Here is a 144,179-nt window from a genome sequence, read left to right as displayed (position 1 = left end):
TAGGTTGTCTACAGTAGTGACACTGGAGGCAGTGTTTTTCTTCGGGATAAGCACAGTCAATGCTTGTCGCATCGACGGTGGCAGCAAATTGCGTTTTAAAATGTCTTGATAGACGGCCCGAAGCAGCGGGACTAGCAGATTCGTGAACTTTTTATAAAACAGTGATCCTAGGCCGTCAATTCCGGGTGACTTCCTGACTTTAAGAGTTTTAATCGCCTCTTCAATTTCTTTTTCCGTAATTTCACTGTTTATTCTTTCCGAGATCTCTGAAGGAATTTCAGGCATAACTTCCAAGAATTCCTCGAGACAGGTTCCACTTCCATATTTTTGCCCTCCCAGTAGTTTTGTGAACGTGGCGACCAATTCTTTTTCTATTCGCTCTTGCTCCGACACAATCTCATCTCCAGTTCGTAGCGATGTTATTTGGTTGCGGCGTACGTGCAAACGTTCTTTAGTTTTGAAGATTTTAACCGGTCTTTCTTCGAGCTGTAGCGCTTGCAGCCTACATCGCACCATCGCTCCCTGGTACTCCTCCTCTAGAAGCGAGAGCAGCTTCGATTTGCATTCGCGAATGTCTTCCGCGAATACTCCTGGAGTATGGTTTTCTTCACGAACTAAGATTCGCAGAGTATTTTCTAGGGAGCGTTTCTCTGCTCGCGCTCGTGCAGCCTTTTCTTGGCTGAACCGGAAAGTAATTAACTTTACTTCTTCTTTGAGCAATTCCCAGCTGACGGCATCTACCGCGCCTACTTCGCTTGTATTCCGGATGACGTCCTTAATTTGCTTAATTAAAGTTTCATCCTCTAAAAGGCTTTCATTCATTTTCCAGGAGCTCCAGCTCGAGGCTCTTTTTTCCTTACGCTTTGCTCTTCCTAAACAGACCGAAACGACTGCGTGGTCGGAGAAGGCCACAGGGGTAACCGAGTATGCGTCAGCAGTCGCCACGCATTCACTTGAAGCGTACACTCGATCGAGACGGGCGTGACAAGTGCCCTGCCAATGGGTATATACTAGACCCGGTGCTGCCACCACCTCTGTCACATCTTGAAGATCGAAATCCCGCAGTAGTTTATTCAACTCTACGACACTGGAGTCCGATTTTAGCCCGTTGGAGCAATCTCGTGCCTTTAAAACACAATTGAAATCTCCCGCCAGTATCGTCTTTGCAGGCGTATCTAAGTATTCCCGTAGATTGATAAAAAACGATTTGCGGTCGGCTGGCGCATTTGGTGCGTGCACACAAACAAGCTTAAAGATATCACCGTGAAACAGCATATCTACTGCACAGATCCTTCCACTCTTATCACTTTCCCACTCGGGAAGTAGCGTGAAAGCTTTATCTTTTCGAATGAGAAGAGCCGCTCCCCCGCTGTGCGCGACAGCGTTAGAATAGAAAAGACTGAAGTGTCTCTCAAAAAACAAAGCCATTTCTTGTACCTGTAAGTCGGAGGCGAGCTTCGTCTCCTGTAAGAACACAATATCGGCATCCCTTTTCAGTAGTTCGTTGAGTACCCATTGTTTTCTCTTCCGCACAATTAGGCTGATGCAGTTTAGGGTTAATACATTAAACCGTTTTTTCATTTGTTAGCTAAGAAAGAGGTAGGAAACCTAAAACCCTATACTGACGCGCTCGAACTAGCAAGGAGAAGCACTCACTACTAGCCGCGGTAGAAGGTTCGTGCCAGGTTCCGTGCTAAGAGTCCGTCTCGAGGCGGTTGTCCAGAGCCGCACGGAGCGTGGGCGGCTTGCGCCGTCCGCGACACGGCGTGACCAGTTTCGAACGCTGTTGGGTCGGCATACCGTCCTCTGCCCCAGGGCTTCGGTCTTGCTCGTGCGGTCGCTTGGTTGGTGTAGCGGCTCCCGCTACCATGGCTTCGTCCCGCATTTCGCTGTCAGAGAACCCACCATCTGGCTCTGGTATCTTGGCTGTAAGTTGCGACTCTTTCTCCGGCGTTGTAACAGGCGCTTCCATGCCACCTTGTTGTGGTTCCCCAGAGGGAGCGTCCGAGGGGAGCTCGACCTGTGGTGAAGGTTCCCTGGTTCCAGACGTCGGCATTTCGGCAATCCTCGGGGCCGCAGGAAGCGTCCTTACGGTGGCGTTCGCACTGGCAGCTAGCTCGGCTTCCGCTTCGTCCATAATAAGGTCGGTGTTCTCGTCCGGAAGTGGTCCAGCCGTTGCCACTGCGTAAGATTTGACGCAGTTTTCCCTTGTGTGGCCGTAGCGGTGGCAATCGTCACAACGGGGGACGCGGCAGTCCTTTCGGATGTGGCCGGTCTTCTTACACCGGAGGCAGAGCGGGGCTCGTCCGGGCACTAGGACGAGTGCAGAGCCGCCGAAGAAACGCAGTTGATGCGGGACGCTTTCTTTACTGACGCCTTCCTTGAGAGTGATCCGAACAAGCCTTGTTGTTGACTGGACTCCTTGAAAACCTTGGGCTCTCCACGTCTCACGGGTTACTTCGTGTACTTTGCCATATGGCTCCAGTGCTCGTCGAACTGTGTCGTCGGGGACGTGATAAGGTACCCAGTGAAGTTTCAGACAGGTTTCCGAGTTCTTCGGGTCTATGAGGATACATCGCTTGCCTTTGACAGTCAGTTCCTTGGCGGCGAGCAGCCGGTTCCTCGTTGACGCAGAGTGGAAGGTGACGAGCCACACGTGGTTCATTTGATAGGCGCCAAAAGACGCCACGTCGCCGAGGATTTGCAGTCGTTGCAGTTCTTCTCGAAAGTCCTCAATTCGGTACGGACGGCCGGTTACGTCGCAGTGTAGAAAAACAGAATTCACAGTGGCTGCTTCAGAAGGCAGAGAAGGCAGAAGTATCTTATAATCATCAGCAGACGAGATACCGCGGCCGGCAACGGCCGTTATCATCGCTCCGTCGGAGCTCGCCATCCTATCGACCGATCGCTGCGAGCGCCGGCAACAGAAAAGATGGGTCAACCTTGCTCATTGACGTCAATATAACTCGGCCAAAGGTAATGCTCACGCATTCTCACATCATGAAAGAAAGCTGAGGTGCTCTCGTAGTTTTATTTTTTTTTAAATGGGGGTGATTTTTTGGTGCTTATTTGTTCTCTCGAATTTTGAGCTTATCAGTGTCTTTTTTTTTTTTTTTTATCGACTAAAACTCGGAGTGTCACGGTACTTATGTGGTAAAAGCAAATGCATATCTGTGGCGTTTCTAGGAGACACAACATGATATGCACTACTCATTGCTAAATGGAGCACATAAAAACAATTTCCGAAGAAAAAGAGCAGCCTCGCAGACAGTTCAGTGCGGTCGGTGTTGTGGTTCAACAAAAGTACAGACGTTTATCAAGGTTCCCTGCCGTGGAAAGTGCAATTTCTCTTCAAAGCAAGCTCAATTCGGGTTCTTTCGGTTTTTGCAGATTTCAAGAAAAATCGTTTGGAGGTCATATTTTTATGTATATCAGTATATAATGAAAACACGTAAACCACTTATGATTGAATGATTGTAAAAAGCATACAGCATGCCATGGAATTATTATAACGGTGGTGGTTGAAAGTGTTGCAAAGAACCTGAATGTTTTACTCGAATTCCTATCAACTTGATCCCAAAGATGCCACTTTTCTAGTGATTCGTTGACCACCACTTTCAGATACAAGAGACACACCTTTGCAAGTTGTGCAACTAGTCGCCCGAAGTACCTGAAAACTGGAGCTTGTTACTTCCCCCTCTCAGGCTACGACGTCAGAGACTCCCCCTGAAGCTGTGTTCAAGCGACGCAACACTTCCTTCGGTGACCACTCGTACGCAGCTGTGTCACCACGACTGCACAGGGTCCTGGCCACGAGTAGGCGAAAGCTGCAGAAGGCGAGGAAACTGTTGAAGCAGGCAAAGAAGAAGATCAATCGGAAGACGGCCAGGATTAGGAAGCTGAACACGCTGCTCCGTGACCTGAGGACACGACTTCCTAAGCCAGCAGTTGACATACTTGACAATGCATTCACCAACACAATGCGCAACCTCGTCTTAAAAAGAGTCAGGCGCAACAAAAACGCATGTACAGAGGATGTGCGCAAGTTTGCCCTCACGCTCCATTTTTACTCGGCAAAGGCATACAGCTTTCTGCGAAAGCACGTCAAGCTACCACACCCAAGCACTCAGCGGAAATGGGCAGCGGTGGTTGATGCACGACCAGGACCAGGATGCACGACCAGCGACGCCGGGGCTACAGCGGCTCGGCAACTCGCTGGACCTGCGGGAGTTACGTGAGCAAAGGCGACACGACCTGCAAATGGGTGCACAACAGCATCCCGAAGCTTGCTTCCAGAGAGGGTGCGACGTCGTCAAGGAAGTGACTAGCTGGGGAACTACCTGCGCAAGAAGGATGGAATTTTGCTTTCTGGCACTCCTCGACGGCCCCCAGGGACCGACAAGACTGCCAGTGCGACCACATCTCTAGGAATCGGGGTGCGACACCGGTCTCATTGGAGTGCACATGTGCGTCAGAAGAGCTTGGAGCTCTGCTCAGCCTCGTCTTGCGTGCACCAAGGAGGCTGCTAGCTTTGCGTCCCTCCAGTACGCTGCTGGACGACCGACGTGAGCCGCCTCTTGTATGTACCGAGCGACGCCAGGGCTGCAGTGGCTCGGCAACTCACTGAACCTGCGGGAGTTACGTGAGGAAAGGCGACACGACCTGCGAATGGGTGCACAAGGGCGGAGGGGTCCCGCAAAGCTTGCTTTATGAAAGAGTGAAACATAGTCTTCAAGTGCACGCCTAGCTCGGGAACTACCTGCGCAACGGGAATGGAATTCCGCTCTCCGAGTGTAATAAAGTGACTTGCGCACTGAACGTGACCCTATTCACTACTATTATCAGGCGCTGTGTCTAAAGATAGGTCTGACGTACCTAGGATGCAAAATCTAAAGATACGTCAGACGTACCCAGGACGCGGAGTCTGTGTCGGGTGTCCTAGCGTGGGCAGTCGGACTGCGGCCGGACGCTCCCGCTGGTGTATTTACAGCAGTCCGAAAGCGTTCCACGCTTGCGTCTTATCGACCTTGCACAAGTGGCTGGCAGCCGCTTGGCCTGGCTGCCGTGTGATACACGGGCGTGTGCCTGTCGTGTGTAAAAACGCGTGGAGTGCCAAGAAAATCAAACATTGTGTCTAACAAACTAGTGATTTCAAATTCCCCGACTTTTTCAAGTTTTTCCCTGACTATTTTGATCAAATTCCTTGAGTTTTTGAGTCGAAGGATGACATTTTGGCAATGTCATTCAGCATGGCCGTGCCGACGAGCAACCGCCATACCGCTTTCACTAGTCGTCTTCCCTTATTTAGCCCACTTTTTGAATGATTCCCTGACTTTCCCAGATGATCCGAAATTCCCTGGGAGTTCAAGGCTTTCCAGGTTGGCAGACACCTTTTGAAATTTCGGCACGCGTTTGCGGGGTTTAGTGATCGGGAAGCTGCTCGAGAACAACATAACTATAAGAGAAGCTGGTACAGTACTGCTTACACGACTGTCGCCCCTTCACAGAAGGCACCCGGCAGGCGGCCGGGAGCCGCCGTCCGCCCGGAGTGACCGCCGTCGGTCTTTTTCACGTCACTACGGATCACATAGTGAAGTGGTCCGTAGTTAGCTCAGCACCGAGCAGTTCGGAGATTTCAACACTTCACTCGCTGCTTCAAATGCGAATCTTGACGGTCGAGCTAAGAAAATTGCCCGGGCACGTCCGCCGTACCGTTAGAACTCCGCGTTCTGGTTACGTCCTACATACCTTTAGACTCCGCGTTCCGGATGGGTTCGACGTATCCTTCGACTCAGCGATTATGGAGGAGCTCCCGTGGTTAACGATTGCGGATATTTTAATTAAACTCGAACGACCGAGCGATGTCCGAGGTAGTGATCCGAGCCCGTACGAGAAGCACGGGACCGAATCTGGCTTACTCTGAATTAAATAAAAAAGAAAAGCCTCATTCCCTCCTACTTCACCTTATTCCTACGCGGGGAGCATACAAAACCCTGAAAAACCGAATTCCGCACACGAAATCCACACACTCCGATCAACGCCCACAACGCTTCCGACACGCACTGGGCGCTGGCATCTTATCGTTGACGCCAGAGATTTGGTCTGGTTACGTCATAGATTTGGCCTGGTCACGTGTCTAGTGGTCAAAATTGTACAACATGGCGGCGGTCAATTGGGGGTCCCTTTCAGCTGCCAGTTTATCACTCTAATGCCCTATACCTCGTTGATCGGCGGACGCTCGGGTAGTGGCTCGTGTACAACCACTGCGGTGATGAGGATAGCCGAACTCTAACAATGCCTGGAGCTCAATACGCGTTTTCTACATTGCCAACCCAAGCACGGGGCTATGATTAACGTTGTCGGCATAGGATAGGCACCGGGCCACGTGGCCACTTGTTCTAACCTTCTAACTCCGAGTTGAGGTAACCAACGATGCTCCTATTTCTCATTTTGTTTTGGCAACCGCCGCTGCCTAGAAAGAAAACACTGAGGCATCTGGTACTCAGTTTTTAACGTAAGGGAGTGACTCAAAGTAGTGTTTAGTGATAGTAGAAAATTCGTTTCATAGCTCCTTTAAATTTAAAATATATGTATTCATCCATCACATTTATTTGTGAATTTTTTGCTTTAGTTTCAATTTCTGTATTTAATTGCTTATTTGGACTTATTTATTTAGTTTTCATTTATATTGTCTTAAATATTTTCCGGCCCTCGAAACTGTCAAGGGTTCCCAATCCGGCCTTAGCCAAAACATTTGAAGACCCCAGCATTACAGGATCCGTGCTATCGCAGCGGTGAACTACTATAAAAACTCTTTTTTTTTTTTATTTAGCGGGAAACGTTTTTTGTTTATTTGCTCCGGATTTTGTGAAGCCGCATTTTGTGAAGCCGTGGCTTAAGTCGCCACATGACTTCAGTTTCCCCGCTAGATTCAGCGGGTAAATTGACGTCACGTGACCTCAACAGCAAATGAGATTCCCTGCTAAATTTAGCAGAAAAATGATGTCATGTGACTATATCACGTGACGTATCACAAATTCAGTTTTTTCGCTAAATATGGCGGGAAAATTGACGTCACGTGACCTACATATAAATTAAATTTACCCGCTAAAGTTAGCGAGAAAATTGACGCGTGACCGTTAGAAGGGTAATCACTTGGGCTAGTTGGTGGTACATTTCGAGATTAAAAGCGGTAAAAAACGGTCTACTCTGTGTATGTCTTCTTTTACTGGTCCTCGTTTTTTTTTTTAGCGCTTTTAATCCTGAAATGACGCGTGACCGGCCGCAGCCCGTCATCCCCCGTAATCTGTAGACACAGGCCTACCCGACGGGGTAGCTCAATGGGGTGGAGAGGAATGGGTGGAGTCAGTGAGGTGGGGAGGGGTGGAGACACAGCTCGATAACAAATGCCTAGAAGTTACTAGCACTAAACTAAGAATGTTTCACGTAGCAACACAATTGCCGGGCAATAGACCGATCTCACAGCCAGTTTCCCTACGCCACCGCTGCCGCCATGCATCGCAGAACCCCTAGTCTTTCTGCACGCGCGACACCCCGCTGAAGGTCTCTGCGAGCAGAGCACGAGGGAGCTCGAACCGTCTTATAATAAACGCCGTGGAGCGTACGTCGCCCCAGTCAGTCATCGTACACCCTCACAACCATGCAGGCTGCGTGTCGTCTCTTCTCGGCGGGTGCTTCGGCCCCCTTCGTCCACGTTCCAGAAAGATCGTGACATTACGGATCGCCGTGAAGTTGCCGCCACAGCGAATGGTAGTCATCACAGACTCCAAAGGGGCGCTGCAGAGGATAATGAACATAGCACAAGGAGATCCAGCCAGCACAGCAGTAAGGACAGCACTTAGGGACCTGGAAAAACACGGAACTGAGACATGGTTGCAATGGATTCCAGGTCACATGGGAATAACAGGAAATGAAAAAGCTGACGAACTGGCAACGGCGGCTCATGGGGAGGCTCCAACCATTTCAACGCCACCGGATCCGGGACAGGCAGCACAGTATACATACGATTGCACTTTCTGGGAGAGGAAGAGGAACTGCCGCTACCAAAAGGGACACTTACAGGACTGACTCGGACCGAAACTACCCTGCTGCGTTGCCTGCGTACGAGAACGGCCTTCACAAACAACTTCCTGCAGAAGATGCGAAGACGGCGCAGCTCGGAGTGCCACAACTGCCCAGTCGTGGAAACAGTGCAGCACGTCTTAACAGAGTGCCCCGCATATAACAGAAGCCGCAGAATAATGTATGGCAGACTGGCCATCGGAAGCAAACGAACGATGGAAGAGCTGCTGTTTCCACAAGGAGCAAAAGGAGAATGCCGGAAGGTTTTTAAGGAGCTTCTACAGTTTCTCCACAGTACGGGACTCGCGGCGCGACTCTAGACAAGAACAATTAACATGAACAGACCTGGAGATAAACAGCTCCAGGGAGATGATCTACAACTAGCCCTTATTAGGGCTCGTCTCCTGCCAACGCCAGCACAACTTGCTAGGCTAACCTAGGGGACGTAAAACAAAACAAGATACCACCACCACCATCACCAACTTCTTCAGTGGGCACACACTTAAAATTTTAACACCCTTATTGGTGTAAATGGCTTGTCCATTTACACCAATTACACCATTATTGCTTTTTTTGTACAATTTACACCAGTTACACCCTTATTCGTGTAACAGAACACCCTAGGAAATGGGTGTAAGTCTTAGCACCTTAAGAAAGGGGTGTGATTTTCGGACACCCTAAAAAAGGGGTGTGATTTTCGGACACCCTAAAAAGGGGTGTGGTATTCTCACACCCTCGAATAAAGGTGTGATTTTTCTAACACCCTTAGGCATGGGTGAGATTTCTAACACCCTAAAAAGGGGTGTGATTAATGTCTAACACCCTAAAAAGGGCTGTTACTTTGTAACCCCCCCCCCCCCCCCCCCGGTAATGTCCACCTCTCAGAAATTCCTGGGGAGAACCCTGCTTGCGACATTTATTCTTTCTAGCACTGGTGACGTAAGCAAAACTCGACAGGCTTGGAAAGGTGGAACGGCCGGAAGTTACTTGGGACGCAAGCGGCAGTTCATGTTTTTAAGCATGCTTGCAAAGTACTTACAAATAAGAGAGCGATCTCATGTAATCCGTGATAGATGCATAATCCGAATCGGGCAGCACAGAACAATTCGCAAACACAATGCCGGGGATGAAGGCGGTTGTTCACATTCAACGGAAGTTTCGCGTTCACCTATGAGCAGCTCTCTGTCGTGATAGATGCACAATCCGATTCGGGCAGCACAAAACACCGCAAACACAATATCGAGGATGAAGGCGGTCGATCACATTCAACGGAAGTCTCGCGTCTGCCGATGAGCAGCGCTTTGTCGAAACTTGTCCAACAAACACAGCACAATAATTCCATAGACTCCGACGAAATAAATGGCCAATAGATGAAAAAGTTGGCATAGATGTATTCCGGCCGTTCACGACGAAAAACCACGGTCGCGAAATGGAACTCGTCAGGACCTGCTTGCACGAAAAAGAGAACACCGACGGACGTTTTTTGGAAACCGGATTCACGTGGTCCGTACAACTCACCATAAACTGGCAAACGGCGAAGGCTATGACCCCAGTAAGCCATCAGCGCGTCAGAGCGAGTCGCGTGACAAATGTTCGTCCAAGCGTTTTTGTCTTACGGAGAGCGGTCACGTGTTTCGCTCCACACCTCTGATTCGCTAGAAGCGGCCTTCGCACTCACTCACAGCCACACGGACACAAAAGAAAGTGGGGAAGCTTATCCGAAGAAGAGGTCAAAGGGGGGTGGACAAAGCTGCTAATCTCCCTCCGCTGCCTCCTGGGCTGCACAGGGAGGGTCGCCTTGTGTGTGGGACCTTAAAGTTGTTGTTGTTCGAGTGGCGGTTCCCTTTCGAAAAAGTGTGGAGCCGGGGAGTGGCTTATGGCTTTCTGGGTAGAACTCGTTGATCGTCGTCTTGTCTATGCGTTTGAATTCCTTCTTTCTCTTTCCTTTTTTCTTCATGTGTTTGGAAGTGTATTTATTGGTCAGGTGAGTTTGTGCTACCCAAAAAAAAGGCGCCACTGTTTGTTCCAAGCTTCAGCGCAGTTAAAAAGAAAATGAATAAAAAGATTAAGCAAAGCGGAATTTGCTGGCTTTTTTCCCGAGAAAGACTTCTCGGGCTAAAAGCAAGCAGATTCCGTTTTGGCTAATCTTTTTTTTTTATTTTTAACCTCGTATTTTAGGCGGTAAATAAATAGAAATACCTCTCCGGCATAGCTGATTCACGCAGGATACTCTCAACACTCAACTAAAAACGGCGTCGCGTACGTTATGTCAGGATATCGTTGGCGCGACTCATCCCATTCGTTAAATATTGGCTGAACCAAAATGGTGTGGCACAATCTTTTCGAATGGATCCAATATTGGCGACATACGGTGTGTTGCCTGGCCTGTATATTTACACGTCTTCGGTCACCTTTTGCGAGCGGAGGTGATTTTTTAAATCGAAGTTGAACTGATAAAACTGATGCACGCGCGACACGTAATTTTCGGCTCCTCTCGGACGAAGAGTTCGATCGGAGTTGCAAAAAACATTCTCTAGCACTTCCCAATCATACGCGCCTTTGTGTGGCGATTAATTATATTCGATGTTGGTACCGCCGTACATCAGCAACCGTTTCATCAAAGCAATAAACATGAACGGTTATGAAATCGTGGGTGTAATCGACAGAATCAACATTACGCCCGTCTCACACCCTGTGAGTGAAAAGTGTGTGGACGTCCGTTAACCACTTGACCGGGGACGGAAGCATAGAGCACTGCTCATCGTCATTTTCGCCGGGTTTTCGGGCAAAAACCGGTAGGAATAAATGGCCTCTCCTTTGGCGTGAAGAAAAAGTGAAAGCCGCTTACAACTCCCTGTAACGCCGAATTAGAGCGCAGCTCTTGAGGAGGAGGAGGGAAGGGCACTGCGGGGGGGGGGGGGTTAAACTAACCAGGGGGGGTCACGTGACCTTGGGGGTTCACGTGACCTTGGGGGTCACGTGACCCCCAATGCCGATGATGTCATCACTGACGTCACTGATGACGTCATCAGTGACGATGACGATGCGAGTACCGATGACGTCATTAGTGACGTCACTGATGACTTCACCAGTGATTATGACGATGACGATGCGAATGTCGGTGACGTCATCAGTGACGTCGCTGATGACGTCATCAGTCACGATGACGATGACGATGCGGATGCCGGTGACGTCATCAGTGATGATGACGATGTGGATGCCGGTGACGTCATCAGTGATGATGACGATGACGATGTGGATGCCGGTGACGTCATCAGTGATGACGATGACGATGTGAATGCCGGTGGCGTCATCAGTGACGATGACGTCATCGGGGGGTCACGCGACATCGGCGGGGGTCACGTGACCTCAGGGGAGTCACGTGACCTCGGGGGGGTCACGTGCCCCCCCCCCCCCCCCCCCGAGGTCACGTGACCCCGGTGGGGGGCTCGCGCGGTGCATTATGGGACATTTCCCATGATGCATCGCGCGGTTACGCCGACGGCGACACCGACGCCGCTCAAGCCGGAAACGGGCCCCTAAGAGCTGCGCTCTAAAACGGCGTCGATGACAATGATATTGACCGAACAGAGGGGAAAGCGGATTTGTGTAAGATTAATGTGACGCGCATTCTTGCACGTTCTCGTTGATGTCCTGAAGTTTTGACGGGACGCGGACCGATGCATCGCTACATAATGCCAAGCAATTTGAGCTACGTCTTGGATTGCACAAAGTATAAAATCCACCGCTTAAAGCACATATTAGACAAAAATTTGAACTTGCTAATGCACGCGACATTTTTTTTCCGGCTCATTTCATAGCTAGCTCCTCGATTTGGGGCACATGCTGCTATACCGCGATGACGATCAATCGATGTCACGATATCCTTACCGGTTCCTCTCGTAGACAAGGGTTTCTTCGAAGTGATTAACTCCGACTCCTTGAAATCATATAAGTCCATCACACCCTTTCTACACGTTATGAACGGGGGGTGTTGCGACGAGTGCCGACACCTTTCTAACACGATTTCCTGAGCATATTTCAAATTGTGGGTGTGACAGGGGTGTAAGAGGGGTGTATGTAGGGTGTAAGCCTTCTCGTACACTCCTGTTATACCCACCAATACTCAAATCGTGTAAAAAGGGTGTAGGAAGGGTGTTGGTTAAAACAAACACCCTTTTAACACGATTTTGGGTGTTAAAATATTTACTGTGCAGGTTGGCAGCAGCGCGGCCAAAACGCCTGACAAGTTGTTCCATTTTTTCGTTCAGGTACGTCTTAATGTTGACAATTGCTACTGTTACCGTTCAGATGATCGCTTTTTATTGCTGCTGCCCTGCCCACACCACTTGCAGTCTTGGGTTGCTTCACCTGTTTTGTTTTTTTTTTTGTTTTTTTTTCGATCGCTTCTATGCTGTGGCGATATTGAATATAACCCTGGTGTTATGAGCCGGAGCAGTTGATCCAGTTTACGCAGATGTTTCACCTGTTGAACGAACTTAATTCTAGGTCACAAAGATTTGAGACCGGTCAAGCAGAGTTAAAGAGTTATATCGATGAAATAAAACAGAGCCAAAAAACTATTGATGGTGAAATTAAAAATATTGGGGAAAGGCTTACGTCTGTTGAGAATAAAGCCGGGACCTTAGAAAGTGAAATGGATGCACTGCGACGAGAGAACGGTGTTCAAAAGAAAGTGAATATCGCGTTGCAATCACGGCTCACTGAAATCGAGGACCAGTCCAGGCGTGACAGTCTGGTTTTTTACGGGATTCCTGACGCTGCATCCGAGACGCGGTCACAGGCGGAAGAAAAAAATCAAAAAACGCGCTATCGACCTGTTTCGATAGTGGTTCAACCGAACCTATCGTCGACGCGTTATCTTTTGACATCGAACGTACTCATAGATTGGGAAAGTTTTTTTGCCAACAAATGCCGACCTGTAATTGTCAAGTTTTCGTCATTTAAAACAAGGGACCATGTGATGCAACTCCGCGCTAAGCTAAAATTAAACCGCATTAGTGTTAGCGAGGATTATTCCCCTGCAACACGCTTGGCTCGGAGGAACCTAATTGAATTTGGAAAAACGCAGCATTCCACGTTCCAACTTAATTATAACAAATTGTTCGTAAATGACAAGTGCTATATTTATGACCAAGAAGTACAACGTGTCTCGGAGGTATTTCGCCCCGGAGGCACTCGGGATGGTATACAACCATCAAGCTCGGAGGGTGGGTGCACCCACATCGCTTTAGCAGTCAGCGAGGGGTGGTGTTTGTAGTCTGCCTTCATCTACCGCATCTGTTGATTCTTCATCACGTGATTTTTTTCTTTTTTGCTTTGTAACGTCAGGAGCGTTATAAACAAGCGTGACGCTTTGTCATCTTTAATCGACACGTGTCTTGCTGATATAGTGGTATTGACCGAAACCTGGCTGTCCGCAAATGTATATCAGTGAGATTTTAAATTGCCAAAAGAAGTATAGATTCTACAGGTGTGACAGGGGAACTCAGACTGGGGGCGGCGTTTCGATAGGGGTTAGTGACGAGTTAGTTTCTTTTTATGTGTCGCTTGTTTCCCCTCTAGAAATAATTTCAGTGTGCATTCGTCCGAATTTTATGGATGTAATAGGCATCCTGCGTTGCCCAGGAGGCGCTGCGAAGAATGACCTGTTAGGACTTGTTTTGGGTAGCACAAACTTGAGCGACTCAAACTGTCACACATATAGAAGCGTGCCTGCTCCGGCGCGAAGCACGATAACGAGGAAAATAGAAGAAAAAAAAAGACACGAAAAATCCTAACTAACACCGTCGAACCACAGGCCAAAGCTAGAACGATAAGAGCGTGAACCAAGAAACACCATATCACGCGTCCCAAAGAAACATAGAGGGGAGGAAAAAAAAGTGAAAGCTGCTTACAACTCCCTGTAACGCCGAATTAGAGCGCAGCTCTTGAGGAGGAGGAGGGAAGGGCACTGGGGGGGGGTTAAACTAACCAGGGGGGGGTCACGCGACCTTGAGGGTCACGTGACCCCCAATGCCGATGATGTCATCACTGACGTCACTGAGGACGTCATCAGTGACGATGACGATGCGGGTACCGATGACGTCATTAGTGACGTCACTGATGACTTCACCAGTGATGATGACGATGACGATGCGAATGTCGGTGACGTCATCAGTGACGTCACTGATGACGTCATCAGTGACGATGACGATGCGGATGTCGGTAACGTCATCAGTGATGATGACGATGCGGGTGCCGGTGACGTCATCACTGATGATGACGATGACGATGCGGATGCCGGTGACGTCATCAGTGACGATGACGATGTGGATGCCGGTGACGACATCAGTGACGTCACTGATGACGTCATCAGTTATGATGACGATGACGATGCGGATGTCGGTAACGTCATCAGTGATGATGACGATGACGATGCGGATGCCGGTGACATCAGTGATGATGACGATGACGATGTGGATGCCGGTGACGTCATCAGTGATGATGACGATGACGATGTGGATGCCGGTGACGTCATCAGTGACGATGACGTCATTGGGGGGTCACGCGACATCGGCGGGGGTCACGTGATCTCAGGCGAGTCACGTGACTTCGGGGGTCACGTGACCTCGGGGGTCACGTGCCTCCCACGAGGTCACGTGACCCCGGTGGGGGGCTCGCGCGGTGCATTATGGGACATTTCCCATGATGCACCGCGCGGTTACGCCGACGCCAACGGCGACGCCGACGCCGCTCAAGCCGGAAACGGGCTCCTAAGAGCTGCGCTCTAAAAAATGAAAGCCGTTTACAACTCCCTGTAACACCGAATTGGAGCGCAGCTCTTGAGGAGGAGGGAAGCGTACTGAGGGTTACCCGTTCTTGGGGGGGAAGGGGGGGTCACGTAACCCCCCAGAAAAATTTTTCCGCTAGATTTAGCGGGGAATTTTTTCCGCTAGATTTAGCGGGAAAATTTTTCCCTAGGTTTAACGGGGAAATTTTTCCGCTGGACTTAGCGGGGAATTTTTTCCGCTAAATCTAGCTGGGAAATTTTTCCGCTAGATTTAGCGCGGAATTTTTTCCGCTTGATTTAGGGGGGAAATTTTTCCGCTAGATTTAGCGGGTTAATTTTTCCGCTATATCTAGCGGGGAAACTTTTTCCGCTAGATTTAGCGGGGAAAATTTTCTGCTAAATCTAGCGGGAAAACTTTCCGCTAGATTTAGCGGGGAAATTTTTCCGCTAGATTAGCGGGGAAATTTTTCCGCTAGATTTAGCGGAAAATAATTTCCGCTATATTTAGCGGAGAAATTTTTCCGCTATACTTTTCCGCTAGATTTAGCGGAGAAATTTTTCCGCTAGATGTAGCGGGAAAAATTTTCCGCTACATTTAGCGGGGACTTTTTCCCGCTAGATTTAGCGGGAAAAAGGTTTTACCTTTTTCCCACCCCTACTGAAAAAAACCATTTGGCGCCCATATGAAAATAAACGGGTCCATACCGGTAACCGTTTAACCATACTGGTCACCAGTTTGTCAAAGGGGTCGCCCGTATGGCTCAAAGGGGTCGCCCGTATGAGCCATAACGGTCACCTATTTGGCAAACGGGTCGCTCGTCTGGGCAAATGGGCGACTCGTTTGGGCAAAGTTGTCGCACGTTTGCTCAAACCGGCGACCATGTTGCAAACTGCACCAGTTTAATCAAACGGCTCTCCGGAGCCCGTTTGATATTGAACGTACAGATCGGCGGCGTGGGCACGCCTAGCGTTTCAGCCGTGGCAGCCAATGTTTTCCAGAAGGCTGGGAGCGCCGGTTCATCGATTTCAGATCGTCCGCGTAATGCAAGTAATTATATTTATATTTCAATTGCGCTGATTTTCGATTATACTGCAACTAAAACTAACACCTTTTTTTTTGTTTTACGTAAACGCGCGACGTTGGTGAGCCGATATTTTTGACAGACCTTTAATACTTTGTCCATCTTTGTTGCCTCAATTTACTTATTCAGCTCGAATCTCTTTCGCAGAAGACGCGACCGCGTGAAAGAATGTACGTCTAGACTCCGTTTCACTTTAATTCAAGACGCAGCGAAGGTAGCACGCGTACACGCGGCTGCAAGAACATCGAGCATTGCGAGAGCACGCCCGCCGTTGCAGCACTCAAACTACGAGCTTGCGCTGAGTTCTTTCTTCGCTCGGGCGCAAGCCGAGCTTCTGGCAGCCCCGCCGCCATTTCCAAAGTTCAAGCGCGCGCGTTTGTTCTTCGGGACTACAAAAACGCATCTCCCTGGAATGCCTGGGGAGAGGGAGAGGGGCTGTCCCGGTGGTCCCAGCGCCTTGACCTCGCCCCCTCCCTCCTCTCTTGTCACCCTTGTCACGTGACCCACAGCAGCGCGCGAGCTACACGCTGATAAGCATCGAGATCCGGAAGGGCGCGCCTTGCAGCCGCTTTTTTCTTTGTCTGCTTGTTGTCAGTTGCTGCTCGAAGTTCGCTCGTCCTACCTGCTTCAATCTGTCGCCTAACCCTGCGGTCTTATTGGGATGTCTCTCGACAACGTATTGGATGTGCACCAAAGCTATCAGTGTTCGAAAAGACCCACGTGTATGTCGGCAACGAGCGATTCTTCAAAGAAGTCGCAAATTCTCGCGGTTTGGTTGGGTTCGGCAAATGACAGCTTGTGCGCCGCATCGTGTTGAAACTTCCAAGGAGCCGTTCCCTCTCGTTTGTGTTTGTGTGGTTGTCCTGCTTTGACCGTGTCGACAAATATCACGGATTACCTCTTTCAAGTCCGCTATTGTTATGGTGTGCACTGCAACCTACGTGTTGGCAACGATTGACCGTTCTTCTACGCGTACTCTTCTAAATTATCTAAAGAATTATGCAGCGCCTATTCGCGCGGCAGCCAGGAGAATAATTTCCTCGAAAGTCTACCTGTATAGTGTTCACAGATCGCTTGCACGTTTGTACTTGTCTACAGAAGAGGTAATACACTTCGAGGAGAATTGAAAACAATTTTTTGTGTCGGTTTTCCTGTCCACTTGCAAGCACCTACGCGAGTGCATTTGTTCTATGTGTTTTCTCCATGTTATAAATACGTTTATAAGTTTCGGGACGTCTTAAATATGTTTAAGATAACCAACCTCCCAGACGATACCCATTTAGGGCTAGCGCATAATTTGCAATTTCGAAGGGCACGTTCAAACGTGTGGTCACGTGCCATGTCGAACGGGTACTCGTACCATACGGCACCCGTATCAAACGGGCACCTGTATCAAACGGGTACCGTTTCGAACGGGTACCGTTTCCAAACGGGTACCCGTATCCCATAATCACGTTTGATCCAAACGGATCGACAGGTTTGATTCAAACGGGCGACCAGTTTGCCACCCGTTTGAATTTCAAATGGTTTTTTTCAGTAGGGACTAAAAGGAAATTTACCCATAATGCACCGCGCGGTTACGCCAACGGCGACGCCGACGCCGCTCAAGCCAGAAACGGGCCCCTAAGAGCTGCGCTCTAAAAACAACGTCGGGGCGCCAGATGTTCTAACGTCATCACTTAGAGATACGAGACGCGTACCCTAGCGGTGATGACATGAATCCGGAACTTTCGACTGTCTTGAGGCGCTGAATGTAGCCGATTTCGGACGCCCAAAGGTGTTTTTTCCGTTCCTCTGCACTACACAAAAAGAAAAAAATCACTACGAAGGCGCCACAATAGTGGGAGTCCCAGCCAGGTGAGCTTGTACTACCCAAAACAAGGGCGCCGCAGCTTGTTCAAAGATTCAGCGCAGGAGGCCTATTGTTTGCGGTTGTTATAGCCCCCTAGTTCCCCTTGAGGTTTTAGAGCGCAGCTGTTAGGGGCCCGTTTCCGGCTTGAGCGGCGTCGGCGTAACCGCGCGGTGCATTATGGGTAAATTTCCCCGCTAAATCTAGCAGAAAAATTTCCCCGTTAAATCTAGCGTAAAAATTTCCCCGCTAAATCTAGCGGAAACATTTCCCCGCTAGATCCAGCGGAAAAATTTATCCACTAAATCTAGCGGAAAAACTTCCCCGCTAAATCTAGCGGAAAATATTCCCCGCTAAATCTAGCGAAAAAATTTCCCCGCTAAATCTAGCGGAAAAATTTCCCCGCTAGATTTAGCGGAAAAAATTCCCCGCTACATCTATAGCGGAAAAATTCCCCGCTAAATCTAGCGAAAAAATTTCCCCGCTAAATCTAGCGGGAAAAGTCCTCCGCTAAATCTAGCGGAAACATTTCTCCGCTAAATCTAGCGGAAAACTTTTCCCGCTAAATTTAGCGGGAAAAATTCCCCGCTAAATCTAGCGGAAAAATTTCCCTGCTAAATCTAGCGAAAAAATTTCACCGCTAAATCTAGCGGAAAAATTTTTCCAATAGGGAGTTTTCGTAGAACGCGTTGCCCCCTCCGCTAAGCGTCCCGCAACGAAGTTGCTACTGCGCCTGCGCGCTGATAGCCTTGACTGTGGAGTTCCCGCTATCGTAGCGGGTTGCGGAGGGCCTAGCGGGACGGCGAAAACGATCTACGAAAACTCCTTATTAAATCTAGCGGAAAAAATTCCCCGCTAAATCTAGAGGAAAAAATTCCGCGCTAAATCTTGTGATCATGCGACTTTGGGGTCATGTGACCCCAAGGTCACATGACCCCCCCCCCCCCTCCCCGAGGTCACGCGACACAACCCCCCCCCTTCCCGCCCCGAGAACAGGTGACCCTCAGTACCCTTCCCCCCTCCTCCTCAAGAGCTGCGCTCCAATTCGGTGTTACAGGGAGTTGTAAACGGCTTTCATTTTTTCTTCTGATTTCTGCGATGCTTTAAATAAATTACATGTAAGGTTCCCGTCATTACCTATTTTTGTCCTTGGAGATTTTAATTTCCCCGGCGTCACTTGGAACGCGCCTATACCCATAGCAAGCTTCGGCTCTTCAGAATGCAATTATTTTCTTTCTACACGCTCAGATGTTAACTTAACGAAACTCGTTAATGTCCAACCCCTACAACTGGGACAAGTGCCACTGTCCTTGGCCTAGTATTTAGTACACACCCAGACCTTGTTTAGTCACTTTCAGTTTCACCAGGTGTGAGCGATCACTCTGTTATTCACTTCAATATTCCTACCACCTCACCTCGCAAACGCGCTACTACAAAAGTAATTAGGTACTATACCAGAGCTGACTACACCGTAATAAATGTTGAACTAGAGGTATTTTTGTCTGATTTTCTTTTGAAATTTTCCGAGCGAACGCTGGACGACAATTGGCTTGTGTTTAAATCGAAAGTAACTGAGTTGACTAACTGTTACCATACCCCTTTGTAAAATCAGAAACTCGCAGTCGCCAAAGTTTACGCCATCATTGAAACTGTTACCAAACAAGAAAAAGCGCCTTTTCCGACGGGCCAAGCCATCTATGATCCCAGATACATGGACAGCTCATCATCATGCACTAGATGAGTACGCGCATGCTCTGTCCCCCGCCAAAATTACGTTTTTTAATCACACCCTCCCATCGCTATTGGAAACCAATCTACGCAAGTTTTGGCACGTGGGGAACGGAAATTAAAGGAAAGAGATTGAGCTTACCACTGACAGCGAACTGGTCGTTCCTAGGGAGAGTTGCTGTGTTGTTCAAAACTCTGTATTCTCATTGTCCTTTGTTAAAATTACACCGTCTGTGCTTCCCAACATTCCGGCTCATGATTCCTTTCCGATGGATCCAATAGTTATTGACTGGGCAGGTGTATGCAAATTAATCCAAACTATGAAGCTTGCCTCTTCTCCAGGTGATGATGGCGTTAATCCCAAATTTTTGAAGAACATCCGAAGTGTATTCTTCTATAATATTATCAAAGATTTTTGCACAGTCATTAGAATCCTGTACACTCCCGAAAGACTGGAAGGTGGGGAAGGTGGTTCCCTTGCACAAGTCAGACACCCATTGTCCCAATAACTATAGACCCATTTCACTAACAAGCATACCGTGCAAACTCATGGAGCATGTCATTTACCGTCACATTATGTCCTTCCTTGAAACTAATTCTTATTTCCGTATTCATCAACACGACTTTAGGTAAAAATTACTCATGTGAGACCCAACTTCTTGCCTTTACTATCGACTTGTTCTCTGTTATGGATGGTTTAATCACAGTTGACTGCATTTTCATCGACTTTTCTAAAGCATTTGACACTGTCTCTCATAGTCTGCTCCTCTGTAAACTAAGTAAGCTTAACTTGGATTTTAATATTTTAAAATGGATAGACTGCTTTTTGTCTGATCGCACGCAATTTGTAACTGCCAACGATCATAACTCCCTTCACTGTCCCGTAACGTCCGGTGTCCCGGAGGGGTCAGTGCTTGGGCCCTTGCTTTTTCTTGTTTATATTAACGACCTGCCTAACTGCATTTCTTCATCTATAAAACATTTTGCTGACGATTGTGTTATTTATCGCCAAATTCTGGATCCTGGTGATTGTTCCGCCCTTCAGTCTGACCTAGATAATATTTCATCTTGGTGTGGCAACTGGCTAATGAAACTTAACGCTACCAAATGTAAGTCGATGAGACTTTCACGTCATTCTAATCATGTGTTACCGTACGACTAATTACTTAACAATGTTTCTTTAATGCAGGTTTCCTCCAACAAGTATCTAGGCATTACTATTTCTGAAAACCTTTCATGGCCAAATCACGTGGACCAGATCACAAGTAACGCTAATCGTTCACTCGGTTATCTACGGCGTAACTATTCTTTAGCCCCAACTAACCTAAAACTTTTGCTCTATAAATCGTTAGTCCGATCAAAGCTAGAATACGCATCATCAATCTGGGACCCTAATATTACCTCTCTTATTTTTCAAATAGAAGCTAGCCAGAACCGTTCGCCGCGTTTCATTTTTTTCGAATTACTTCCGTACTGCCAGTGCATGTCTCTTCCATGAAATCTAATCTTAACTTGCCCGATTTTTCATTGCGTCGTAAAATGTCTCGTCTTTGTCTCTTTCATAAGATTTATCATTTTTAACTCTCGCCTCAGTGATTCTCTCTCTCTGCCACCATCGTATATTTCCTTCTGCCGCGACCATCAGTACAAGGTTGGCGTGCCAAGCAGCCGCACTAATTTACATTTCCACTCCTTCAATCCCAAAACTTGCGTCGACTGGAACCACCTCCCCGCCTCCATCGCCCTGGTTACCGACACCGTCCGCTTCAAATCTGCCATCTGCAACCATTTTTTGTAACCCTGCTGTTGTGTTTATGTTGACGTTTATTTCTTTTTTTTTTTTTTTTGTGTTTATTTCGCCCACTCCTCTATGTAATGCTTCGGCCTTGAGTAAATAAATTAAATGAAATATCATGTGCAATACCACAGCCACAAATCATTTCCTTATTTGTGATGTTCACAGTCAATAACGCATTTTAACTTAGCTTTTGCTTAATAAATGATTTGTTTTATTGTGTCCATAGTTCTTTTTTGCTCATTTGTTTGCTTTCTTCTTTTTTTTTTTCTTATATGTGTATCACTGCTTCTGCCGTCTGTACCGGGCAGGGACCTTATCAAACTACTGAATATAGGTTTTTGTCCCTGCCCTCCACTCCCCGAAGACGAAATGGAAAATCATTATTACTATTACTATTATTATCAGTTTTATTATTCCGGTTGTCGTGGCACTAAGGGTCCGTGGAAGCATTCCTGTGTTTCGTTGGAGAAAAGGTGGACGTCTCAGCCGTCTTCCGCTCTCCAGTTGGATCTGAATGCAATGGACCTCTTGGCGAATATGTGCTGCCACCTAAACACCCGACTGGGTTCGAGGCTAGGTGGCGAGAAAACAACGCGCGCGCAAGGCCTCTCCCACCCGTTCCACACCCAAAACGTCACCCATTGAGGCGCTGTGACCTTGATACGGCTCCCCCAAACTCGCGTTTGTCCCCATCGTGCGTAATCTTCCGCCCTGAAGTCGACACAACGAAACCATCTTCCCTCTCTGCTCGACCAGAAGAAAGAGAGTAAGGGTACTGGAATCATTTACTCTCGTACCGATGTTTCTACGAAAGGTCCATTGGTGCATTGGTCTCGTAACGACTTTTCCGCTTAATTTAGCGGGGCAACTTTTCGTTTACACTCACGCCGTCGAAAAACTGAGGAACGCTCTTATACCGTAAAATCCCGAGAGATAACCCACCTAACATCAAAAGCAAATTAGGTGAAAATATGGAGTGGCCTAACTTTCGGTGTACAATGAAGAAAATTTTAAAACATTACTATTTTTAGGTCATGTTCCTTTCAAGCTTGTTATGGTGGCAAGAGGCAACGAAGCAAAGATGACTGTACTTCCCAGCTAGCAACATTCGCTTATATTCCGCCATAGCTAACTAACCTCATTTACGCCAAGGTCATCATTGACCCCAATACTACTATTACTAGGAGTCGGGTACCTTTCGGCGTTTAAAAGAAAATAGCAAATCAAGCCAAAAATAGGGGTGGCTATCTTTCGGGGGTGTGGCATCTCTCGGAATTTTACGGTATATATATATATAAAATAAATTAAACTGAGCTTCAAACGTGACACTTGTAAAGGAGTTAGCGGCGCTGGAGCTGGAGTTTGGGCCCCTTTCGATCAACTGCTGCGTGGGAACAACCTTGACTAGTTATTCATATATAGGTCTGCGTTTATTTCTTTGTCCAGTTTCCTGCAATCCCTACAATCAAGAACAAGAAAGGTGGAGCTGCAATAGTTTTGAGCATAATTTCCGAGTCCATCGCGCTAACACATGGGTATTCCCCCGCGTTTTCTTCTAACACACCGATGCGACATGGTAAAGGTTGACGCGAGAGTGCCACAGCGTGAAGGCATCTGGCTGAGATGAAAATCAAGTGCTTTTTGGAGGCGCAATGGGCGACAGCGGGTGTATCACTGGTCGCGTGTTAACCACCCCAGCGCCGCCCCCCCCCCCCCTCTCCTCCCTCCCACTCCCCCATCCTTTCCCTCCTGCTTTTCCTCCTCCTCCTTCTTCTTCTTCTTCCTCCTCCTCCTCCCCCTCCCTACCCCCCCCCCCCCCCCTTTCCGTTTACGCAACACCTAGAAGAGAAAGCCATAGCGCTCTGAGTGGTTACGTCACAATGTCAGAGAAGGAAGTCCATGGCGCAACTACGTGAAAAGATATCTGCCATTGACGTGAAAAAAACAAAAAAAAAAGTTTCTTGTCAAGTGGCGCGGTGGTGTTCGTGAGCGTTTATCCCAGAGTGTCGAACCAAACCCGAACCGAAAACCGGAACAAAAACGAAACCATAATCTGATGTGGCGGTTACCGGTTCAACGTAAACGGTTCAGGGCCAATTGTGTCAAAGTTGCGGGCGTATATTTTTCTTATGTTGCAAAGACTAATCCTACATACTGTGAAATATTTTTACATTTCGTTCTTATTGCATAAGTAATAAAAAATACATCATCGTCTGGAGAGCTTCAACTTTCCCTTGCTTCTTGAATTGATCCTGGCGGCGATTTCAAAGCACCGCTCGGCCGCTTGGCTACGAAATGTCCATGTGTCGGAACGGATTGCGCCACTGTAGGCACGGAGGCCTACACGTCCGCGAATGTTTGTCCTCAAGATGGACCGTAGTTGCAGTCGATGAGCCATTTAGCCAATCGAGCGCCGAAAACGCACCAAGTGATCTTCCGCTTGAGTGCAGCGACATCCTGAAGGAAGGAGGGACAAGTACCGCGATGCATCGGCAATATAGTTTGTAGGGTCGCTTGCGGTCCATTTCAATGAAAAACAGCAGTTTCTTCAACGTGCGCAAAATGTTACCTCCCCCCCCCCCCCCCCAAAAGAAAAAAAAAAAAGAAAAAGAAAAAACATGGGTTGTCGGAGGCAACGTTACTCGGCGATGATTCGCCGACGCGCCGCGCCCAGGGGGAGGAGGAGGGGGGTGGGGGGTAGGTTTAGGGTAGGTTTGTAGGTTTATCAGACTACTAAGGGCCAGCATGTCGCCTGGTCAATCATTTTCTCATTTTTGTTTGAAGTTCTTTTTCATCCTTTTCAACTGAGCATTCGAGAAACGTTGTTCGCTGTGGTGGCATTACCGGAACTTTGTTCGGTGGCTGACAGGTACAAATGAATGACCCGGTCTGTGGAGCTCGGACCGGCTCATTCATTTGTACCCGGTGTAAGTCTCTCAGACCGGGTCATTGGCATAGAGCGCTGTTTGCGATAAAAAGTCAAAGTGACTAGACAAAGCATTGCCACGAGATCTTTAAGCGGTGTTTTTCCGCCGGAACCCGAAACACAGTCAAGATGTAGTCACATTTTATTATACATGCGTGTTCACGTGCCTGGACATCGACATATCGGTCGGTCTTGCCGATGTATGCACGACCACAGCTTAACGGGATTCTATAAACTACCTCTACTGCGCACTCGATATCCCTGTTTCTGCGTTTTACGGCACATTTGTTTCCTCTTGTTCCCCCGTCAGCCACTCTGAGACATAGTTCTGACATCTTACTGGGTGCCGAAAACAGGTAGCATGTATGAAAAAACACGTGTGTGCAGAGCAAAACCAATCAAAACATATGGAGGGCAAGGAATCTACATGGAGACCCTTTTACTGTTTACAAAATCACAGCCCAGCACGCGCGTGTTCGTCGCTTCAGAAAGCGCGCAAAGCACGCGCTATACGCCTGAACACTAAAGATGGCACCGGCCACAAGCTTTTTTTGGAAAGGCCTATAGACTCATCCCGATAATACGTCCTCTTCTGGCAGGTTTTGAAATACTGCACAGCTGCATGTGCAAGACACCATAAAATGGAAAGCCGATCGCTTATATATAGTTCACTTAAGAACAGTAATATACAATTAATAGTCTTGGCCATTAATGGTGTCTTTTCCGCACATCACTGTGCAGTTTTTTTTTATATCTGCCTGAAGAGGGAGTAGTATTGGGATGGGTCTATTGCAAGTATCTCATGCTCAGAAAAGGCTGCAGGAAGTGCTCAGTCAGTATTCAAAGGTCAAGTTAGCAACAGGTTCGAACCGGTTCACTCTTATTAAAACCGGTAACCGGAGTGATATTATGTGTGCTACCCTAAACCGGAACCGAACCGGAACAAAATACAATGCTACTGAACCCGAACCCGAACCCAACTGAAATAATGACCGGTTCGACCATAGCGTTATTACAATAAACGCCAGAGGCTCAGCTGGCGCTAGTGTGCTGTTGCATTTTGAAACAGACAGCAAGCAGTCAGAAATTGACTTCCGGTAATGCATTTCTATGGAAAAAAGCGAGTGCATTTTCTCTCTGCGCTCGATTATAAGAGCAAATATCACGAATAATTTGTACGTACTAGGCACATTGGAACATTTCTCAGTCACGCAGACGAAATAATTGGTCAGTTACAGCATTTTTATTTGAAATTCGCTGCATGAAAAACGCTGTTAAGACCGCTTCGTACGTGTATTTATGTGCACTGTCGGACACTGTTAGCGTGAACAGGGCGTCGACGCTTTCCAGCATTAGGATATACGGGCCAAACGAACGAAGGACATGTGGAAAACCAAGAGAGACGGCAAGAACTATGCAGTAACACTGGATAAGTAACTCCTTGTGCTTGCAGATGACCAAAATAAATATAAAGTCACGTAATATACGTAATATAGTCCGATTTGCGATAAAAAAAAGTACTGTTTTATTCTTTCTGCACATGAATATGTGCGAAGATGCTTGTTTTGTGTTGAAATCATCACCCGCACGCTCCAAATCTTTGCAAATAGGGGGAAGCCAGAGAACAGGTGCGCGATAAAAACGGCCAAACATAGTAAAAATAATAAGAAAACACACCTTTCGCAGCCCACGTACCTTAGTCTTTACGTTTCGAACGTTTTTTTTTTTTTTTTTTAACCTCTCGTAAAGACGCACGACGGGGTCATTTTCATATAGTGAGAGGACAGGCATATTAGCAAGATATATAAGCACCAACGGAATGCTGGCGAACTTCGAACACACTCTACATTCCTTTCAATCGTTTCTTTTTTTCTTTTTTTGCTTAGAATCGTCGCTTGTTTCTACATACCTGCCGTGGAACAGAGGTTTGGAACTGAAATATAGCGAAGTTTAGCATCGTTCGTTCGTAAAGGAAAAACGCTGTAACTAAAGCAACTACACTTTCACAATATTAATGAAGGCACATAGTACCCCGTACAACCGAAATAACAAAAGTTATTCATGTTATTTACCGGCGACGAGACAAAATTCACGCGCGTTTTCCCATAGGAATACAGAGGAAGTCTGGAAAAGTAGACTGCATGCTGTCTGCTTCAATTTGCAACCGGAAGTCCCGTAGACACTAGCGTCAGCTGAGCCTCTAGCGTTTACTGTACTAACTCTATGGGTTCGACACCCTGGTTTATCCAACATTAATATATGTTTTAAAAGCGCAGTCTTGTACAATTTATTATATATATAATATAAACGTAATACACAACGTGTTACCAAGGTTGAAAATACCAAATCTATATTTATGAGTATCCCCGTAACCACGGGACTACGTGCAGTCCCGCAGCTCCCCACACTTTTCGAATGAACCGGCCCGCTATGACGTTTTCTTCCCTCATACGGGCTCCGATTCTGGTAAATTTTTGTTGTGTGAGAGCTGCTGACTGTCTAAAAGGGAACGCTGAGACTTTCAAAAGGGAAGGGAACCGAAAAAAAATCCAGTCATCGCCGCAGGAAGCGCGCACGAGCAAGAGATGGGTCGACAACGTTAAGCCTCCCACACTGCTGCCGCTGCTCTCGTGTGTGGTTCTTTTGATCCTTCTTCCCGTTGTTTTTCTGTCGTCACCGCAGTCTCGGGTAGTTTTTTTTGTGTTCGCTTGATACTACGGCATTTACATGGATTCGCGGAACAAGTCCTGCTACGGCACTGGTCAATTATCGATAGACCTCTCTCGACAGAGAGAGACAAAGTTCGTGTTCAAATGTTTTCGTCCCAGATATTGTGGAACGTATAGATACGATTGACAGGTGAGAAACAACTTCATTCTGTCTAATGAAAATGAGGAGGGTGTCCTATATTTCCCCTAAAATTGCTAGACCTGTCAATATAAAGAAAAAGTGTTTATTCACCATTTTACTGAAATACTGCATAAAGCATTGAGATTAATAATCAGATGTGAAGGAGAATGTATGGAACAGAGGATCTCCTCTTGTGAAGTTCTCAAAATTCTGCATGAAGCTCTTGACAATCTGCAAAAAATATGGTTTGAGATGGATGTAATGCATATCATAATGGCTGCACTTCCTCCGACTCCAGTCGGACGAACGACACCTATATGAAATCAACTCCTCCGACGACGGAAGTGTCGTAAGGGAAGTGACGCCATCTTGATAATTATAAATAGGTAATAGAAATCAATATTATATACATATTATATTGTATCAAATACCATGTAAGCCAATACTGGCAACTCCCGCGGATCACGGGCGAAAAGTTATCGCAGCGCCCCTGGCGAGCTCGGAGTCTCCGCTAGCAGACAAATTCTCCACAATGCATTGGTTTTGCCTATCTCCGTGCGAGGTGAGCAATGAAAAACAATTGTCACGGTTATTCGCTGCTTTGAATGTTAAAAAGTAGGTTCCACCTCATGAGTCAAGGACATTTTCTTCGTGATGGAACGATGTTACAGCTTGTAGGGTGCAATTATCGGGCTCTCCCGAAGAAAACATTCCGCCAGAAGACTCCAAACTAACGTCTGCTAGGCAAGACACGAATGTACCTTCGCTTTGTTTCTTTGAAAAGGGTAATGTAAAAAATGTTTTAGAACATTGCTACGTTTCAACTTTATTGTGCATATCAATCAGTTCTTTTTGTTGTTGCAATTTCAATTTCTCATGATTGTATTGCTTAAAACCGTTTCGTCGAATAGCGAGCTGGCTATATCACGACCGTCTCCGCATAAAGAAGCAAAAGGCAATTTTGAACCACGTACCTTACTGCGATGTCAGTATGATCTGGAAAAAGACGATTGTGCACATGCAAATCTGACGCTATTACTGAAACTAATAAAAGCCTAGTTACAAAAAAGAACAGCCGATGGACGGTAGTGCACCTCCTTCCATTTTTCTAAGTCTACTTTCTTTTTTATGTTTGAGGCGACGCTACGCCGCCGCGGTCGTTCTTCCTCCTGCATTTATGTTTTTTGCTTGCTTTTTTCTTTCTTGCGCTTACTTGACGTCCAAACCATCGCGTATTTTGCTTTGCATTGTTTGGCTTAGTTTTTACTTTCTTTCCTTTGCTTTGTCGCTTACTACCACCAATTCGTCTGCTACGCTATGCCTGCACATTTGGAGGGCCGTCTGCAACTTTGTTGTTGTTGTTGTTGTTGTTGTTGTTTTTCCACTGTCGTCTATGATAACCTCCTATGTTCGCCTTCGATTGAGTTTCTGATCCGAAATCTTCATATGTACTTTTTGATACTTCATAAATATATTAAGAAGTATAAGCTCGTTATACATTTCTATTTGCATTTTATTTGAGTACGCGGTCACGACTGCTACGAGTCATCGTTGGTTAATCAACCGGCCGCCTTCGGGCATGCATTACCGCATACTTGGAGATAGCAGTCGTGCCATGTGCCTGCCATCTCCACTGCGAAAACCGGTTTTTCTGATGTGGTGGAAAATCCTTCTTCCGCTAATTGAAGACCGAACAAACGTGAGTAATTAAGTTACTTCAAATTAAACTGGAGCAGTTATCCAAGTCTGGCTTCTAAATCGCCACTGACGCCTCAACAGACGAATATTTCACCAAACAAAAGTTCAGCTGAAAACACACTTGAGGCCGCGCTGATTGACACTCAAAACAAAGGCACGGTGTGCAAGGACTGCCTGGACATGTACGCCAACAAGTATCCTGGAATGTACTTTTGAACTGCTGCGCCAATCGAGCAAACAAACAACCTCCCAAAGTCACTGGGAAAAGAAAAGCGAAAGCAAAAAAGGTCACACACTGCTAGCACGTAGCAGATTGCAGCTCTTTTGTTCTCAGTTCCTTACAACGCCGCGAAAGCAAATAAACAAACGTGTAACGTGCAGCTGAAAAAAAAAAGAAGAAAAAGTTAAGCTTTTTTTTTTTTATAGTTTCGTCGTGTATCTTCCGCCTTGCTTGTTGCTTTGCGAGCACCACCTGCTAATTTTCAACCGACGCCCCGTGCGATCGTCGTCGTTGAAGGAGGTCTTTGCTGGGTGATTTGTATTTTTGTATCGTCACCTAACTTCTTCGTTGCAATCGCCGGCCGCTGTTCGCGACTGTTCTCCATTTATTATTTTTATTTTTGTCTGGGATGGGGACCCCATCTTTTCTGCAAAGTTCGGAAAGTGTTTGCACGGTCATTTTTCTCATTACTTTTTGTTTTTATAATGCTGCAGAGACTGGAGCGCTTGCTCTAGTAATTTTAACATATTGTTCGCGCACGATTTAATAATCACCTATTCAGGTAAGAAATTGTGACAACGCAGTTTGTAACGGATAAACTGTAACTTCTTACGACGTAGTACGAGTGGCTAAACGCCTTTTTTCCGCTTCCCAGGTGCGCTTTAAACGCGTGTGAACCCCTTGAGCGGCGATTGAGACCTCTAAATAAACTGCTCTATCTTCGTTTATGCGCGCGTTGTTATTTGTTTGTCGTTGCAGTTGCAATCAGTGGATTCCACTTTCCAAATGTGTTGAGCGTAATGAATTGTTTCAGCTGTTGGGGTGAAGAAACGGGTTTTAGGTGCCCGTTTCTGGAAACTCGTCCGAATACTGAAAATTCCTCCGAAAAACCTATGGAAGCGGTGGCGAACGTGACAGTGGCGCCTCTAGCGGACTCGGAGTCTACGGAAGCGGACAACGTTTCTTCACCCCAACAGCTGAAACAATTCATTACGCTCAACACGTTTGCAAAGCGGCATCCACTGATTGCAAATGCAACGACAAACAAAGAACAACGCGCGCATAAACGAAGATAGAGCAGTTTATTTAGAGGTCTCAAACGCCGCTCAGGGGGTTCACACGCGTTTAAAGCGCACCTGGGAAGCGGAAAAAATGCGTTTAGCAACTCGTACTACGTCGTAAGAAGTTACAGTTTATCCGTTACAAACTGCGTTGTCACAATTTCTTACCTGAATAGGTGATTATTAAATCGTGCGCGAACAATATGTTAAAATTACTAGAGCAAGCGCTCCAGTCTCTGCAGCATTATAAAAACAAAAAGTAATGAGAAAAATGACCGTGCAAACACTTTCCGAACTTTGCAGAAAAGATGGGGTCCCCATCCCAGACAAAAATAAAAATAAATGGAGAACAGTCGCGAACAGCGGCCGGCGATTGCAACGAAGAAGTTAGGTGACGATACAAAAATACAAATCACCCAGCAAAGACCTCCTTCAACGACGACGATCGCACGGGGCGTCGGTTGAAAATTAGCAGGTGGTGCTCGCAAAGCAACAACCAAGGCGGAAGATACAGGACGAAACTATAAAAAAAAAAAGCTTAACTTTTTCTTCTTTTTTTTTTTTTTTTCAGCTGCACGTTACACGTTTGTTTATTTGCTTTCGCGGCGTTGGTAGGAACTAAGAACAAAAGAGCTGCAATCTGCTACATGCTAGCAGTGTGTGACATTTTTTGCTTTCGCTTTTCTTTTCCCAGTGACTTTGGGAGGTTGTTTGTTTGCTCGACTGGCCCAGCAGTTGAAAAGTACATTCCAGTATACTTGTTGGCGTACATGTCCAGGCAATCCTTGCACACCGTGCCTTTGTTTTGAGTGTCAATCAGCGGCCTCAAGTGCGTTTTCAGCTGAACTTTTGTTTGGTGAAATATTCGTCTGTTGAGGCGTCAGTGGCGATTTTGAAGCCAGACTTGGATAGCTACTCCACTTTAATTTGAAGTAACTTAATTACTCCAGTTTGTTCGGTCTTCAAGAAGCGGAAGAAGGATTTTCCACCACATCAGAAAAACCGGTTTTCGCAGTGGAGATGGCAGGCACATGGCACGACTGCCATTTCCAAGTATGCGCTAATGCATGCCCGAAGCCGACCGGTTGATCAACCAACGATGACTCGTAGCAGTCGTGACCGCATACTCAAATAAAATGCAAATAGAAATGTATAACGAGCTTGCACTCCTTAATATATTTATTAAGTATCAAAAAGTACATATGAAGATTTCGGATCAGAAACTCAATCGAAGGCGAACATAGGAGGTTATCACAGACGACAGTGGAAAAACAACAACAACAACAAAAACAACTACAACAACAAAGTTGCAGACGAACCGGTGGTAGTAAGCGACGAAGCAAAGGAAAGAAAGTAAAAACTAAGCCAAACAAGGCAAAGCAAAATACGGGATGGTTCGAACGTCAAGTAAGCGCAAGAAAGAAAAAAGCAAGCAAAAAACATAAATGCAGGAGGAAGAACGACCGCAGCGGCGTAGCGTCGCCTCAAACATAAAAAGAAAGTCGACTTTGAAAAATGGAAGGAGGTGCACGACTGTCCATCGGCTGTTCTTTTTTGTAACTAGGCTTTTATTAGTTTCAGTAATAGCGTCAGATTTGCAAGTGCACAATCGTCTTTTTCCAGAGCATACTGACATCGCAGTAAGGTACGTGGTTCGAAATTGCCTTTTGCTTCTTTATCCGGAGACGATCGGGATGTAGCCAGCTCGCCTATTCGACGAAACGGTTTCAAGCAATACAATCATGGGAAATTGAAATTGCAACAACAAAAAGAACTAATCGATATGCACAATAAAGTTGAAACGTAGCAATGTTCTAAAACATTTTTTTAGATTACCTTTTTCAAAGAAACAAAGCGAAGGTACATTCATGTCTTGCCTAGCAGACATAAGTTCTGAGTCTTCTGGCGGAATGTTTTCTTCGGGAGAGCCCGATAATTGCACCCTACAAGCTGTAACATCGTTCCATCGCGAAGAAAATGTCCTTGACTCAAGAGGTGGGAACCTACTTTTTAACATTCAAAGCAGCGAATAACCGTGACAATTGTTTTTCATTGCTCACCTCGCACGGAGATAGGCAAAACCAATGCATTGTGGAGAATTTGTCTGCTAGCGGAGACTCCGAGCTCGCCAAGGGCGCTGCATTCACTTTTTGCCCGTGATCCGCGGGAGTTGCCAGTATTGGCTTACATGGTATTTGGTTATATAACATGGCAGTAAGAACATGAGATCAATTCGGGCACAAACATTTACAGCACTGTTTCGTCTGCACTGGCATTTTGGACCACTTCATCTGGGAGTAAATTATCAGGGACAAAATATCCTCGGCCATTAATTATTAATAGACTCAAGCCAGTGATTTCCCTACACCCTCCCCCCCCCTCCCCCCCTTGTTTTTCTGAAGGCACCCCCTTAATTCACAATGACTTTTTTACCCTCAATGCCCCTTCCCCCAAACTTCCCAACCCCGCCCCGGCTCCGCTCCCGCTCCGCTCCCGCTCCCCTCCCGTCCCGTCCCGTCCCGTCCGTCCGTCCCCCCCCCCCCCCCCCCCCCCCCCCCCCGCCTTAAATTTAGACATACCCCCTAATTTCAATTCCTGGGGATACCCCTGCCCAAAGCCATGTTCACAAAAAATGCACAAAACAATCGACATGCACATAAATTAAGAAACTATGAAATGGCAGTGAAGAAATCTAGTTAGTACTATAGTAATTTTATATTTGTATTATGATTCTTGACCTTTAAGCTTGCCTATTTACTCATTGGTTCTGCAGTCAATTAAACCCGTATTTACTTGTGAATGCCTAAGACCTAGATGAAAGAGTGAATTGAACATACCAAAATCATGTTAGTACATATCATATTGCATTTGAGAATGACAATTTGACTATTTTGTTTTTACACTAAAGCTTATCGCAGGCTATTTTGATGAATAATTTCTCAACAGTGAAAACATGTTCAAGGCTCATTAATAAATTTTTTTTTTTATAATTTGAACAAACTGTTGTGGTCCGACCAAGAAGCACAAAGGTCTGCTATACACTATAAAAAATAATAAATAATTCATTAAAAAAATAGTTTGACCACCAATAATTAAAACTGCTCACTACCTAACGGCGCCACCATGTGTGAACATAGCAAACTTCCGGTGGAAGCTTTTAATAATCGAGTCATAGGTGACACAACCATTGTGACTATCACACTTTTTCTTGTCATTTTTTCTTGTTTCCTTTGTTTTACGAGTCACCGAATTGTGTGTGAATGGGTCCGAGCAATATTTGTCCGAGCCACATCAAGAATCGACCCTTGGGTTTTGCGTTGCCATCACTTCAAGGAAAATACCGTGCCAAAACGTCGAAGGAAAAATTGAAAGAAGTTTACGATTCTCTGTAATGCCAAATTAGAGCGCAGCTCTTGAGGAGGAGGGGAGGGTATGCCACTTTTCAACCTCTCCCCCTCCTCTCCTGCTCCCCTCCCATTTAGCAGGAAATTTTCTCTTAATTTCCCACTAAATTTAGAGGGGGAATATTTCCGCTAAATTCAGTGGGAAATTGAAGTCACACAACACAAAGTTCTGAAGTAATTTTTCCCCCTAAAATTAGTGGGGAAACTGAGTTGGTGTTGAAGTCACGTGATGTCAATTTCCCCGTTAAATTTAGCGCGGAAACAACCCATAATGCAATGCACGGTTATGCCGACGCCACTCAACCCGGAAACGGGCACCTAAAACCTGCGCTTTAAAAGCAGAAATTCTGTGCATACTCGATACTGGGAAGGCGAGCGAGCTTGAGATTGCAAAGAAGTATGAGATCCCCAAGAACAGGTTAACCTACATTAGAAACAAAAAGACGAATGAGGGTGCCTACAAAGCTGAAGCTTCCGACAGGAAAAGACAAAGTGCCTGGACTTGAAGAGAGCGCAAATCATTCGGATTGGAGGCACCAGAAGCTGGGACCTCCCAGTAAGCGGCCTCATTGTCATGGCAAAGGCTGCCGGTTTCGCTTTAAGTCTGAACAACCACGACTATGCCACTTCCGAAGGGCGATTTCATTGCTTCTGCAAAAGGCACAACGTGGCCTTTCATAGGGTGTCTAGAGGAAGTAAAGTCGTGAACATGGAAACGTGCTTATGTGAAAAAGTGGATCCCTGCAGGACTACCTGAATAGCTATTCGCAGTGTGACACCTTCAATGCCATGAAGGCTGTTTCGTTTTTCAAGCTTTTGCTTGACAAAACAATCACATACGAGGGGGTCATCCATGCAGGTGGCAAGCGGAGCAAAGTGTGTTACCATCATGGTTTTGCAGAAGAGACGGGGGACGGAAAAGCTTTCCCTCCTCGTTATAGAAAAACTGCAGAAGTCTTGATGCTTTAAGAACGTCCGCTCCCAGCCGACTGACAACGCAGCCAACAGAAAGGCGTGGATGACTGGCGAGTTGTTCAAAAGGTGGCTCAGGAAGCTGGACAGAAAGTTTGAATTGAGCGATCAAAGAGTCCCGCTCATTGTGGACAACTGCTCAGCTTGCAAGGTAGACGTAGAGCTGAAGGTAATTAAATTAAGCCTTCCCTCCACTAAACAAGAATGCAGTTCTGCAACCGATAGACCAGGGTGCCGTCAAGGATAAGAAGTCGTTCCACACTTGCTGCATGCTCCAACGGCTTTTTATGTGCACAAGGAACCAGAACAACTGTACTCCGCGATGCTTCTCAACGCGATGCACGTGCTGGTGCGTGCCTGGGATGAAGTTACGGCGGCAACAATCTAACTGTTTTCACCAATGTGGCTCCAATGTGGCAAGCACGGAGGCGAAGAGCGACCCCGGACGGCATATGGTCGTTTCTGCGAATGTGCTCAAGGTGCTGCAAGACATTGGTTTTGCTGATTATGTCTATGCGGGCAGCAGTACGCTAATGTGCGATGCCACGACAGATGAGGACATCGTCACGCAGGATGTTGATGAAGAACCCACCGTGAAAGAGGAAATGACGGGGAAGACGAGGAAACGCCGGCCCGGCCAAGCACAATGTAGGTTATGAAGGCGCTCAATGTTGAGCGCCTCTTCTTCAGTTCTAAAGAGCTCGAAGATGCCTTCCGCCACGTACATGCACTCGAATGCGAGCTGATGCAAGTCACCTTCCAAGATAAGAAGCACGAGCTGATTTTTTTTACAAATAGGGTTGTCAGTTTCCAGGGTTCCCCGCTCATTTAGACGCAGAATTCTGTCAGTTTTCTCTGCCTTTCATTAGTTTGAAGTTCATATAATTCTAACTTTAACGGCATCCTTTGAAATTAAAATTATTGAGCTGTTACTGTCCCACACCCTTTCTTGTCCTAAACTTTTGTGCAAGCTGTTTTAGACGGAGGACCAGAAAGTTTTATGATGGTCGAGAGAAGCTTGTTGCATACCTTGCATCAATAGAGCTTAAAGGTCTGTTCACACTCTTGCGACCGAGTACGACTGAGAGAGACAAGATCTCTTAAAACTTCTTAAATGTTTTGAGAATGAGGGAACACACTGGCATTGTGGCGCCATCTATGCGGTGACCCTGGAACTGCATTTCACAAGAGCGAAGGTTTTGCGGGATTTCCGAGGTCAAATGTGCGTAATACCCATAGAAAGGCTCGTTTTTAACATTGACAAAAGTTTTTCGAGCCAAGAAAGAAAAGATAATGCGCGAGAAATAAAAAAAATATGCCGGACCGCCGAGTTTACACTGCTTCCCAATAAATGGCGCCAGTGTGTTTTCTGGTTTAAGAAGTTTTAAAGAACCCAGGTTAAAGAGGTCGCAAGAGTGTGAACGGGCCTTTAGTCTCACACAAGTCTGTAGACTAACTCACGAGCACAATGAACTTGAAACCTACACAGAAGGACAGGCATAAAGAATTTAGAAATCTTCTGTAAGGTAGTATGCTAACATTGTGCTTTGGTATTTTTTTGACGGAATAAATACTTATTTTGAATTAATCACCTTACAATGTACTGCAGCGGATGCCATTAGCCATCGGAGCCACGCAAAACGTGAAGCCAGGTGTGAAAGTCAGAGAGCCATTTCTTTTTTTTTGTTGTTGTTGTTGTTGTGGGGGTTGCTTTTCATTAGAACCCCTCGGAAGTGGACCAGCTGCCCCCCTCGCCAATGAAAGGGGGGAGGCAGTTGTGGGCTAGGGGAGCACGAAAAGCGCTGCCCTGCAGAAGGAATGTCATTTTCTTGGGGACGGAGGCAAAACCCCATGGCAGGGGATCGGAGAGTTGGGTGGGGGAGGTCTCAAAGTGTGTTCGCAGGCAGTGTCGTCCGCCACCTCACGTTAAATAAATGTAGATACGCTCAACAAAGTTGTCGTTGCAACTGCCTCTCCGTCGAAGTCACCAGACATGATCAAAGGGAAAGGATTTTCGACACCCGACGCCTTTCTGCACCACGTCAAGAACCCTACTGGTGCAGTCGACAAGTTTGGCAGCCGGGTTCGGTGGTGACAAGCAGGTAGACGGCGGCGGCCACCTTGGGAGCAGCGGAGCCGGGATGCTGGGACTCATAAGCTGTGAGCGTCGGAGGACCCAGGCCGTGTGTGTTTCCGATCGCTTGGGAAGCATCCATGCGACGAACAATGCGTACTGAAAATTGTCTAAAGGCTCTCGGGCGGCAGCGGGTGGCCTTCGCAGCTACCGACGGCGACTCCGGCCGGGCGTTGTGGCACCTTTGTTTTGGCGAGAGACTGGAACGACAGTTTCGAGTTGGTGAGGGCCTGATCTGAAATTTGGAACTGATCAACGTGACTGCTGCACCATCAAGTTTAGTTCCCCGTGAAGGAGCTGTGCGTTGAAACCGTGATGGCGGTGCAGCAGAATTCTGAAATGGACGCAAAGTTGGACGACGTGCTATGACTCTTAAAGTTATTGCGTGATGTAATACCCGAGATGCCGCACGCGAAGGTGGAATTACCTCTGTGGTTTGGCAATGCTGAATCTATTTTCAAAGTTTACCGTGCTTGAGAAGCACTAGTCTTGCAGTTTTTGTTGCACAAATGCACAGCAGAGGCCACGAGGCTCCTGACGCGGGGCCTAAGTTCGTTCGGGGAGCTGAAGTGGCACATATTGGAATATGGGGTTTGTCTACAAACCGTCTCCGCAAGCTGTTCGGAGAAGTCGACAAAATACTGGACAAGGCATGGTGGTCTGCGTCCGTTTGAGCCAGGATGCTTTTCGACGTCTATCTGGACACTAGGAAAGTGAGATTGCTTGAGGAGCTTGAGGAGCTTCCAATATCTTATCTGATTGCATTAAAATCATGGCAAAAGTGGCATGGCTTGTAGTTCTGACAGAGTGGGATGATTGGATGAAACTAAAGGAGCTTTGCAGATGTCTCGAACACTTCGAAGAGACAGCGGATTTGCCTAAAACCTGAAGACATCCCTCAAAGGCCAAAGGTGACCAAGAAAGCTTGAGCAGAGAGATCCAGAGCCAAGAAGCGGCGGAGTCTGTGAAGAGCTGTATTGGCTAACACAGCTCGTGAGTCTTAACGACCGTTGAGGTACATCGTAAGGTGAAAAGGAGCATAAAAGCTAGCCTTAACAACCGAGGTTAAGATTCCCAATCAGAAACTTGATACTCCTCACCTCATGTGGTCGTGATGGGCCAGACATGTGTGGTGTGATGAACACCTGAAAAATAGAATTGAAAAAGGACACATGTCTTGAGCATGTCAACAATGGCTGTGTGAATGTGCATGGCATTTTTAGAACACATGTACCCCTGTACTCTGCAATTTCATCGATAAACAGCCAGTGATGTGAACGATTCACAGCTTCTATATGTATGTCATAAATAAGCTGAAATATATTATGAGTAGCAACAACACTGCATTTAAAATTCATGACACAAAGCACAGTCAGTGATGGAAGCATCATTTGACCTTTCGCAGCGGGTTCTGTAGCGGGCAAAATATTGGTTTGAAATACCCACTAACGTTAACGGGATGCTGAACCAAACATTTCAGTGTCTATAATAAATAGCGCACTATCTTTCAATGATATATGCAACAAAATTTACTGTCATAATTGACGACACCCAACTCGAGTCTCGGTGCAGAATCCCTGCAGCAACTGCTGCTGCACGTTTATTTATTAGGGGCACAGCGGCGCCCCCTACCGGGTCAACGGTTACAACACTTCTTCCCCTCTTATTAAGAGTCGTCCATTATACAAAACTAGCAGTAAAAAAAATTAACAACATGCTGGAACAACGCAAGGTAACTGTTCATCACACTCTTCAAGGCGAGAACCGAACCACCGGCTTCCTTATTCGTGTGCCCCGACGAACTGGAGTCTGCGGTTGTATCGCTGGCTCTGGACGAACAGTGAGCCCAGTCCTTGTACTGGAATGGGCACCTTGGTGCCTGTTGTCTCCAGAAACAGCAGTCAACTCGGCGCCCACCTCCGGAGAACACGCAGCTGGAGCAGCAGTGGCGTCAGCAGCAAGTTCACTGGTGTCCGCAGCAGATGATTCGACACTGGCCGTGCTTAGGCAGGTGGTGAGTGAGGGTCCCGGGCCACCAGACAAGCTGTGGGGTTGTGGTGCTCCACGGATGTGATTATGGTGCCTTGTCCACACTCGGCCATTCGGTAGCCGCAGCGACGACGCAAACCTCTTGTCGGACCCCACAGTAGCCGGCACCCAACTCGGGCCTGGTCGGAAATTACAGGTGTACACTGGCACCCCGAGCTGGATATCCACGAGTCTCGGTTTTTCGTTGTTCCGTACGTTCTGCTGGAGCTGCTTCAGATTCACTGCAGTTCGAAGATCTGGTCGCAGTAAGTTCAGTGCGGTCTTGAGCTTCCGGCCCATCAAAAGTTCAGCAGGACTACAACCAGTCACTTCATGCGGCGTTGTCCTGTATGAGAGCAACAGTCTTGCTATCTGTGTATGAAGGTCTCCAGATGCGGCCTTCTTCAACTTCTGCTTGATAGTCTGCACCGCATGCTCGGCGGCCCCATTGGACGCAGGATGGTACAGGGGCACCAGCACCTGTCTGACACCATTCCTCCGCAAAGACGCCTTGAATTCCTCGCTGACGAATGCCGGACCATTGTCCGATACAACCACATCTGGCAGACCTTGAATTGCGAACATCCTCCGCAGACACTCGACAGTCGCGGACGCCGAAGGTGTCTTCACTGGGAACACCTCAATCCATTTGGAAAATGCGTCGACCGCGATAGATAGGTGTTCCTCAGGGGTCCCGCAAAGTCTACATGTAGCTGAGGCCACGGCCTCTCCGGAAATGGCCATCGCCTGACTGGTACCGGCCTTGGCGCTCGCTGATTTTCTTGACAGGTACTGCATGCCTCCACTGCTGCCACAATGTCCTCATCCAGAGCTGGCCACCAAACGTGGTTCCAGGCCACTGCCTTCATCTTCAAGACTCCTGGGTGACTTTCATGTAGCAGCTGGAGCACCTCTTTCTGCAACCATTGGGGGATAACCACTCTGCTTCCCAGCAAAATACAGTCACTCTGAATGCTCATCTCCATGGACCGAGCCTCGTATGGCTTCCACGGCTGGTCCAGGGGTGCCCCCTGCCCCGTGCACAATGCAGCTCGCAGTTGTGACAAGTACGGGTCTCTACTCGTAGCTGCAGCGACAACCTGCGCTGACAACACCCTTGGGTAGCGTCCTTGGAGCATGAACACCTCTGGAGGGCACTCGACCTGGACCTCGCTTGTAGGTAAGGGCAGCCGGCTCAGCCCGTCTGTGTGAGGGACCTGTCCGCCAGGCCTGTACTTCAAGGTGTAGTTGTACCCAGACAAGAACAATGCCCAACATAAGACCTGTGGCGAACATGACTCGGGAATCGGTTTGTCAGCTGCCAGGAGCCCGAGGAGTGGTTTATGATCGGTGGCAGCCTCAAATGAACGACCCCAGAGATACTGCTTGAAACATGTCACTCCAAACACCAGAGCCAGTGCCTCTTTGTCCAGCTGGCTGTAATTCCGCTCGGCAACAACCAAGCTCCGTGATGCAAATGCGATAGGCCGCTCTTCTCCAGACTCCTCTCTCTGAGCCAGAACCGCACCGAGACCATACAGCGATGTATCTGTGACCAGGACTGTCCTCTTCTTGGGATCGAAATCAGCCACAGTTTCTGCTGATGCCAGTAGTGCCTTGCTTTGGCAGAAAACCTCCTCTTCAGGTGACGTCCAAAACCACCGCACGTCTGGAACCAGCAGACGATTCAGCGGGTGCAGTACTGCCGACAGTCTGGGAATAAACTTCCGATAAAAATTAATAAGGCCCAGGTAGCTCTGAAGGGTCTTAACGTCCTGCGGCCTTGGAGCCAAGAGGACTGCTTTGACATTCTAGGAGATAGGAAGCAATCCTTTGCTCGTGATAACATGTCCCAAGTATTCTACGCGCTCCTTCATGAACTCACATTTGGCTAGCTTCAGACGAAGACCGGCCTCCTGAAGGCGCCCGAGAACCCGGCAAACATTTTCCCAATAATCTTCGTCACTTGCACCGGTCACGAGTATAACATTGAAATAGACTGCCACGTGTGGCAGGTCGCCCAGAAGGTTATCCATTTCTTGCTGAAACAATGCAGGGGCAGACACAACGCCAAATGGGAGCCTTGTAAACTGGAAAAGGCCCTTTAATGTATTGATCCAATTGGACCTGTTGATAGGTGTCCTTTAAGTCAAGCTTGGTGAACTTCACCCCGGTGCTCAGTTTTGCAAACAGTTCCTCAATCCTCGGGATCGGATAGCTTTCGCTGACCGTCGCTGGATTAATGGTGATCTTAAAATCGCCACAAAGGCGCACGCGGCCATCCTGTTTCAACACTGGAACCACTGGCGCGGCCCACTGCGATGTCTTCACGGGCCGTAAGATCCCTTCACGCTGCATGTGCTGCAATTCCTCCACGACTCTGTTTCAGAGCGCAAACGGCACTGGTCTTGCTTTAAAAAATTTGGGTTTGACCCTTCCTTCAGAACAATCTTTGCAGACACACCTTCCAATGTCCGAGCGTTTCGGCGAAAACTTCACTGAACTGTTCAACTAAGCTTGTGACAGAGCTGACCGCATTCACCCCCTCAGGCTTCGATATGGTAATCTTGAATGCTTCCATCCAGTCTCTGCCCAGGAGCGTCGGGCATGAGCCTTTCACAACGAACAACGGCAGCGTCGACTCGCACGTCCCCACCTTGACTGCTGCGGTAATCTTCCCGAGGACCGCTGAGAGCTCGCCTGAATAGCTCTTCAGTCTCACTTCAGAGGGTTCCAACGACGTTCCCGGAAAGATTGCATTAAACTTCGGCTCACCGATTATATAGACGCTGGCACTGGTGTCTAGCTCCATCACCAGCGGCACGTCGTTCACGATGGCTTCGATCTGCATGGGCCCGGGTCCCGCTGTTCGCAGCGACCACATAGTGCACTCGTCGATGTCGGGCTGTGTTTCCGGGAGGTCGTCCATTTGGTGCACGGAACGACAGTCCGCTCAATTCTTTGGGCTAGTCGCTGTCGCTCTGCATACCCTTGCGATATGTCCCTGCAGTCCACACTTGAAGCAGGTGCTCGCACGATGTCGGCATCAGGACGTCTGGTGTTTATCTCTGCACCGGACACAGCCCCGCTCAGCTGCGTGGGCAGCATCCCCCTCTGGGTGGTTCGACGAAGTTTGCGGCCTCCACCGTGCTCGCTGACGTAACCGGCGGACACAGGGCATGAGCGTCTTTCCTTGCGGCTTCCATTGCGATGACCAGCTGCTTGGCGGACTCCAGGTTCAGGCTTGACAATTCCAATAACTGTGTCTGCATTCCCGTGCCGTTAATGCCGGACAATATCTGGTCCCTCATCATGCAGTCACGTGTAGTGCCGAAGTTGCAGTCGTCGACCAACTTGTTCAGCACCGCGACGTCTTGCCAGCCCCACCCGCTCCGCGCTATCTTGCCGCGGCACCAGGCACTGCGTGACAGCGTGCTTTATCTCTCGTCGCCAGTTGTCATAATTGACGACACCCAACTCGAGTCTCAGTGCAGAATCCTTGCAGCAACTGCTGCCGCACGCTTATTTATCAGGGGCGCGGCGGCGCCCCCTACTGGGTCAATGGTTACAACGTTTATGTCATCATATCCCCCATTCGAGCTTATTAAGCGTGAATGGGGGCTATGATGATCATGACGTCAATTTCGTTGCGTGTGCTCGTGCACACCAAGGGCTGCCGACTCATCAAAGAAGATAGTGCGACGCTTATTGTAGACACTGAAATGTTTGGGTTCAGCATCCCTTTTAAGACTGCAACCATTGCCACAAGCACGAGAGGCAAAAAGGAAGTAAAGACGTTCTCTTCCCAAATATAGTGTGCCGGACAATCCTCATTTGAGGTCAAAACAAGCGTTGGCGGTAACACATTACAAGTAACGCAGCTGCTGGTAATGCTTTCCTTTTTTCGGTAACGTAGTAACAAATTCGTTACTTTTTCAAAACAGTAACAGGTTAGAAAACATGATTGCGCTTGAAGACAGGGACATAGGAAGAACAGACACTACAGAGCGCTAACTTTCAACTGATTAATTCAACAGCCTCAGCGTAGAAACACACTGCGTCACCGCACCACATCTACACCAATCCGTGGCTCCGCCACGGACCGCAAGTATGCCAACTCCTTATCTGCCAAGTCAATTAACGCCACACTGACACAACACGTGCCGGAACTATTTATAGCGTCAGCCTCCATAATCTCTCAACAGTCTTATCTTTGTGCCTAGCGAGAACAGTAGAAGCGAATAATGGTTTGTACCCACAGTCATGACAGTGACACGACAGATGGCCATCCCGAACTTCGTTCACTTTCTGGTAGTGTTCCCTTAGCCGTACATTTAAACATCTACCTGTCTGGCCGACATAAATCTTGCCACATGAAAGCGGAATTCGATACACCACCCCTTCCGTGCACGCGACAAACAAACTCCTGTGCTTGATTGGGCAGCACGTCGACACCTTACGGAATGGGTCTGTCGTTTTGCACATTTCTGCGAGCTTTTCGGGTGCAGAGTAAACAACTTTTACGTTTACACGTTTTGCCATTTTTCCCAGACTGTGTGTTGTTCTGTGCATGTAAGGCACAACCGCAACTTTTTGTCTCGCTTGACCTGCCTCTGGGCGCGGGCTAACGTCCATTCTAATTTTCTTAAGGACGCCTTCTGCTACAGATACAATCACAGCCTTTGAAAACCCGGCACGCTGCAAGTTTGTTCAGACTCAAGGACATTGCATGATGGCAAGACCTTTTGAGGGCGTTCGTAAAACACAAATTAGCTATTCCTCTTTTAACTAATTTCGAGTGGGATGAGTTAAATGGTAACAACGGCTTGTCGGCTCTTGGGTGGTATGCCCAACAGATGGGCTGTTCAGAGAGGGTGAGTTTGATGTCTAAAAATTTAATAACATTTTCTTTGGGTACTTCATGCGTGGCCTGAACAGTATCGCATTTCTTTTATTTTGAGGTGTTGAAGTCGGTATCGCATTCCGTTTATTTCCAAGTAAAAAGTAACATATTTCGTTACTTTTTTTCGGTAACACCTACTACGCTGGTCAAAACTGCCGTGTGGTCCTTGAGTCTGCGTGGGGAAGCGGCAGAGGGGGGTGGGTGCTTTTTGATATCGTGCCGGGGGCCGCATAAGACTGCCTCGCAAGTTGCATGCGGCCCGTGGGCTGTGGGTTGCCGACCGCTGCTTTAGAGAAAGCAAAGATTACCTCTGTGGACAGCGAAGAACCATCGTCGAACTTCGACAACGGCGACTAGTGCACGATATTTTTGTGTTGGTATGCGTTTAATGAAGCCTGTTCTATGAAGTCTGTATTCAGCCTTGATTATTTTACCTGTGATGTAGAAAATCAGCAGCAATTTACTTTTTGAATACCTGGGAACTAAATCTGTTTGCGCGTTAGGTTTGGGGGCGCGTTAGATCGTGCAAACACGGTAGTTCTACGTAAAACGTGAATGGCAAAGGTTTATAGAAAAATGGTTCAATATACCTGGAATTCTGACAACTACCTAAACACGGCTTTTAAGGAAGCTCTGAATATTCACGGCATGTCCCGCACGCGGATTATTCGCTATTTGCCCAAATATTCGTCCATAACCGAATATTCGGAAATTTTCGATTATGCAATTCTCGAATGGAATCGAACAAGAAAAATATTGGATTCATATTCGAAACCGCAAATATTCGCACACCCCTAATAAAAATGTGTCCCCCAAGTTTGATGAACCTACCATACTCAAGACTGCATTATTATTAGCTTCAAAAACGATCACCCAGAAATATAATATAAAAACCTACTCTTGTGCTTTGAAAGTGACTGTGCTTAGTGGCGTTGGAACCAAAGTGAAGGCAAAGTTTGCTGCGCTTGCAATTGACAGGTGTGTGCGAAAAACCTTGACCACAGTATTTATTCAAATACATATTGTGGTGTCGAACAAGTAAACCAGATGGGGCGGTGGCATTAAAGTGCTGTGCGTGAAGAGGTGCATTGCACAAGTTAGTGCATTTCGGCAACGCGCTCGCGTTGAGATTGTAAAGCGCTTAGCGCTTAAAAATATTCCTTCGGAATATGCATTTGTTATGACTATGTTCCCACGTTATTCATAGAAGCTATGAAGGTGAATGCTGTTTGGCTATGTTCATATTTAAGAAATGAGAATGCGTCCTTTCTGTACATGAACTATTTTTTTTCTGATAAGCGCATCAATTTTTGTTGGTGGCAGATTATTTGTGTTGCGTCACAGTGATTTAGGTGTAGCAGGCCCTGAACAACCTCCTCGATGCTTCAGGGGCCAAATCGATGATTGTTATGGCAACGTGCTGTGACAGACAGTGACGCTGCTATTATCTTATCCTAATCTACTTACCCTCCTTTTTATTGCTCTGTTCTTTCTTTTGCTCATTAAACACACTAGCCGATAAAAAGAAGCAGAGCCCTTGAATAAATGTTCAGTCTGCCCGAGACGACGTACGAATCGCTTCAATGGTGACGAAGATGGTTACACTTGCGAAGCGGTGTGGCCGCTGATGCCGACAACTTATATTGCCAGACCTGGCGGCATTACTAAGTTCCCCGCAGTTCGAGGAGACAGTGGACAAGTAGGACGCGTACAAGTTGCGACTGGAAGCCTTTTTTGAGGGGACTGGTGTGAGCAACTCCAAGAAGAAACGGGCAAACACACAAACGTTCACGGTGCTGAGCAGTCGGTGCGCCCGAAGCAGGGTAAATGTCCTTCCGTACGAAGAAGTCACGCAACTGCTTCAGGAGCACTACTCGCAGGGGACCAACGAGATTATGCAGTCATACTTGTGTTTTACAAGAAACCAAGAGCCAGACGAAACGGTGAAGGATTTCATTGTGGCTACTCGGCAGTTGGCAGACACTTGCAACTTCGGAAGCTTGCTACAGCGAATGTCGCGCGACCACATCGTCTGTGGAATACGGGACCCTGATGTGAGAAGATACATGCTGACGAAGACGTCGTTGACACTTGTCGCCGTGGAGGAAATCGCCCTGGCTGCGGAAATGGCCAAGATAAACGTACATCAGATAACCCGACAACTGAAGCCGGAGGAGGAGGACAACGCGGTGCATGCACTCCACGGCCGACCAACAGAAAGCCAAGACAGAACGCCTTGACCAAACGCTTGGAAGAGCAACAAAGAACCTTGCCCAAGGTGCGGGGGAAGCAAGTATGAAGCAAAAGAGTGCAAGTTTCGCAACGCACGGTGCTTCCGCTGTGGCAAGACTGCAGCCACTTGGCGAAACGCTGCTTTGCTACCAGCAACAAACCAAAAAGCAAAATGGCCTTAGATATCCAGGCTGCCGCAGACGAAGGCCAGGACAGTCTTTTTGTGATGGAAGCACAGGATTTCATCGGGAACCTCAGCACAGTCCAACCGTTCATACAGTACTTCCGCTGGGGTGATGTAGCAGTGGATATGCAGCTAGACACTGGGGCACCGGTGTTCGTCATCACATGGGCTACGTACCAGCGACACAAGGACGTCTGGCCAAAACTTCACAAGGCAGCGACAGAGCTGACGTGCTTCCTGGGAAAATTGCCCGTGCGCGGACAGCTCGATATGCAAGTTTCGCTGGGGAACAAGACTGTGACCAGAACATTGACAGTTCTGGAGTGCCCTGGACCAAACCTATGCGGCCGTAACCTGCTGCGTGATTTCCACCTGCTGCCAGCGCCAGCCTTCGTCAATCAGTGTCAGGGTGAGCGAACAAGCGCTACCGGTGTCGGGCCAATACTTGCGAAGTTCTCCGAATTGTTCGAGCCAGGCCTAGGATTGTTGAAGGGTCCCCCAGCCCGCTTCCAACTTCGTGAGGGTGCTGTCCCCAAGTTCTACAAAGCTCGACCTATGCCGTACGTACTGCGAGAGAAGGTTTCTGATGAGCTGGACCGGCTAGTAAAGTTAGGCGTATTGTCCCCCGTGGCAACGTCAGACTGGGCGACACCTTTGGTTCCTGTTGTTAAAAGGAATGGCAACATTCATCTTTGTGGTGATTTTAGAATAACGGTTAACAGTGCCTGCCATGTCGAACAATATCTGCTGTCACGAATTGAAGACATTTTTGCGGCGCTAAACGGCGGGGAAGTCATTAGCTCAATTGACTTGAAAGATGCATATAACCAGCTGCTCTTGGATGAAGCAGCCAGTATGCTCACAGTGGTGAACACACACAATGGTTTGTTTGCCTTTAATCGGCTACCCTTCGGTGTCGTGTCAGCTCCGGCTATTTTTCAAAGACGCATTAAAGCGGTGTTGCAAGGATTGCCTGGTGTGCAGGTATATCTGGATGACATTATTGTGGCCGAGAAACAACACGACAGCAGCCTTCTGGATTGTGGCCGAGAAACAACACGACAGCAGCCTTCTCCAGACGGTGTTGCGGCGGCTGCGAGAGTCCGGCTTAAGGCTGCATCCAGAGAAATGCAAGTTTTGGCAGCAAGAAGTCGATTTTGATTTCTTAGGTCACCGAATTGACGCGAAAGGTCTACATCTTAAGGCGGCAAACATGGCTGCGGTGATTTCATTACCCTCGCCACCCTGCGTGACAGAATTAAGGGCGTTTTTGGGGTTAGTGACCTATTACCACAAATTCCTGCCAGACGTATACCCTCGAGCTTGGGGCCTTTGTACAATCTTCTGAAGAAGGGCCAGTATGGAAGTGGAGCGATGTTCAGGAGAAAGCTTTCAAACGAACAAAGACTTTACTTCAGGAGGCAAACTTCCTCGCGCACTACGACCCGAAGAGGCCTTTATGGTTAGCATGTGATGCGTCACCTGCAGGGATCGGGGCAGTAGTGTTGCACCGAGAAGATGGCAAGAAGCGCCCGATCGATTTTCGTTCTTGAAAGCTTTCGGCGGCAGAGCGAAACTACACGCAGCTCGAGCGTGAGGCGCTTCCTCTTGTGTTTGGTGTTACCAAATTTCGTCAATACTTCCTTGGACATACGTTCATGCTAGTTACCGACCATAAACCCCTCGTGGGGCTCTTTCACCTGGAAAGACCGATTCCCGCGATGGCGGCTGCAAGAATACAGCGCTGGGCGCTACTGCTGAGTGCCTACTCATACAACATTGAGTATAAGCCAGGAAAAAGCAACATCACGGCAGATGCCTTTAGTCGCTTACCAGTCCCCGGTATGGAGGACCAAAGCGCACGTTTTGCTGACAAAGATTCGCAGGAGTACGTACTGCTGACCGAACAGTTCAATGACGACGTGATATCAGCCCAGCGAGTAGCGGCGCTCACAGATAACGATTTGCAATTACGGCAAATTCATAGTTGGATACAGAACGGCTGGCCACAGCAGTTGCCGAAGCCACAGCTGGCGTTGGGCCCGTATTTTGATTGCAGGGACGAACTGACGCTGAGTCATGGACTTATCTACTGGGGGCACCGTGCGGTAATCCCAACAAAGGCGAGAGAAACAATGCTAGAGATGTTACATGCCACGCACCAAGGTATTGCGTCGATGAAGACGCTCGCGCGCTTGCGTTTTTGGTACCCCCGAGTTGACAGCGAGATCGAACGTTTCGCCAAACTCTGCCAGGTTTGCATACAAGCATCCTGTATGCAACCAGCAAAGCCCCCCGCCCCCCGTTAGCTGGCCAGATACGGGAGAAAGGTGTTCAAGATTGCATGTCGATTTTTCGGGGCCGGTCGATAATCACATGCTGTTGATTGTCATTGACTCGCACAGCAAGTGGCTCGAGGTCATCCCAATGAAGACAGCTAGTCCCCTTACGACTATCGAAGCCTTGCGTACCAGTGTAGCAACACTCAAAGCCAGCCTACGCCATGAACGACGACGACGAGGTTCAGTTGCCTCAGCAGCGCGAGCAATTAAAGCAGTTTGAATTCAAACGCTGTCCGAGTCGGTTCGTTTCGTCCCAGCTCCCAACAGATTTGGTGACCCAGAATCGGACTCGCTCTTTCAAACCCTGCTGCTCTGATGGATGCCGGCACATCCAACGCTCCTTATGGTGACGCCCTTCATTCACCCTTGGCAGTGATCCAGAAGTTTCGGCTGCCACCATTTTGGCCGAAAAATCCGATCGTATGGCTCATGCAAGAAGCCCAGTTCCGTCTCCGGCACATCACCAGCCAGGAGACGCGGTACCTTCACACCGTGTCCTCCTTGCCAGCCGACGTCGCCGAGGAGCTAGCCAACATTCTGGCCACTCCGAATCCGGTCAGCCCCTTCGGCCAACTGAAGGCCACCATTCTTGACCGCAAGACCGAGTCGGAGCGCAGCAGGCTTCAGCAACTCCTTAACGCCGAGGAGCTCAGTGACAGATGACCGTCCCAGCTTCTCCACCAAATGCGTCACCTGCTGGGAACCCAGAACCAAGACCCCAACAACCACCTCCTGCGTGAGTTGTTTTTACAACGGCTCCCATCCACCATGGTCCTGGTTCTGGCGGCCGCGGAAGACATGTTGCTCGACAAGCTCGCTGAGCTTGCTGAACGTGTCGTCGACTACTCGTGGGCCCCTGGCATCAGCGCTGTCGCCAATAGAACGCCCGCAACAACATCAGAAGACTCTAGACTCGCGCCTTGAGGACCATATCGAGGCCCTGAGTCGTCAGCTTGCCACCCTTGCACCCTTATCACGACGTCGCCAACAACGGTCCCACTCCCGCCGGCCCCCACGCTCTCACTCACGTTCGGTAGAGCGCACCACCTACCCAACAGCGGTCAGGTCGACTCTGACTCGGGCAGGTGTTGGTACCACCGTACCTTCGGCAACCGTGCCTGCAAGTGCACCCAATCCTGCGCTTCGGCGGAAAACTAGAAGACCGGACACTGGCGGCGGCAGGTGATGCCGGTAGACAGGAAAGCCGCCTCTTTTATGTCGTTGACAAGGTAGCTGGCCATCGCTTCCTTGTCGACACAGGAGCCAAGGTCAGCGTTCTACCGGCCTCTCTTTTGGACCGACAACGCAAGCAAAAGACCTCCCCGCTCCAAGCGATCAACAACTCACTTATCGCCACCTACGGTCAGCGGTCCCTCACAATCAACCTTGGACTGCGCCGCACATTCCGGTGGCTGTTCATCGTCGCCGACATCAAGCAGGCTAGCCTGGGTGCGGACTTTCTCAGCTTCTACAAACTGGCCGTCGACATTCATTCACGACGCCTCATCGACCTGACGACACGCCTCTCCGTGAATGGCGTGCTCTCTACGACCACAGCAACAGGACTTAGAGCGTTTTCACCATCAATGGCCTATGAGAAAATTCTTGCGAATTTTACGAACCTTACGAGGCCACACACAAGGGAGTCACCGGTGAAGCACACCATTACTCACCACATTGTCACCTCTGGCCCCCGTTTTCACTCGTCCTCGACGGCTGTCTGGAGAACGCCTAGTCATTGCTCGTCGCGAGTTTGAGCATATGCTCGAACTTGGCATCGTTCGACCATCATCGAGCAACTGGGCCTCCCCACTACACATGGTCCCCAAGAAAACTACCGACGACTGGAGACCATGCGGTGATTACCGTGCACTCAACACCAACACCCAGCCTGACCGGTACCCACTTCCTCACATACAGGACTTCACCACGAACCTGGCTGGTTGCCAGATATTCTCCAATATCGACTTGGTGAAGGCATACCATCAGATTCTGGTGGAGCTGGCCGACATCCCAAAGACCGCCATCACCACACCATTTGGCCTCTTTGAGTATGTGAGGATGCCGTTCGGTTTGTGGAATGCCGCCCAGGCATTTCAACGTACCATCAACGAGGTCACCCGAAGTCTAGACTTCGTCTTCGCTTACCTCAACAATCTCTTGGTCGCCAGCACGTCAGAGGCCGAGCATAAGGAGCACCTGCGTGCTCTTTTCACCCACCTCGATGACTACGGGTTGGTCACCAACCAGAACAAATGCACCTTCGGCGTGACGACCATAGAATTTCTGGGACATCAGGTAACACCGCAAGGCATCAAACCCTAAGATGCAAAAGTTACGGCCATTCGAGACTTTCCGCAGCCAGCATCTCTGAAGAAACTGTGCGAATTTCTAGGTCTCCTAAATTTTCATCACCGTTTCCTACCGAGTTGTGCGCAACTCATCAAGCCATTGACGGATCTTCTCGCCACCAAGAAGGAACCCTCTGCGCCTACCTGGCGAATTCTTCTCTTCGTTTCCCTCAGAGTCAAGAGAAGACCCCACCGGCTACGTCAACGACTTACGAAAAACCTTTCGTCTCCTCCGGCCTGTGCTTCCAGCTCAACAGAGCCATCGAGACGTATTCGTGAGCCAAGACCTTGAGACATGCTCGCATGTTTTCTTATGTCGCGACCAGGTCAGTCGACCATTGGAACCGGCCTACGACGGCCCGTTCAGAGTGCTGGATCGGCAAGCCAAGACCTTTACACTAGACATAAACGGCCGTCGTGACGTAGTCACGACCGACCGTGTCAAGCCGGCCTACCTAGAAGCCATATCTCCTGCATCCCCTGCAACCGCACCTGCCCAGTCAGTACCTCCGGCGCTTGCAACAAGAACCAAATACATCACATGGACCTTTCCAGGGCCCACGGCTCCACAGGGGGAGCCTTATAGCGACACTCAAAGCCAGCCTACGCCATGAACGACGACGACGAGGTTCAGCTGCCTCTGCAGCGCGAGCAATTAAAGCAGTTCGAATCCAAACGCTGTCCGAGCTGGTTCGTTTCATCCCAGCTTCGAACCTCTCTTGACTCAGAGAGAAACGAAGACCTGGCGAATTCTTCTCTTCGTTTCCCTCCAAGTCAAGAGAAGACCCAGTCCCCTTACGACTATCGAAGCCTTGCGTACCAGTTTTGGATGGTATGAGTTGCCAACTACCGTTGTGTCAGACAACGGACCACAATTTACAAGTGATGAATTTCGCAGGTTCGTGAAGCGAAACAACATTATCCACCTGACAACGGCGCCCTACCACCCTCGGTCAAACGGGCTGGCTGAGCGGGCTGTTCGTACCATTAAGCAAGGGCTGGTAAAAAACTGCGTGGGATCCCTTCAGACTTGTCTTGCCCGGTTTCTCCATCAGTATCGTCAAACTCCCCTAGGATGTGGAAAAACACCAGCCATGTTGTTAGTCGGATACGAAATCCGCTCGTGCCTCGACAACGTTGTACCTCGGCCCAGGAAGGCGAAAAAGGTACCACGACAAACTTTTCAGAAAGGGCAGTCGGTGTGGAGCCGTAATTACGGAAAGGGGAACAAATGGGAACAAGCTACAATAGAAGCGACTGTGCGCGCTAGAATGGCGTCTGCGCGGCTCGCAGGAGGGCCAACAACGAAGACACCATGACCAATTGAAAAACTGAATTATCCCCACGGAGCATGTGACTGCAGTGGAAGTCCTACCCCCAGTCGTGGAGGGATCAACGGCCCCTACTGGCGACCCCTGCGAAGAGGAGCTCGTCACAGAGCCTTCAAGGATCCCCGTGAATGACGCCCCCGTTACCATCACCACTCAGCCAACGAGCCCGCTGAGGCGTTCCACTAGAAGACGGAAGCCACCGGACCGTTACTCACCTTAAAGGTGGAGGAGTGCTGTGACAGACAGTGATGCTGCTATTATCTTATCCTAATCTACTTGCCCTCCTTTTTGTTGTTCAGTTCTTACTTTTGCTCACTAACACACTAGCTGATAAAAAGAAGCAGAGCCCTTGAATAAACGTTCAGTCTGCCCAAAACGTTGTACGAGTCACTTCACAACGAGTGGCCTTCGACAAATGGCGTAATGAGAATTTGACTGTCTGTATGCTTGTATTTGTGTTCTGCTAGCAGGCAGGCATCAGAGCTACACTGCCAGGATTAACCGTTTTTGGCGCTCACTGGAAAGGACTGAGGATTAGTTCCTATCTGATCGAAATGTCCGACCGAAATGTTATTTGCATGATGCTTATTCTGAGCACAAAGTCATACATTGTACTGTCGAGACCAGTTACAACGAAGTCGACGGGAATCGGAAATCATTTCACCAGATCCGCTATTTCGTTATAACAGACTTCGGTTATAACGAAGTGAAAAAAAAATGAAAGCCGTTTACAACTCCCTGTAACGCCGAATTAGAGCGCAGCTCTTGAGGAGGAGGGAAGGTTACTGGGGGGTGGGTCAAGTGACCTCGGGGGGCGGGGGGTCACGTGACCTTGGGGGTCACGTGACGTCGGGGGGTCACGTGACCTGGGGCCACGTGACGATGCCGATGACGTCGTCAGTGACGTCACTGATGATGCCATCAGTGATGATGATGATGACGATTCGGATGCCGGTGACGTCACCAGTGACGTCACTGATGACGTCATCAGTGATGATGACGATGACGATGCGGATGCCGGTGACGTCATCAGTGACGTCACTGATGACGTCATCAGTGGCTATGACGTCAAGGGGGGTCACGTGACCTCGGGGGGGTAACCCTAGTAACCCTTGTGAGGGCAACTCTCGTGACCCTCGTGAGGGTAACTCTCGTGACCCTCGTGAGGGTAACTCTCATAACCCTCGTGACCCTCGTGAAGGTAACCATTTTGAGGGTAACTAACCCTCGTTACCCTCGTAAGGGTTACGAGGGTAAGTAACCCTCACGAGGGTTACTTACCCTTGTGAGGGTTACCCTTTTGAGGGTAACTAACCCTCGTAACCCTCGTGAGGGTTACGAGGGTAAGTAACCCTCGTGAGGGTAACCCTCGTGAAGGTAACCCTTTTGAGGGTAACTAACCCTCGTAACCCTCGTGAGGGTTACGAGAGCAAGTAACCCTCGTGGCCCTCGTGATCCTCGTGAGGGTAACCCTCATGAGATTAACCCTCGTAACCCTCGTAACCCTCACGAGGGTTACGAGGGTTGCGGTTACGCCGACGCCGACGCCGACGCCGACGGCGACGGCGACGGCGACGCCAACGGCGACGCCGACGGCGACGCCGCTCAAGCCGGGAACGGGCCCCTAAGAGCTGCGCTCTAAAAGGAAATGGGAAATCGTGATCGCTTCGCTGCAGCCGCCATTTCGTTATAACCGACTTCGTTATTACCGGTCTCGACAGTAGTTGGGAGTGCTGTTCGGTGTGTGGGAGAAAAAGGGAAAACTGAGCCCATGCACTTCATGTGCTGGCAAGTACTCCCTCCTTAATTCTTTTTCCTTTCTCTTACTTTTTGGCCTTGGTGTCAAGAGGCCTTCTCCCATTATGGCTCTCTCTCTCTCTCTTTATCCCCTTCCCTTTCTTGGGCGAACACAAAGCTCTTTTTCTTTTAGAATTTCTTCAGAATATTTTGTTATTTCTTCTCCCACCATTCTGCCGCTGCCCCACAACCCCGGAGGGGCAATGGACTAAAAGCCAAAGCTGCGGGCCGCGAGGTCCAATTACGACAGAGTTTCAAACTATGTGGTTTTTGGCACCGACGTGCATAACATCGTAGCAGTACGCCACGTGGTCTGTAACTGGTTTATGATTGGACCCCGCGGCCCACAGCTTTCGCTTTTTGTCCATTGTAGGGCTAGACGAAGAGAAACGAGGAAAATTGGAGGAAGGCGAAGCCGGCGCTTGCGGGCAGCGGCAAAGAGACAGGCTGATCCCCCTGTGGGAGCTCCTTGTCTTGGTTAGGGTCGACGCTCATTTGAGTCCCCTAGAAGGTTTTACGACTTTTAACAATTGTTGACATCTGGAGTCAAAATCGACTGTAGTAGTTTTCGTTTTCATCTTGACAAAAGTTTATATGGCGCCATCGTCCAGCCAATCCGAAGAGAGGGCACGCGGTCCTTTCCACCCCTTCCCTTTTTTCTAGTATTAATTTTCAACGAGACTGATCCCTCTCACTCTGTCGGGGTTCTTCTTCTCTGCGTGCTTTTTCTGCAGCTTCAAGGACACACACCAAGACAAGAAAGCCACGCTGAACGTTCTCTGGTAGGGATGCACAGTTCCCCCTGCTGAAGCAGTTTTGTAGCCTGCGCTTTCCTAAAATGGCAAATAGAGTGTGCCAGCTCGCCATGTAAGGTGGAACCATGCAAGAAGACAGCTATGAACTGCCTCCTTCAAGATTGTTTGTTTTTTGGCGGGCAGAACCAAGCAGGATGATTCTTGCGACGGAAAGTGCAGAAAAGAAAGCACAACAAACTTTTAAAGGTGTTGGCGGCGGCATGTTGATACGTGAGTTGTTGAGGACGAGGTTCTGACCGAGGCCTCATTTCAGGCCTCTTAAGTTTGTGTACGTGTGAATGACAGTATAACAGAAAAAGGTACACCACTAAGGAATCCAAGACACTAGAACCCCCCCAACTCATCCGGAGGTGCAGCGTTGAGCCATCCCTTCCATCTCACCGTTCAGATCGATCCAGGTTTGCATCCATATGTACTAGGGACGTCACGGACCACCGTAGGTTCGAATTCAAAAGGTTTCATTATTTTCTAACCATACCGAGGTTCGAATTCGAAAAGTTCGCAACTTTTGAACACTACAGAATTTTTAATTTTAGAAATTTGAAGCTTTCACCGTTTCTAGAAGTTCAGGTTCAAATATTTCGAATATTTTTTTACTTGAGGTTCGAGAAATTCAAAGACTTCGAACTTTCTTAACTTGAAATTCGAGAGATTCAGAAATTTTAAATTTCTTGGGATCTGAAGTTTGAAAAATTCAAAGATTTTGAATTTATTTGAATCTGAAGTTCGAAAGTTTAGAATTTCTTTTTTTTTATAGGAGTTCATTTCTGTCTGATTCCAAAATCTTCGAAATTCGGAGCTTAATTTCGCAGTGTTTCTTATGAAAAACAAAAAAATAATATCCGGGTGTATTTGTATGCTAGATAAGGAAAAATAACACGCGCTTATATCAAATAATATTTCTTCAGCTGGGTTTGGTGTTGGTGCCATTGCCATTGGCAATGCTAATTTGTCCCACGGCAGAAGTTGCGCACATCTGTGGCTTCGATAAACGTCAACACCTTAAAAATAAACTCCTGGAGGTAGTCGCTGGGAAGCACGTATTCATCCCATCCTATTCCATGCTACCCTGCGCCCGTGCGAGGTGGAGAGGAACAGATGTAATAGGGAAGTTTCAACTGCCCCTCTTCCAATTTTATGCAATATCTAGGATTCATATATAGCTTTAGCTGTTACAAAAACACCTCCTCTCTTCCTCTTAAAACACAAATAGTATGGCCCAAGCTGGAAGCCAATGCAGGGGCTTTTTTCGTGACCCGAATGCACAATGACATGTCGTTCTGAACCTTGACGAGATGACTGATAAGACCCCTTTTTGTCAATGAACATAGATTTTAAAGATAACTATGGTGGCAATGTTCCCGGACCATTGACCCTTTGCGCTGATCAAGCTTAATTATAAAATACCGTCTTAATTTAGTCTATCGGAAGGGGGGGGGGGGGGGGCGCATCGGCACATCAAAATTCGGAGTTTATCGGATAAATCCGAATTGAATAAAATTTTAACAGCGGGTGTTTTTCGGAGTTTTTCAGATTTATCCGTAAACACGGAGCCCTAAACATATTTGATTCAAAACGTGGTTAGCAAAAGCCCCAAAACATCACCGGTGACATCACACGACCTGACAAACATTGCGGTTTCCAGGATCCGCAACCAGCAATCCGGTTTGGTTTAGCCTGCGCTCAACTCTCACACACTCTGGTCCTGCAAGTTAGTCCACTATCTTGTACAGCTCGCGCTACAAACAATCCCCCCCCCCCTCGTCCGGCCTAAGAGCCGGGAAGGCAGTCACTCGTCTGTGGGCTGCGAAGTCAAAATTATGACCACTCCTAGCCGAGCGCATTGAGGACGTGCTGGACAGGGAGACCCTCAAATCCCACCCTCTATCGATAGTGCCAGAGTTGGTGCAATAAAGATGCTTTATCCGTCCCTTTCTCTCTCTGCTTCGTGCCCTTTCCAGCCAATAAAAAACTGACAAAACGACCCCCATTTTGATGTCACCGCAACACTGACCTCGAAATGGAAGCCACTTTTGATCCACAGTGGGCAAGCAAGCAAAACCGCTCTCAACTCCAAATGCAGCTCGCGGTGTAAATATTACAATAATGTAATTTCTTGAGGGAGAGTGTACAACTTGTGATGCGTGGCCCGTCTGGGTAGGTCTGAAGTCTTTTTGAAAACGCAGTGTCTCTTTAAAGGGGTACTGCGAGTAAATTCTAGCAGCTAGCTTATTGTCTATATGTCAACCACGTTCTGGCCACACCACAGAGACACCAATTTTTAATGCGAAAGCATTAACTGTCCTATGCAGCGAACCAGCGTTATCAGCTTTTAAAGCCGCAATAAACGGCACCTAAACTCCTTTGTTCCAACGAAGCAAAGCCTGTTGTCTGTAGCACCAATCTGATGGATAGGCTCCCATTGGCTGGCGCGCATCATAGTTTCAAGAAACGAGGGTCCAATATGCTCTCGTGCGGCGTAGTTCTAAGGAACGCCGGAAGAGGGAGCGGCTGGCCGCCGAGCCAGCAGAGCCCGCTAGAGCAGACTCCGGAGTGGCTGCATGGCCGAGCTCAGCGCGGCGCGGCCACTTCACGAGAGCGCGTGCTTGGCCGTCGGGAGGCGCAAGTGGATCACGATTCAAAGCATCTTAGGCGGCAAGAGGACGAGGCTCTCCGACAATGCGAGATGGAAGCAATACGTCGCAGGCGGCATGGTTTCGCATTAACAACTTATAAAAAGTATTAAAGGGGCACTGACACCCCAAAGGTAATTTTTTTTTTTATTGTCTAAAACGATGCAAACTGTAGTCATAAACACGCAAAAAAAAAACGCATCGCAAAAAAAAAAAATTTGTTTTGAGCGCGCGCTTTTTTTTATTTTTGCCGTTTTCCTCTCCCCCTTTCCACTTCCCCGCTTCTTTCAATTCGTGACTTCAAGAATCATGAAATTTAGAAACTTTGTAGGCAACATTCCTATAACATTTAATAACGGCAATCATAAAACACGTTTTTTAAGGCAACTGCGAACGCACTACGGCCCTTCTTTTTGAAATGCCAAAAATCTGAGTCCTTTGCACTGTCGTCTTCTGGATTTTTATCCTCCCTCGGAAAACATGGCGGCGCTCGACGCATTTAGCAGAGGGCGATCGGTGAGTCGGGGAATCGGACAAAGTGGTCTTTTTTAGGTGCCCGACGACCTCTCAGACTTCGAAAAAGAAATCGTCAAACGGCCAAAATAACTGGGTTTGGTGTCTGTGTATCGTAGTTTCGGTTGTAACACTGCCGGGGAACCATCATCTGCTCGAAGCGATAGGCAGCACGGCACTCAACCAGGAAACCGGTTTCCCGGTACGGTGGTTCCCGTGACGCCGGCCCTTCTCCCCCTCTCACTTCCTCGCTTTGGGTCGCGGAGACACGTTTCGGAGCGGAGGCGCGAAAGAAACTCGACTCTCAGGAGCCCTCAAAATTTGACGTCACTCCACTCGCGCGGACTGCGCAGGAACTTCAAATTCGGCATTTGGAAATTGTTTTTTTACTTCAAAAATACTAAATTCCCAAGTTTCGAATTTTGAGGGTAATGTCCAGGCATCGTTTTCAATCCTTTCACACAATAAAAAAAATATGATTTTGATGTGTCAGTGCCCCTTTTAGGTGTCCTTGGACTTTTAGACCGCAGCTCTTAGGCGCCTGTTTCCGGCTTGAGCGGCGTCACCGTTGGCGTAACCGCACAGAATGCATTATGGTAACAATGCAAGCGGGCGTTACCGCGTGTTGCATTATGGGAAAATTTCCCCACTATATGTAGCAGAGCAATTTTTGCTAAAGTTTCCCACTAAGTTTAGAGGGAAAATTTTCACCAAATATCCCACTAAATTTAGCGGGAAAATTTCACCGCTAAATTTAGCGGAAAATTTTCCCTGCTAAATTTAGCGGAATTAGAGCGCAGCACTTAGGCACCAGTTTCCGGCTTGAGCGGCGTTGCCGTCGGCATCGGCGTAACCGCACGTTGCTTTATGGAAAAATTTCCCCGCTAAATTTAGCTGGAAATGTTTTGCTAAACTTTCCGGTAAAGTTTAGCGGGAAATCTTCCCTGCAACATTTGGCGGAAAAATTTTTCTGTTAAATCTAGCGGAAAGTTTCCCGCTAAATTTAGCGGTGACATTTTCCCACTAAATTTAGTGGTAACGGTTCCTCGCTAAATTTAGCGGAGAAATGTTACTGCTAAATTTAGCGGGAGATTTTCTCGCTTAATTTAGCAGAAAGATTTCCCCGCAAGATTTAGCAGGATATTTTCGCCAAATTTACCGGCAAATTTAGAGGAAATTTCCCGCTAAATGGGAGGGGAGCAGGAAAGGAGGAGAGGAGGGTACGGAGGGGCTGTACATTCTTCTCCTCCTCCTCAAGGGTTGCACTCAAATTCGGCATTACAGAGAATTGTAAACGTCTCCAATTTTTTGCTTGAACAGACACCAAGACGTTATTTTAAAGGAATAAACTGACTGTCGTTATGTCGAACTATCCATCAAAGCAGAGCCGCTCCGCGGAAGTATGGCGGCAAGCTGCGTGCGTGCGAGCCCTATCCTAACTTGGCCGAACCGAAGTTCCCTCCTCTCCCGCGCCTATTCAACTCCTGTGGGGAGCAGGGAGTGTTGTTTTCCAGAACGGCCAAGTTCTTACGCGTTGATGTCACCAAGTGGCGAAGCTCAGAACCATGCTAGCTTCCCCGTAGCTTCGCCCGTGAAGGTAAACCTGATGTCACGATCGTGCTGGAAGCGCCCTGTCTCTTGAGACACATCGCGCTCTCCAATGGCTGCTCTTCTAGTACTGGCTGGAATCGGCCGTTTGGCACGAAAAATGTAGCCATCCATTCAAAATACAACCGTGCGATTGTCATTAGCAGATTTTGTTTATCAAGTTTAACTCACTTCTGAACTTGAGCAGTATATTTTAATTTTCATTTCTATATTCCTTTAAGGGGAGGCAATAAAGCCAGTGGATATAGTTCTCCGCCTTTGCCAGCCACAGCAGTTGTCGCCAATATCTCAAAATATGTGGACCAATGACACTGCGAACTGTGAAGGCACCAGCTGTAGTAGTTCTAGATGTGACACTCACATTTGGCTGCGACCAAAGGGGGCTGTCAACTGGTAGCGGCTCTTTAGGGAATACGTCCAGAATTGCTCCAGAAATCCAACCATTGCTGAAAAGAAAAAAAAAAAACTGTCAGCAGGCATACCCTAGCTGTATGAATTCTAACAACTGTTTTTCATAATTTGACGACGAGCAGCCCATTTCTAACTGAAATGTGCCAGCTGAAGCGAATATTTCAAAATGATATTAGTGGATTTTAGGTAATTAATTTTATAATTATCACTTTACTTTTATATTCAAAGTACACAGGGATGGATAACGTTATCCCAAAGGAAGCATCTTTTTATTTAAAGTGCCTTTTTTTATAAAAAAAAATATTTTCCCTTTTAGAAAATACACAATCTATACTGAGACAACCCAGACTTTGTCATTATGTTGAAAATTAGGTGGTTGAAACTTCACGACTGTTAGTTTCTTTTACTGCATACCGTGTTTTCTCCTGTATGACATATATGCACTGCATTTAGCCTAGGTATTTCTGTAATAGCAAAAGTTGCAGCACATTAGGCATGCCGTGGAAAAACCAAAATCTGTCCAAGTTTAGTTCTTTTGGCGTTTCATAGACCTCTTCTGAAACTGAAGCGATCCTAGCGACGTAATGTCGCGCACAACATATTGGGAAGCCATTGACCACAAGGTTCCGGTTTCAACTTGCTAACCTAACTTCACAATATCACGTCAAGACCAGATACAGCGCTTGCATTTTCGAATTAGGGTGACTTTCCTTAAATTTATAATACTGTAGGCGTTGCCCGCCAATACGGATGGAAAGCTGAGGCACGTTTATTCGGACTCCCGACGTGCTGGAGGTTGTGCGCTGGCAAAACGGCACTACGATGGGCCAGTCGTCTTTTATCGGCTCCTCACTGCCCGAGGCTTCTTAAATCATCCGCAGGCCGGAAGAGTCATGCTGCACTCTGGAGTGGTAACTGCAGGCCACCAGACAGGTGTGGGACGCGGCAGGCTGTACTCCTACCCCTTGCTAAGCCTAGGCAGGCCCTTGCAGCCACTGGAGATCCATGCTTTAACGGGGGCTCTCAGGAAAATGAATGGGTCCAATGCAAGCGAGCACCGACTTCATTTTCATGCAGTGTTGAGACTGGTAAAAGCGAGTGAGTTGATCATGAATACTTAAAACCGAAAGAATAAAACACGGAGGACAAGCACAAGACAATCAGTTCCTTCATTCAGCAAAAACGTTTATTCTGGGCAGGAAAATGGCACCCTGAACGAGATCCCAACTAAGATAGGGTGATAAGGGGGGGAAAGGTATGGATGCATCCCCCAGTTTTCTTTCCCCTTTTATTGCCCTATCTTGTTGGGACCCCATTCAGAGTTCAATTTTCCTGCCCAAAATAAACGTTGTTGCTACATGAAAGAATGTGGTTTTCCTGTGCTTGTACTCCGTGTTTTATTCTTTCGATTTTAAGTGTTGAGATGCACTACTTCCTCATTATGACGATCAAAACCGAAATCATGCCACTCCTCTTCATAACCAACCAGGACCCATAATGCAACATGTTGCATGCAGAAAGTTTTGGTAGTCTGTACAGATATGAAATTAGTATTTTTGCTTGTACATCTACCTTAGGGGAACAAAAGTGGAAATTGGCATGCACCAAAAATAAATCTTATGCAAAACTGCATAAGCTATACCTGAGAAATGTAGCTTTTTGCCTCTGACAGCTGACAAAAACAATATTTCCCAGGTGTGTGTTTATAAGACTGCATACTCCTTTTGTTGAGAGGCCTGGATGTAAAAGTAATCTCTTGCATGTGGCATATCTGAAATGAATCCATCAGTATTGGGGCATACTAAAGTAAATTTTTACGCTTCTACTTGCTGGGCAATTTAAACCTCCATATATTCCAAATATTTTAGTGTAAGCGGAGTTCCAGCAATACTTGTGAACTAAGATAAATTCTGAAGGTATATATACTAAAATGGATTGCAGAAAGGATCATATTCTACTTATCTACCTGTTGTGGCAGCAGCTAGCACCACGCACCGGGTGGCCGCTTCGTGGGACAACGTGCAGCGCGCACGAGACAGATGGAATGCTAACAGGATGATCTCGGCTGCGGGCCAGGCTGGCCCGCTCCTTTTGTACATAAATTTGAGTGAATATAAACATGTAACAACTGGCGACGAGGAAGACATTTTCACTGTCAGATCGCCAGAGTGCTGCTCACACATCGGACGACACCACATGGTCTTGCTGAACGCACCCCCGCAGAGCTGCTCATGGGTCGGCGCTTGAAGACAGCATTGGACTTATTGCGGCCGGATTTTCGGGGCAATGTGCAGTTCCGATAGTTGCAGCAAAAGGTATACAAAGACCGGTCAGCACGAACAGAGCCGGTACCTCGGCCAGGAGATGCTGTTTGGGCCAGGAATCTCAGGCCGGGACCTCATTGGGTGCCTGCGATTGCTGGGGCGACCACCAGCGCATCGTCAGCCGAGGTGCAGCTGGCAGCTGGATCAGTTTGGAACCGTCATGGAGACCACCTGCGGCATCGGGTCATGGGGGCTGAACAACTGGATAACGACTCGGGACAGCACCTGCCGCTGTCCCTCGGGGAGCAGCTGGAGGAAGCAGATGGGGCAGCTCCAGAGGTGCAGGTGGAGCTGAAGTGGCAAATGTGCACCTTCTGGGCATCAAGCGTCGACTACCTGAGCTACGTCATCAAAGACGGTCTGTATTCGGCATCCCAGAAGGTCGAGGACATTGTCCAAGCACCCCAACGAACGGATGTATGTGTGTAGCACGTTCGATGTTAAAAACGGAAGAGATGGTGTGACCGACTGGGAAGCTTAGGTGCAAACGTTCTGTTTAATCCACGTGCCGTCGGGCTTGTACGAACAAATATCGTCGTCGTCTTTGTTGGTGGCAACGCTGGACGTATTGACAACTAAAAATAGCTCTTCCCTAGAGACGTCACATATAGGCCTGCAGCAGGCAGCAGGGGACGGAGCGATCCTGTGATCAGTAGCCAATTAGGCTCCTAGGAGTAGTGCTATTGCAGTTGGCATGCTACTAGCGGGATGACGCAGCAGAAAGCGGTAAACGTTGAAGATAACGTGTGGGGACCGGGCAAGTTGTGGTTAAGTTTGAGGTCAGGCGAAGTGGAGACAGCGGGAACAACGATCCGGTAGTGCTGTGGCTCCGAAGCTTAGCAAGCTCTATGCCCGCTCGGGCTCCAGGGGAGATGGCGGCCAGCTGCGGGACCCATGCAGTGTAATTCTCGGAGATGATGAAATGAGTGGAGAGAAGATGCCTGACCTAGCAGTGACGAATTGAGCCCTTGGTCAGTGAGCGACAAGCCTTATGAACAGACTGGTGCATCGTGACTTGCCATGTGCGGCACGCCCCACATGTTGCGGCAGCATGCGACCATGCCAGGCCAGCACCACACCACACATATGGGCACGACTGCCGGGGCGACACCAGGGACTGCGGCAGACACCAGGGACTGCGGCAGACGTCGAAATGCCAACGAACTTAGACTTGCCGTGCCGGCAGGGTGAGCGAGGAGGTGCAGCCCTTTGCCAAGACAGCAGCAGAGAAGAGCTATAGCCAGTTCGACAAGGAGGCACTGGCAGTGGTGTTTGGGGTGCTGAAATTCCACCAATATGTCTGGGGAAGGTTATTTGTAGTGTTTACATCACAAGCCATTGTTGGGTCTGACTGGGCCTGATTGCCGCATTCCGCTGTAGAGCTCACTGCGGGAAAACGTGCAGCGGGCACGGGACAGATGGAATGCCAGTAGGATGATTTTGGCTGCGGGCTACGCTAGCCCACTCGTTTTGTACTTAAATTTTTAGCAAATATAAACATGTAACACTACTTTTGCATGCTTAGAGTCATTAAATAGACGTAAACGAGTAGTTGGCAATGTATTCTGTGCATGACGTCATTGGCTTTCATTGTTAAAAATGTGATTACGATTGTGGTACAAGAACAACTAAGGCCATAGTGCACCAAACTTGTTAAAAAAGACTTTAGGCAAGGTCTCACACAGGAAACAAGCTGATGCTTCAACAGGTGCTATTGTTGCTACAGCTCAGAAGCAGCACTAACCCCATCGGAACTGATTTAAGCCTTTTTGGCAAGGCTATAGTTAGTGGATAGAGACACCGAGTATATATTGACAAATCAGAGGTCTCTTGATCACTGTTAACCTTCTAGATGGCATACTGTCCTACTGTCCTACGCACAAAATATGTAATATAGCATGCTTAGTACAGTGTCAACGAGAGTCACTGGCATAAAAAGCTTCCACAAACAATGGCAGTGGTTCTAACGAGCAATCAATTCAAGATCAATGATTTTGTGGTAAAGGCCAAAAGCTTTAGTGGCACGGCAAACTGCAGAAAACAACTCACAGGTTGTGGGCTGTATGTTGTGCACCTCTGTTCTCTGCTGTATGTTGTGCATCTTTGTTGGGTTGTTATTCTTTCCTAATTCAATTTAATATGTCTCTAAGCCTGCACCTCACAAGGTACTTCAAGCAAAATGTAGCAGCGTTTCTTTTTTATTTAAGAAGTACTTTGAAGAGCAACTCTGTGCCTCAAGTCACTGCCATGAGATTTAAAACATCATTGCTATGTGTCAAAACACGTAGGAAAGAAGACTGATAAGAAGTTACGTATAGCTACTATAATCTAAGAACGATAGTAGAGATTCAATAATCTTAAAAAAATAATAGTAAACAAATTAGATTAAATGTTCGGGGAGTAATATGATAAACTAATGAAGGGTATCTAGCACGGGCGGCGGAGAAAAGCTCACCGGAGAAAAGCTCACCGGAGAAAAGCTCACCGGAGATAAGCTCACCGGAGAAAAGCTCACCGCAAAACCGCAGATGCGGAGAAAAGCTCACCGATATTTTTTTAGCTTAGCTTGATTCTGCGTAAAACGTGGCAATTTAACACAATTCGCATTCGTCACTTCATTAAATATATGTCCTCGTTTTTGTAATATTCTTGAGGTTCATTGAGGCATATTTACTAATTCCTCGGAAATTAGTAATCACCCATTCTGTAAATTAATGAAGCCGCAAGTATAAAATCAGAACATTGTACACCGGTAAAAAAAGGCAACGATTTATTGACAGCTGAGGGTGCGCCGTCGGTAGCTCTGTCAGATAAAGAGGTTTGTTTTTTGAGAGCTAATATGAATAGCGGTGTGTGAATCGCTTGAGCTCCAAATATTGTGTAGTGCCTAATAGTTACCTAGATGTTTGTTAATGTAATCAGTGTCGGCTACGCTGTTTTCTTTCTGTTAATTTCACTAACAAAACTTTAGTTGCGAGAACAGCTTCGTCGTGTCGTGTTTGTTGTCTTCACACCATATTCGTCGTTTGAGCGGTTTTCATCGTGTATAACGTTTACCAACTCGCCCTATTCGCTACCTACCTTACAAATGACAATTATAGCTCACGAATAACAACGGAGACAGTGTGCACCTCTGAAGGTCATGGGTGGCGCACCGTAGAAGGGCATTATCACACAAAGGGAACGTGTAGAAACACCAGCACGAACGATTAGAAAGCGTGCATGTCCGTGGAAGAAAGAAGCCTCGATATCCTATTGACTGTTTTATCCTGTTTTCAAATGTTAACAAAAGCTTCAAAGAGAATTTCAGGCACCGCGGTGTTGTGCGTACCCTTTTGGATTTTCGGCATTTACACCTTTGATTTTTAGGTTTTAGGCAGTCATCATTCCGTTTTTTTAACTTTTTCCTGTTCTTCAAGTTCATAAAGATTTTAGTTGAGCTTTCGTTGCCTAGAGAGTAAGCCACAGAAAACACTGGCCCGCAATTATTAATTTGGGAGCAATATACTCATTAAGCTTAACAAATATTGCAAAAGAGGACACTTTATTTTTTACAAAGCTGACGAATTTTAATGATAATAAATTGATTTATGTTACGCACCGATCCAACAGCCTCCATATAAAAAGAAGAAAAAATATCGGTGAGCTTTTCTCCGCATCCGCCGGTTTTGCGGTGAGCTTTTCTCCGGTGAGCTTATCTCCGGTGAGCTTTTCTCCGGTGAGCTTTTCTCCGGTGAGCTTTTCTCCGGGATTCATCTAGCACACCTCAGCAAAAGAATCAAAGTTAGTAACACTAGAATATGCAGCAGTAAGTTTCAAGAGGTCATTTAAACCTTTGTCTCTTCAAGTTGCAAGGCAACAGTGTTTTCCAAAAAAATAACTAAAATACAAAAATGAATCTTACTTCAAGGCTTCAATGATGCTTTCTTCACTGATGATGGTTCCGCGACCAATATTTATCAATACCGGCTTCTGAAAGCAAAAGAAAAATTACATTTAACAAAAGAAACAGCATGTCAAACCCCAGAACAATGTTATTGGCAAGGAGATCCAACTACAGGAGGCACTTTGCCCAGCTTGTTTGCCACACAGCCCAGTGTTTACCCAACACAAGGCCCGCAGACCGCATTCCTTGTCCCGCTCCTCGATCGAGGAGAAGCAGAAATAAAGCTACTAAATGAGCAAATGTTTGAAGTATCGGCAGTCCGTTCCCCGATCTGCTAGTGGGTGCCGCCCCCTTGGTGCTTAGTGCAGAGCAGACGCAACTGTCGATGGTCCCAACTCAAAAAATGCAACTTCCTCAGCACTGCATGCAGTGTTAGGAAGCTCAGCTGATAGTGATTTGCTCCGTTGCAAACTGTTTTAACGTTTCTGGAGGATAAAAAAGCGCCTCCTGCAATTTCAGATAAGGCTGAAGAGAACTAGCCACCGTGATTTTAAGCACCGTGACGGCAGAGGGGTCATTACTCTAAAGCGTAACTCTTTTGGCGCCTCTCGAAAGAAGGTTGGACACAAGTGCTGCATCAGCGTTCGACTGGAACTCGTGTTCAATCAATGCTTCATTGATTGAACACGAGTACCGGCCGAACGCTAACGCAGCAATCAACCACGTCGGCCAAGCGCTCCGATGAAAGCCGGTAAAAATGTGCTACACTTGTGTAGGAGAGTAAGGTTTCTAATAAACAATGTTAGTGGATTGGCTGTCAGAAAATAGGTTTTATCAAGGCCTTTTCCTTACCGAAATTTACCAATTTCGGTAAGCTTCAAAAGTTGTAAATGGCTTGAGTGTGCACTTTTTTTCATTGTTTAACTTCATGATAAAAGAAGCGACACAAAAAGCATCATATTCTCGCAAAAACCAAAATTCCTCAGACAACACTACACAACAAAAAGAGAACTTCATTGCGACTACATACAAGATAACCTTGCAAATGAAGCATGAGAATGTTTAGCGAATATAGTACTTGCTAAGGCTCACAATGCCATTAGAAACAATGCTATACGCTGCTTCAGAGCCTCTTGCAGTGGAAGAGGGATATGACTGCAAAATCGCGATATGAATCCAATGCAATATAAAATGATTGAAAGGTTTACTCCGACTTAACATAACAAATTAATAACAAAAGGTACAGAAGTTTCGCCACCTATGCAGGTGGCATCTTCAGTATACACTGACACAAATGTTTGTGTCAGTGTATACTGAAGATGCCACCTGCATAGGTGGCGAAACGTCTGTACCTTTTGTTATTAATTTGTTATGTTAAGTCGGAGTAAACCTTTCAATCATGAATTCACCCGGCTTTTGGAACATTTTTGCAATATAAAATGTGCGAGTAGCAATATATGCGAGCTAAACTGAGAAGGGAAGAAATTGAAGAAAGCAGGTAAAAGAAGCACTGCTCTGTTTAATAGCACATACAGACAAAAAAAAGAACACAAAAAAAAAGTGTTTTTTGGGCTGAAAGTTATAAAGTCACTCAAAACCTTTCTAGGCATGATATTGTGGCATTGGTGCAGTCCATTGACCAGAAAATCGGTAGTGGGAACAAAACAACGAGTTCTGAAAATCGGGATTTCGAAGGAATATATATGTCTATAGTCATTGGTGTGTTTCATTTTGAACACAGAGATCACATGAAGGTAGTACATGTACACCATGCTCAGAAGTCAAGGAGACATCATGTATGACATAATACTATTAGCATAACGTTTTTTACACACTGGTCAAACTGGGCACTAAGTAAACAATCGGGTCTTGTAACAAAAAAGGGCAGTCTTGACAAAATCACAGAGTTCAGAAATTTTTAAGATACCTACTTGTCAGATTGTGATAATTTGTGTTCAGAATGAACAGAAGCAAAGCTAATTAGTAAAGAGAAGGACCAGTATAAGATGACATTAAAAGAAATTAAACTAACAGCATCATGCAAGCACTGGCAGTAATTCTATTATGTACCATAGAAGGGTGTGTACTTGGGCTAGTTGGTTATTCATGAATAGGAGGTAAAAGCGCTAAAAACCACTTGTCTTTTTGATGTCACGGTGTATATATGTGTATGTGTTTTCAGTAATAAACTTCAGTTGCAAGTTAGCGCTCTGTGGTGTTCGTCATTCTTCAACTTGTCCGTCGTTTTTTAGCGCTTTTACCTCCTATTTATTATGTACCAGTGTACATAGGCTGACGACCTGTACCGCGACTCGCGGGACTGTCCCGCATTGAGGGCTCGTGTCCCGTGTCCCACAAGAAATTCCAAAATCTTCAAAATGTCCCGCATTTTATAGTGCAGTAAAATTAACTCTGCAACTCATGGCGCTGCCGAACAGTAGGGCACGGGGAAGCACAGATGTCGCTGGTAATCATGTAAATCGAAATGGTACCCCATTTTCTATACAAGCATTGTGGGAAGCAACCGTCGTTCTTGCAGGAGAACCGACACGCATGCTCCGTTGTGCCTCTCCCCTTGGCAAAATATTCTAAGAATTGCTCACCAAAAGTTTTAATATAAAATATTGTAATTATTTTGAAATCACTGTGTCAACGCGAAAAGGTTGCTGTGGATTTTTGTTTTAGTGAAGCAGCCATACAAGGCAAAAAGCCTACAACTCGCAACGGTCGAAAAAGAATATAATGTTAAAAATTTGTGTAGGACCATGTTGATAAATAAGCGTTGACAGGAAACAATAACCCAAAAAAGATATACTGTTTCTTATTTCCATTTGATGCATTGAGTTCTGCTACAGTCGATTTTTATATTTTCAACTTCGACACATTAATAACACATTTAGCATAAAAGATATATCACTGGGAGTGAAAATTAATTGAGCTTAATGAGCGCAATACGATTAGCAGGTGTATAAACAGCACAGGATATTATATGTGTTAACAGAGCCTGGGTTCGTGGTGCGTGTGTTAATAAATTTCCTCTACCCCCCCCCCCACCCCCCCCCCCCTTGCGTGTCCCGCATTTCGCTAGCAGGAAGGTGGTCACCCTAAGTGTACAATCAATGGCATATTTTTTTTTGTTGCAACTTTTTTAGTTTACCTATGTGGGTTCAGATAAATCCTTGTCATATTGTTAAGGTCTCAGCACATTAGCAGTGATGTGATTGGACTAAGCCATTTTGGAGCACCTTTTGGAGCAGCCAAAACAGTGTTTTGGAGCAGCAAAAGTGGCCTTTGGAGCAGCCAAAACAGTGTTTTGGAGCTAAAAAAAAGTGACTTTTGGAGCATATATTCTTAGAAAAATAAATATTTGTTTTAAGTGCTGGACAAACGAAAGGCACTATGTGTTGTGTTGTGACGTGTTGGGGCGGAACTCGCTGCTTGTGTTTTTGCTGCTGAGACATCCCACAAGTATACAGTGCTGTAAGCGTTGCCGAGCAATTCCAAAAAAAAAAAAAAAATTGCTATTGTTTTACTTAGGGTGCTTTCATGTGCGCTTTGCTTAGGGTGGTGGCATCACGCCATTTTGTCTCACACGTTTATTTTTATTTTTTTGTTCAGAAGCGCATGAAAGAGCGTGGCCCTGCACGCGTTTGTGGCGTTGACTGTATTATGGCGACATTTTCTTTTCGTTGATTTCTTTGTATTTTCCCCGCGAGCGCGTGCTGTCGGCATCGGGTACTACAAAGGGTGGCATCACCCTAAACAGAAGGACATTGAGGCACCCTAGTTTTACTGCTTCCTGACGTGGCAGATTTTTATAAAAAGTACCGTAAGCAAATGTCAAACAATGGATTGCAAGCGTCCCGGCTGGTGCATCTCGTGCAATCATGTTAACATGCACGTGAAGGCAACTTCGGCACGTGCTTCGTCGCGCGAGCGGAGACAACGGCTGTTCGACCGAAACCGAAACCATGCCACTCCGCTCCGTCGCCAACTGGTTCCCAAAATAGTAAGCAAAATGTAACTGTCCAGCATACGACAATAAACAGTCCAGCGGCGCGTGCTTGCCAGGCTGGCAGGCGAGGTACAGGCTATACACTCAGAAAAAAAGAACCCGAGTGTATCGATGCAAGACATTGCGAATCAGGGTCAAAAAGTTCTTGGGCCGCTTTGTGCAACGACTGAACTCGAGACAAACAAGCGCGGTGTGCGGGTTCAGCATGCAGACATTGCCTTCTTTGCTTTAGCTCACTTCTCGTCATCAACTTTTTTCGCGGCAGATTTTTCACGTACCGGGGTCCCTCTCGAAAGAAAGCTTATCGAGAGAAACCTAGGTAATCGAAACTTCGCCAAGCAGTCATTGAGTTAAAGAGGGATTTTTATAGCAGCGTATGATTTAAACAAGAGCAGGAATGTCGATGCGTTTCAGTTTAAAAAGCGCCATATCTGCAGCGACGTGGGGACGGCAACACACGACGTCGCGCGACCACGGCTACTGTGGTCGCGCGAGCGCTTCAGCTCACAAAGTAACTCGCCGCGCAAGGAACTCTCGCCGCGCGGCATGTCTGGCACTCGGCACACTAACATCGGAGCGTCCGCACAGGCCCGCGTCTATCGCTAAAAAAAAAAAAAAAAAAAAAAAAAAAAAAAGTAAGAAAAACGCCAGACGAGATTCCCGAGACGACGAGAGCGCGAAACGCGTGACGACGGGAAAAATCATGCAAGACCGAATAGACGATTGATGCGGGCTACTTTGTGTCCGGCGGCGTTTTTTGTGCCACCAAGCTCATGCATGCTCAATTACGGTTCTGTTTAGTTTCGTTTTTGAAAGGCGACCAAAATTGGTCCTTTGGCACAGGCTTGGCGCAGATTAGCCACATTTTGGCGAAATGTAGCAGGATGTAGCAGGGTTAGCCCCTTGGCGCAGTTTGGCGCAATTGGCGCAGCAATCACATCACTGCATTAGGTGGGGTGACTAGGCGTTCTGGGTTGTACCTCGTTCTTTATAGATAGCTTTTGTAGGAAAGCTTTACATTCCCGTTAGAGTTAACTTTCCTGACTTGCAACAACTGCTTGTCCTCTTAACAGTGACAGCTGAAATTCAGATTGGTGGAGCCTTTTGCGCCAAGTCTAATTACTAGCAACGTTCAACAGAATGCAAATTTTTAAATAATACTTGTGAGAAATAAGCTAATATCTCAGCACAGAGATGGTACTAGAGTGCCACACCTCTGCATCTGTCCTTATTTGTCCGGGGTAGAGGTTCTAAACCATTGATGTTTTCGGACCCCTTGAGGATCAGCGAAGGTGATGGGGGACAACGTTCGTTGTGAGGGGATGGGAAAGGTAAAGGTTAACCATGACAATGATTTAATTTATGGATATAACTAAAAGCTAGTGTGAAGTAGGCTTCTCTCATTGACATTGAGACGAGAAAACTAACCCGATAATTGGAACGATTCTTCTCAATCTAAAAGTATACAACGTTCATTGCTGGGCTTCACTGATGAGGCAAGTCTTCGCTGACACCAGAGGGTCTTTGGACACCTATTTGAAAACCACTGGTCTAGGGGTTTCAAGTATGGTAAGGTTTTGCCCAGTACTCTCCATTTTTACTCCTTAATTTGTCTTAAAGATGCACTAAATACGTTTCTGAGATTGTCTGTTCTTGGTGATAACTTATCTTACGGGCTCCAAGCATCCTCGAAATCCAAAAAGTATGCTTGTGCAACGTATATTTCCCTACTAAAACATGACAGAAGTTTGTACCATGCCTCTTTCCGAGCGGAGGCTAGCGACAGCGCCTCCGCTGCCGGTGCCTCCGCTTGCGATTGGGTGAAGTGTGCTCGTCGTCACGCCACCGGCGCCTCCGCTGAATTCGGTGCTCCAGATTTTTCCGCTCAAAAGGGGAAATGACACAAACTTCAATCACATTTTTAGTAGAAAAACAGACATCGCACAAGCATAATTTTTCAATTTCTTGGATGCTAAGATCCCGTAGAATGAGCTGTCACCAAGAACAGACAATCTCAGAAACGTCTTTAGTGCACCCTTATGAATCATTAATTACCATTTTTGCAACTTCAGAGGAGGCACAAGACCATGTGGAAGTGACATAAGGAAGAGAAGCAAGGAGCCGCCGGCTATGCAAGTGTGCAACGAAAATTGGCGCCGCCTGGCAGCCGAATTAGGAAGCAGAAAAAAGGGAAATATTTGCGTGCCATATTTGCGTGCCATCGGAGCTATGAATGGCCATGCTGTGATACCCCTGTGCCTGCTTTATCAAGTGGAAGCCTAATCTTCCTTTCCTTGTAAGTGTTGCAAGGTTGCTAATCATGAAGTGCTATATAAAGAATATCCCACAGTGGTTGCTTTCATCCTTTAGCAGATTGGTTCTCAAACTCTTGGCCACCATGAACTCCCTGACCCCTTCACGGGCCGTTCACGGACCCCCAATGCATTTTGCATAGACATCTTGTGAAATGGCATAGAAGATTCTTTTTAGAATGTTTTTTCTATTTGGCACAGACCTCCATGAACGCTCGCAAGGACCCCTCGCGGTCTCCAGGCCCCAGTTTTTGAACCGCTGCCTTAGTAAGTACTAGAAAACCCGAGTCTCCTGGCAAGTCCCTGGCACCATTTACATTGATACTGTGTACAAATGAACTCAAGTGTACCACAGATTACTAACCCAAAGTCATCTTCAAGTTTTGAGGTGCTGCCCACAAACTGTTGCAATTGTTGGAACCAACAGTGCATAAACCATAGTCGGTGCAAGGAGCAGTACAAATATATGCATAAGAACTTGGCATTTTATAATGTAACAGCAAATAAAGGCAACTTGAAAGCATACAACTGGTGCACTTAATTGTGGCTCCCATGAAAATTGTGTTCAGAACAGAGTTTGCCAGTAAAAGAATAAATCAAAATGTGTATTTCTAAAAATTTCATTCATTGAGAAGAAAACCCCTCTTTTATTGATCAGTGGCTTATTTATTTTTAATTTTTCTGGGGGGCAGTTTGAGGTGAATAGGCCGCCTATAACTTAGGGCACGGTGGGGGAGGGGGGTAAAATGCATGCATTTATTATAAAGTCGGCAAGATTTCTGAAAAGAGGGGAGGGGGCCCGCTTATGCACCATAAGCACCTCCCCTGACTGTGAAACTGGTCTACATGACAAAGTGCTCACTGATCAGTATGATATTCTGTCAGACAATGGGTATGTGCCTAAATTAGCAAATAATCCTAAAAGCCTGACAAAGTAAAAAAAGAGCTTACCTTTTGGCAATTTTTGAGTACCTCATCATTCAGCATACCAGTGGTGTTTGGTGTGCTTGGAAGGGCATTCACAATGTAGTCACTGTTCTTAAGCAACTCTGAGAGTTCACTATGAATCCTGCAACATATAACAAGTGCATTGATACACTGCATAGAAACAACCAAAAAATATTTCTCAAAAACATCAAAGATAAGTCAGGCACTAGTGTTTGACTACACAACATTCCCTAGGCCATCGCTCAAGCTCCCCTTCTACCACTCGTGGCAACCGCGTGAAGGCACTCGGTTAACAGCGTCAGGCTGGTCCGACTCGATAGGGTCTGCGTCATCTGCTTCGGTCAGTTTAGCGCTTGGCGATCGGCACAATTCTATACTCTTTGCCACGAAAATTTGTTGAAATAACCTAGTACTGTTGTGTGCCTCTATGAAGTCGGATGAAAAGAGGATGCCTGTAGGGCTTTCTTTTCATGATGTCCCTGCTCACACTAACCTCAGAAAAACGAAAAAGACTTTGTGCAATAAAGGCTTTTTGCAATACGACAACGCAGCTGGACGCCAACATCCGACAACTTGCTACTCAAATCAAAGGTGTGCAATTAGCATCTTAAGAAAAAAAATTTTTTTTTTTTGATGCAGTAGTATTTGGGGGAAGGAGGGAAGGGGTGTTGAACTCATCTAAATGCATGTACATGTGCGAGAGTTAGATACATGTACCATCCTCCCCTCCTCATCGCACACGTGCACGAGCAATGGGAGAGATGCATGTGCCATTCTAGTCTCCTTGTCATGCGCACATAGGTTGACTGTGGGACGGAGCAATTACTGGATGTGCCGCAGTCTTCACAATGCCTCGCAACAGGAAGAAGCAGACCGATCAAGCGAATGAAAATGTGTGAAAATTTGATCTTAATTACCCGCTATTAGGTTTGTCTCAATTTAATTGGTGGAATGTAGCCTCCATAAAAGACAAGCAATGCTATCGCATTACGACATAGTCTGTAACAAAGCACCGTAGAAATACAGCCTCATTTTTAAAGAAATAAACCATGGTGACTGAGAAAAGGCTACATCAAGCAATCTGGCACTCACCGCTCTGTTTGACAGCACTAATATCACTGCACATTTTGTGCACTAACCTTTTAGATTTCCCGTAATTTGCCGGTATAATTTGTGTTCGCTTACGTTTTTGGTACAAACAGCGTAACAAAATAGTGAAAACAAAACAGCAGCAGCATGATTTTGATCTAGAGAAGAGGCACAGAGGAGATCATCGGTCATTAATCGCCACTGCCACCACTGCCGCATGCGTAGCGTGGTACAGCGGTACAGCACTCGCGGCGGCCTATGGTGACCAACGACTCAATTTCAGTGGAAGAGCTGCTGGCAGGACATTTTAGTTGCAGCGACGGTGACGTCAAGGCGTCACACTCAAGACTTTACGCAGAAGTATGAGGTCATCATCAATCGTAAAGTGAAGGTTGCAACACCTGCTTCTTTGGGTGCCATCTTGATGCAACTAGCTACAGTCTGCTGTATACCCGAGGCTATGGCCCCACACCCTCAAGCAGCCGTGTGCACTGCAAGAGGCAGACAAAAGGGGCGCAAAGCGCTTTGCACGACACACACAATCCAAAACAGCGGACACATGGAACCCGCAGAGCTGACCTTGTGTTCGGTGCATGTACCGTACAAACAGCTGCAACGGAAAAAGATTAGCACAAGTGACCGATGAGCGGAGCGACAAAATCGCAAGACGCGGCGCCACTGTTCTCGATCGCGTTGATAGCGAGAGTGCCAGTCACGATCCATGTTTCAACGCACGGGTGGCTGGCAGAAAATTGAGGGATAAGATAGCTTAATTCCAAAATGCGGGTTTTAGGATTGGCTGCTTTTTGCCGGCCGCCCCCGCATTGAGACATGGAACGTGACTGGCACTCTCGCTATCGACGCGCTCGGGAAGAATAGCGCCAGCGCCGCGTGTCGCGATTTTGCCGCTTCGGCTGTCAGTCACTTGTGCTAATCTTTTTCTGTTGCAGCTGTACATGGGATTTCTTTGCATATGCAAAAGCTATGACCTCCTACTATACTAGAGTTCTCCACTAAATACCAATAGATGCACATACAAGTGTGTGTCCCATCTTAATATATCTTAAAAATTCACCTACCATTTACTGTTTCGATAATACTCATAATCTTAGCTGTACCTTTGTGTAAGTATCTGGATATTTATGTCTTGGAGAGCTATTGTAGACTACCAACAATGTTAATTGCATATACAGTAAACTCTCACTTGAGTAAACTTCAAGGGACCCAAGGAAATACTAGTTCACTTAACTGAAATTTCACTAGACTGAATATACTCAGTAGAACATGGAACACTTAGAATACGTCGAGTCAAAAGTGTGAAGTGCGATTTATGAAGTCATGCATATCGATATATACAAAGTGCATAACAGTTATGTTGCGGCCTTTCTCATTTAAAAAAAGAAAATCAGTAATTTTCATTTGCATCGGCACTCTTAAAGCCCATGAAGTAACAAAGCTGTCTAGAGAGTCTATGTTTTTTTGCACTTCCTGTGGCACAGCTTGTAGCTGCGATGAAGCCATACCGCAACGGCATCGTCCACTGGCTTGAAATATCCCGTGCAGAGTCGTTTCCTCTTGGGATTGAATGCAGTTTCTCCTTCAAGCTTCGAATTTTGCTTCATTATCGTTGACAACATCGACAGCGGAATCCCATAGTCCTTCGCAATGTCCACTTGCCTTTGACCGTTGTCCAGACGCTGAAGGATTTTGACTCGAGCTTGTCTGATAGAGACAACCACTTCCGTTTCGTCGTACTCATTACGAAAGTGGATGCACAAACTGCCGTCCTGCCGTTGTTACCCAAAATGAAGATGGCCGAACAAACCGATGATGAAGAAAAAACAGACAAACCACATGGTTTGTTTTCATCTACCACACCGCCGCTTTGCACTGGCGGCACTGTAAATGACAGCGATGATAGCCGATGCCCGTGACAGGGCAGCAGGCATCGGCTATGCTACCCCTGCAGAGCACAAAACTTAGTTGAACTGATTGCAAAAATAATCCTGGGTTCACCAATCAAGTTTGTTGAAATCAAATACTCGCTATTCTAAAATTCATTTTTCGTTTAGCTGAAACATTTTTGCATGGAATACATAGGAAAACTGCCAAGATTTTTTTAAAGTTCATTATTCTGAATTTTTTTTTAGAACGACGTTCACTCAAGTGAGAGTTTAGTGAACATGGTTGCCTCTAAAAAAAAAACACTTCATTACAAAACACCTGTTTTCAGTAAGATGGAATGCGTTGCACTTATCTAGGACTTAATTTTTTAATCACTCATTTTAGAATTGGGAGCTGTTTAGAACAGTTAACTGCATTTAGTATCTTTAGAATTCATCTCTCATTCAAAGATTAACTACCATGCTCCCCAGTACCTGCTAGTGCCAACTGACCTCGATACAAAGTTGAAATATTATTTTTTTCCCCAAAAGCCCTCTGAATTGGGATGACCTTCCCACACATATCTAAAATTGTAAACTTGTTGATACCAATAACAGTTGAAATGCCATGATTAATTTTTATTGCTGTAATGACAACGTTAATTGTTCTAGAGTTGTCTCACTGCTGTCTACCTCTTTCTTGCTATTTATTTTTCTATAACCCACTCCCCTCTGCAATGCCTCTAGCCTTAAGGGATATAAAATAAATAGATTAGAAGTGTTTGTTTTCTTTCAGTAGCACCATTTTCAGTGATCCTGAACTTTTGGGATGCTTCTACTGAATAATACAGCTCTTAGCTCTGAATAAAGATATCACACAGTGTGTGTTGCATTCCATAAACCTCGAATAAATTAGTTTTAACCCAAATTTTGCAAGGTCTGCTCCAGGGAAGTTTGCCGGTGTAATTGGTTTCTACCCGAAAACATCCAACCATAGATATCACCCTTGTAAGATGCATGTATATCAGGGGTCTCAAACACATGGCCCGCGGGCCGCAGTGGCCTGCAAGCATTCCACGTCTACGAGCCCTCGTTCCCATGCCTCGAACGCTACATGCGCCATAAATAATAGTTTTATATCGTTAATTCATCTCCGCTCAAAAGGGAACTCTGCTTTCACACGTTTTGCACTATAGCGCTTATCGTTTCGATGAAGAACAAGGCTTTGTCGAAATATGACCTTCTTATTCTTTTCCCATGTAAATCAACCTGAATGGTAATAATAACATTACTAGGCTACAAGCGCAAGCTCTTTGCCCAAAGAGGTGCCTCGGCTGCACAAACTCTTGCAGGAGCAACTGCCAAAAATAAAGCTATGAGCTCGGGCTCCTAGTGTCAAATAATACCTTTAAAATTAATAAAAACTTCTTATAATGTTGCTATAAAAATCGCCAGGAAAGCAGAAACCGCCGTATGAAGAGAAAGTTTTCTATGCCCGTTGAGCCTAGTGAATTGCAAGGCAGGGAAAGGACGGTTTGCTTGCTCTCGTTCTATTGAAAACTGCCAGTACTGTGGTGTGGCGTTGTTTTAAATCTTCTTGCAACAGCAAGTGTGGGCCTAAAGTAGTCGTATATGCAAATGAAGGCTAAAGATGGTTAAAAGGTGAGCTTACAAAGAGCAGACAGCACCGTGCCTAGAAGATCTCTGGCTGTCGCTGGAACAGTCAGCTGCTTTCCAACGTAAAACACCACTGCTGTTGTGTGTGTGTTTTTTTTTTCTTAAAATAGCAACATATTGCCCCCTCCCCCCCCTCCCCCCCATTGGCCCTCGCCCATTCGGGAGTGGGCTATCTGGCCCCCACACTTGAATGAGTTTGAGACCCCTGATGTATTTAATGTCAAAACTCTTACATATCAAATGACGACCGTGTCAGTTCCTCCAAACTTCTCCTCCTTCGTGCAAGTCCATGAACTGCCGTGCCAAACCGCTTCAACGTGCTCGCAACTGAAAAGTGGAAATAAGCAATGTAAAAATGGTCAACCATCTACATAAAAACGGGTGGTACATGCACAAGTGAAGACACATGTCCATGGCCCTGAAGGCAGTCAGACAGAATGAAACAAGCTTTTATGGCACTGAACACTACCAAAGAAATCTGAAAGCATGTTCATAGACAGCTTCACAGGCAAACAGAAGTGTGAAAGCTCAAATGAAGCTAATGACGGTAGTATAAACACACAAACTAGAAACCAAAGACTGTGTAACACTTAATGACACTATGTAACACTTAATGACAGGACTACTGAGCAGCACTACTGCAACACCAACTGAAACACCCAATAAGGTTGCATGGTCACCAGTGGTATGAGCTGGAATGCGAGAGCCACGGCAATAAAAGTGCTTCAGGTGGCATAACGTTGCGCTTCCGCCAAAGAGCCACAGTGTATAAAATCGGCACACGATTCTCTCCCCTGTCGCCAGGGCGTGCCACCAACCCGGAGGCTGAGGAGGCTGTCCTTTCATGAGTGGTAATGTGCGCCGACCTACAAAGCCACATAGTTTACGCGGTTTTCGCGTGGTTCTTGTATTGTTTCTGGCCGGTTTCAACCTGCAGAAGTTGCCGGCAACGGTGAAGAAGTGCTTTGTGCCACGGTGCAATGCAGGTAATGAGACGTGCACAGAGAAGCTATCCCTTTTTGCTACTCAACAAGGAAAAGGACCGCCTGAAGGTTTGCCATCACACGATCCCACGCAAAGACTGCCAGCTGCAGCTGACAGACTTCATCTGCGAGAGACATTTCGAGACGAAGATTGTGACCAAACTGTGAAAAGCTGTCTACAAAAGCCACGTTCTCATAAGTGTACTACGGAAAGCCGCTCTGGCGAAAGATGTGGTGCCAACGAAGTTCCCGGACTGCACCAGTACCTAACAAAAAAAAAAACAAGAACAAAAAAAATTATCTGCATGTTTGGCTACTTCGCCAAACACAATTAAATGTGGTAGCTCTACAGGAACATCAGTAGTGAAAACAATTAGGAAAAGAAATGGTTGTAATATGCCTTAAACATATCAAGGACAACGTCAATATTGACATCTAGGACGACGTCAAGGACAACGTAGAGGACGACATCAAGAATGACGTCTAGGACAACCTCTAGAACGGCAACCAGGATGGTGTCGAGGACGACGTCCTAGAGGAGGACATTAAGAACAATGTCAAGGACAATCTCAAAGACGACATGCTAGAGGATGACATCAAGGACGATGTTTTGGACGACCTGAAGGACGACGCCCTAAAGGACCAGTACACCAAAGATGACATCTAAGATGACCTCTAGAACGATGTCAAGGATGTCAGGTCACATCACGTCAGCAACCGGAGTTTATGAGCTTACACAACCGGAGTTTACGCTTCAGCCACAGGCGTTACGTGACCTTCACTTAAAAGGGCCCTGCAAGGACTTTTTTACTGGTTTATATTTTGCACCAAACCTGAGCGCACTGAACATAGTAACTTAAAGGGGCCCTGCAACAACTTTTAGAGCGCAGCTCTAAGGCGCCCGTTCTCGGCTTGAGCGACGTCGCCGTCGCCGTCAGCGTAACCGCGAGTAACACTCGTAACCCTCGTGAGGGTTACGAGGGTTATTGTCACGAGGGTTACCCTCACGAGGGCTACGAGGGTTACCAACCCTCGTAACCCACACGAGGGTTAGTTACACTCAAAAGGGTTACCTTCACGAGGGTTACCCTCACGAGGGTCACGAGGGTTATGAGAGTTACCCTCACGAGGGTCACGAGAGTTACCCTCACGAGGGTCACGAGAGTTGCCCCCACAAGGGTTACTAAGGTTAACCTCATGAGGGTCACGATGGTTACCCAGTTCATGTGACTCCCCCCCCCCCCCCCCCCCCCCGACGTCACGTGACCCCCCGTTGACGTCATCGCCACTGATGGCGTCACCGGCATCCGGATCGTCATCGGCATCATCACTGATGACGCCACCGGCATCCGCATCATCATCATCATCACTGATGACGTCATCAGTCACGTCACTGATGATGTCATCGGCATCGTCACGTGACCCCCCCCCCCCGACGTCACGCGACACCCCAAGGTCACGTGACCCCCCCCGCCCCCCCAGTACCCTTCCCTCCTCCTCCTCAAGAGCTGCGCTCTAATTCGGCATTACAGGGAGTTGTAAACAGCTTGCATTTTTGACTGGTTTTTAATTAGCACCGAGCCCGAGCACACTGAACGTAGTAACTTAATGAAACTTTTTTTTTTCTAGAATTTCTCTTTAGTTTAAAAGTTATAGACAAATTAAAATGACAAAAAGAAGCAAAAAATATAGTCCTTCATGACGTCGCTGGTCGTGGCTTGAGTGGCCGTGCACTAGAGGAGGGGTAGCGAGCTCAGCGAGCGCTCACGGCTGCCGCAGTCCATGTCGACGGCTCGAGAGGGCGCCACTAAAGCACGTGTTGGATAGGCTGTATGAAGCGGGCGGTCAGGGCGGCTCGCATTGCATTTGCTGCTCAATTAAAGACTAATTTGGCATGACACTTCATTGGCTACAAACGACAGCAAAGACGGGGTAAAGATCAGTTTAGAACGGGAGCCACTTCGTGCTGCCTTACTGCCAAATCACAAGCCAAACCTGCACCGAAGGCCTTCGGAACGCTCGGAACCGGTCGAATCCTCAAGCCGGTATACGACCGCAGCACCGCCGCGTACATCCGGGAACTTTCTACGCTCGCCGCTTGTCGGTGCCTGATCCCACAACACCTTTCTAGTATGTGCCGCCTTTTCAAACGCTTGGTGGCGGGTATGTCAACGGGTCATTTCTTGTTTCCGTGCTTTATAAACTGCATTTGTTTCTTTTCTGATCTGAAATACTGAACAAAAACTACTTTTATAAATAATAGATGGTTCACACCACTTATATTTTGTATTTGGACTAAAAAGAAGCTTTTAGCAACTCTGACCAGTAGTAAATGCCCAGGAGCAAAGACTTCACATTTTGAGTGCTTTTGGGCACCGCATGTCGCCCCTGTAGGTGGAGGAGGTTTCCGTGTCATCCGGTTAAAATATGACGCACTGATATTTAGTTTCTCTCTCCGTGCCCACTGGCTAGTCCGAACCCCAAGAGACGTGGAAACCGCAAAAAGGGTAGACGCTTAAATATGATTGCAGGGCACCTTTAAGCCACCATCGCTTCAGCCACAGGCGTTATGTGACCTTGATAACGCGACCTTGAGTGTGGTTGGGCCTATGCAGCTAGCACTTTAAAAGGACCTGCTGGATTGTCAGTACCGTCCATCCAGCAAACGGCACTGTGTTATGGCAATGGCAGCTGTATCGAAGATGTTCAAGTGTTAATTTCTGTGTAACTTTGACCCCAATTCACAAAATATTTCGGGAAACCACACTTCGCTAAATTTGCAAAATATTAAGCCTGCGAAAATAAAGTAGTTTACAGTATGTGCAAGTCTTTTTCATGAACATATACTAGATATATCTCTTAAAAAGTAGGCCAATAACATGACTTATCTTCCAACATTGTAAAATCCGAGACATAGGACAAAAGGAGAAGAAGAATAATGTTGAAAGTTCACCAGCTCGCTTGCATCTTCTCTGTAATTTCTATACTTATCTTCTTTTTAATTTTAACAGTGGATAGGGCACTTGAATCTGGGGGCCTGCTATGTATAGACCTTTTCATTTTAGTAGTTGCCTCACCGGCGGATAGAGGGCGCTGATGCACTCGGCGCCATTAGGTTGCTTCAATTTGGTTGGTTTCGGTTTCAACGGGAACGCGGCTATGTTGCTGTTTTACATTCTTTTTGTGTAAGTTTGTGACACAATTATTTTCCTTGTAGCACACAACCAATGAAACAGCGGTATTGAGCCACTTTGAGGACTACGAGGTGTATTTGAGCCTAAATTGCGGGCTCTTTTATACCAATTAACTCTTTTGATGTATCTGAATATGGTCGGTTGCGAAACTCCTGACTGATGTACAGGGAAGATTACCATCGTTTACGGCCGTGCCCGATGACTACCAGTTTCCAGAAAAACAAACTAATGAAGAGACTAACCCGTGAATATAAAGAAGCATATCGACAGCTTGATTAGCAATCTGCTGAATCAGCCAGAACAGATGAACTCGCGGGTTTACTGCTCACTGTTTGGTTTTTGTGGGCACCCAACCTTTAGTGAACTTTGCAAACTAAACCCCATCGTGTAATGACGCAGATAATTGATATAAACAAGTAGTGTCGTCTCGGCCCTTTTTTTTTTTTTAATTCAGTACTTGAGCATGTTTTGACAGGCCTAGTAGGAAATTTCTTATATTATCAACCCTGCTAAAGTACTCATAAGCAGCATTTCGCAATATTGATCCTTGGAAATAAATTATTTTTATATGAACATTTGCTTACTCAAGATATGATATAAGTGACAGGCCCGTCAAATTAAATCTGACATTTGTCTTCCGTAAAATTGGCCAAATAAAATTAAAGGCTGCAGGAGGAGAAATACATAGAAAATTTTGGCTGAATTCTAGCGCTAGGCACCACTTCACAGACCTGTGTGAACAAATATTTCTTTGTTTGAGCAGATTCGCTTTGTAAATTTCGGCGTCGCCAGCCGCCAAAAGTAAAGCTCTATTCGCCATCAACAATCCTGGACTCAAGTAATTGTTATGCAAACGGCTTCTTTTTTTTTTCTTTGCGTTAAATATTGTGGATTTTAGATACTAGCAAAAATTAAAACAGCGTAAGCAAAAAAAAAAAAAAAGCGTTGTCATTATTGCGCATATCCCGAACCCAAACCGCGTTCTGGATTAGCAAATAGAAATGACGTTATTTCTTTGTGTACGCTCTTCCAAAACTCGCCACTGTTGTCGTGGCAGTTTCTTACGCGGGAAGTCCCAACTGGTTATCTAAATATAATCAATAAATCACTTAAATGACTGTCGAAATGGAAGCGAGCACGGTATACATTTTTTTAAACTTCATAAGTAAACCGACCAACCAAACAACTACGTTGCAAAAAAAAAAAAAAAAGATTGAGAACCTTATACATATATCTAGGTGTGCTATTATGAACAAACAAATCGCCCGATGTTGACGTAGCAGTACTTCTAGCCTCAGATAAAGTACAAGTTAAAGGTTCGTTGTCTATCTCTTCCGCAAGTTTCCTCAGATAATCAAAAGAAAAGATTTCGATATATTATAAATGCAAAGAACGATACTTTCGGGAAATACAAATAGTCTCCTTCCACTGACTATTCTTGACGCCTGCTTTCCGATCCTGAATACAATATACGCACTTCTTACTGAGAATGTTCCACCACTATTAGTAAACAAACCTAAGTTGTCATAAGGACCTTTGAATCCTCGTGATGTCTTAGTCGTCGAGTAGACGTATCAGGCTACAGCTTCCGAAGTAAGGCAAGAAAGTGCGGCAAAACGTGACGAAAAACACAATTACAACCAATACAACGCATCCGCCAAGGCGCGGAGGGGAGAGTGGAGCAGCAACTTGAAGCAACCTCATGGCTGCCGCGTCACGTGATTCCAAGATGGCAGCGCCCATGCGGAGGAGGATGAAAAGGTCTATAGGGATGCTGCGAACCACCCTAGGTTTGAGTTTGAAAGGTTTCAATATTTTTAAACCGAACTGAAATGCGAATTCGAAAGATTTCAATATTTTCTACCATGCCGAGGTTTGAATTCGAAAAGTCCGCAATTTCAAACACCTTGGAGTTTTGAATTCGAAAAGTTCGAAGCTTTCACGGTTTCTAAAAGTTTGGGTTCGATTATTTTGAATATTTTTTTACCTGAGGTTCGAGAAATTCAAAGATTTCAGACTTTACTAACTTGAAATTCGAGTGATTCAAATGTTTTGAATTTTCTGAAACCTAAAGTTCGAAAAATTCGAATTTTTTTGGATCTTAAGTTTGAAAAATTCAAACGTTTGGAATTTTTATTGACATAAAATTCGATCAATTCTAACATTTCGAATTTCTTTCTACACAAAGTTTGAAAACTTTGAAGGTTTCAATTCCCTTTTAAGGCTAAATTAAAAAAAAAAAAATATTTGAAGGTTTTGAATTTTTTTTAAGTCCAAGTGTGCAAAGTTCGAAGTCTGGTTTTCATGTCTCTCCCCCAGTTTCAGTTTCAAATAACGTTTTCACGCCTCACTGGTTTTCACAAAATCAGGTTTAGAAAAGTATTGGGTGTAATATTTAGACTACGCGAAGTTGGTTAGGCAATTAAATGAGACGACAAGTGTCCCGGATGTGCTGGAATATTTGCCAGTGCAGAGTGACGTATGGCCATAGATTAGTAATTGTAACCGCCAGCCCGGGGGCGGGGGGTCTTTAACGTGCATGATGCAGTAGTGATCACACGAATGCACTGTTTAAGGCTGTGGTCCCACGGCAGCCATCTTGAACAAGGCGTTAGTTCAACCAATAGATGGCGACACACACGCGTGGGGTGGCCGAAACATTGGTTCACGATGGGATGGCTCGAGCACCATCACGTTCCCCTCGTGGCCTTGCTCGCGCCGCTGGAAGCTGTGCTCAGCTGGCTCAAGTAGCGTGGCCCAGCAAACGCATTAATGTGACAATGTCAGGCGGGGTATAAATTGTTCTCTGATATAGGGAGATGCGGTTCCACGGTTGTAACGGGCTTTAGCAATAAATCTTACCAAGAAGGAATCAAATGTTGATTGACGAGTCAATATTCTATCAATGAAAATTTATTCTGCAGGTATGCACGCTTAGTAGACACAATCTTCCAAGACACCAGTGGAAGCGGACGTCAAGTAAACTGGTTCGCGATTTTTATGGTACTTACCTCACCATTTTATTGACGACTAAAATAACGTCATGAAATATTGTGTTTCACGGGGTCCGGAAGATGTTGTAAAGGTTGTTACATTATATAGTTCCCAGAAAACAAACGCCGTTAAAATATTTTCGGAAGCACCGACACACAGAATGTTGTAAGTACAGCTTAGGAGGAATATGATGAAAACCATCAGAAGAAATAGGAAGACGTTTATTTGCCATGAAGACGCTATGAATGAAGGGCGTTTAGCGACGGCAAGTTATGAGCGTTCGGGAATTTATAAATTCACGTGATTGCTAACTATGGACATGCGTTTTTGTCGGGAGATGGTGTTGCGGTGATGACCTGATATCGGACGACTCGTGGCAGATGAACAAGCAGGTTTCTTTTCAGCGAATGGTAAGTGTCCCCTGTCAAGCACAACACGTGGCTACCGACGTTGTCGACATTTTGGACACTTACCACTTTTGACAAAAGTCCTGGCACTTGGGCTAACTTTTTGGAAAGACTCGAAGTCTTCCTTGAGTCCAACGCCATCATGAACAGTAACTGAAAACGATCCACTATCCAGTCGGTGGGTGGCGAAACATATCCACATCTGCGGAGTCATGGTCGATGCATACTCTAAGTGGCTGGAAGTTTACACGATGCCTGCCACGACGTCCAAACACATCATTGACGTTCTACGGTCTCTTTTACCTACTTTTGCCCCACCGAAAATTCTTTTCTCTGAAAACGCGCCAAATCTTGCTACAGATAAAATAAAAAAGTTTTTGAAGAAAAAAAAAAACAAAGACGCATCAGGCATCAAATTATTGCACCATATCATCCTGCAACTAACGGGCAAGCAGAACAGATGGTGTGCGAAACGAAAAAAGCCCTTTTGAAGCTTACGGAAGGAGCAGTTCGGTGAAGAATCGCCAGGTTCTTGTTCCAGCAGCAAGCGACAGTCTCATCTTACACGGTAAAAACACCCGCCGAAGCAATAACATTAGAAATCAGCAGTTTGTCTGCCATCCACCAGGTAGCGCAACAAAACACCCTAACAGTTTTTAATTGTTTTTAAAATTAGCTAAGATCTACACCTATTAAGAAACCAAAGCAAGATCATTGTGAAAATGTAATACATTGTAATGTATATCTATTCCAACCAATAAATGTTATTAGATTCCAACAAATCTGTTTGATGTCAAAAAAAGATATGCGTCAAAAACAGGTAAGTTTGAAGGGCTCCTAGAGCGTTATGACTTTGAAAATGAAAAAAAGCCATCGTCCACCTCTTGGGCAACCATTGTAGATCTAAATGTTATAAAAGATTTTATCATAGTTTAATTATTTCCTCAGCGACATTTGAAGTACCATGGCCCGAAGCACAAAAAAGTGCTACGTTTGATATAAAATATATAAACAAACAAAATTTACACAACATTAAATTTTTTTCTGTATATTACCAATTATAAGCACTATATCTGTAGCTAATTTCATTACCCTAGTGCTTGTCATTAAAAACATACTTGTGCTGTAAAATGTCAATTTTAGGGCAATATTTGGAGGAATGAAAAAAACAAATTATTGCAAATACCAAAAAAGTGTATCGTTACATCCTGCTCCAACATCATCTTAACAAAACTGCTATATTGGAACCGTGCTATCTTTAATGGATCGTTCATAAAACATGAACTAGCGGAGCAAGTGAGGGTCCACGCCATCATATTCGCAACGCTAGAAACGCGCATGAACAGAAAAAACCAACACATACATAATATAAAATGAAAGAGGACTGCATTGCCTTTCGAATGACATCAATTCCGCATTACAGTATTTAAGAGGAGACGAGTAATGACCTGACAAAAAGCACCTAAACTGCCACATTCAGTGGGACCGTGGCCTTAAAGGGGTCATGAAACGATTTTTCTACTTCTTCCTCCTTAGCTTTAATCCTCAACTCAAATGCGAATTGTGAAATCACGTAGTCGTGACATTCCTTCGGCACCAGTGCGATGACTCCTGGGTTCCACCGTGCTTTTTATGCACACCATAGAACTTGTCATTCCCCAGTGACAATATGTTCCGTCAGGGCACTCATTGGCCACGAACGCGAATCCAAATATTCGTCGACGGATTGATTGTTGACGAGCGCATACGTCCGAAACCTTGCAGCGATCTGGCAAACTGCCTCCCTACCCCCTCGCACGCTGGAAGTAATCCGATCGAACGCTGCCTGAGTGACGCTGGCATATAGTAAGTTTAGTTTGTATATGATGCAAAATCCTGAGACTGGGAATGGAATTTGAAAGAAAAAGTGTAAAGGTCCGTTCACACTTTTGCAACTGAGTACGACCGAGAGAGACCAGACCGGTTTTTCAGCCCCTTGCGACGTCTCAAGACCAGCTCCGCTGCAGCACATCTAGTCCCAAGACATCGCAAGAGGCTTAAAAACCGGTCTGGTCTCTCTCGGTCGTACTCGGTTGCAACATTGTGAACGGACCTTAAGAAGACAGAGAAAAGGGGACAGGACAATGCCTCAAACTCAGCTCTGGGAATGCAATTTGAAAAAAAAAGTGGAAGAAGAGAGAAAAAAGGGGCACGACGTCTTAAACTCAACTCAGGAACGTCTCAAACTCAACTCAGCTGAAAACTCAGCTCAGGACAACGCCTCATACTCAACTCAGCTGAGTTTGAAACATTGTCCTGTCCCCTTTTTTCTTTCTTCTTACACTTTTTCTTTCGAATTTCATTCCCAGCCTCAGGATTTTGCATTATGATCAACATACACCAGCTCACCTGCACCTTGACAATTTTTTAGTTTCTAATTGCTTTGGAGGTTTATTTTCCGGGACGGAAGAGACGCCGAGCAAAAAGCACAGAAGCCGACACAACTCGAGGTCGAGGAGCGTTCTGCGATACCACTGGCGTCGCAAGACCGGGGGAAAGGGTGGGGGGAAGGCTCCAGTCCCTCCCCCCCCAATATTTCGGACTGTTAAAGAAAACGATACGGGGAAAAAGGGCGTGATCGAGCTTATTTTACTCTGAAATTATTTATGCATGTGTATAGCTACTGTCGCACTCTTCACTGCATAAAAGATAGCGTAGATTGTCATTGTTAAAAACTCTTCAGAAGGCACTACTCATCACGTGCCAAGTGGTCTGGAAGTTCAAAGCTATGTCTTTTCGACCTAAATAACTGTGCCATTGGTAAAAGAAAAAAAAAAAAGAATAGCAATAAATGCGGGAATGAAGAGCTGGAGAGAAAAAAAAAATATGAAGAACCCATCGGAAGTCTTGTGTTCTTGCATATTCAGAGGCCCAGAACTTCGAAACAAGTTTCTTTTACCAAAATGTGTACAGGCTAAAAGAAACATGTACCAGGAATGCGAAATAAGAAAATAAAAAATAATTCAAAATGGCTTCTTTTTTATGACGTGCTGAACTTGAACAGTATTAGAAATCTTCTCCCATGAGTTAATTTATTCCTCCAACGTGAAAAAAACAATAAATACATTATTTTGTATTCTGTAGATGGTAATGATATGTACTGTCTGTGGTGTTAATTTAAATAAGATACCTGAAACAGTTTAGAAAAAAAAAATTACCATGTGTAGGGCATAATTGCCAGCAGATACATGTTTGGACATTTCTTTGAATCTCGTCTGGAACAACAATTATCGTATCTTAAGACGACACTTACCTAGGCTATACATAGATCATTCTTAAAAAGTGTAACATCTCTACCATAAATAGCTTTGGCTATAGCGCGCTTGAAATATAGCACAAACAACAATTGTCAAAAACCCATCGTCCTTCCAGAATTTATTTCTTTAAAAATGAGCATGCCAGAACATTGAAATAAACGGCATTGTCTTTCGCAAGGAATGCGACACTGCATGCAAAAATACAAAAAAAAAAAAAATTATGAATGTATTTTATTGACTGAATCCAAATGAAACCGCCCGCCGATCTTTTGAATTGACTTAAAACGAAAGAAACACACAAGAGGACGAAACGGACGAGAGCTGTGTCATCTGTTTCGTCCTCTTGTGTGTTTCTTTCGTTTTAAGTCAATGTAGATCACCAACACGCCCAAGTCTATAATGATCTTTTGAAGTTCGCCGAACTTCGAACATTTACCTTAAAAGTTTGAAGTTCGCCGAACTTTTGACTTCTCAGGATTCAAAAGTTAAAAAATTTTAGAATACTTTAGATAAACAAGTTCGAAAGTTCGAAAATTATTTACATTCTTAGCATAGGGAATCTGAAAGTTCGAAAAGCTTCAAACGTTCTAATGCAAGAAGTTTGAAAGTTCGAAAATTATTGAATTTTTTAGTCTATCAAGTTCGAAAGTTTGACAAGCATCGAACTTTGCCATGTAATAAATTTGAAAGTTCAAAAAGAATCAAACTTTTTAGCATAATAAGCTTGAAGGTTCGAAAAACATTGCATTTCTGAACGGGCAAAATTCGAAAAGCGTCGAACTGATTAGTTTAACAAGCTTGAAAATTCTACTTCCGTCGAAGCTCTCGATATGGAAAGTTCGAAAATTCGAAATCTTTCAAACCATTTAATTCGATCATCGAACCTTTGGTTCCAAAAAAGTTTGCGGCATCCCTAGCTCTGTATACACCCCAATTTTTACCATTCCACAACCCAGCATGTGTGTGTTACTTGTTTCAGAAAAAAAGAAAGCATGTGCCTACACATACGAATGCTAAGAATGACACCAGCCAAAAACCTGTTATTTATTTATTTGAACGGTTAATATCCCTATGTAACATCAGGAATATTTCCCGCCGCTTAAAAAGTGCCATATTTAACTGTCACGTTCAGTTCAGCAAGTGCAAAGCTTCGCTGCAGTTGCTAAGCGTTTCACTCCATGTGTAGAGGACGAGTATCGTCAGCCTCGACGACCATAATGCCATCCGGTGGTGCGCATAAAAAATGAAAACAAAAGTTTGACGCTTCTGGAGACTACAATAGTCCACCTCAGTCTTCCTACACTGTGGCGCAAGCGGTGACCAGGCAGTACAGACCACGCAGTCTAGTGATCAGTACCAGTGTTCAAATTTGTAGATGCACATCCCGCTGATATGATGCCTGATAGTGAGCACACACCTAAAGCATGCACCTGACTCGCAGACTACCATGTGTGCGAGTCAGGTGCATGGTCTGTTCTGCATGGTCATCACTCGTGCATTCCAGCTTATATCGCCGGTGACTGTATATTGCACACAGTATATTAAAAATGATTAGCCTATTCACAAAACGTTGACCAGCTTGTCAGCAGAGGCGATGGTGAAGTCACGGTTGACCTGAAACAACCGAGATGCTGAGGCCAGAGAATGTCATTAAACTAAAATAGATTGCCTTCCATGTTCAAGATGCTCTCTAATGATTATCAGTGTATAAGTACTGAATTAAAAGTATGCATCTCAGGAGATGGGAATGAAAATGGTCAGGACAGTCGCATCCACAAATAGTAGCCTAAACAAGACACTGTGCAAAAGAAGAATATGAATCCCTGGACTTTGAAGAAAACAAACTTGTCATATTATGTCTTTCTCCAACAGAAGAGATAACGCAATGGTCAAATCTCCAAACTTGTGCCCAATTCTCTTCTTTAGCATGACATAATAAGACACTGATGGCATTAACCCTTCAGAAAAATACAGCAAAGAGGCACTGTACATACTTTCTTGTCCAATGACTCCAGCTCCCAAAATGCCCACAGTCAGGTCAGACAGCGTCCGGAATTGCAATGATCCGTGATCAAGCCTGAAAAAAAAAAGAAGTGTTTCCATAATAAAACAAAATGTTTTGCTCTAGTAACAGTGGAAAGACCTTTTTTTTTTTTCACTTTTTCACCTGAAGAGCTTCAAACTATGCCGCACTCCACTTGTAGACTCCAAAGACTGGTCTGGTTGAGGCCATGCATTTGTACGGCCTTTGTATAGAACTTCGTACAAGTGCATGGTTGCAACATGGTTGCAAGTTGACTACAATATCAGAAACTGCTGGGCATTTGCATCTGTATGCAATTCGGCTATCGGCAATTTGGGCTCACACTCTTTGCATCGTCTACTACTAGGTAAACAAGGCAAATGTGATGTCAAGCTTTGGAATCTTGCCATTTCTGTAGGTACACATCGCGACACTGTTAGCGCTAACACGACATCGGCGCATTTTCGCATTTTACTTCTAAATAGTATTAGCGAGCACAAAATTTTATCGCTTACGTTATAGAACTAAATGAACTCTTTCCGTAGCAATAATAACTTGGATGATAACCCTTGGTTTCAAAGAGAAAAACTAGAAAAACCGGCGATCGCTTGTTCGCGGTAACAGTCTTGTGCTCTGTACAACCTTGTCTCTCTTATGAGTAAATCAAATAATTTCAAAGAAACCTACCCAGAAGTGGATTTGGCACTTAGCTGCCATAGGCACTTTTGTAAGTGGCAAAGCCTGCCCGCCTGGCTGCCTGTGTGCCTCCCTCCCTCCCTTAACCCCCTTTAGGAGAATGTTCAAAACAAAATTTTAGTCAGTTTATATGCCATAGACTGAGACCGGTGTGCAAAACAAGTGAAGTTGCCCATGTGTGTTTCAGAAGTGCATGCATCAGAATTTTGATACACTGGAAGTATGGTTTCCAGTTTGTCAAAACCTGTCTTCCAAAGGCAAACAGTTTTTTGAAGCTTACAGCAAGATGACTATGAAGCTCACTCAAACAGTGAATGCCATAAACCGGTGTTATACATGACAGGTATCTGTGCTGCAATCCATTTTCGACGGCAATTTTAAAATGGATCGTGGCTCCCACGTGCTGTGTGCATAGAGTTAGCTGTAACAGGATCAGTGCAATTCTCTCCATCTTTCGAACTTCGCCGCCCCACGAAATTTGCTGTCCCACAAATTTTGTTGCTCTAGGCAGCTGTCTACCATACCTATTGGTAAGTCTGCCCCCGAGCCTAGCAAATCTTCCCCCAGCTAATTTTATGTATTAATAGCAGTGAAAGTAAAAGTACAAGTCGCTCTATGATAGACTGCAGCAAACGCTTCGAGTTATCCGAACCAATCCAGTGCGGGGAATTTACCATATGATTACGTGCCCCACACATAGCTATGCCTCTTTTGAAGATTACTTAACGCTCACACGCCACTGGAATGGCTGGGATTGATTGTAGCGCCCTACGTGGTTCGTTGCAAGGTGAAACAGAATACAGTCGTAGTTTCTCATGGCACAGTATTGTTGAAAACACTAACAAAATAGTCATGCAAAGACACCTTAAATACCCTACCACTCTTTCTTTTTCTGAAGATCGTAGTAGCTGTAAAGGCCCCTCTCGATGTTGATGATTCCAGCAACAACATATTCCGCCATAAGTATTCCAAAGCAGAAGGCACGGGTTATGGTATATGTGGGTGGTGGCTACAGTGGTATCAGACAAAAAGCATGTTAGTCTGCCGAATGACAATGCACTACAGTGACCAATAAAAAGACGAGTCATAATTACATCACCATACCTTACTGCGATCCAAATGAGGAAGGAGTCTGTCCACACCTGGAAGAGAAAGGTAGCAGAGCTACTTCAAGATTTCAACTTGCAGAGATTGATGCTCACATCTTGTAGAGACATCGCTCAGTACGGCAAAGTGGCTTTTTTTTTTTTATTCATAAATCACATTCTTTCTACTATATTAAGCTTATGCAAAGAAAGCCCCATGTTTCTATGCACTATCGTAGAATACCGCACATCCATCCATTATACACTAAGCGCCTATTCCCAAATTTGTAAGATCGGAGAAAATGTGCACAGTACATTGACATGCAAAACTGATGACCGGACAAGCATCAATCCCCCATTTTTTCGTGATTATCTCTAAATTTTGATAGGGCAATGCCAGGTGTTTCACGGTAAGACAGAACATGCCTCAGCATGAAAAAACAAAGGTATCACTAAGATTAGCCTGCAGAAATAAATATTGAAAACCAAACTGCCAAGCAAATTTATTCATTTATTTGTATTTACAAAGGTCTTTAGGCTTCAGAAAAGAGCAGGAATGAATTTAATACAAAACAGCTAAACAAGAAAATCAAATGGTAAAAAAAAAGAAATGTACAGCATGCACACAGAAGAAAATGGCAGGAATATCTGTGAATAGGAAAATGCAAGAAAGAAGAAAATGCATTCGAGGGGCGTAGCATGTTGATTTTTGTGTTCATGAGTTTACTGCGAATTCCGACCACTTAGAGCTTGGTGGATATGTTCACCTTCTCAACAGGCTCCACTGGAGCCGAATGCACTTGCACCGTCTGTGTGCCAGCCTTTCAGTGCCCTGCCGGAGCAACTCTTGGAAGTGCTTCGCACCTGCACCTGGACAGCTGCTTTCAGCTTGTCAATGACTGCGAAAAAGCGACCTCACAGAGGTTTTTACAGGTTCACAGACAGGTGGTAATCACTGGGGGTCCGGCTGGGCCAAACACATGCACGACGAAACGTACGACAGGTCGTTTGACGCATCAGAAAGATGGCCAAACCCGACTAGGTGCCAATCAATCATGGCCTCACATGAATGCACACAATGCCGTGATTGGCCGGCACCTGATGAGGTTCGGCCATCTTTCTGACAAGTCATACGACCTGTCAGGCTCTTCATTGTGCATGTGTTCAGTCTGATCTGGCCCCCAGTGGTTATCACCAGTCTATAAAAAAAAAACCTATGAAGATGCCATTTTGCAGTCACTGAAAAGATGGAAGCAGCAGTACAGGTGTAGGTGCGATGCACTTCCAAAAAGTGGTTCCAGCAGAACATGAAAAAGTTGCCACACCGGTGGTGCGAGTGCTTTAGGCTCTAGGAAGAGTGTGTTGAGAAGGTGGACATATCTGCTGACCTCCAAGTGGCCAGTATCCGGAGGGCAAAAACAGTAAATTGTAAATGAATATGGTATGTCCCTCGTATAAAAGGAACTAATAAACATCTCGTGTAAAGTAAATACAATTAATTCTGAGCAGCCTATTCCATTTGGAGCTGGTGCAAATTAGAAAGAGCTCTTTTTTTATATATATATATATATATATATATATATATATATATATATATATATATATATATATATATATAATGTAAACAACCTAATTTTCGAAATTTTGCGAATCGCCTACAATTTGCGAAAAATAGGTCCCGCGAACAATTTCAACAAAATATAAATACATTAGAATCTATATTGAAATCTCACCACATCACGAAAATTAGAACCCGTGAATTATTCCAAACTTCAGCTTTGACCTAAATCGCGAAATATTGAGCCCACGAAAAATAAGTCATTCACAGTAAATTAGTACATGCAAATACGAGAAAACTTTAGAACCCTTTTCAGCAAACGCGTAAAGTACCAAAGGGCAGCATTAGGGGGAGCAACTTGGCCCAACAAGTGACTCTCGAACATGTACAAAACTATAGCAGTACCGTGTAGAGAACCTTTGGCTTTGTCGCCCCGTCCCAGTGCCAAAGCCTGTATTCCCCGTCGGTATGAACCCGTGTTGACTCCTCGAACGTCTCCAGTGCCAAAGCCGACATTCCCCGCCAGTCTGGACCCCTTTGAATCCTATCAAATAAAGAGAGCTGACGATGGCGTGCCCCGCCTGCCTACCAGCGAACATCCGTTGAGGTTCACGTCACAGTACTGAGCCGGGACTTCTCGCCAGACAGGTGCCGTGGTGCTCGCCCGTGGCCTTTTATGAACACAATATTTTCGGTGGGAGCGGGAGGGGCAAGAGACAAACGGTCGGGCAGGCTATATAAGGAGATGACGGGCAGCAGTTTAGAGAGACTCAATTTGACGATCTTCAGTTAGGGTCTAGAGTAAGGAGTCTTTGATGGCCAGTCCCCATGGGGTCTCTATCGGGAGGCTTCATCGGAGGTCTTGGGTAAAGAAAGACTCGACTCATAGGTAGCCTTTAGTAGAGGGCCTTGAGAGTAGTCCTCATGGAAGGAGCTGTTCAGTTGCAGCCGACACCGGAGGCGAACGAGACTTGGGGCGACGGAATGCAAGTTAGTTAATCGTTTGATTGCACTTGCTGTGTTGTGCGACTTCCTTGGGAACGACTGGAGTGTGGCTTGATCAAATCGGGCGTAGTATAAGGTCTTACGGTCACACAACCGTCATATCCTGACATAGCCCACCTAAAATCGAAAACAAATTGGGTGAAAATAAGTAGTAAGCTTACTATCGGTGTGCACTAAGAAAAAGGTTGAAGAAATGCTAGTTTTAGATTCTGTGACTTGCAAAACTTGCGAATGCAGGCAGAAGCGATGAATCAAAGATGACTGTCCTTTTAGCCAGCAATGTTCGCTTACTCCTGCCGTGGGCAACACCATTTCTGCCATGGTCACCATAGGCCAGGGCCCAGCAATTCCTAGAACTGGGCTATCTTTAAGCTTTTCTGAAAAAATTGCAAATCCTGCCAAAAATAGGGGTGGGTCAATTTTCGGGGGTGGGAAATCCCTCGGGGTATTATGGTACATATGAATGCACTTGGTGCCATTGCACTACGATGGTCATTACTCCTTTCTGTTAGTCTGGAATACCTTTTGCTGATTTAAAAGGTTAAAAAGTTTTAATTCAACCTTTTGCTGCTCTGCCCACAGTTCTCTGGGCCACATAAGAACCTTATGAGCACGTACAGTCTTCTCTTTAGAAAAGTGTTATGTACCGAGCAAGACGAACACATAGTAGGCTTAAGTGCTGTTGCGCCACAGGACTATACCAGATACCGTATTTTATGATGTGTGTGTCACGCTTTTTTTCAAACTTTTTTTCTTGTTGTGTTTTATACAACAATGCAACTTATATGCATCTTTTTTTTTTTTTTAATTTACGATGCAACGTTATTAATTTTGTGCGCCACGTGCCATCTTTTGTAGGGCACCGTAACTATGTAGCCATAGGTGGTGTTCCCCCACTGGGGGGCACTGCCGTCACCGGACTCTTCTACAATTTTTATAACTGACTTGGAAAGCGAGAAAGTTCATGGTTTCCCTGAATCAGCTCAATGTGGATAGGCAAGATAGTGAGAATAAAGCTTTTACAGCATGTTATCGACGTTGCCTAATTCAGCCATGGTTCCACATTCATTTACTTCAGTCCAGCAACACTGAAAGATTAGTGGGCTGGTATTCGCGACTCCAGCGACCTATAGGGGGCGCCACCACCAAACAAACATGGCGGCTGAGTCCAGGTCGCGGCGGCTCGGCCGGGCCGCCTGAACAGGTGGCGCGTTCAATTTAACAGATTTTCTTTTGTTTAATGCCCAATTTTATAGGTATTTGAACTGAGACGGTTAAGTGTAGCCGGTGCAGATAAACTTGCAGAGCATAGTTTTGTTTTGCCGGTGTTTGTTTGTTCTTTTCGTGTCAAACTTTCGTTTCGGAGATTTCGTTCAAAACCGAAACTATGGGCTCCGGAGAGACGGTAACATACTAATCAGTTTTGATCATCTAAGGAAAGCGGCGATGACTACAGAATTGTTCCACAGAGAGTAACTTTTCAGCTAACTCGCATGCCTCGATCATGCGACTTATCTGTCTGCGAAGTCGAGCTTTTGTGCGTATCCGCGTTTACGAAACAGCTCCAGTCGTCTGCTCGGCCAACAACACTGGCTGCAGGAAGATTTCGAAAATTAAGCAACCGCTTCTTGAGCCAAGGACCATGTTAACCCGCCGGCGCCCCACTAGGCAGCTGATACTCGTATTTCAATTCAGGTTTTAGTAGCAATCGAGAAGTCATTTTGACGAGCGGGTTATGTATTATATTACGTACTATGGGGGGGGGGTCCCACCAAAGCGATATTAGTATATCCTTCGGGTTGAAATATGCGCTTAGTAGACTAGCTATTAGGTGAGCTGCTGAATAAAAGTATATTTGACAGACGGAGACATATTACTTAAACATAGCCAAATGGTTGTATAGCCGGCAGCACGGAGACAAACTGAAGAGAGACTTCATTGAAGATTCACGCAGAACCTCTCTGCACTGAACTTTGCTTCAAATCCTGAACGGAGAAAATTAGTATTTTTTTGTGGCCGGTCTACCTGACCCATGTAGACGTATATTACTGCTGGCTTCGACGTCCTAGTAATATAAATATTGGAGGCGTGATAGGTCAAAATGTCGTGACAGCATATAACGCGTTGAGAGACTTTTCTCCCACCTTTTGAAAACAGATAATTTCCCTCATTCATCATTTGCAGCGAGCAAGTTTTCCTGAATCAAGTAATTGCGAAATCAGCCCAACTCCTTCAGTGTGGCCCAGAGGCTTTTTTGGCGAAAAACAGCCAAGATGAATAGCCAACGCACCGACCGGCGTGGGTGGCTCAAACTTGAAGCTAACCGAACACAACCAAACTCAAGAAAAGCAGCTATCGAACCTTCCCATTCACTTGACTGCAACATTGATGTTCCCTCCAGTATCAGTTACCAAGCAGTCGTCACTTTGAATGTGATTCGAGACAGATAAGAAATCAAAAAGTTTTTCCGTGATTCCTCCCTATCCAAGAAATCGAAAGCACGCGACCGTGTGCTGTGGAGTAAACGGGCTTTCAAACACGTAATAGAAGAAAACAATCTACTCCGGCTTCACCACACTAATGATCACTCAGGCAAACTTAAGAAATAATCGGACCTTCGTCAAATTACATCGCTCGCCACCGCGCCGACAACACGTCTCCGCGAAAGCCACCAGATATGCGGAGGGGCGCGGAGCGACCTGGACCGGCTGGTTCCCGGTTTTCCCGCTTGGCGGCGTCCGTTTTGCTGGAGTCGCGAATACACGCACTGCAGAATATTTTCTCGAGTCTTTCTTAGTATCTGTTTGATGAGCAGTTCTTTCTGTCATGCTCCAACCGTGTTGCTAAATGTAGAAAGAAGGATTGTGCGCCTAGCCAATCTTTCAGAAGTACTAAAAAAAAAAAATATGTCAAGGTTAATCATTCTGCCTGCACATCAATACTCGTATCGTCTCCAGGACTTGGCCTAGGATAGGCCTTGTGCTCCAAACCTTGGTTCAGGAGTGTCTAGGGGAGGCACTCACTTGATCAAATGACGTTTTAGCGAAGACCGAGCTCATTAAACTTTTGTTCGCTCGAATAAAGCCGACTACCCTCTCATTTTGCGTGCTATTGTCCTTTTGCTGTGAAACGCTCGATTGCCCCCCCCCCCTCCCCCCCCCCCCCCACCACCAGAGAGCGCCGTGCTATGGGCATTTCTCGTGAGTTGAAACGCCAAAGTTGCGCGTCAAACAGTATGTGCGATCAAGCCGATTGTGCAAAACTCTGATTTCAGAATATCAATGCGCGTAAACAGAGAAGAACTCAGCGCCTGAAAGGTGCAAAGCGGTGCGACTTATTTACCAACTTTTCCACGAAAAAGGCTCAATATACGGATGTGCGACTGATACAAGGGAGCGACTTATAATCCGGAAAATACGATAAGCATATGAGAAAGGCCGCTCTGGTTCAAGGACGCTAGGTGCCCAAACGCCACTTGCATGGCATGCGGAATCCTGGCCCAGTCTCGTGTCTCGTGCTCATGCGCTCGCGCCAGCATAGCGTCAAGGTCGATGCACTACACACCTTCCCCCTAAACGTAGTCCTGCAAATACCAAGGACGACAATGTTCGCATTCCGGGCGTACTGGTGGAGGCACGCTCAAACCTCGATCTGAAAGATGCGAGAGTGGTGTTGGTTGTCCATCCTGGTGACCCCGTTCTGCACTCCATATGGCATTTGGCTCGCCTCCTTGTTCCTTAGCCGGTTTGATGCCTTGGTCAATGGCAAGGTGTGCGTCATGCCAAATGGGCGTGAGGTCTTCAGTATAGTCCGACATGTCGCTGCTGCAACCTCAGATTGGGTATGACATCTCGCATTTCCTACTTCTGATGCGATCAATGTGCCGCCGCTAAACGCGTCTGTCTTCAAGCTCTACCTGGTAGGAGACATGCCCCAACTGGCACGAAATCTCCCCTAGAAGCCAGCAGTTTTCACTCGTGTTGAAGTTAATAGCGAATACGGGGTTTCCCTGCATGCAGTGGCGTACGGACTTAAGATTGTCGGTCCGAAAAAATGTCTCCTCGTGCTAGGTCATTGTCAACTGTTTATCGGGGTGTAGCTGTTCTAAGGCTGACTGAATTTGTCGCCTGAACAAAAGTTTCGAGAACTCTTTCCAGTGAAGGTGCTCGGAAGAATGTGTTGTCCAAACACGAGCCCGGCCAGACAAATGAACCAGTTCCCTCGAGTGATTTTCTGCAGTGATCTTTTTCTCTTGCACCATTCGTCCGGCATGGCCATTGGAAGATGAGCGACAGGGTGCCAACAAGACCTGACGGACGCCGCTCCGACTCAGGAATTCTTTAAAGGGACGCAGACAAGGTATTTATGTTTGCCTAGGTTTTTATTCCAACATGATATGTGAGAGCCCAACTACCTAGAAAACAATTTGCGGCTCGAAATTCTTTTCTTTCTACCCGAAAACAGCCATCAAAAACTGGCCAGTTTGAGTCGCACTCACTCCCTTCTCTGTGGTCATGTGTCGTTTTCTATGGTTTGAATACAACCACCAAACATTGGGGAGGAGGAGCGACCGTGACGCCCCAAGCGGTTAACTTAAGAACTACACAGATAGGGACAACAAATATAATGATTCAGCACTCGGCCGACATAACCAAACTCGGCGTCAGCATTCGGCTGGAGTTTGTGTTCTCCGGTGAGGAAGAGGAGGGGATCTTTTGTTTCCACTCTGGCCTGCATGAACAATGCAGCATGCAAGGTCCCAGCTCCGCACAAAAGCCGAAGTGGGTCAAGCTCGCATTCTCCGAGGATAGATCCAGCACTTAATGTCGCTTCGTCGATTGTTAGTATTTTTTGCAGTAAACTGTGTCCTGTGCTCTATTGTAGAAGATGACATGGACATGCCCATAAGGCCTGTTGGCATGTGCGTAGGCCTTGTGTTGAGTAAACACAGAGGGTGGGGACAACAAAGGGGTTAGAGCGCCCCCTATAGTTCGATCTCCTGCCCAATAATCAAAGTAGTGGGTCATCAAAGGCACACATGGAATATTAAAAATAAAAAAGAACTATGATGTCCATTTTTTGTGGCTTCTAAAAAGCTGCAACTACGTCGATTGTTAAAAATAAGTTGCACAGTCAAGTGAATTCTGCCAACTCTCTCCTCCCCTATATTTTTTCCTCCCCAGTCATGTTTCGGCTTCGAGGAGTTGCATTTTTTTACTTCATTTAAAAATATGTGACGCTGTAGTAAATTATTGAATGGGTAGTCTACTGAAACCAAAATAAATCGCCTAACAAAAAATTTAAAAAATTTGGGGAGAGTCAACGTCCCTTCAAAGGAGCTGTGCAACAATTTTAACGTTCAAAGAATTTTCATCTTGTACTTTTGACATTGTTTATCTTGTCACAAAGGACAGAAACCACATATCCTGCTTTCGAAATGTTGCGATTCCGCTGCGTAATCACAAGGAAATTAGAATATTTCTCCATCGGCAGCTGCGAGTGGTAGCCATGAGAACCACGCGCCGCAATGTCCCCTCAAAGGGGGACTTGTAAAAAAATAGCTAGTTGTGCAACTACCTGCTCAATAAAAGGTAATGTTTCTATAAATCTAGTCGTTATAACATAAATATAAACGCGTCAAAAACCTGGTATCATTGACAAAATTTTTATTATACGAAATTACAGTAATGCCATTTATCCGAGGTCAACAAAACCGCCAGCTTTATCTACTCTCGCAAGGAATCGCCAGAAGCCGGACGGGGAGAGTCAGACTTGGACAAGCATGTTGGCGCTTTCGTCCTTTTGCCATGTTGATCGCGCGGCACAAGCATATGGTCCCGTGGTCGCAAGCAGGTGAGTTCTCGTTGGTCACTGATGGCACTAGAGATTCAGGAGAACCCAGCACATCCCTATTTCACGCCACAGCGCACATGACTCGGAAGACGGTGAAGGGGTTGAGAGGTGCCAAAAACCTCAATCTTTGCCATTTTTTAAGATAAAAACTAGCACATGCAGGCAAAAGCGGTTTTTGTTCTTTACTTTAGAAGGGTCGAGACACCAACTCCCACAATTATTTAAGCAAAGCACTGAAATTGTTGAACAACTTCTTTAATATCACTTGGCGGTACTGTTGTCCGAGACTTTCACATACAGAAGTCTGCGAGTTGCAAACAAGGTATGAAGTGCGGTTATTACAGTCGAGGATGATATCGACTTTACTCGCAAGACTTCTAACCATTTGGAGTGTGCTGTCCACCACAACAAAGAACAACACCCCTTGAGAGGGACCTGCATAGTCGACATGTAACCTCGACCACGGGCTTGTCGTAAATTTCCACTGGTGCACAGATGCGTGGGCTGGCGCGCTTAAAAGACTCCTGACACAGAACACAGCACTGCACTCAGCATTCTATTCTTGGTCATGGCTCGGCCACCAGAGATAGCCTCTTGCAAAACCCTCCCTCCTCACAACAAGGTGACCGCTGTGCAATAGGTCCAATACTCCTTACCGGAGAGATGGATGTGTGATCACATGACTGCCCCACAATATACAACCATTGTAGGCAGGCAGCTCGTCACGGCGACAGTACATAGGCCTGAAATACTCTTAAGGTTTCTCAGACGACCAGACAGGCAGAACCGAATGCAGTACAGGCTAAAGAACTCAATCTATTTTGGTCAACGCTGCTTCCTGTCTCGTGTCGGTGGGCACCTCTAAAGTGAACTTGATGAGGAGAATATCAAGAAGGGTGGGTACTTCAAAGTCTCGAATCTTCTGAGGAAGACGGCTAAAAAATCAGCGTTGCCCATCTGTCTCCCAGGTCTGTAAATACTTCAAAGTCTCGAATCTTCTGAGGAAGATGGCTAAAAAGGTCAGCGTTGCCCATCTGTTTTCCAGGTGTGTAAATAAGCGCATAACCATACTGGGCTAGCATAAGGCTCCAGCACAGTAAGCATAGAGACAGAACCTGAGGAATTGGTTTGCTGTGGTGTAGTAACCCGAGAAGAGGCTTGTGGTTCATGAAAATCTTAAAGTGACGCCCATACAGGAACTGGTGAAACTTGTTCACACTAGCTACGACAGCCAACGCCTCATATCTGTTTGCAAGCAGTACCTTTCAGCTCATGTTATTGTTCTTGATCCCAATGCCGCAGGAAATTTTTTGCACCCCGATGACACGTGGCTCATGACAAACCCTAAGCCATACAAAGAGGCATCACAGGCCAAGATTAAGGGACGATTGACATCGTAATGGGGCCAACACGGTGGATGGCTGCAATAGAGCTTTGCCTCGTCGGAAAGCTGCTGCTCTCTTTTGTCCCCATTTCTAAGGTGTGCCTTGGTACAGCAAGCAATGAAGGAATTCCAAGACGTGAGCTGCACCCTTAAAAAGAATGGCCGTGAAAGTGGTAAAAGTGAAGAAGTCCCAGGAAGGATTGCAACTGCTGTTTTTCTCGTAGTTCAGGAGCGATCCGAACAGCTTGCTCTTTTTCTTCTGTGAAGCAAATGCCTTCCTTGTCAATCTTGCGTCCCAGGAAGGACATTTCAGGCACTCTAAACTAAATTCGCTCTTGTTTAGGCAAAGCCCGTCGTCATTGATTCTTGCCCGAAGACGTGACTCATGTTCTTTTTCATTCTGACCGCCGACCACAATGTCGTCGAAAAATACTAAGACAACAGCAAGTCCCATGAGAAGCTTTTCCCTGTAGAGTTGGTCGCCACATGAAAGTAGCGCTGGTCACATGTGTCGCTACAGCTGTAGAGACACAAAACTGCAGATGGGCGACTCTGAAGAGACCCCGTTAAGTGCTCACTGTTTAAAGGTCTGCTGTAGCTTCGTCCAGCTACTTTCTGGTAATACGCTTGTTCCAGATCCAACTGTGAAAACTTCTGACAACCAGACAGTTTCAAGAACAGCTGATCGGCAGTTGGCAATGGGTATGTTTCCCATCGGACGACACGGCTTACTGTACACTTGTAACCTCAGTACAGGTGAATGCTGCCATTCTTTTTGAGAATGGTCACGACAGGAGTTGCCCAAGAACGGTGTACCAGTTCAAAAATCCCCTTTTCTACCAGATTATTGATGGTTTCGCCTACCTTAGGCAGCGGGTGCAGAGGAATTTGGCAAGCCTTGAAAAACTTGGGTGTCGTGGCTGGGTCGACATCCATTTGAACCGAAGCCCTTTGCTTTTTCCGAGTCTTGGGTGAAAGAGCTCGGGGAACTTGACCACCATGTTGCGAAACAGAGCTGCCTCGGTCTGACGCAACAATGCGTCGACATGAAAGACTCCCTTCCAAGGTGATGCTCAAAAACCAGAACCAGTCGCGCCCAAGCAGATTTTCGCTGAATCCTTTGACGACCAGAAGTTCTAGCTTTTTTTGTCCTCGAACGACACGTAGGCTGAAACCTTCCCGAAAACCTCCAGGGCCTGCTTGCTCTAAGCCGGTTAACTATAAACGCAGTACAAAGCAAACCGCCCTTCCCTACTAGGTACCTGCAAGTACCTAGCCAAGTTTGACGAGGGCTGGATGAGCGATAACTTCATGTTTCATTATGGGGTGGTAGCTGTTGCCACCTACTGATTGAAGCGAATAGAAATGGCTTTCATGATAAAGGTACCTACAAGAACCTAGCCAAGTTTGACAAGGGCTAGATGAGCGACAGCTCGGTGCTTTATTATGGGGTGGTAGCTGGTGTCACCTACTGGTAGAAGCAATATAAATGGCTTTCATAGAAAAGTTCCCGAAAGAGGGTCCCAAGAAGGCACCCTACCGGGTTTTCGGGAAGCAGTGTGGCATACATTTGAGCTTAAGAAACACTTTTTGTTGCTTGTGGTACAGATATTGGGTAAGGTAGAACTCTTGTTTGGAAAACTTCTAAATGTTTGGCTGTCTGAAGCGAAGACAAGCCTCGTTGAAATTTTTTTCTAGGTTCGAAAGAGCACGACGAAGTTTAGTCCTAGAAGTGATGAGGAAGAAGTGATCAGTGAAACGCAGGCGGTACACCGGCAGCATGGTTGGCCAGCACTTAAGAACTGTATATAACACAATCATAAACTGAAAGCAGAGTAATTCAGCTCCTGTGAAAATAGACCTACTACTAAATTACCCAAACATCGAGGAGAATGCTGAAAGCGTAATTCTATGCTCCACACGCACTGGCCTTCCCCGTATAAAATATTCAAAGTAAACAATCATAATAAGGCTTTGACAAATGCACGTGCAAAGCGAAATTTCTTTCAGGCTCTTGCTTTAGAACAGTTACTACTGCAGATGCCAACACGTGCAGCGCGTGTAACTACACTCGCAGCATGCACCTTGGTGCTTGGGAGATTTAGCAAAAGGTCTACTGGGACGCTGTCTGCTTCTGCGTGGTATCAAACCTGGCCGATTAATTTGTAGCAATCCACTATAGTATTCCAAAGACATTGCCATGCCGACAATTGCCTTCATTTAGGTTTAGCAATGGCCAGAATCAAAGGACTACCTAAAAAATGTGGCGAAGTCATTGCTCATGTGTTGAGATTTGAGTGAGGTAAGGCAAATCGAAAACCTCCTGCACCATTCATTGCTAACTAACGCGCCTGATGTTGCAGCTATCACGACCTATCAGTTCCAAAGCGAGCAATGCTTGCTCGCAGGGGCACCGCCCCCCATGTTTCTCTGCCGTCCTTACTTACAGGTTACGTGACCTTAAATTCCCTCTGGTAGGGAAATGCGGTTAACTTTTTACTGCAGTTAAAGTTAACCGGCTTCGAGTGAACGGGCCCTGGGTCTACTATGTATAGGACCGTAGACGTAAGCAGCACAGTTTGAGGCTGCTCTTGGATACACGAAGCTGAAGCCTCACACACGAGTTGATGATCGTGAAGGCAGATCAGAAGTCCACTTCCATTTGTACGCTACAACCATCAATCGCATCATCACAAAAGACAGGCAGCTTGACAATCTCAATGGCAAAAACTCCGTAACCTCCTCAGAAGGGCTCCAGTCTGCTACTATGAACAGTCGATTGTTGGCATTCGGCTCTTGCCTTTTGGCGCGGCAATGTGTCCTTTGTAATTGCAGAAGTGGCGCACCGCCCCACAAAGCAACGCGCACTTGAGTCATGTGCCGCATTGCAACACCAGTATGTTCCTTGTAGAGGTGTCCTTGAACAATTCTCCGCATTGCTTGTTGAGCCACCGATTTCGGTAGGTGGAAGGGTTGACAACAACTGCGAGACTGCATCGTTTGCGGCCCCCATGACGACGCCTTACAGCGGCATCCGCTCGCCAAGATCACCCTAACGCTGAATAAAGCCCTGGATATGGCCAGAGCGGCCAAAATGGCCAAGTCTCAAGTGACTGAAATTCGCACCTCTGCGTCATCGCAGGCGGCTGCAGCAGATTTTGAAAAGTACCGGGTTGGAAATGACGCAGCATCGAGATTGACGCTCTGGACAAGCTTTCCCCCTAGCATGAGATGAGCATGCTAACCTACGGTAGATTTACCCCTTAGGCCTCCAAGCATATGTTTACGGATCCACTGACCTGAGATTAATATCACGGGATATATTCATAGCATATGTTTACGGATCCACTGACCTGAGATTAATATCATGGGATATATTCAGAATTGGCACCATGTGTCAGTGACCTGTAGGCATCAAAACACCTTGGCCATTCACTGCCAACACTTCCTACCGTTGGCCCATCATTTTCATTCCTGCCAGACTAAAACATACCGCGCCGTCTTCTTCTCCTCCTCCTCCCTCTCTTTCTTCCCCCCTTCCCCCCTCCCCTCCCCTCCTCCTCCTCCTCCTCCTCCTCCTCCTCCCTCCCCCCCCCCCCCCCCCCCCCCCCCGCTCTCTTCGGGGGCTATGTTGCACGTTTTGGACCCCCAGGAGACTAGGGAGAAGGAAGTGACCTCAACAACGCTCTTTGGATGTTGATTGTTGATTCGTCGCTTGCACACCAACGTCACCTCCTTCTCGCTGGTCGCCTGGAAGTCCAAAATGTGCAACATAGCCCCCCTGGTCTTTTCTACTGCCATGACTTTGAAACCTCAGAGGCCGGCAATGTATCAGGCGGGTCGATAAACCAAAGATCACCTGTTTATTGAGAGAGCTATGTTCCTCTCACCTGCCCATGTCAGTTGGACCCACTTCATGTTCGGTAGCTCGTAGAGGACATCTTTCAAGATGTCCGTATCGGTGATCAGAATCTCCGCATTCTGGAGCATCTGGACAACCTCCGGTTTGATCGTTGGTTCGTCACCGTGGGTGGTAACTGGGGGATCAGGGTCAACTAACGTTAGAAACGTTCATCACCCAAATGATTCCAGGGAAGAGTTAAGGCCATTACGTACACTTCGCCGTTATTTCGACCACTGAAGCGTCGTCTTTCAGTGCATCGGTGAGCTGATGCCCGAGGTTAGGTACCCTCGAAAGCACGTAAATCTTCCGTTTACTCATTTCTGATGCAGGGTTGGTAAGTGACGTGGCCGCCCCCGCCCCGTCTGCACCTCTAACGCACATGCGCACCGTCCAGTGGTTGCCTCGTGAACTTCTTGTAATCTTGGAAAGGCTAGGACAGGCACCATACACAAACGCACGAGCAGCACGAGCGCCGGTCCACATACTCTTCATAAGTCCACGAGATCCTCGGGGTGTTTTTAAACGCCTGGGTGGTCTCAGGGTCTAACGGCGTGGCTTGAAGTACGCCGGCAGTCACATGTGAACAACCGTGGTGCCGTGCACAGTGGTGCCGTGTGCCGTGGTTTTTTCGCGCGCATCACCTGAGCCGGATCCAAAGTATCAGAAACTTTAATTGAATTTCGGATGTTTCGAATAGTTTTAAACCGTTCGTTTAGATTTTACAGTCCCTGATTTATATAGCAATGGGCAATATGCCAATATTAGAGAGACAATATGTCCAATATATAAAATAGCAGCGCCCCTAGCGGCTCAATGTACTCTGGAAGCAGGACTGTCAACGCCTAGTTTCGGGTTCGGTTTCGCCGGGTTGTGCATCTGTCGTCTGCTTGGCCTTTCCTCGTGTCGTCATGGGTTGCTCCACACTTCTGGCCCCACGGTGTCCTTCATCCGCGCTCCGTTGAAGGTCGCTATGACTTTATGTTTTACAATCTCGCTGGAATTCGAGCACCGAGAGAGCTTGTATGATTGACATCCTACGAGAGTAGAATCAGGCCGCTCCACGAACCTCGGCCGCAATTTTGTGTTTCACGAGTTTAGCGACCCAGATCGAAACGGGCAGGGGTGGGGATTGAACACAGGATCCCTGGGTTGTGCAGTGCGAGCTTTCGCTTTGCGTGCACCGAGCTGTCGTTGGCTATATACTCCGGTGACCTTAAGTTTGAGTGCGGTTGACTGCGTTGCGTCGAGAACCAAAAGCGAGTCACCGGCACATCTGTGCTTTGTACGAAGCGTGGAATCCAATTCAAGGAATCATCATGGCACGCAATAGAAGCAGCAGGGATGTCCTGGTTTCTCGCAGCCGCAACGCAGTCAAACGCAATCAAACGCAACTGTCTGAAAAAGGCTTCAATATGGTTAGACTAGAAGCTCCACAAGGCGGTAAGTTGGGCGAGTTGGTTGAACATCTTCAAACGTGAAAACAGCGCGAAAAATTGGACAAGGGACGAGTGAAAGAAGTGCACGAACAAAGTGCTGACTTTCAACTAAAGTTTATTTTCAAGCGAACCAGAAAAATAAACACAGGGAGCATAGGAAGTAGGAAAGAACCAATCAAGAATCAAAAATACGACCCAACCGACAAGATTTCTGCCACGTCATCACCCTCACACGTGCCTGCCCTTCTCCTTGATAAAAAAGACCTCATCATCCCCCAAGTGAACCGACGGTGCGCTCACACATTCTCCTTCCCCTTTTGATAGAATGAGAAATGCCTCTTCAATCACTCTGGCGGTCTTACTTTTATTACGCGCCAAGATCGTCAAGTCATTAAATATAGGTACGCAGCCACACCTACTGCAATGTACCGCTAAAGGTGTATCCACACGACGGACCGGGCCGCGGACCGATTGATCACGTGATGCGCGGCCCGCGGGCCGCCCGGCTGCAATGAGCATCCACACGGCGGACCAAAAGAGCAGACGACAGTGTGAACGGGCCGGTCTAACCCTCGACCTCACAGCTCCACCAAATGAATGCAGCGAGCTGCTTTGAGGCTATTTGTAAGGAGCCAAGATGGAGGTTCAACGAAAGAGAAGTTTGGCCGCGGTGGCCCTGGCGTTGACTATTGAGGACGAGGAGGACTTAAGTGAACCGAAAAGGGCATGCATCTATTGTCCCACAGAGCGGGGAACTGCTCCACGAGCGCGATGAAGTAAAAAAGTTGCATCGTCGCACCATGCCGCCATCGTCGCACAACAAAAGGTTCGTCTTCTTCGTCTTCAACAGTTGGCGCCAAAAGAACACGACTTTGGATTTGGATTCCAATCTAAACAACAAAAGTCAGCTTGTTGCCAGACTTAACACTTCAATTATACTAAAAACGCCGCGGTCCGCCGCCAAGGTCCGGGCGAGAAAAGCGCTTGGCATTTCTCACAAGCGCGGGCCGCCGGCGGACCTCGAAAAGCGGTGACGTAAGATCACGTGATGCGCGGCCCGCGGACCAAAACAGCAATTTGGTCCGTCGTGTGGATACACCTTAAAGGTGTATCCACACGACGGACCAAATTGCTGTTTTGGTCCGCGGGCCGTGCATCACGTGATATTACGTCACCGGTTTTCGAGGTCCGCCGGCTGTCCGCGGCCCGGGCTTGTCAGAAATGCCAAGCGACTTTTCTCGCCCGGACCTTGGCGGCGGACCGCGGCGTTTTAGAGCGCAGCTCTTAGGGGCCTGTTCCCGGCTTGAGCGGCGTCGGCGTAACCAAGGTCACCCCAAGGTCACGCGACCCCCCAAGGTCATCCCAAGCTCATGTGACCCCCAGAGTCACGTGACCACCCCCCCCCCCCGCCGATGTCACGTGACCTCGGCGGGGGGTCACGTGATTGGAATCTAAATCCGAAGTCGTCAGGACTTCGGATTTAGTTTCCAATCCAAAAATCCAAACAACAAAAGTCAGCTTGTTGCCAGACTTAGCACTTCAATAGACCCTTTCCGAAATTCAGTCTGGCCACTCTGATGACAATCATAATCTGTGGAACGGCACGACTTCCACGGCTCTAAGGGCTCATTCACACTGGAAGCGGATCCGCGTTCGCAAAGCGGTTGCGAACACGGTTGTATAAGGATTCAGTACAATTGCACGCGCACACGATGACATCAAATGCGCGTGCAATTGCACTGGATCTTTATACAACCGCTTTCGCAACCGCTTCGCGAACGCGGATCCGCTTCCAGTGTGAATGGGGGGTAACAGCCGTGGAAGTCGTGTTCTTTTGGCGCCATCTGTTGAAGACGAAGAAGACGAACCTTTTGTTGTGCGACGATGCAACTTTTTACTTCATCGCGCTCGTGGAGCGATTCCTTGCTCTGTGGGACAATAGATGCATGCCCTTTTCGGTTCACTTAAGTCCACATCGTCCTCAATAGTCAACGCCAGGGCCCACCGCGGCCAAACGTCTCTTTCTTTGAACCTCCATCTTGGCTCCTTACAAATAGCCTCAAAGCAGCTCGCTGCATGCGTTTGGCGGAGCTGTGAGGTCGAGGGTTAGACCGGCCCGTTCGTTCTGTCGTCTGCTCCTTTGGTCCGCCGTGTGGATGCTCATTCCTGCCGGGCGGCCCGCGGGCCGCGCATCGCGTGATCAGTGGGGAAGGAACGGAAAGAAAGGGAATGCTCCCTCGCCCTCACGCTCACGCACCTCCCCGTTTGTCCACTGTACACCCTACCACATGTGAAGGGGATCTGATACACAACCCCTAGTGCGCATGCAGTGGCGTATCAACTTGTTTCTGAATGGGGGGGCAAACCAGACCCCCCCCCCCCCCAACCCCCCCCCACCCCCGGGCCGAGGGGCGGCAGAGTGTCGAACCGGAACCGAACCGGACCTGAACAGAACCGAAATTTTCGCCGCCATCTTGGAACTGAACCGGAAAAAAGTTTAACGGTAACCAGTTCAAAATGGTTCAGGGTGATATTTTTTTCATTACAAAATGAGTGTTGGAGAAGTAAAAATTGGCAGCTGTATTTCTATGTAGTGATCAAATTGTCATATACCTATCTGCAATGTATGAAAAATTGTGGGTTCTCGTGGCGCTTTTCTATCGGCACTACGATCAATCGTGTGTCACGTCGTCATATCATGTCATGATGCCAAAATATGCTGGCAAACTATGTCACTTCACGCGTCCTTGTGACGTATCGCGTGACTCACCACGCCAAGTCGACTTAAAGGAGTCATGAAACGCTTTTTCAACTTTTTTCTGTTTAGCTTTCCTCCTCAAGTCATAAACCGCGCATTGTACCAAACAGTTCAAGAGGTCGGAAAGGGGGGAGTCCCCTCTTGCTCGGAATCTCGCTCGTGTAGCCGATCACAGCTATTGTCCCCCTAGAAGATTAGCCCGTCGCTCAAAATTCCGACTATAGTCAGTTACAGGTTAAGAAGGTAGCGGCAAATGCCCCTCAAAGGGAATCAGATATCCCTCCGCCACCTCCGCATCCAATAGCGTCCCACAGTTTCCGTGACGTCGCGGCCAACACGCGAGGAAGGGCTTGCCTTTCTGTACAAATTTGCTTTATCTTTCGACTTTTACTTAGCATTGTGGAAGGCACGAGAGGGAGATTAGAGTTCTTCCCCACCGAGGGAAACAAATACGACTTTCGGGGATTAGCTTCCCCCCCGATGGATACAAAGGCTGCTTTCAGGGGCTCGGTTCTCCCTCCAATGAATATAAGTGGGACCGGAGACAAGTTGGAATCCATTGAAGCGGAACAAGGAGTGTTTCCAGTGAACTCTTCTTTCGACTGCGGAGCGATTCAAAACGGGCGCATCACGCTTGTGGGAGGAGCTTCTCCTACCTTCTTGACTTGTAATTCCGACTATAGTTGCTTTCCCCACCCCGTTCACCCCGAAGCTGACAGTTCTGTGGAAGCTACGTGCTCGTTGGGCTAGCCACACATTTTCCACGTGATCACGCTCTCTCGCGCATACCGACCCGCAGAGAATGAGGTCAGCTGATGAAAGGGAGGCGGCTGATTGGTCCGGCAAGCGCGTAGCTTCCACCGCAATGTCAGCTTAGGGGTAAAGGGATTAAGTGAGGTCCGGTATCGTGTGACGTGCGCTTGGGCTCTGGTGACGCGCTGCGGGGGCCCGGTTGTGGTGGCTAGTAGCCCGGTGACGCGCTGCGGGGTCCGCGGATGTATCACAGTGAAAAGGCGGAGAGTTTACGAAGGGAAGGAGGTACGAAATAGTCCGCTATGTTTTGCAAATTTTCGTAGCGAAAGTCAGGCTTCTGGCTTTCTACCTTTGTTCTTTTGGCCCACTGAACGATGTGCTATTAGTAAAATCCCAATATAAATTGATTTACTCCAGCCCAAATTCGTTTCATGGGTCCTTTAAATTGAGTACGTCACTTTAGAAGAAATTTTCCCGCTGAATTTAGATGGAGATATTTTCGGTAAATTTAGAGGGGAATTTTTTCCGCTAAATTTAGCGGGGAAGTTTTCCGCTAATATAGCAGGGAAAGTTTCCCGCTAAACTTAGCGGGGGACAATTTTCCATTAAATATAGCGGGGAATTCTTTCCGCTAAATTTAGCGGGAATTTTTCCCGCTAAAGGAAGCAGTCGGAACGCTGGAGACAGGAGGAGGTTTCCCCCTTTCTTCTCCAGCGTTCCGTCTGCTTCTTCCTCTCCGGCCTTCCTTTCCTTCGCCCTCCCTTCTTGAGTTGCAACGGACTATAGATGGAAAAACAGTGTTGCCATTTTAGCCATTTTGTCGCTAGATTTAGCGACTTTTTATACATTTAGCGGCGGATTTTTTTTTTTTTTTTAATTTAGCGGCTAGCGATTTATTTAGTGACTTTGGTGTTTAACCGTAATCTTGCTATTTTGAACAATTTTAGAGGTGATCGCGGGCTAAACCCTTTTGCTTCTCTAGCCGAGTTTGCTTTGGATACAAACTCAATTTAGCGGCGCGCTTAAAAAAAAAAAAAAAAAGGTTAACACTGTCAACACTGCAGACCACTGTCCCGCAGACCATCACTCCCGCACCCACGTACCTACGTGCTCTCCGCCAAACGTTGCTACCGCCAGCCAAGAGCGCAGCCGCTCTTGGCTGGCGCTTTCGACTAGTAACTTCCAGAGCAGCTGTTCGGCGAATGGGCACAGCTGAAGCGCACAAAGCTGGTAACGAACCGTCGACATCGGCAGATTTGGGCGACTTGAGAGCAGTCACCATCAAGGAAGAACTCTTGTTCTTCCAGACTGCTCCGTTGAACTGTTCTTGAAGACAATGCAGTCAATATTTCAGTGTTAAAATTAACAAGTACCCGTTTCGGTATTCACTGGACGCCATATTTGAGGGCGATGTTTAGAGCCCATGTTCAGAACGAGCTCACATTAATAGCCTGCTAAGACCGGCAACCTTGATGGTGCTAAATGCACGCTCCAAAAGGACTGCGGAAGCTCGACGTCAGCACACGCTCAGCAGCAGCGCACACGGATATGGCCGCCAGTGAATACTCCCTATTCATACTTTCGTACTTACCGCCTAGTCGTTTCCCAAATAAAACATTACAAATAAAAACCGTCCAAATTGCTTTTCAGTGTAAGTTTAACATCTCAAAATACCTGAGATATGATTATTTGCGGTTCACTTACTTTAAAAGGGTTTAATAAGCTTCTGGAGTTAAGCGAATAATTTAGGGACTTCCTGGTGAATCTAGCGACTGTTTAGTGACTTGCTGTCCTCAATTTAGCGCCGCACGCAAATAAAAAAAAAGAAAAAAAAAAGATGGCAACACTGTGTATAAGCGTTGTGAAACCATGACGTCACATGCCATCACCACTCTCACACCGAGTCACGTGACATCGTGAAGTACTCCATTGTCTCGAGCCCGAGTCGAGTGCTCGGGCTCTTGACAACGAGCATCGCCAAACATTCGTGTTGGCTGCAGGTGTTTAATCAAAGATAAATAGCTGAAGTCTTACACCGGCAGTATAAAATGAGCGTCAGATCACATCGCCGCTTGTTCTAATAGCGAGTTATGAAGGGGAAAGCTATTTCTTTCCTTTATTTTTTCTGCGTCTGCCATTAAGCAGAGAGAAAAACTAATGATGGTTTTTGCACGCCATCAACGTCAGGGATTAAGTCTTAGTGGTATTTACTGAAGCCACAAAAATTGTTGCGTGAATCATTTTATATGTACACATCATTGAGGCAGCCCAACATGTTTCCGTTGTTGCTGGACTTTCGAAGGACTAAATATGGCTTATTGATCTGACGATATATAAAACTACAAGTGTGTAGTGCAGCGATACCTCAAAACAAAATTCTAGGGGCCTTAGAGGCAACCGCTCAAATTCTCGTAGTTTTGTTTAAACTTCATAATTTTGGGGTGCAAAATAAGAGAAATGGAGGATTACTGTTAACGAATGACACAAATAGAATTGTCAAACTGGCGTGCACCACCAAACGAAAAAGGGAGTCCCTCAGAAATAAAAAAAAATGTATTCTCTGGAGGAGCATCGTCAAATGAAATGGGGGAGGGGGGGGGGGGGGGGGGGGGGGGCTAAAAACATACTGCGTTGTGAAGGTTCCTCTGCTCCGCATCTTGGGCGCAGACCAGACAGCGCGATCCCGCAAAACTACTTCGTTTGCAAAATCACTCCCGCTAGAAAGCGCGTTTTCGTTGCGCCAGACGATCGTGCCGTTCCACACCACGCTGTACCAAGAAAGCATGGTTTTTGTTTCTGAATGCATGAGCTGTAGGGGGCTAAGCTCGCCTCCGGCGGGAATCTCTCCGATGCTACGTCACGAGGGAGGGGAGGAGCTTCTTTTGACTCCGCCCCGGCGAGTTTCCCACTCCCCCTCTTACATTTCCGACCCCCCCGGCGGCGGCGAGTTCCCCAGCGTAGCTCCGATTTTTCCCTACGCTCCGCAGTGAAGGGTTTTTATTTTATTTAAATCGGGGGATCGGTGGCCGGCTGGGCTAGCGCACACCAGCTCGGAGCAGATCGAGCGAAAGGTCCGTTGCAGAACCCAGGATGCTGGGCTCAATCCCCACCCCGGCCCGTTTCGATGTTGATGAGCATCGTACCGGCGTGCAGTCGTGTAACACTACTGCGGGATGGACGTTGAAGACCTTAGGCTAGCGGTTGTACGGCACTGCATGGCTAAATTTCTCATCTACAGCTGGGAGAATCTACCCCGTTGAGGCAGACCAAGTTTTAGGTAGTATCAACATACATACAGCCCAATTTTTTTTAAATTTAAATCGTAAATGACAAATAAGAATAGGTAACAGCACGGATGCTAATTATACAAACATTGCTTGGATATGGGCTAGTTGACTAGACATCGTGATGGTTTGCTGCGCCACGTAGATGCAAGAAAAACACTCTTGATAAAGATATAAACTAGAGTATAGACGAAAAACAACATACAGGAATGGCGCAGACTAACAACTGTGTAATTTCTTTCTCATCTTTCTCCCCCCCCACCGCCACACAGCCACAATATTTTTTTTTTTTTTTTTCAGAATAGGGTGCACGTGGAGCGGAAGCTCGCGCTGCAGAAACCAGGATCGTGGATTCACCCCCACCCCTGCCCTTTTCGATGTTGATGAGCATCGTACCGGCATGCGGTCGTGTATCACTACTACGTGGTGCACGTTAAAGACCCTAGGCTAGATTAAGTCATACTGCACTGGCTAAATTGCTTATCTACAGTAGGTGACAATGTCGCAATGTTCTGGCATGTTCTCCTGCTGTATAAACAACTAACGGCCAATTTGTTTGTCAAAATACGGTGTGGAGGGAGAAAGATGAGAAAGAAATTACACAGTTGTTAGTCTGCGCCATTCATGTTCATTGCTTTTCTTCTATCATCTGTTTTAGTTTCAATTTTATCAAGCGCGTTTATCTTGCATCTACGCAGCACAGCAACCCATAGAAATAATTGTAAAAGCCTGTAAATAATGGTAAATAGCGTTCCTGGTTGCAGATTGCCGTAAAAACACATTTGTTTCTAGGATTCACTTTGTAGAATTTGGATGTAGGATACACGACGGGGACGACGGTCCATTCACGGCTCCATCGCCTCAAGCCCGGTTCGCCACGCAGTTCATCGCACAGACACCTTACCACGTCTTTCGAGAGGCGATATGTGTTGTTGAAAATGAACGTCGTCCATGTCCAACACATTGGCGTGGTTTAAATATCTAAGCCGACGGCAAAACACGAACGAAAACGCTGCCATTTTGGACGCTTCTCCCTGATCTCGCGCCCAACTCGCCCAAACTCGCCTAGGTCGGAGCCGGCAAGCTTTTCCCATCCGCGGCGGCTTCTGCCAGGTCACAATGACGTCAACGCATATCGCCGCGAGTTCCGGATATGCAACTCTCCGACCGCCTCAAACCCTCCGTTTAACGTCACGATCTAGAGAGTGCCGGCGCGTGTCGTCATGCACGGCGCCGACCAATCGCGGCGGTCGGCGAGTTTGGCGGAGAACTCGCCTCGATCTCGCCGCGCCGAGCTTAGCCCCCCTGCGCAGAGCGCGAACCTTCTGCAGTGTGCATTGTGCGCCACGGGATTCGATTTTGTCAGCAAAGAGAAATCTCTGACCACTAGCATGTCACGTCCAAACCTTAAACAGTCCAGTTTTCTGGAGAAATGTGATGTTCTCAACACACTACTCTGTTTCACTTTAAGTGTGAGCGTAGCAGAAGCTAAAAAAGCGAGGTCCCGGCTTTCAGCGTCCAAGCACGCGCGCTCCTGCAATGCGAGCACAGCTGGTCAGGACCACATTCTCGCGCTTGTAACATCGGCTGCAACTGAACTTGATGGGGTCCTGCAAAAAGTTTCTGGCCACTTTTTTTTTATTTGCATCGCGTTCGCTCTAACTAGCGAGAGACTCTAGCAACACATTAAACATAAAATAAAGAACTAAATTCTGACGTGTTTTAACATAATAGGCGAAATAAGTTCAGAATTTTAAGCACATTTTCTTTTGTTGATGACGTACTTGGTCAGAATCAATAGAGAACAAAATCGAAATGAGCGTGCAACCACCATCCGCGATCTTCCTAAATGTTGGGAATTAACATCCAATTATAAAGATGTGAGCACCCCAGAAATTTACGGGTGTTCCAAGTAAAAATGTGAGTGAGAGTCACGTGCAAGTGAAAATAAAGCTTTTACAGCATGTTATCGACGTTGCCTAATTCAGCCATGGTTCCACATTCATTTACTTCAGTCCAGCAACACTGAAAGATAAGTGGGCTGGTACACACGCATTGCAGAATATTTTCTCGAGTCTTTCTTAGTATCTGCTTGATGAGCAGTTCTTTCTGTCATGCTCCAACCGTGTTGCTAAATGTAGAAAGAAGGATTGTGCGCCTAGCCAATCTTTCAGAAGTACTAAAAAAAAATATGTCAAGGTTAATCATTTTGCCTGCACATCAATACTTGTATCGTCTCCATGACTTGGCCTACAATAGGCCTTGTGCTACCAAACCTTGGTTCAGGAGTGTCTAGGGGAGGCACTCACTTGATCAAATGATGTTTTAGCGAAGGCCGAGCTCATTAAACTTTCGTTCGCTCGAATAAAGCCGACTACCCTCTCATTTTGCGTGCTATTGTCCTTTTGCTGTGAAACGCTCGATTGCCCCCCCCCCCCCCCCCCCCCCCCCCCACCATCACCACCAGACAGCGCCGTGCTATGGGCATTTGTCGTGAGTTGAAACGCCAAAGTTGCGCGTCAAACAGTATGTGCGATCAAGCCGATTGTGCAAAACTCTGATTTCAGAATATCGATGCGCGTAAACAGAGAAGAACCCAGCGCCTGAAAGGTGCAAAGCGGTGCGACTTATTTACCAACTTTTCCACGAAAAAGGCTCAATATACGGATGTGCGACTGATACAAGGGAGCGACTTATAGACGCTTTCAGGGCTTTCAGGGTGCATGGGCGCCGCCATAACCGACCTTCAGTTTTTGTTCCCCCTTATTCCGTTCCCTCCACTTCATTAGTGGGACAGCAGGACAGGTTATTGCCATTTTAAGTATTACTGTGTTCTTCTCCCCAGCATAGGCCTTTGTGGAGGCTGGTCGACGCCCGCTTCAGTGGCTCGGCATCTGGGTAAGACAAGAGAAGGTCGGCTATGGTGGCTCAATCTGGAACGCGCTGAAAGCGTCTATAGGCCGGAAAATACGATAAGCATATGAGAAAGGCCGCTCTGGTTCAAGGACGCTAGGTGCCCAAACGCCGCTTGCATGGCATGCGGAATCCTGGCCCAGTCTCGTGTCTCGTGCTCATGCGCTCGCGCTAGCATATCGTCAAGGTCAATGCACTACACACCTTCACCCTAAACGTAGTCCTGCAAATACCAAGGACGACGATGTTCGCATTCCGGGCGTACTGGTGGAGGCACGCTCAAACCTCGATCTGAAAAATGCGAGAGTGGTGTTGGTTGTCCATCCTGGTGACCCCGTTCTGCACTCCACATGGCATTTGGCTCGCCTCCTTGTTCCATAGCCGGTGTGATGCCTTGGTCAATGGCAAGGTGTGCGTCAGGCCCAATGGGCGTGAGGTCTTCAGTATAGTCCGACATGTCGCTTCTGCAACCTCAGATTGGGTTTGACATCTCGCATTTCCTACTTCTGATGCGATCAGTGTGCCGCCGCTAAACGCATCTGTCTTCAAGCTCTACCTGGTAGGAGACATGCCCCAACTGGCACGAAATCTCCCCTAGAAGCCAGCAGTTTTCGCTCGTGCTGAAGTCTTAAATCTGAATCTTAAATCCGTACGCCCTGCATGCAGTGGCGTAAGGATTTAAGATTGTCGGTCCGAAAAGATGTCTCCTCGCGCTAGGTCATTGCCGACTGTTGATCTGGGTGTAGCTGTTCTAAGGCTGACTGAATTTGTCGCCTGAACAAAAGTTTCGAGATCTCTTTCCAGTGGAGGTGCTCGGAAGATTGTGTTGTCCAAACATGAGGTTGGCCAGACAAATGAACCAGTTCCCTCGAGTGATTTTCTTCAGTGATCTTTTTCTCTCCTGCACCATTCGTCCGGCATGACCATTGGAAGATGAGTGACAGTGTGCCAACAAGACCTGACGGACGCCACTCCGACTCAGGAATTCTTTAAAGGGACGCAGACAGGGTATTTAATTTCGCCAAGGTTTTTATTCCAACATGACATACGAGAGCCCAACTACCTAGAAAACAATTTGCGGCTCGGAATTCTTTTCTTTCTGCCCGAAAACAGCCGATCAAAAACTGGCCAGTTTGAGTCGCACTCACTCTCTTCTCTGTGGTCATGTGTCGTTTTCTATGGTTTAAATACAACCACCAAATATTCGGGAGGAGGAGCGACCGTGACGCCCCAAGTGGTTAACGTTAGAACTACACGGATTGGGACAACAAATATAATGATTCAGCGCTCGGCTGACATAACCGAACGCGGCGTCAGCATTCGGCTAGAGTTCGTGTTCTCCGGTGAGGAAGAGGAGGGGCTCTTTTGTTTCCACTCTGGCCTGCATGAACAATGCAGCATGCAAGGTCCCAGCTCCGCACAAAAGCCGAAGTGGGTCAAGCTCGTATTCTCCGAGAATAGATCCGGCACTTAACATCACTTCGTCGATTGTAAGTGTTTTTTGCATTAAACTGTGCCCTGCGCTCTATAGGCTCCTTGCATTGACGTCACATCGCATACTTTTGCACACCAAGAAAAAGGAGGAGAGGGAAGTTGCTTTTGTAAGAATTTTGAGTGACAGGTTAATCTTTTATAATTTTCTGGGGGGAGAATAGCGACGCCTGTACAGATCCGGGAGATTAACCCGTCACTCAAAATTCTTACAAAAGCAGCTTCCCTCTCCTCCTCTTACTTGGTGTTCAAAAGTGTGCGATGCGACATCAGTGCAAGCAGCAGATGACATGGACATGCCCATAAGGCCTGTTGGCATATGCGCAGGCCTTGTGTCGAGTAAACACCAAGGGTGAGGACAACAAAGCGGTTTGAGCGCCCCCTATAGTTCGAGCTCCTGCCCAATAATCAAAGTCATGGGTCATCAAAGGCACACACGGAATATTAAAAATAAAAAATCACTATAATGTCCATTTTTTGTGGCTTCTAAAAAGCTGCAACAACGTTGATTGTTAAAAATAAGTTGCACAGTCAAGTGAATTCTGCCAACTCTCTCCTCCCCTATATTTTTTCCTCCCCAGTCATGTTCGGCTTCGAGGAGTTGCATTTTTTTACTTCATTAAAAATATGTGACGCTGTAGTAAATTATTGAATGGGTAGCCTACTGAAACCAAAATAAATCGCCTAACAAAAAATTAAAAACATTTGGGGAGAGTCAGTGTCCCTTTAAAGGAGCTGTGCAACAATTTTAACGTTCAAAGAATTTTCATCTTGTACTTTTCACATTGTTTATCTTGTCACAAAGGACAGAAACCACATATCCGGCTTTCGAAATGTTGCGATTCCGCTGCGTAATTACGAGGCAAGAATTAGAATATTTCTCCATCGGCAGCTGCGAGCGGCAGCCATGAGAACCACACGGCGCAATGTCCCCTCAAAAAGGGGACTTGTAAAAAAAAAAAAAAGCTAGTTGTGCAACTAGCTGCTCAATAAAATTTAATGTTTCTATAGATCTAGTCGTTATAACATAAATATAACTGCGTCAAAAACCTGGTATCATTGACAAAATTTTTATTATACGAAGTTACAGTAATGCCATCTATCCGAGGTCAACAAAACCGCCAGCTTTATCTACTACCGCAAGGGGTCACCAGAAGCCGGACGGGGAGAGTCAGACCTGGACAAGCACGTTGGCGCTTTCCTCCTTTTGCCATCTTGATCGCGCGGCACAAGCATGTGGTCACGTGGTCGCAAGCAGGTGAGTTCTTGTTAATCACTGATGGCACTAGAGATTCAGGAGAACCCAGCACATCCCTATTTCACGCCACAGCGCACATGACTCGGAAGACGGTGAAGGGGTTGAGAGGTGCCAAAAACCTCAATATTTTCCATTTTTTTAAATAAAAACTAGCACATGCAGGCAAAAGCGGTTTTTTGTTCGTTACTTTAGAAGGGTCGAGACAACAACTCCCACAATTATTTAAGCAAAGCACTGAAATTTTTGAAGAACTTCTTTAATATCACTCGGCGGTACTGTTGTCCGAGACTTTTACATACAGAAGTCTGCGAGTTGCAAACGAGGTATGAAGTGCGGTTATTACAGCCGAGGATGACATGGACTTTACTCGCGAGACTTCTAACCATTTGGAGTGTGATGTCCACCACAACAAAAAACAACGCCCATTGAGAGGGACCTGCAAAGTCGACGTGTAGCTTCGACCACGGGCTTGTCGTAAATTTCCACTGGTGCACAGAAGCGTGGGCTGGCGCGTTTCGAGACTCCTGACAAAGAACACAGCACTGCACTCGGCGTTCTATTCTTGGTCACGGCTCGGCCACCAGAGATAGCCTCTTGCAAAACCCTCCATCCTCACAACAAGGTGACCGCTGTGCAATAGGTCCAATACTCCTTAAGGTGTATCCACACGACGGACCAAATTGCTGTTTTGGTCCGCGGGCCGCGCATCACGTGATCTTACGTCACCGCTTTTCGAGGTCCGCCGGCGGTCTGCGGCCCGCGCTTGTGAGAAATGCCAAGCGCATTTCTCGCCCGGACCTTGGCGGCGGACCGCGCCATTTTTAGTATAATTGAAGTGCTAAGTCTGGCAACAAGCTGACTTTTGTTGTTTGAATTGAAATCCAAATTCAAAGTCGTGTTCTTTTGGCGCCAACTGTTGAAGATGAAGAAGACGAACCTTTTGCTGTACGACGATGGCGTCATGGTGCGACGATGCAACTTTTTACTTCATCGCGCTCGTGGAGCAATTCCCCGCTCTGTTGGACAATAGTTGTATGCCCTTTTCGGTTCACTTAAGTCTTCCTCGTCCTCAATAGTCAACGCCAGTGTCACCGCGGCCAAACATCTCTTTCGTTCAACTTCCATCTTGGCTCCTTACAAATAGCCTCAAAGCAGCTCGCTGCATGCTTTTGGCGGAGCTGTGAGGTCGAGAATTAGACCGGCCCGTTCACTCTGTCGTCTGCTCTTTTGGTCCGCCGTGTGAATGCTCATTGCAGCCGGGCGGCCCGCGGGCCTCGCATCACGTGATCAATCGGTCCGCGGCCCGGTCCGTCGTGTGGATACACCTTTACGGGAGAGATGGATGTGTGATCACATGACTGCCCCACGATACATAACCATTGTAGGCAGGCAGCTCGATCGTCACGGCGACAGTTTATAGGCCTGAAATACTCTTAAGGTTTCGCAGACGACCATACAGGCAGAACCTAATGCAGTACAGGCTAAAGAACTCAATTATTTTATTATTCATTTATTCGACCCTTAAAGGCCCAATGGGCATTACATAAGTCAACGCTGCCTCCTGTCTCGTGTCGGTGGGCACTTCTAGAGTGAGCTTGATGAGGAGAATACCAAGAAGGGTGGGTACTTCAAAGTCTCGAATCTTCTGAGGAAGATGGCTAAAGAAATCAGCGTTGCCCATCTGTTGCCCAGGTCTGTAAATACTTCCAAGTTTCGAATCTTCTGAGAAAGATGGCTAAAAAGGTCAGCGTTGCCCATCTGTTTTCCAGGTCAGTAAATAAGCTCATAACCATACTGGGCTAGCATAAGGCTCCAGCGCAGTAAGCATAGAAAAAGAATTAACCTGAGGAATTGGTTTGCTTTGGTGTAGTAACCCGAGAAGAGGCTTGTGGTTCGTGAAAAATCTTAAAGTGACGCCCATACAGGAACTGGTGAAACTTGTTCACACTAGCTACGACAGTCAACGCCTCATATCTGTTTGCAAGCAGTGCCTTTCAGCTCGCGTCATTGTTCTTGATGCCAATGCCACAGGAAAGTTTCTGCACCCTGATGACACGTGGCTTATGACAAACCCTAAGCCACACAAAGAGGCATCACAGGCCAAGATTAAGGGACGATTGACATCGTAATAGGGCAAACACGGTGGATGGCTGCAATAGAGCTTTGCCTCGTCGGAAAGCTGCTGCTCTCTTTTGGCCCCATTTCTAAGGTGTGCCTTAGTACAGCAAGCAATGAGGGGGTTTTAAGACGTGAGTTGCACCCTTAAAAAGAATGGCCGTGAAAGTGGTAAAAGTGGAGAAGTCCCAGGAAGGATTGCAACTGCTGTTTTTCTCGTAGTTCAGGAGCGATCTGAACAGCTTGCACTTTTTCTTCTGTGGGGCAAATGCCTTCCTTGTCAATCTTGCGTCCTATGAAGGACACTTCAGGCACTCTAAACTACATTTGCTCTTGTTTAGGCAAAGCCCGTTGTCATCGATTCTTGCCCGAAGTCGTGACTCATGTTCTTTATCGTTCTGACCGCCGATCATAATGTCGTCGAAAAATACTAAGACAACAGCAAGTTCCATGAGAAGCTTTTCCCTGTAGAGTTCGTCGCTATATGAAAGTAGCGCTGGTCACATGTGTCGCTACAGCTGTAGAGACACAAAACTGCAGACGGGCGACTCTGAAGAGACCCCGTTAAGTGTTGACTGTTTAAAGGAGCTATGCAACAATTTTTGTACTTTGCGCAAATACCGCTTAAAACGGATCCCTAACGTTAATGACCTATGAAACACGCGTTCGTTTTTCACCCCACGCAATAGAAGTCCCAGAAAAAAATAAAAGAAAAACGAGCAGCGTTCACCCCCTCAACTCGCAGCCATAACAAGCGGCCACGTGATCTGGAGCCGATTATATGCCGCCAGTGTTCATCATAGCCACGCGCTGGGGTTGGCAAAGCGCAGGACACGCGCTGAGTTCCATACATTGTTATGGCTCGGCTGATGTCGTCGTTGCAGCGATTGGACACTGGTCACAACCCGAATGCTTCTCGAGCTAGCAATTGTCACGAGCCCAAGTCGAGTGCCCACGCAATGCTCGGGTCCAATCTATGAACCGCATTCAAATATCGTCACTTGGGTGTACTGCGATCCCCGAGTTACGTCATCAAATTTTGCAAAGGAGAGATTGAATGAAAATGGTCGCTTTTGTCCTTGAAATTACACCGCAACAAAGGAGTTTCTTGACCAATGGCGTTGCGTGTGAGTATCCTTGAGTCCCAGGTGTGCCAGTAAGCTCGTGTAGAGAGAAAAACATTCCAATTGAATATCGTTGCACTGCTCCTTTAAAGGTCTGCTGTAGCTTTGTCCACTACTTTCTGGATACGCTTGTTCCAGATCCAACTGTGAAAACTTCTGATTACCAGTCAGTTTTGAGAACAGCTGATCAGCAGTTGGCAATGGGTATGTTTCCCACCGGACGACACGGCTTACTGTACACTTGTAATCTCAGTACAGGTGAATGCTGCCATTCTTTTTGAGAATGGGCACAACAGGAGTTGCCCAAGAACGGTGTACCAGTTCAAAAATCCCCTTTTCTACCAGTTTATCGATGGTTTCGCCTACCTCAGGCAGCGGGTGCAGAGGAATTGGGCAAGCCTTGAAAAACTTGGGTGTCGCGGCTGGGTCGACGTCCATTTTACCGAAGCCCTTTGCTTTTTCCGAGTCTTGGCTGAAAGAGCTCGGGGAACTTGACCACCATGTTGTGAAGCAGAGCTGCCTCGGTCTGACGCTACAAGGCGTCGACATGAAAGACTCCCCTCGAAAGTGATGCTCAAAAACCAGAACCAGTCGCGCCCAAGCAGATTTTCGCTGAATACTTTGTCGACCAGAAGTTCTAGTTTTATGCTTTTGTCCTCGAACGACACGTAGGCTGAAACGTTCCCGAAAACCTCCAGGGCCTGTTTGCTGTAAGCCGGTTAGCTATAAACGCAGTAAAAAGCTAACCGCCCTTCTCTACTAGGTACCTACAAGTACCTAGCCAAGTTTGACGGGGGTTGGATGAGCGATAGCTTCATGTTTCATTATGGGGTGGTAGCTGTTGTCACCTACCGACTGAAGCGAAAAGAAATGGCTTTCATGAAAAAGGTACCTACAAGTACCTAGCCGAGTTTGACGAGGGCTGGATGAGCGATAGCTCGGTGTTTTATTAGGGGGTGGTAGCTGGTGTCACCTACTGGTTGAAGCGAATATAAATGACTTTCATGGAAACGTTCCCGAAAGAGGGTCCCAAGAAGGCGCCCTACCGGGTTTTCGGGAAGCTGTGCGGCATACATTTGAGTTTAAGAAACACTTTTTTTTTGCTTGTGGTACAGATATTGGGTAAGGTAGAACCCTTCTTTGGAAAACTTCCAAATGTTTGGCCCTCTGAAGCGAAGACAAGCCTCGTTGAAAGTTTTTTTATAAGTTCGACAGAGGACAACGAAGTTCAATCCTGGAAGTAATAGGAAGAAGTGAGCAGTGAAAGGCAGGCGGTACACCGGCAGCGGGGGGATCGGTGGCCGAGTGGTCTAGCGCACACCAGCTTGGAGCACGTGGAGCGAAAGCTCGCGCTGCAGAACCCAGGGATCCTGGGTTCAAGCCCCACCCCTGCCCGTTTCGATCTGGATGAGCATCGTACCGGCGTGCGGTCGTGTATTACTACTGCGTGATGCACGTTAAAGTCCCCAGACTAGCGGCTGTACCGCACTGGCTAAATTTCTCATCTACAGCTGGGAGACTCGTCGCCCCTGTGAGGCAGACCAAGTTCTAGGCTGTATAAACACACACACAACCCAATTTTTTTACACCGGCAGCATGGTGGGCCAGCATGTAAGAACTGTATATAACACAATCATAAACTGAAAGCAGAGTAATTCAGCTCCTGTGAAAATAGACCTACTACTAAATTACCCAAACATCGAGGAGAATTCTGAAAGTGTAATTCTATGCTCCGCACGCACTGGCCTTACGGTATAAAATATTCAAAGTAAACAATCATAATACGGCTTTGACAAATGCACCTGCAAAGCGAAATTTCTTTCAGGCTCTTGCTTTAGAACAGTTACTACTGCAGATGCCAACACGTGCAGCGCGTGTAACTACACTCGCAGCATGCACCTTGGTGCTTGGGAGATTTAGCAAAAGGTCTACTGGGACGCTGTCTCCTTCTGCGTGCTATCAAACCCGGCCGATTAGTTCGTTACAATCCGCTGTAGTATTCCAAAGACGTTGCCATGCCGACAATTGCGTTCATACAGGTTTAGCAATGGCCAGAATAAAAAGACTATCTAAAAAATGTGGCGAAGTCATTGTTCATGTTTTGAGATTTAAGTGAGGTAAGGCAAAGCGAAAGCCTCCTGCACCATTCATTGCTGAATAACGCGCCTGACGTAGTACGACCCATTAGTTCCAAAGCGAGCAACGCTTGCTCGCAGGGGCACCGCAATGCTTCTCTGCCGTCCTTATACTTACAGTTTACGTGACCTCAAATTCCGTCTGGTAGGGAAATGCGGTTAACTTTTTACTGCAAATAAAGTTAACCGGCTTCGAGTGAACGGGCCCTGGGTCTACTATGTATAGGACCGTAGCCATAAGCAGCACAGTTTGAGGCTGCTCTTGGATACGTGAAGCTGAATCATCACACACGAGTTAATGATTGTGAAGACAGATCAGAAGTCCATTTCCATTTGTACTCTACAACCAGCAATCGCATCATCAGAAAAGACAGGCAGCTTGGTGCTCTTGATGGCAAAAACTCCGTAATCTCCTCACAAGGGCTCAAGTCTGCTACTATGAACTGTCAATTGTTGGCATACGGCTCCCGCCTTTTGGCGCGGCAATGTGTCCTTTGTAATTGCAGAAGTGTCACACCGCCCCACACAGCAGCACGCTCTTCGGTCATGCGCCGCATTGCAACACCAGTATGTTCCTTGAAAAGGTGACCTTGAACAATTCTCCGCATTGCTTGTTGAGCCACCGATTTCGGTAGGTGGAAGGGTTGACGACAAACTGCAAGACTGCATCGTTTGCGGCCCCCATGACGATGACTTACAGCGGCATCTGCTCGTCACGACCACGCTAACGCTGAATAAAGCCCTGGATATGTCCAGAGCGGCTGAAATGGCCAAGTCTCAAGTGACCGAAATTTGCACCTCTGCATCATCACAGGCGGCTGCAGCACATTCTGAAAAGTTCCGGGTTGGAAATGACGCAGCGTCGAGTTTGACGCTTCAGACAAGACTTCCCCCTACCATGAGAAGAGCATGCTAAACTATGGTAGATTTGCCCCACAAGCCTCCAAGCACATGTTTACGGATCCACTGACCCGAGATTAATATCACGGGATATATTCAGAATTGCCAGCGTGTGTCAGTGACCTGTAGGCATCAAACCACCTTGGCAATTAACTGCCAATACTTTCTACCTTTGACCCATCATTTTCATTCGTGCCAGACTAAAACATGCCGCGCCGTCTTCTTCTTCTCCTCCTCCTCCTCCTTCTAATCCCCCCTCTCACTCTCCTTCCTTCTATCCTCCCTCCCTCCCTCCCTCCCTCCCTCCCCCCCCCCCCCCCCCCCTTCGCTCTCCCTTCGAGGCTCCCAACTGGCCTGGTCTTTTCCTACTCATGCATTCCTCGGGTTAAATGGATCCATGACTTTGAAACCTCAGAGGCCGGCAATGTATCAGGCGGGACGATAAACCAAAGATCGCCACTTTATTAAGATAGCTATGTTCCTCTCACCTGCCGTTGTCAGTTGGACCCACTTCATGTTCGGTAGCTCGTAGAGGATATCTTTCAAGATGTGCGTATCGGTGATCAGAATCTCCGCATTCTGGAGCCTCTGGACAACCTCCGGTTTGATCGTTGGTTCGTCATCGTGGATGGTAACTGGGGGATCAGGGTCAACTAACGTTAGAAGCGTTCATCAATCAAATGATTCCAGGAAAGAGTTAAGGCCATTACGTACACTTCGCCGTTATTTCGACCACTGAAGCGTCGTCTTTCAGTGCATCGGTGAGCTGATGCCCGAGGTTAGGTATCCTCGAAAGCACGTAAATTTTCCGTTTACTCATTTCTGATGCAGGGTTTGTAGAAGTGACGTGGCCGCCCCCGCCCCGTCTGCCACTCCAACGCACATGCGCACCGTCCAGTGGTTGCCTCGTGAACTTCTTCTAATCTTGGAAAGGCTAGGACAGGCACCATACACAAACGCACGAGTAGCACGGGCGCCGGTCCACATACTCTTCATAAGTCCACGAGATCCTCGAGGTGTTTTTAAATGCCTGCACTGTTAGCAAGTCCCGTGTATTTGGCGAATATTTTGGGTGAAAAACACGCTATTTTCACAAATTACCATAAATTTACACGATGAGTAACGGATAATTCGTTCAGAAATCATGCGAGGTTGTAAAAAACGTGTTTTGGTTCGGTCATACACGCATAACCGTGTAGCCGACCTCGATAACACGCATCGTCCCCGGCGACGACCGCGGCATTGTCGGCTATCGAAGCACCGGAATGCTTGGGGACACACTTAGAAAGGACCGTTGAGACAAATGCCGCGGAAAGAAACATGTCTCGGAGACAGATATGCACCAAAAGCAATTGCGCCATGTCGCAGGACATTGGCGAAACTCGCGCCTACCGTGCTCGCCGCCATCTTCTGGTCGATGGCAATGCGGCTTCCCTCATGTCGCCCATGTTTGTATTTAGTTTAGGGGTCCTGATAACAGTTTCTTAGACACCACAAATAAAGTCATGGGTCTAATTATTCGTTTCAAACAGTTAAAATGGATATAAAAAGCGTGTCCTCGATGTGAACACGTGACATTGCAGCTGGTTTCGTTTTTGCTTCAACCTTCAACTGCAAGCTTAGCCCCCCAGGGGGGCTAAGCTCGCCTCCGGCGGGAATCTCTCCGATGCCACGTCACGAGGGAGGGGAGGAGCTTCTTTTGACTCCGCCCCGGCGAGTTTCCCACTCCCCCTCTTACATTTCCGACCTCCCCGGCGGCGGCGAGTTCCCTAGCGAAGCTCCGATGTTTCCCTACGCTCCGCAGTGAAGGGTTTTTATTTTATTTAAATGGGGGATCGGTGGCCGGCTGGGCTAGCGCACACCAGCTCGGAGCACGTCGAGCGAAAGGTCCGTTGCAGAACCCAGGATGCTGGGTTCAATCCCCACCCCTGCCCGTTTCGATGTTGATGAGCATCGTACCGGCGTGCAGTCGTGTAACACTACTGCGGGCCCCAGGCTAGCGGTTGTACGGCACTGCATCGCTAAAAATTTCTCATCTACAGCTGGGAAAATCTTCCCCGTTGAGGCAAACCAAGTTTTAGGCAGTATCAACATACATACAGCCCAATTTTTTTTATTTAAATCGTAAATGACAAATAAGAATAGGTAACAGCAGGGATGCTAATTATACAAACATTGCTTGGATGTGGGCTAGTTGACTAGACATTTTGATGGTTTGCTGCGCCACGTAGATGCAAGAAAAACGCTCTTGATAACACGGCAACACCGCCGTGTCAATGTCACCAAGCGTGCCACTTTTTGTGCAGATCATCGTTGGATGCTTATCCGCAGCCTTGGACGCAACACCGACTTTATCTGCGAATGGAAACTCCGTTCATCGCCTTGTCATCGACGCATCGCAAGGGCTGCACGTGGCCAGCGTCTTCAGCGCATCTCCGATGGGCATGGTGACGTCATCGCTTCTTGAGGAATCAGCGCCACCGGCGCATATAAAAGCAATACCAGCGTCTTCAGGCCTCAGTGGACACGGCAACACTGCCGTGACAATGTCACCAAGCGTGCCACTTTTTGTGCAGGTTGGTGCTCGAAAATTTGGTTTTCATAGTGATCACCTTTGCTTGTTAGTGTTGCCGTGTCCACATGTAGTCCTTGATTGTTTACGTGAGTGTTTCTCAACAGCAGTGCTTTTACTAGAGCTATCCGGAGTTGTTGAGGAAAACCCCGGACCGATTACTCAAGAAATGTTCAATGAAATGATTCAAACTCAGAAAGAAATCCTGTCTAAGATTTCAGAGATACAAACAAAACAGGCATCGTCCGAAGCAACGATGCTCCAAATGCAGAACAGACTGCTGACAATAGAAAAAAGCTACAAAGGGTTGATGAAACTGAGACTAGACTTGAAAAGCTCGAACACTGTCGGCGGTTGCGACGCCGAAATTGAAACACTCGCCAGGCAAATTGATGAGTTAGAAAATCGTTCCAGACGAAACAATCTTATTGTTAGAGGTATTAAAGAAGTCAGCAAAGAAACCGAAGAAATTTTACTAAAAAGGGTGAATGATGACGTTTTTGATAAGATTCTAAATAATAAACTAAACTCTATTGAGCGTATACATAGGCTTGGAAAAAAGGTTTCAGGTAGAGACCGTCCGATTATGCTCAAGGTTTCAGACTTCCGAGATAAACTGGCTATTTTGAAGAACTGCTTCAAGCTCAAAGGTACCCCAATCAGCATCAGTGAAGATTTCTCTAAAAGGGTTGTTGAGATCCGCAAAAACCTGTGGAATTCTACGGCAGAAGAGAGAAAAAGGGGTTCTAAAGTGAAATTAGTATTCGATAAGATAAGAGTGGACAATGCCCTTTATGCCTGGAACGAAGCTACTAATGAGAGGTTTAAGTGCCATGAGGGTCCCCTCGAGACTTGCATAGAAACCACCCCGGGAGATGAAAATAAGTGACTAAAATTCAAAGAACCTGTGTGCTTCAAGATCACGAACATGAATGCCAGAAGTATTTTGAATAAAGTCGATGTAATTGAAAGCATAATCCTGGAACATGAACCTGATATCGTCGTAATTACAGAAACGTGGTTGCATAAAGATGTCCTCGACTCTGAAGTAACTCCCCCGAACTACACAATAATAAGAAAGGATAGAGAAGGAAGAGGCGGTGGAGTTGCTATCATGATTCAAAATAATATTCAGTTTTCTGCTCTTGATGAAGTACGTGACGTTGAAGCATTGTGGATTAAGACTAAGCTCAATAATAGTACTGTCTTTATTGGCGGAATGTATAGGCCTCCGAATTCGCCGGCTGATGTGATGATAAAGCTTCAAACTTATATGGACTTGAATGTACGTCACGAGGACAACATATTACTTTTGGGGGATTTTAACTTACCCGGGGTAGATTGGTTATCACTTTCTCCTGGGTCGACGGAAGTAGCTAGCTGTGACCAATTAATAGAGCTTGCATTTTGCTACAATCTAACCCAGGTTGTAACTGATCACACAAGAGTGACTTCAACAAGATCATCAATTTTGGACTTAGTTTTTATATCGGCACGCTTGAAATCGTTTCTTTCCGGCTGTGAAACTATTGAGGGCCCTTCGGATCATAAAATGGTATTCTTCGTTCGGAGTAGTGGAGACAAGTCAGACTGTTACAAGAAGGTTTAAAAGTGTGGTGCTTTCGAACCTCGGTGGATGCGGGTGTGGCGGAAAGAAAGTTTCGAGCATGCATGCGAGAGGTTGTGCGGGTCACCGAGTTCCCGTTGAAGCGTGTGGGGACCCTCTCCCTGGCTCCTCCGCTCTCCGTGACCTTACCGCTCCCTGCCGCCGTACGGTCGGGCGCTCCTTCGTTCCCCGTGACCTTCCCGTTTCCTGTCGCCGTCCTGTCGCGGAACGTCCGAGCTCTCCGGGAGGAACGGGCAAGCGCCCCCTCACCCAGCGCTGACGTCGGAGGGTCGGCTCGCAGCAAGGTTCCCGATTGGACGGTCGGCGGGACAAGGACTTGGGAAGGTCTTAAGAGGGGAACGGAGACAAAGGAAGAAGGCTTGGGGCTGCCGACTAGACAAGGGATCGGTCATGGAGGCGAGCTCGGACGGCGCCGGACGCTGGCGCAGGGAGTGCGGGCACTACGTCGAGTGGCGGACTCGACAAGCGGACCGGACAGCGACCCTGGACGACGGCGTCCCCATGACGCGGTGTGGACGACCACCGCTGGGACTCGGAGAAGCTGCTGTGGCAGCGGGCTCTCCCCCGGCCTCGCTGATGACCGTCCCCCGATCCCGAAACCCCCCAAGGCAATGAGTGAGTGAATAAACCCTTTTGCCGAGAGCGAAGTATTGCAGTGTCATATTCATCCGGGAACAGGGTCTGAGGGAATCGGAGTTAGAAGAAGCCCACATAAACTGGCGCCGCAACGTGGGGCCTGATTTTGGATCAGGCATGCATTCTGATTCCTAACCTGTTTCCGGTTGAATTGGGGCACTGTTTCGCGCTCTTTTTGGGGGTCATCTGTGTCGCGGGAGCGCCGCACGAAGTTTCGTTGCGGGAGCGCCGCACGGAGGCCCTGACATTATCGCCTGCCTGACGAGGAGGCGCGGACCTTGACCGTTGTCTTTAGGGATTAACCCGTTGTCCCAGCACGTCAGGAATTTACTTATCCCCCGTTCCGAGTCGCCATGAGTATCTGCTGTTCAGCGCACCGTTGGATGCTGGCAGGTTGATCCTGCTGCGCAAGAGCGCTGTGTGCGTCGAAATCGCCGCACCCCTCGAGGCCTGTAGCGTCGGGCGTCCCCCCACCTACGCCTCCAGCCGTCCGCGTCCGCTGGGAAAGATGCCGGCTCACGCTTTTGGGGATGTGACGCGCCTAACCGCCTTTGTTCGCGTATCGATGTAATGGTTTGTAACGCTTGTTACGGATCGGACGCGTTAAAGAGGCATCGCTCTGGGTGGACAACGCTCCCATTGCGGATGGCGGTTGTATGGACTGTGTTTGGAAATTATTCCCGCATTGCATTTTGTCCGTGAGGAGACTAGCGTCTCGGTTTGACCGCATGCTCGCTCCCAGTTGGCCTTGCTTGAGCTGTCAGCGCGGTTTTGAGCTTCGTTAGTTGACAGCGTGTTAAGGTACGGATGCGCTCTTGTGGTTCCGACCAAGATCGCTTTGAACGAGTACCTTGTGGCCAGAGGCTACATTTAGGGACTGAGCCCCCTAAATCGTGCCGGATACGCGATGTCTGGTGCGCAGATATTGGAATCCAGAAAGCCACAGAGTTTCCGTTTTCACTTTATCAGTGGCTGTGCGTGTGTAATGCTCCGTGGAGTCCAGTCTGACGCGATGGGCATGACCCGTGCGTATCTGGTTGTAGAGTCGTGAGGTTGATTCCGTTTAATTGTGCGCACAGTTTGTTCCGGATCCTCACACCGCCATATCGATGGTTGAGCCTCGCGGCGGGAGTTACTCTTTAAATTCGTTTTCTCCGTTTCCGGAGGAGCGGCGGTCAGCGCGTGCTTTGCGCTGCCGCCGGATGCAGTACGGCTCTCGGCCGTGGTTGGGTTCGCGTTGGGACGCGAGGGTGTAGAGAGCGTAATTGGTCGTGCAGAGACCTGGATTAGAGTGAAATTATAAATTTAGGGCAGAGGAGACAGCTAGGTGGGAATAGAGCTGGGCTCGTGCAGTCAAAACCTGCACGAGGGGAGTGGCGGTCTTGCGATGATGTGACGAGTTGTTCATAGTTTTATCCTGTACAGATGCGCGGTTGGCCCGGGAAAACGTACGGTTCACGTCGGCGGGTACGTGCCCGGGAAGCCTAGAAATTATGGCAGCGGCATGGCCGTCGGCGGCCTATAACTGTTGTGCGTTGGGTCAGCCCGTCGCTGTACTAACTGCAGCCTTTGCATGAATGGGTAGCGGGTGTTGGAATGCGGCGGTAAATGCTGTAGACACTTCGACGCTGCGGAAACTGTTTATGCAGAGCAAATATAGTTTATTAGCTCGTCCATCTCCAAGACTGGCCGGTTAGATAATTTGGCATTTCGGTATCGCGCTCGTTGCGTGGAAGTTGAAAGGTGCGCGTGTGGGATACTTACATTGTTCGAACCCTGCCTGTCCTCACAGTCGCAAGAAGACTTTTCAGTCATGCGGCGTGTTGACTTGGCTGGAGGCGAGCTTTGTGCGTAATTTACTGCGTTTGTATGCGGACACGTTGCTCGATTCGAGAACGTGGAAGAGTCGCGAGACGCGCTGATGACGTACTTTCATTGCACGATCCCGGCCGGCCTTGACATCAGCTGGAAGACTTTTTAGTTATGCGGTGTCGGGGTTTGGCCGGGGGAGAACTCTGACGTGCGTCAATGCGCTCATCGCGGTTGTCGAGCCCGTGCGGGGTTCGGTGCGGACCGCCGTTACGCGCTCGTCGCTCCTGTTGGGTGGTCACCTCCGAGCGGTGAAGCGGTAACGTCTGGTAGATGCCCAGACGTTACGGACATAGCCGTGTAAATAGGCTGTCCAACGAGATCTGCTGTTCGCACAATCCAGGTACTGTTCCCTTTGTACTGGTGTAAGTGGCCGGTACCACGGAACAACGGCCTCTCAGTAAGGTGATTAACCCTTCTGATGATGGCGTGCTGCGTAGCTTGGCTGTAACGTGTTTGTAGCTCGGGTGTCGCGAACGCCGAGTGCATGGGTGCCTGTCTTGGGTAATTGCCACTGTTGACAGCGTGTTCCTTTCGAGTCGCACCTCGCGAACGGGACTGGATTTGTGACCGTTTCTGTTTCACGGAAGGTTAACCTTAGTTTTTGAGGTTTTGTGCGTTCTTCGCGAGTGTGTTGGAGATTAATAGTGTTGTCAGAGGTGTGCGGCTCTGACGCTCTGGTAGATTGCTTACTGTTTTAAAAGAATGCGGTTGAGTTTGATAGGAGCAAATGTTGTATAGTGGGCGTATGTACGATTTGAGTATACAATGAGTGCTCATACTTTTTAGTTAAGGAATGGTTTTCCTCTTATGTACCTCTTGAACGTGTAGCGTGACGTTCTTGATGATTGCCTGCCCGTTAGTATTGAAATGAAAAGTTTTGTTTTTATTTCGTGGCATGTCCAACGATCGAAAGATTTTGGTTTCGTCTCGCTGTCTGATATAGCGTGCCGCTATTCGTTTTTGCGCGATTCGCTGTCTGTTACATTAGGGACGGAAGCGAACTTTAAGTGCCGGCGTGTTGTGTGTGCCTGAGTGCCCGTCCGTGTTGTGAGCTGTGGTGCTCCGGACCAGTTCGTGGACCGTGCTCCGTCGGTCACGAGCTTCCCAGTGAATCAACGTTCACCGCTGACCTGCTTGGTTTGATGCCATCATCATCATCGAGGGTGCTCGTCGTCATCGGTGACACTCAGCTGAACGAGCTCCCTGCCAAGGGTCCTGGGGACCACGCAACCTCAAGCCCCCCGGGGTCCGAGCCTTGAGGGAGGGGAGGTGTGGGGACCCTCTCCCTGGCTCCTCCGCTCTCCGTGACCTTGCCGCTCCCTGCCGCCGTACGGTCGGGCGCTCCTTCGTTCCCCGTGACCTTCCCGTTTCCTGTCACCGTCCTGTCGCGGAACGTCCGAGCGCTCCGGGAGAAACGGGGCAAGCGCCCCCTCACCCAGCGCTGACGTCGGAGGGTCGGCTCGCAGCAAGGTTCCCGATTGGACGGTCGGCGGGACAAGGACTTGGGAAGGTCTTAAGAGGGGAACGGAGACAAAGGAAGAAGGCTTGGGGCTGCCGACTAGACAAGGGACCGGTCATGGAGGCGAGCTCGGACGGCGCCGGACGCTGGCGCAGGGAGTGCGGGCACTACGTCGAGTGGCGGACTCGACAAGCGGACCGGACAGCGACCTTGGACGACGGCGTCCCCATGACGCGGTGTGGACGACCACCGCTGGGACTCGGAGAAGCTGCTGTGGCAGCGGGCTCTCCCCCGGCCTCGCTGATGACCGTCCCCCGATCCCGAAACCCCCCAAGGCAATGAGTGAGTGAATAAACCCTTTTGCCGAGAGCGAAATATTGCAGTGTCATATTCATCCGGGAAAAGGGTCTGAGGGAATCGGAGTTAGAAGAAGCCCGCAAGCGGCAACGCACCTTATTGCCTAAGAAGCTTCAAAGTCAGCCCGGAGTCAAGGACAACGTGTTGTTGCTGGGAGGTGCCACCGTTCCGACACCGGTAATGAACGTTCTGGAAAAGGGTCCCTAAATTCACCACGGAACCGTCGGTCAGGCCTTCGGAACGGCTAGTCCTGGTGCGGCAGGTATCTGCGACGACGTCGGAGGACAACAGGGACCGGTGCGTTCATGATTGTGTAGAAGAGTCGATAAAGGGGAAGAGTTGATAAAGTGTAGAAGAGTTGATAAAGGTGACCTAGGATGAAGCTGGGACCTGTGATCCAGTTGTTCAATGAGTCGAAGTTAAAACTGTTGCAGTCCGACAAAGAGGGAGGTTTTGTTGTGGTGCCTGAAGGCTTGTTTCAGGAAAGAGCGAGATAGGCAGTGCTGAGGAATTTCAGAGGTGTGCTGGGGGTGGAGCTGAAAAAGGTTAAAGGGGCCCTGCAATCATATTTAAAGGGCTACTCCACCGATTTTTTCATTGTCTCCGATTTGCTTGAAATTTTGCTAAACTAACCAACAAACATCGCAAAAATAGTATCCCAAATATTAGGTCAAAATATTGTTTTTTCGCGAAGTTATTGAATTTACAGTTTTGGTCCTCACCGTGTTTTTCAAGCTCGAAGTCTCTACTGGCAACAATGAAAAAGTGACGTCAGTTGAAGGCAGGGGTTCACTCTTTGGGCTGTAGATTTTGTTTTAAACTGATTCGAAGCAGTTTCATGGTGTCAAATGAATGCTTGGGAAGCTCGCTGCAGTACCCGCACTCCAGCACGGAACAAATGATTGGCATATTCTATTTTTTGGCTGCTTGCTCGACTGGCAAGCCTGCCTGCCACTGACGTCACGGCCCTGAAAAGCGCGCGTATATTTGAATGTTGGTTTTTGCATCATTTTCATTTGCCCATTTTGCAATAACTATTATGAATTTTGCGATTCTAAATAGCATACCGGAGAGAGTAAAGGCCGGGGAGTTAGAAAATATAGTTATTTGAGGTAGCTCAAAAAATCGGTGGAGTACCCCTTTAAGCGTCTACCTTTTTTGCGGTTTCCACGTCTCTGGGGGTTGGGGCAAGCCAGCGGGCACGGAGAGAGTAACTAAATATCAGTGTGTCATATTTTAACCGGACGACGCGGAAACCTCCTACACCGACGAGGGCGACCCACGGTACCGAAAGCGCGCAAAATGCGACGTCTTTGGTCCTGGGCTTGCCACTGGTCAAAGCCGCTAAGAGCTTTTTTTTAGTCGAGATACAAAATATAAGTGTCGCGAACCGTTTCAATTATGTATGAAAGTAGTTTTTGTTCACTACTTTAGATCAGAAAAGAAACAAATGCAGTTTAGAAAGTACGGAAACGAGAAATGACCCGTCAACAGACCCGCCACCAAGCGGCGGAAAAAAACGGCGCATACTAGAAAAGGCTAGTGGGAGGAGGCTACGACCAGTCTTGTACACGTTACTAAAAAAAAGTAATCGATTACAATTACTATTACTGTTGGCTAAAAAGTATTCGATTAGATTACTTGATTACTCGACGGCAAAAGTAATTGGACATTACTTAAAGAAGTAATGGTTACTTTTCCGATTACTTCATTGTGTGAAGACTTACATCTTCAGCGCTCATAACAATGAACTACTTCCAACCTATACTTCACATTTGCACAAGTATTGAAGAAGAAAAACTGGCTCCCTCTTCGTGGTCGTTGCACTTTCACAATGCGGACACAAGTATAAAATTCGTTTGAAGACGTTTAATGATTTGGGCGTTCGCCAGTGTGTGTGTGTGTGCGGGGGGGGGGGGGGGGGGGGGAGCGGAGGGGGTTCTAGATCTTGTTAAGCTTGAGCAAGGGTTTTCGCTCAAAGTTGCGTCGTTCATTTTATTATTCACGTGTGGATGAGCTCGCACGTTACACAAAAGAGCAGCAGCTCCAGGATTGGAAACGGATCATGTGTAGTATACATTAGCGGAAGAGAACGCCCCGACCACTTCTCAACTCGAAACATTTCTTGTCACAAAGACCACGTAGGGGAAATGGGGAAATATTTCAACTGCCTTTGTTATATTTTGCATCCGCTTTAGGCATTCTTCGGTTCTGGTTCTCCTACGGGCTGTCAGTAGAAACCCTAAGCAGGTTTTTTTTAAATTTTTTTATTTCTGTGTGTGTGTGCGTGGGGAACAGGCCCACTCGTCACAGCCAAGTCGTCATAGGGAAACTGGTCATAGGTGAACTGGTCAAAGAGGGCATCTCGGTCTAGGTAAACTCGTAGCAGGGAAAGTGGTCGCAGTGAGCTTCTCGTTCTTGGAAAGTTCGTCACAGACTTTTTTTTATAGGGGGGAGAAGAAGGGGCGGGGGGGGGGGGGGGGCTTTATTTTGGAAAGTGGTCGCATCAAACTTGTCGCAGTTTCAAACTTGGCCTCTCCTTTTGCTTGTTTGCAGGGGGCGGCTGTGGTCGGCTTTTTGGTGTTATCTTTCCTTACGACGTCCCTTTGTTATTAAACCCTTTTCGGAAGCTTTGCTAGGTCGGAACTTATTGTGCAATGACAAAACAGGGGTGCGGTATGCAGACCTCCGCACCAGGATGCTAGAAAGTGTAGCAGTTAGGTTTCGTCTTTGGGGGCGTCTTCTCTTTTTTCTATATCTACTCCAAAGGGGTTTTTCATTCGAAGTGGCTTCGAATACGTATTTATATAGGGGCGAAATGTGCGGACCTTCAGAGAGCACGACCGCATTTCGTATGGTGAACCGAATTAAAACCCAGCGTGACGCTCCCATGCTGTGCGAAAGGTATTCTTATACGCTTAGCCGAAAACACCCCGACGCTGTGTACTGGGTCTGTAGAGATAGAAACCATTGTAAAGGCCGAAGCCATCACCCTCAGATGCACCATGACGACTTGCCCTACTTGATGTGTTTGCTTATGATGAGTTCGCTTGTGATCAGTTCTCCAAGACCCAATATGTTCATGTTTCAGAGTGGTTGTTACAGTCGGTCATGGGCCAATGAGTTTGCTTCCCTTGATAGCATGAGAGCCCACGCCCAACCAAAGCAGGGCGGAAGCTAACGTGCGCTTTCTTTACTTGTCCCCGACAATATAGGGAGTATTCACTGGCGGCCATAGCCGTGTGCACGACTGCTGAGCGCGTGCTCATGGCGAGCTTCCACAGTTCTTTTGCCACGTGCATTCCACACCATCAAGGTTGCCGGTCTTAGCAACCTAATAATGTGAGTTCGTTCTGGGCATGCGCTCTAAATAGCACCCACAAATATGGCGTCCAGCGAATACTCCTTATACCATTCTCAGGTACGGCCCAGCGTGCGATACTTACAGCCCATTACGCGCGTTTGTCGCTTCGGAAAGCGAGCAAAGCACGCGCCATACGCACAAACTCTTCGAGATGGCAGCAGAAGCTCCTTTTGAGAAAAATCTATACAAGACCATGTCGTGCTTTTATTTTTTAGTTGTAAATTACTATTTGTCATCAGTTATCGAAGCCGAATTGCAAACGCAAGATCGGCGAAAAAGGTAAATTGTGACGAAATGGACAAGTGCCCAGTTGCCCTCTGTTACGACTTCCCCGTGTACGAGATGCCCTATGACGACTTGCCCTGTTTGACGGGTTTACCTATGACGAGTTGGATGCGACGAGTAGGCTTGTGACGACTTCTCCTAGACCCGTGTGCGTGAGGGGGCTAGTTTGAACGGACTCACAAAGCTACATTCTGCTTCCTCAAACTTCACCCTGAATGGCCGTTGTCGCGCACTGTGGCTTTCCTGGGGCTCTCCACTCCCAGTCCCAGCTAAAAAATAAATAAATAAATAAATAAAAAAAAAAGAAAACGGACATTTCACAGAAACAAGTACATATAAAGAGATTGACCTCGTTTCCAGCAGCTCCGCAAATTTTTTTCTTTTTTCCGTTCGAAAAAAAAAGAAGCAAATTTTATTTTTGTCATTTCATAAAAAAAAGGTGTGTGCCGGGGGGGGGGGGGGGGGGGGGTCCCGTGGACGAATTGTAACGGTTACAAGTAATTTTATTACTTTAAAAAGTAATCAGATTACTCTTCTGATTACTGCCGAATAAAAGTAATCAACTAATTACAAAATTACTCCAAAAAGTAATCGATTACAAGTAATTTGATTACTTGTAATGCGTACGGTACAAGTCTGGCTACGACAAACGAGGAGCGCAGAAAGGTCCCGGATGTACGCGGCGGCGCTGTGGTCGTATACCGGCTCAAGAATCCGACCGGTTCCGAGCGTTCCGAAGGCCTTCGGCGCGGGCCCTGCTGGCGATTTGGCCATTTGGCGGTGCGTCAGCGCGAAGTGGCTCCCGTTCTGAACTGATCTTTACCCCGTGTTTGCAGTAGTTTGTGGCCAATGAAATGTTTTGCCGAATTACTGTTTAGTCGCGCTGAAAATGAAATGCGAGCTGCCCTGGCCGCCCGCTTCATACAGCCTATCCAACACGTGCTTTAGTGGCGCCCCCTCGAGCCGTCGACACGGAGTGCGGCGGCTGTGTGCGCCGATGTGCTCACTACCCCTCCTCTAGTTCAAGGCCACGCAAGGCAGGACCTAAGACGTCATGGAGTAGGTTATTTTTTGCTTGTTTTTGTAATTCTAATTTGCCTATAACTTTTAAAATAAAGCGAAATTTGAGAAAATAAAAGTTGGATTAGGTTACTACGTTCAGTACGCTCATGTTCAGTGCAAATTAAAAACCAGTCAAAAAGTCATTGCAGGGCCCCTTTAAGGCGCGTGCCGTGAGGCTTTGCGGCCAGCTTGGGTTGGACAACCTTAAGATGTCTGTGTCGGGTGCTAAACGCCTCAATCTCGAGGTCTTCTTCACAGTAAAGACCCACAAAGAGCTCAGACCGTTCAGGGCGATTGTTACCCAGAAAGACTCTTGGCAGCTCCATGTATCGTCTTTTCTTCAGCGTCACCTGTCTCTGCTAAGTTGGACGACCCTTTTCTTATTCGTAATTCTGAGGCCTTTGTGGATTTCCTAAAAAAAAGACTATCCGGGAGCCTGTGAGTTCGTGTCCTTCAATGTCGAGGACATGTTTTATTCGATCCCTTATGGTGAATCGATGCTAGCTGGGGGAGAGTGCCTAGAGGCAAGTGGTTCGGTGGCCTTCATGAACTCGACGGGTGTTGCGGTGGATTCTTTTTTGGAATTATTGAGCTTTTACTTGAGCTCCACCTATGTCAAATAGTGGGATCTGTATCGGATCGAGTGTGGCACCGGTCCTCAGTGATATATATCTGGCGAGATGTGACAGGTCTATAGCAAGGTCTTTGAGTTGTCCAGTTTTAAGAGTGTTCAGGTATGTGGACGACTATCTATACTTTGTTTCAGCTTCCGTCCGAGCGCAGCCAAAGGCTGAGGGACGGTTCGCAACTTCGAGAAGGGCATTCCTACGCACCACAAAGTAGTCGGCCAAAGTATTTTTTTAAGTAACTGTTTTGTGCTTAAACATTGTGCAATATTCCAGATGTGTACTGCTAAGAATGATTTGCGACTAAAAGAATTAGATATTTGAAGTTAATGTTTTTATTCATATATGTAAATGCACGTGACTTGGTGAAAACACGTACATCCGCTGGCAACACGGCTGCAGCGCTCGGTGTTTCTGTGTGAATTCGTTCCCTTAATGGCCAAATCATGTACTTCGTTGCTTTCCTCACCGAGTCGCTTCAAAACGTTCTTTTGCTAAAGCACGCTTGCGCGTCAGGCGCGGGAGGTCGTGAAGAATGTCTACTTTCAAATTCGGCAGGAGACTTCGGTAGCGTCGTACCGCGAAGGCGTTTTAAACAAGAAAAGCGTCCGGGTCACTGCAATTCATTGATACGCGGCGAAATCGGGGCACCCCTTTACCTGTTTTTCACATTGAACGCCGAGAAGCTGGTAGAGAGTACTGCGCGTCGAGCCCTGGTATATCCACACAATACAAGGAAACATCAACGGCCGGGTCATCGGGCACCTTGCGATGTGTACTTACATCTCGAAACTATGCCGAAATTCCGAACAGGTAGAAAGCTCGGACATAGACGCCAGTGCCCAGCCTACGTATTGACATCCCCTGTTACTAAATTTCAGAACGTAAGAGGGTACTTTTTAAACCGTTGCAGACAATACAGTTGATACACCCGTAGCAGACGAAATACTCGGCGAGCGCGGGCGGCACGGGCGACCAGCGGCGCAGCGGAGTGTTACAAAAGTGCAGACAAGATCGCGTGACCTATTGCCAGCGTGTGATTGGCTCCGCCCAGACGTAGCTTCGGCTACGCTCGGACGGAAGCTGAAACGAAGTATAGTGCTGTACAATGACAACCAGAGCCCTAGCCCTCAAGGCGTGTGTTTGGATTTCTCGGCCTGCTTTACGAAGTGCTCTAACGGTTTATCCTTCAAGTTTGAGACACCCTCAGGAGGAGCACTACAGTTTTTGGACCTGAGGCTTATTATGCAGCCGTCACATACGTGTTGGTCCTATGAGCCACGTTCATGTAGGCTGTTGCGTGTCATGTGACGAACGTTTATTGCCAGGAACAATATAATATATATATATATATATATACAGCACATGTGATCACTGAAACAGATACGAAGAGCAGCGGCTGATAACATGACGGCACAATCATGACTCGTTACATCTTCCCTTTTCTTCTTTAAAGAACGCTTTTTGAATTAAACATAATTGAAACACAAGGTAGTTAGTTACAAGCACTTTTGCTGTCCGGGTTGCTTACCACACATCCTAAAGACAACTAGATGCTTGTTAATGTTCTGGCTCCGGGTATCTTGCGGGACATTTCCTTGGTCGCTTACTACGGCGCAATTCCACTGTCGGAGTCTCGGGCAAAGTTGGTGGTGTGGGGTGTGATGTCGGCATCGGGACCTGGCTTGTGCTTCTCAGGTGTTCTCTCGTGCGGCGAAGTTCTCGTCCGTCTTGATCCTGGACAATGTAGGACCGAGGGGCACCCGCTGCTCCAATGACTGCTGCTGGAGCCCACGTCTTGGCCAAGGTGTCGTAGACAGTCACCTGGTCGCTATCCTTTAGATTAGGAAGAGACCTGGCGGTGCGGTTGTAATAGGTCCGCTGCTTCTCCCGGATGTGCCGTAGACGTCTTTGGACAACTTGCGGTCGAACGATGCTCGGCTCCAGGGCCGGTTTGCTCATCTTGCGGCTGCGGCCGCGGCCAGGAGGGATTTTTACGTCACGTGACCAGCTCCATGGGGACAAGGAAGTACCTAGCGTCCCTGCCTAATGGCGGAGAGATCCGCATCGCTTCAAGCACAAAAGCCTAATTTCGCTCGAAGAAACTGATGGGAGGGACTTTCAACTGGAATCTAATTGACCGCCCCTTTATACTGTAGGAGCGGCAGGTAAAGTTACGGCCAGGGAGGGCAAATAGGAGCCAAAATAAAGAAAAAACCACACGAGATAAAAGCGGTAGCAGTATTTTTATATACATGCCTTGCAAGTGACGTCGCCCTAGGGAACATCTAGGGAAGGACGGGGCCCCGCACCATACTGGTGGTTGACTTCAGACAGCGCGGATGCGCTTACCAAGGTGTAGGATGCCGCTAACGGCCCGGCCCGGACATGCGCTGACGTGCACCATATTTTCAACAAAGGTACCGTGAACTTAGAAAACATGCCGCGCTTACGATAATGACGTTTACCAGTACGTGCGGAATTTTTTGGCATCTGTGCGATTGCGCTACGAGCAGAAAGTTTCGATATGCCGCCGACGAAGTTTTGACGCAAAGGGATGCCGTGTCGCCAAAAAGAGAAAAAGTGTAATTGCGCGCTTCATAATTTGACGACCGGCTCTAGGAGTCACTTGCAAAAAAATGTTACGATTTTTCGAAATACTGGTAAACTACGCAATGTTACCGTCATAATCTTAACCCTGAGATAGGGATAAATCAAATAACACACAAGAAACTCTCATTGTCTCAGGGTTTATATTATAATGTTTCCTAACCGGCTCGCCTGCATACTTCCGCTCCTTGCAAAGGTTATCGTATCGCGAACGGCACAAACCGATGACCCGGCGGCTCGGAGAGCTTGCACATGGGGGCCACCGCCGACCGATCGCCGTCGGGCCGGGCTCGCGGCGCGACAATCGCCCGGATTCGGCCGGGAGTCCCGAAGGTGCGCTCGAAGCATGAAAACGGCGTTATGCAACGAAGGTCAAAGGCTATATACACCACCAACGAGCAAAAGCAGCCGATGCAAAGGCGTGCGCGAACGTAAACAACGGTAGAAAAGTGCCGTCGCTCGCCGCTATGAAATGCGTTCCGCAAACTCGATAATCCGCGGCCGCATCTTTTTCCTGCCGCTCGTACTTTCTCTAACTTGACGGCTACTCTGTCTCGCGGGGCATGCCGACGAAACGATCGGTCGATCGTCGGGATACGGGGAAACTGCTACAGTCGATCGCGGAGTTTACCATCGCTCTCGCTTCGAAGCGCCTTCTAGTCAACCACCAGCATGGCAGATACCGGTGTTCGACGTCATCATGTGACGTACGTGCAAGGCATGTATACCTCCGCCAGCGCCGCACCCCGCGCCTTCTGTTGTGGTCGAGGGAGAAAGAAGAAGACGCCGTTTCGAACGGCCACGTTTTCCATGTTCTCCGGGGAAAATTTATCGGCCGCTGGCCGAGGAAACGTTATGACTTCTGATAACGTTACAGAAGACTACCGGATAATCCTGCCACGTCTGACATCAGGTAACCTGAGCCTGAATTTCGTTTTCCTGCATGGGGACCTCTCGGCGCGCCCGTATCGAGCTCCTGATTTTCGAGACGCCCTACGTGGCATCGTCGAATTGAAGGACGTTGTGAGCCTCGGACAGTTCCAGATGTCTCACGTCTGGATGCTGACGTGTGTCAACGCGGTTACCAAGGCAAAGCTCGTCGCTCAACGAGAGCTCCGCGTGAAAGGCCGAAAGTGCCTCATCATTGACCCGGACAAGCAAGAAGTAAACCTAAAGCTTCTTTGGCTTCCACAGCATCTAGAGGATCGACGAGTTATCGAAGCTCTCGCCCCGTTTGGCAAAGTGCGATTGATCAAGAGAGAAAAATGGAGGTGCAGCGAG

At 47.2% G+C, this 144,179-nt stretch overlaps 3 protein-coding genes across 5 annotated transcripts in view; 1 reads left to right on the top strand and 2 right to left on the bottom strand.

Moving 5' to 3' along the window:
• Window positions 1-1,693: 1,693 nt before the first annotated feature.
• On the bottom strand, window positions 1,694-2,923 carry LOC115317847. The gene has a single exon (XM_042288891.1). The coding sequence runs from the start codon at window positions 2,891-2,893 to the stop codon at window positions 1,694-1,696; it is 1,200 nt and encodes a 399-aa protein (XP_042144825.1). The 5' UTR covers window positions 2,894-2,923.
• Window positions 2,924-27,197: 24,274 nt separating this feature from the next.
• LOC8029625 (glyoxylate/hydroxypyruvate reductase A) lies at window positions 27,198-106,875 on the bottom strand. 3 transcript variants are annotated; one of them, XM_029983077.4, is made up of 11 exons: window positions 106,474-106,875; window positions 106,248-106,394; window positions 92,577-92,614; window positions 92,351-92,481; window positions 90,748-90,830; window positions 78,113-78,206; window positions 73,234-73,351; window positions 65,974-66,041; window positions 59,696-59,780; window positions 37,698-37,742; window positions 27,198-27,339 (listed from the first exon to the last, which is right to left on the bottom strand). In XM_029983077.4, the coding sequence occupies exons 1-11, from the start codon at window positions 106,751-106,753 to the stop codon at window positions 27,253-27,255; spliced, it is 1,176 nt and encodes a 391-aa protein (XP_029838937.2). In that variant the 5' UTR covers window positions 106,754-106,875; the 3' UTR covers window positions 27,198-27,252. The 3 variants fall into 3 exon arrangements, 2 of the variants coding, with proteins under 2 accessions (XP_029838937.2, XP_029838936.2); XM_029983076.4 differs by lacking the exon at window positions 27,198-27,339 and adding an exon at window positions 36,514-36,797 and having other exon boundaries at window positions 106,474-106,852; XR_006077446.1 differs by lacking the exon at window positions 27,198-27,339 and adding an exon at window positions 62,098-62,240 and having other exon boundaries at window positions 106,474-106,831.
• A 36,905-nt stretch (window positions 106,876-143,780) lies between these two features.
• The window catches only part of LOC115322756, a gene marked incomplete at its 5' end in the record, with an annotated part of 1,152 nt that continues 753 nt past the window's right edge, over window positions 143,781-144,179 (top strand). Inside the window, one exon of the mRNA XM_042292325.1 lies at window positions 143,781-144,179. This exon is cut by the window's right edge and continues 753 nt beyond it. Coding sequence (XP_042148259.1) covers window positions 143,781-144,179 — 399 coding nt within the window.

This window comes from Ixodes scapularis, unplaced genomic scaffold, assembly GCF_016920785.2.
Source record: "Ixodes scapularis isolate PalLabHiFi unplaced genomic scaffold, ASM1692078v2 PGA_scaffold0__279_contigs__length_252992795, whole genome shotgun sequence".
In the NCBI taxonomy this organism is placed as follows: domain Eukaryota; kingdom Metazoa; phylum Arthropoda; class Arachnida; order Ixodida; family Ixodidae; genus Ixodes; species Ixodes scapularis.
Note: the sequence above shows the minus strand (reverse complement) of the source record. Positions and strands in the feature narration are given on the sequence as shown.

What these genes read in the sequence shown, in the direction of transcription:
- LOC115317847 (XM_042288891.1), bottom strand. Translation starts at nt 2,893, where the DNA reads ATGGCGAGCTCCGACGGAGCGATGATAACGGCCGTTGCCGGCCGCGGT.
- LOC8029625 (XM_029983076.4), bottom strand. Translation starts at nt 106,753, where the DNA reads ATGAAGAGTATGTGGACCGGCGCTCGTGCTGCTCGTGCGTTTGTGTAT. An exon ending in CTTCAGAAAAAGAAAGAGTG is followed by an intron (nt 90,831 to 92,350) that starts GTAGGGTATTTA and finishes TTTTTTTTTCAG; the next exon opens with GCTTGATCACGGATCATTGC. An exon ending in ACACGGTCGTCATTTGATAT is followed by an intron (nt 73,352 to 78,112) that starts GTAAGAGTTTTG and finishes TATATGTTGCAG; the next exon opens with GATTCATAGTGAACTCTCAG.